This window comes from Pholcus phalangioides, unplaced genomic scaffold (genome assembly GCF_987345545.1).
Source record: "Pholcus phalangioides strain wild (caught in Gottingen) unplaced genomic scaffold, Ppha-v1.0 ptg000024l_1, whole genome shotgun sequence".
Classification (NCBI taxonomy): Eukaryota; Metazoa; Arthropoda; class Arachnida; order Araneae; family Pholcidae; genus Pholcus; species Pholcus phalangioides.
The window spans coordinates 26135916-26274932 of record NW_028301616.1 but is presented as its reverse complement, the minus strand read 5'-3'; the positions used below and the strand labels follow the sequence as shown (position 1 = coordinate 26274932).

General features: G+C 38.0%; 3 protein-coding genes across 10 annotated transcripts; 2 read left to right on the top strand and 1 right to left on the bottom strand.

Annotated features, from left to right (window-relative positions):
- The first annotated feature begins 16153 nt into the window (after positions 1–16153).
- LOC149069098 (lewis-type alpha-(1,3)-fucosyltransferase-like) lies at positions 16154–44243 on the top strand. Its single transcript, XM_089251334.1, has 3 exons — positions 16154–16316; positions 41246–42170; positions 42743–44243. Exons 2-3 carry the CDS (start codon positions 41352–41354, stop codon positions 43358–43360), a joined length of 1437 nt encoding a protein of 478 aa, XP_089107460.1. The 5' UTR covers positions 16154–16316; positions 41246–41351; the 3' UTR covers positions 43361–44243.
- Positions 44244–73474: 29231 nt separating this feature from the next.
- prtp (thioredoxin domain-containing protein pretaporter) lies at positions 73475–90576 on the top strand. Its single transcript, XM_089250403.1, has 10 exons — positions 73475–73854; positions 76353–76446; positions 77895–77953; positions 80159–80276; positions 80574–80768; positions 82241–82327; positions 82493–82618; positions 86785–86870; positions 88381–88507; positions 88834–90576. The coding sequence occupies exons 1-10, from the start codon at positions 73598–73600 to the stop codon at positions 88957–88959; spliced, it is 1275 nt and encodes a 424-aa protein (XP_089106529.1). The 5' UTR covers positions 73475–73597; the 3' UTR covers positions 88960–90576.
- Positions 90577–99037: 8461 nt separating this feature from the next.
- Positions 99038–138272, bottom strand: qtc (GRIP domain-containing protein quick-to-court). Of its 8 annotated transcripts, none has more exons than XM_089251329.1 (6): positions 138124–138272; positions 113317–113909; positions 110972–111585; positions 109421–109549; positions 105939–106275; positions 99038–102357 (listed from the first exon to the last, which is right to left on the bottom strand). In XM_089251329.1, exons 1-5 carry the CDS (start codon positions 138128–138130, stop codon positions 105939–105941), a joined length of 1680 nt encoding a protein of 559 aa, XP_089107455.1. In that variant the 5' UTR covers positions 138131–138272; the 3' UTR covers positions 99038–102357. The 8 variants fall into 8 exon arrangements, with proteins under 8 accessions (XP_089107455.1, XP_089107454.1, XP_089107456.1 ...); XM_089251328.1 differs by having other exon boundaries at positions 109415–109549; positions 138124–138214; XM_089251330.1 differs by lacking the exon at positions 138124–138272 and adding an exon at positions 134099–134307 and having other exon boundaries at positions 105926–106275; positions 109415–109549.
- Positions 138273–139017: the final 745 nt, after the last annotated feature.

The window sequence follows — 139017 nt, the reverse complement described above, 5'->3', positions numbered from 1 at the left end:
ACTAATTATTTAAAATGGAGAGAGCAAAAGCACTGGAAAGATGGAAACTCGGGTCAATGAGACAATTTTTATGTGGATTTTTCAGAAATTTAATTCCACGTTATGTGTTGTTTGTCTGTATAGAAGTAATAATTGCCATATTGAGGACACTATTTATGCAATATTAATCTCGTCACAGATAGTATTGTCCCTACTTTTTGTCCTGAGCACGTATTTGTAATTTACACACTTCAGGTACTAATTAATAAAAGAGGCCATGTGTCTAAATGGATATATTTTTTCCCCTTTTTTTTAGTGGATAATGTCAGCCATGTTTATATATCATAGATTATTCAGAGGTCGAGAGTATTCTGATTTAGTGATGATCTGAAGAAATAAATACTATTAGGATGGTGCTAATGGGGGCCCATGAGAATTCACTCATGAGTGTGAACTGGTTCGAAATTATTCCACGAGGAATTATCACAGCGGGAATTATCATCGTTTTGTGAGTGCTCTGTTTATTTATTTTGCTTGTGGGACTCCTCCAGCTGACTCGAAAGTGAGCCACGAGGTCACTCAGGGTCTAGAATATGCGTGGGTGCCACTGGAAGTTCAATCGAAGATATGTTATTTCTCCTCACTAGCTCCCACTCAGGACCTCGAATTTTTTACCTTCAGGGAGGGCTCGCTTGCCCATTCGCGTCTCTTTTATTCTATAGTGATGGCCCGCCTACCTTAGAGCACATCATTTACCAGAGCTCTCCGGCCTTGGCACCTCCTTACCATAGAAATAATTACCTGGCGGATTTCTCTCATACCCTTGAAACCATTCACATTCCTGCTTGGCTCAGCGTGGAGTGAAAAAAGATATCGTTTCACTCCACTGGGAATCGAACCCAGGATCTCTTCCATACCCGGGCACAAAGGTGGTTAGGATTCATTTCCCTGCTGGTTTTTTTTCTCCCCCGCCCTTTCCAGCCATCATCTACTTTTGGTCCCTTGCCCAAGGCCTTATTTACCCACAGCACTCTTTCTCTAATATATCCTTAGGACTTTTACCCCTGCCGTCCTTTGCACGCTAGTCTTACATTAGCTTTAATTCACCCGCAGAATTTTCGTCTTTAACGCATGGCCAGCGGGCCTCATTAAAACGTTAAATGCAGTCGGTGGCCCACGCAGAGTCGATGGTTGAAGGCACCTGCCTTAACCTAGTAACCCATGGGGGTCCAGAAGTGTATTTACTAGGGAAGTAAGTGGAATATAGCCCAGGGATAAGGTGACGAATTTGGAAAATAGGGCTCAATAAAATTAACCAGTGACAAATTTTTTTTGTTCCTTACAGGCGGCAAAATCATAAATCCACCTCTGTGTGGGTCCGTACGGCTCGCCTTCATTCAATTACAATTGTTTGCCCTAATAGTTTTTTGCTCAAAGGTCTCTTGCCCAGAAAATTAACGTTGGTGTTCATTCACCAGCGAGTTCCTTAGCCAGTCCCTGATTCGCCCTCGAGCCTTTCACCCCGACTCTTATTTATCCGAGTATGATCCCCTTGGGTAAAACAGTTCCCCACAAGAGCAAGATTCCTCTTAGGGCGAGGCGAGATTCCCTTGCTCCAAGTACAAGCGGGTCTCTCACCCTTGATGATCATAGTAAATTCGAATCCCTACTCATGTCGGAACACATCACGATGTGACGCCTCCGGGGAGCCGTGACGCTCACTTCGAGAACTACTGGACAAAAAGATGAATTTCCTCACCACAAGGAGAAATTAAATATTTCGTGACACTTGCCAATACCCTATTAGTTATGTCCCTTCCACGTTCTCACAGGGCAAATGACAGACACGAAGTTAGATTTTCAAAATTAGGTGGATTATCATCAAGGATTCCAAACAGCACTATTTCGAAACTAACTCTATTTTGTACAGGATCTCAGAAGAAATTCAACTTCATATATACCATTAATTATACATTCAGCCCCCTCTAGTGAATGCTAATGTATTAAGAGCAGTTCGCGAAACACAATACCTTCATTGCGTAACAATAATAAATACTGTGTACGTGTAAGTGGCAAAAAACAAAAATTTTTACCACAGGAAATGACTCAAAATTGAATTGAGTTTTTCGTTTCGGTCGATGCAGTCTTTGATTCTTCCCCGATGTGATTTCTTATTCATGAGTGTTTGTACAACTCTCCATGTTTATTGCCATTTTGCTGTAACAATACAGGCTATATAAATCATTTTTTTTTTTACATTGCCGAATGTAAAGACATTCAAGTGTCTTCGGTTGTCTTTCATCAAAACAAAAATAACAATGTAATTTCCTTCATTCTTTTTTTTCAAATATATATGCTCTGTTGTTTTTAAGACATACCATAAATATTAATGTTTAAATGCAGTATCAGGTTCACCTCAGGCGCCATTTTTTTTAGGCCACTTAGGCTTACAAATTCAGGTTCGGCACCGATTCGGTAGCAATTCGTATCAAATCTAATTTATTAATCAATTACACATTCGGTGGATGTGAAGATTATAGTAAGGTTGCAAACACAGGGACGCCGGAAGTCAAAAATGTTTGGTATTGCACTAATGAACGAGTAATGAACATAATGTTCACTTGGATATGTATGAAGACCATACGTCACACATTCAACAAAAATGTCCCGTTTATGGTGAATCTTCCATCGCCCGAACTGGGGGGGGGGGTGAAATGAGCTATACTTGAATGATGATTGGTGCTGCTGAGCAATACCATTAAAATGATTGGTGTTGCTTTAGCAACATGAACATATATGTTCCGGCATCCCTGGTTGCAAAAGTAAACGTCATTGAAATGAGCACCAAATTTGGAGATTTATCGATGTGAACTGGACGCTGCATTTCACTCATAATTCACTAGTACTTGCTTGGGGGCAAGAGCAACGGTGTGGTGGGGGTGGAGGTCGAAACAAATGGACGTATTGTTGGGAGTGCGTTCACTCGGCGAATTCCATTTGATATGGATCATATTTATTTAATGTAGGATGATATATGATCGATTTTATGCGGGTGACAACATAATCACCAGGTCCATACAATAATAACAGCTGTCTCATGATGCGCCGGAACCAGTACCAGCTGACGTTATCGCCCTGACAGAAGAGGGTTAACGTCATTGGCTGCCCTGGAATTTCAAGGTCGAGCTTTAGAGCAGTGGCGTCACTTACCTTATCTGAGACAACGCCCACTTAGCCAAGGTGGAAAGAGCAACTTCAAAGGAATGGGACACAGCCCTTACTATATAGCTCTGATAATCATCAGCGTGTGATCTTCACATCATTCAGCGGGATTCCCTAGAACCTGGTATTTTGGTTGGACCGCAGAAACAAGATACTGAAACCGTACATTGCCCTTAATGATCACGAACGATTGTTCAAACGCAAAAGGAACAAACTCATTCCAGCTCTCTCTCTCCCCGTAGTTTTTTTCTTCACCTCTTTTCTTATCATCGCGAAGCTTCATTGTAACCCAATGAACGGAAGGTTTATTTTTTCCATCCATGCTCTTTCGATACTCCTGTTTAGTGATTCTTACTCTCCTCCAACATATGTGATGTATCTTTGTACTATAGATCTCTCTCTCTTACGCAGAGAAAAAGGGAAGATGTAGAGAAATGTTAGACAGAGAGGGTCAGGGGGTGAAAGTGAAATTTATACTCAACTCTCTTATCTACTGTACTGTTTTCTTCCTTCTTTTGCTATTTTTCTCTCCTTCTTTCTTTTATTTCTTTTCTTTGTTTCATTCTTTCTTCTATTTCTTTTTTTTTCTTATATGTTTCTTTCTTTCCCCTTCTTTTTCTGAAATTCAAACTAGGAAACCAGTCGCTGATACTTCAATAGAGATCATCCAAGTTTGTTGCCAAAAACTTGTTCGTGAAGGGGTTAATTTATAGGGTAAGTGTTGAAAAAAGTTAATAAAAAAACTACTAACGGACAGCACTCGTTTCCCTCTTTCATGCTGTTCTTTTCCACTTTCTCTCCGATTTTTGAATTCAAATATCCCAGTCAATATTGCACTTGAAAACATGGGATTTTTTTTTGTTGGCCTCAAAGTACACAAGGTAACAACTTTCTAACTGAAAGTTAGAGAACATGGGGGACTTATAAAAATATAGTTTTTTTGTCTATTTTGTGACAGACTGTGTTTTCAATGTGACAACATGTACAGGGCGATTCCTGAACACATTTTTAGTATTTTTAACCCCTTCACTATCAGCGACGAAATATCGCGTCAAAAAGCTGATGGTATAAATTCAATCCAGCTAACTCTTTCTTCTACCTCTTTTTTCTTCATCGCGCAGGTTTATTGTAACCCTATTAAACAAAGTTGCGAGTGTTTTTCCCCTGTCTGTTCTCCCACCACCAACGTAGCATCTCCACTGATAACGAGCAACTGAGTGGCGGTTCACCTCAGCTTTTCCCTCTCGTTGTTTTCCACGGTATAATCCCCCCTCCCCATGTATATAATGTATCTTTCTCAGAAGTATTCCTTCTTTTTTTCTGTACGTAGAAGTGAGAAAGAGAACAAGTAAAAAAAAACTACAAAACAAGTTTGTTGGTGAGGACGAAAAAGCAAGGCACTCTTACTAACACTCTCTCATCCAATTATCGCTGTACTTGTTCCTCCCCCACCCTTATTTATTTTTTTTTTCTGTCTTTCTTTGCCTCTCTTACTTTTTTTTGACGAGGAACAAGGCTACCACATTTATCGCCTATACGTTTAATACAGATCATTCAAATTTATCGCCAACTGCTTGTACGCGAAGAGGTTATACTAGAACCATACCTCTATGATGAATGGTTGATGAGGTAAAGGCCGAATCAAGATTTACTGGTATAGGTGTGTTATTTTCTGATAATGAATCGGTGCTCGGGAGTCGAAAAAAAAATAAAGTTTCGTAGATAATAGAGAAATTCATTCCCTATATATGCCAGAGGTCATCAACCTTTTTTTTTTGCAGTCGCGAGCACTGTACCCATCATCAAAAGAAGAGCACCCTTACGGCAAGTTTAGCATACGAATGCATGAAATCAGGAGAATTTCAATAATTGAATGCAATTTGTACAAGGGTTTTTTTTTTTCCAATTGGAACGTCGTTGATCAAGTGCTCGAAAATCGGACGTGAGCAGAGAGCACTCTGGGTACTTCAGGGAGCACCGTGGTGCTCGCGAGCAACGGGCTGAAGATGCCCGCTCTGTGCCAAAATATTTCCGAATCCATTGAATTCGTTTTTTCTTCTTCTTTTTAGATGTTCCGTGTGCCAATAGTTTCTATCATTAACCACTTGAGTTTCAATTTCATTTCGTGTTAATGTGACTTTTCTGTGCCTACCTCTACCTCAAGTTCCTTCCTTCCTTTTGTGTACTTCCTGTTCCTTTTTTCCCTCCCCCACAAGGATACAGATTATGGGTTCGGTTTTTCTTTGGCTATTAGCCCACATTAGTCTCACTAACAGATTGGCCATCACGAGATCGCTCTAACAACGAGGCGTCGGTTTTAAAAGCTGTTTTAAACGAGATTTTGTTTTAGGAAAATAAGGAGTGGGGGGAAACGCGAACGTTTTCTTTCCAGTTCTGTTCCATTTTTTCCTGGTCACGCTAAAAGCCCGATGGTTCCGGTTTTTCGTCGCAAAAGGGGATACGATCTATTACTTTATTAAATCCTTTTCGCGTGATTTACTGACCGCACGAAAGCAATAGTTTGAATCTGAATGGCAAAGGTTGTTAATTCGCCGAGTGAATACACTTTTACACACTTTTTCATTTGTATGAATGTACAGGGTGACCCATGAATTCGTAAATATTTTGGAAATTCATAAAATTGAAGGGTATTTGAATTCGTTCTACGGAAGGTGAGTGTTGTTGTTTGTGTGTGTGTGTTTTTTCTCGGGAAAAAAAGTTTTTTCACATTCTTGTCGATAGAGGGCATTGCACCGAAGCAAAATCACTGGAAATATGCGAATCAGAGTCCTATAAAATGTTGGGTGTGCTATTGCCAGCTAATTTCTGAATTTTTCCTGTTACACAAGGTTTTCATTGTGATGGTGACATTGGTGGATGAAGTACTGTTGCTGAAGTTATTTTAGCTCACCCTCGAATCACAACCTGCAGCTTTACGAACGTTTCGGATACAGAAGATGTTGATGAAAGGTTTGTGTGTAATCATGCTATCATCAGCGTCCTCTATCAACAAAAAATTTTAAATAACCTTTTCTTGTTCCAAAAAACAACCCCTTCGTGAGAATAACGTTTTTACAAATATACCGATTCCTTCAATTTTTATGAATGTCTAAACTGTTTACGAATTTATGGGACACCCTGTAATGCTTTATTTAAATTGAAATATTTATGCTCAGAATATGCGAATTTTATTCCATATGATCATGTACATGTTAGGTAGTCGCCGACTTAGTCCGCCTTCTGTTCCGATAAACCAATCATGAGTTGTTGCTGCCGTTGCTGATTGCAAATATAACAGAATTTATTTTGTATACGCATATTGTATTTAGTTTTATCTCAACTGCAAAATATTTAATTAAATACAATAGTATTTTTACGGGTATACGTTTGTCAAACAATTAGCCAATGAAGCTTTCCCAAATGATATGACAAAATAACATGAGGGAACAAAAACACGCTAAATATGTTTGTTTCCGTGTGTGTTTCTTTTAATTATAATTTTATGGTCTACATTAACCGCCTTTCGAATTAATTACTGGAGAACATCCTTCCTATTGCCGTAAAGTTCGACAAGTCGGTGATTACCTCAACAAAAAAACCTCTCACAGCGTCTGTGAGTTGCCACATGCTCTCTCATCAATTTTTCGAAAAATACATGTGTTTACCATAATTATATTTGTCTTATTATTGTCTAAGAACTTTCCGGCACTAAATTATATCATTAATTAAAAATTTTGCTGGAAATATATTGTCTGAATCGACGTGTTGGCCAATGCAAAATGCAATAAATCACCCTGAGTATACATCAAGTTTTAATGTTTACTTGTCATATTGTGAAATTTTTGTAAAATATTTAAAAATATTGTTCGTGATTTTGGTATAATTTAATGTAAAGAAAAAGAAAGGATCTAATATTCAGTACATCAATAGAGTAAAATTTCCAATAAAAGCATTTACTCAATATATAAATAACAAAATTCCCCCCCCCAAAAAAAATTCAGATATCCTCGTTAAATTGAAGCCACAATGGACAATTAAAAAGTTTTCATTGATTTACGTTTACCGTATGTCGGCATGCCCTTTCAAAAGAAAAAATAATAATTTGGGTCGATATCTTTACCATTTGAGTAAAGGTGACCTTACGCATACCTCAAATCTTAACTTAAAAAAAAAAGAATCATTAAAACCATTAAAAACAGTCCAAAAATGAAGGTACGCATATTTGTACCTCTGGAGAAAAAAACGGGTATTCAACATAAAATACCCAAAAAAAAATCAGGTATTCAATAGTAAAATATACATCAATAGTAAAATTTGCACAAAAAATCAAGTATTTAATAAATTGAAAATAAAATGCAAATTCAGAGATTTTTACATCAAAATAGTGAAAATTAGAAAAAAAAAATTTGATATTCAATAACAATAATAAAAATCACCAAAAAATATTCAGTTATTCGATACATCAATATCAGGTATTAATTTCATTAATTTTATTAATTATTCGTCAGTAATAAAATTTTTAAAAATTAAATTCCGATATTGAATCTATATTAATAAAAAAAAATATTACTAGGTATTAAAATCTAAAAAAAAACAACAACATTCAATGCATTAATAACAAAAGCCCCAATAAAATCAGGTACTAAATATAATAAAATAATTTCCAATAAAATCAGATATACAATAAATAATACATCAATAATTAAATTTCCAAAAATACAGTTCATCAATTTATTCTCCCATTACACAAAGTTTGATAAATTTTCTGCCATTCACATCACCAACACTCCTCCTCATCAACTCGGTAATAAAGTTATAGTGCCAATGAGAATGACTAAAATACAGATTTTTTAGTATCGCTCCTCTTATACCAAAAAATATAGTCTTCCTTAAAATAAAGATTTTTCGCAACACCAACCGCAATAACAATCAATATTTAAGAGAGGAAAATCCTCGCGAATAGCATCGAAAAGATTAATAATCCCTGAACGATTCGTTCGGAAAAGAACCGTTCATTATCTTATATAATGAAGGACGCATGGTAATAAATTAATTATATAATTGTTCTTTATTTATATTTCAATTAATTTACGTGTTTTCAAACTTTAAAACGTGTTTTATGGAAGCTATATCGGTCGGTAATTAGACGATGTTTTCTGAATATAAAAACCCTGTTTGTGTATATTTGAATAGAATGTTTGTGTATTTAAATGTGCGTCGAATGTATTCGATGTGTTGATCTGAATGTTTGAAAATAATAATAATTAATTTTAAATACCATTTTTTGGCAACGAAAGCATCTTTCAAAGCTTGTGTAGGAGAAAGAAAAAAAAATTAATGATTACACTGTATTTATAGAAAGGGGAAAGCCTTTTTCGAAGTCTTCCATCAATTTCGTTGTAATTTGCATATCCATGTTTGTTTTACGTCGTTCGTACCCTCGCCGTTGGTTAATGTTATCAAGAACTATTACTGTTATTATTGAAATTTTAATTTTTTTCCTCTTAATTTAACGATTGAATTTAATAATTTCCATGTAACACTCGAAACGAGAATAGGAAATATTTTAACATTAAAGTTAAAAACTGTTTTTATAATATCACGTAATTTATATATGATTGTATTTTTATTGTGTTTATTTCAGTTATTAAAAAGATATTCGTTTATTTCTTTTTTTCATTCTGAAGATATTCTCTCCATTCATTTTTGATTTTAAGCATTCATTGCCATCAATTTTTCATTCTGAAGACAATCGATTCCAATAACTTTCCATTCTCTGATGGCATTTGTTCTCATTTGTTTCCATTCCAATAAAATCTGATTTTTCCACTCTGATATTTTACCATTCTGATGACTAGATACGCAAATGCGTAAGTGCATGTGCGATTTCATATTTTAGACCTTTTTATTTATTGTTAGTGCATATAAATACATAAAAGCACAGAAATTTTAGAAATAAGTGCATATTTTAGCTTTTTTTATTTTAATCGTATTGTATTAATGTTTTCAATATTATTTTTATCTTTTTATTCTTAAAATTCAATAGACAAATATAAACACTTCAAATTTAATACAACTCATTTCAATTTTTTCAAGAAAGAATTTCAGCATTAAATATTGTTCATTTTCGAAAAAATGCATATTTTTGTACTTCTATAAATACATGTTTTCTTCTTTAAATCTGAATTTGTTTTCATTTTTTGCGTTCATTTTTTAAATTTAACTACATATATATATTTTTTTTGTTCCCTTCTTAGGTTACTTTAGTGCTTTTAAGCATATTTTTTCAATTTTTGTGCATTTTCATATTCCGCATTTTTCAAATGTTTTTATTTATTTATTATTATTATTATTTTTTTTTTTTTGCATATTTTCCCTCTTCAGGGAAACTTCGGGATTTTTGAATTCATTTTTTTTTTCATTTTACATATTTTTTTTCAATATTCTTATATATATGCTCTTTAGGGCATATATAGGATACATTTCTTCTATATAAATACATTTTTTTTTCTTTTCCATTCTGCAGCTATTGCTTTTTCTTTATGTTTTTGATTCTGAACATCCATTTCAATCAGTTTTTTTTTCCATAATGAATGCAATCGATTCCAATAGTTTTCCATTCTGATGGCGAAAATTGTTTTCTGATTTATTCTTATTTCGATGAAATCTACTTACATTAATAATTGTCTTATATAATATGATATTTTATCTAATCTGATGGTATTCATTGTTCTTGATTTTTCCATCCTAAGGATATTTTCTTTTCTTTTCCAGCCTGAAGATATTCATATGCAATCGTTTTTGATTCTGAATTTTCATTTTTGATGCCCCGAACATTCATCTTTGATGCTGAACATTTCTCTCCATTCATTTTTGATTCCGAACATTTATTTCCATTCACTTTTTATTCTGAACACTTCTCTCCATTCATTTTTCATTCTGAACATTTCTCTCCATTCATTTTTGATGCTGAACATTTATTTCCATTTATTTTTGATTCTAAACATTTATTTCCATTCCATTTGAATTCTGAACATTTATTTCCATTCATTTTTGATTCTGAATATTTATTTCCATTCATTCTGGATTTTGAACATTTATCTTCATTCATTTTTGATTCCAAGAACATCCATTTCCCACAATTTTCTCATTCTTAAGACAATCGACTAGGATTATTTTCCATTTGGTGGCATTCGTTCTCATTTATTTTAATTTCGATAAAAATCTATTCCACATAATCAAAATTACCTTTTTCGATTCTGAAAACATTTATTGCCATTAGTTTTCCATTACAAAACATTCGTTTTCATTAATTATTTATTCTATTATGGAATTCATTTCCATTTATTCATTTCTGTGAAAGTCATTTCCATTAACTTGACTCAGATGAAATTTTTGTCCAACAATTTTTCGTTCTGATGACATTTATTGCCATTAATTCCATCTTCTGTCGGCATCAATTTTCATTTCCTATCAATGAATCCTACTTATCTATGAATTTCCTACCTATGAAAATCAGCTTTTTTTCCTCAAATATTACGTCGTTATTTCCATTATCACATCGTTAATTTCAATTAATAATGTTTAAATGAAGACCAAAATATTTGTCTTATTGTCAAATTATAACTATCAATTCATAATTATTTGTGAACTATTCTGGTTTCGAGTGCGTCCACGCATGTATTTACATGAAACCTGATTACATTACATGGACAATGTTGATTTATTTTTTCCATGAGTCGGGATGTAATGATGTTATTAATCATTGTATACATATGTATATGCATATTGATGTTGACAAATTTTACCGCAAAAATCCACTTAATGAATTCCCCCCCTCTCCTAATGCGTGTATATGTGTTGAGCGAAATACATTGCTTAGACATGGATGTTATACATTGTAATTAATGCAACGAAATGAATAATGGAAGTAACAATGATGATGATGATTATGATGATAATAATGATAATGAATAAATATTTGTGCCTCCTTCTCCCAATATCAAAAGCTTTCTAACAATCAAAATACGGGGTGTCCCGTAATTTCGTAGATACTTGAATAATTCGTATAAAAATTGGAATAAAATTTATGCACTTTGGAATACGAAAATACTGTTCTCAAGTGTAGATAGAAATATTTGAATATTTTGTCGATAGAGAGCGCTTCACGCGCGATCGAGTGTTGCATGCTTGAAAGTAAGAAGTGACCATGTTACTAGTATTTTACGGGATGTTTCTGTATTTTACGGGATGTTTCTGTATGTTCGTATGTTTTTCATCGTCCCAGCTTTCTTACAAGAATGTCCCATTTTTTTTAACGAAGATAACTTGAATTTTTATTCACAGTGATTGTAATAACCCTTACTGCTCATCCAATTACAATTTTTTAGCAATTTTAGCCAAAATTGGCGACTTTAACAGCTTTTTTTTTGGTGAGAATTCTGATGTCCCCCACCCCCTATTTTTTCCCTTGTTTTTAGGATTTCAATTTCTTGTATTCTCCCTCCAATAAAATGTGGTAAGCGTACCTGTGTGGATTTGCCCGAACGAAAATACATTGGATTGATTTCTTAAGGTGTCCTCTAGCGGCAAAAATTTAAATTTTCCATCACCAAAAAAAAAATCATTCGTGAGAATTTCTAAAAAAAACGCCTTCAAATACACTAATGTTTCATTTTTTTTAGGTATTCTCAAATTATCTATGGACTTATGAGACACCCGGTATATTTCTTTCAATATTATTTGCAATGGTAAATTTAAAAAACCATTATTACCCCCCATTTATAGAGTCTTGTCACGACCATTATACGCTTTTTTCGTGGTAATAATGATATCATAATTACAGTACAAGAAAAAAAAAATTATGGAATATATAAGTTCCATTCGTTCACAGTCACCGTTAGCAAATAATAATAATAATAATGGCTGTATAATGTATGAAAAATGATAATGTCGTTGTTCGAAATAAATGGAATTTACCAGTGTATGATTTTTGATTGGTTCTTCTTTTCTTGTATGAGACCGGGGAGAGGGGCCTGGTTAGTGCGATTTTTTCCCCATTTATTTCCTGTGATACAGGCGTCTTCAACCTTCCTCAAGTCGCGAGCACCTACTATGCTTATCATCAACCAGAGAGCACCCACTTACGGCAAGAGTGCTCAACATTTACCAGAGTGCAGGCCATATTTTGATCGGTTTGAAAACGTGTCGTGGGCCATTTCAGTGACCTGTGAATGTGCTGTGGGCCTCTAAAAGCATAACCTCCCAAAATTTTTGTTCCATCACCCCCTTCTCTTCAGAAATTTTTTTCCCTCATCGCCCACCAACTCAAGTTAACACATAGGATCCTATGTTAAATCAGTAGGTTCTATCGCCCACCCCCCTTGGGCCATTCCATCACCCACCCCCACCAGGTGGCGATATTGCCCACTTTGGGAAACACTGCTCTAAAGTGATCTGGAACTGTGACGTGGGCTGCTTCAGTGATCTGTAGATGTGCTGTGGATCATCTAAGTTATCTGTAAATACGCTGTGGGCACATGGGCGGAGATACGGGGAAGGGGGGGGCAATGTCTCATGCCCCCTTCCCCGTATCTCCGCTCATGTATCTTCCCCAGGGCCAAAGGTTGAACCGACTGATCTAATATTATGCTTATATATGAATTGACATCATTATCCCTCCATCAATCATCATTATGCTTCCTCCCCCAGACGTTCAAGTCTATCGCCGTCTATGTGTGGGCGGCTTGAGTCATCTGGAAATATGCCATGATTCTCTTGCTCAAATGATCTGGAGATATACCGTGTGCCACACACTTAAGTAATCTGTAAATATGCCGCGGGTCGCTGGAGAGATCTGTGAATGTGCTTCTGGTAATTTCCCCAATTTGAAGGAATATAGAGCAGTGGTTCTCAACCTGGGACTATATGGGGACCCCATGTGGTCTTTAGGAAGCCACATCTAAGAGAAAATCAAGTGGAAAGGAGAGCCCTCACAGGTGCCTAAGGGGGGCTACAGAGAGCTGGGAGGGGGGAAAAAATTACCAAAGAAAAATAAAGAACGAAATACGGTGGGACAGAAAAAGTGTGCCTACTTCAGAATCAGTAGAACCTGGCATTTAGCCCGAAATTCGGGCATGGGCCATTGTGTCAATTCACAACGAAAATGGCCGTCAAACCGAAAGATACCCAGGCCACATCGCCATATGGCAATATCGGCTCATTGTCCACTCCACACGGACTGGATACCTCTGGCAAATAAAATTCCCACAATGTCCAGGCTGTTCAGTTTGATGCCAAAAGTCTTGCACTGAAAGAACGCGTGATCTGAAAACATGGGCTCTTTTTTTGTTTTTCAATGTATTTTTTATAAGTTAAATTTTTACTTTTACATGGAAATGGTTCAAAAACTTCCACGACGAGAAGTGGACATGAGTCTGGGAGAAGATTCCGAGTTAATCCAACACCAACACCAAATATATGGCTCTCGCTCTGTCCCTTGCGGGCCGAGTTGATCCGGTCCGAGTGACAGTAATTTTGATTTGCGCTAAATATTTCAGCCCACGAAGCGATAGTTTTACAAGTCTTGTCTCCTGTGGTGTAGATCAGTGTTTCTTAACCTTTTTCAGCTCATGGCCCCCCTATGGATCACATTTTTTTCTCGTGGCCCCATGCCCTATCCATGACCCCCTCTACCCCTCATCCAATAGTGAGATACTTACTATTTTTTTTATTATAAATGAAATTTTTAGTAAATCAGATTAATCTCGAGAATCCTGGCTCGCTATGGATTCAAATTGTGGATTATCATCTCTCCCAGGAGTCAAACTATATGGTAAAAAACGGTCTGTGTAAAATACGGGACGATCCAACGAACCTGCACGATAAATCGACCCTTCCAACACATCAACCGTTGCTCTGGCGGCCCTCCATACTTAGCTGGAAATAACAGCTTACGTATGAAAATAGTAGTACCAGATCCCATATAGTGCAGTCAGTCCCCTCCCTCCATTATAGACATGGAGAAGCGGGTCATGCCCACATAGACCCCAAGGGTTAAGATGCCCCTGGCTCTATGGACGGATCTGATGGATTCTGAAAGTATAATATTTTACAACCTGTTTCCATGCCCCCCCCCCACATCCTAGAGCAGGGCCCCTGGGCTGGGATCTTTTGCGCCCCCCCCCACGACCACACGGGCCCCTTTATGATGAATTTATAGCGCGAAAAAGCAAAAAAATAGTGAAAATCGTCCCGGGCCCCAGAGCTGGAGCCTTGTCAGCCCACCCCTTGTGGGAGGCCATGCCTGTTCTACTTTTAAAGCTTTTCTCTTCATAGCTCCCTGACTCCCTTCACCACCTGCCATGGATCTCCTTGCTTGTGATTTTTTCCCCGCAGCCCCCCTAGAATATCCCAGGACCACGGGGGGGGGGGCATATGGCCCCAGGTTGATGGTAGCCACTGGTGTAGATGGTAGCATGCTTGCCCGGTATGCAAGAGGACCTGGGTTCGAGTCCCGGCGGAGACGTGATGACTTTTTTTTCCGAGTTAACCTCAGCATAATATCCGGAAAATAACTGTTTCCTTGATCACGAAGAAACCTTCGTAAAACTCAGAAAATGGAAATCTTTCAGGTTCAGAAAATGAAAACCATGAAAATTCGGAAAATGAAAACCATGAAAATTATGAAAATGAAAACCATGAAAATTCGGAAAATGAAAACCATGAAAATTATGAAAATGAAAATCATCAGAACTCAGAAAATGGAAATCCTTCAGATTCAGAAAATGAAAAAATAATAATTTCAGAATAAATGAAAGAAACAATTTTTTTGAATAAATGAAATAAATAATTTAAATTACTCAGAATTCTAAAAATTGATGAAAATTCGGAATTTATGAAAGAAATTACTGTTACCGTAAGTGCGGGAGGCCGCCCCAAAACGTGGGGCGTGGTGTGTAGCCCCCCCCGTAAGGGCGTCTCTGGCCGAATACGCCAATCTCTACGTGTCTACAGGTACTTCAAGCCGGGGCCGTAACTGGGAGGGGGGGTGGCAATTTTAGGTGGAAATAAAGAACACCGTTACATAAAATTAACGAATTTTGAAGTTTTAGGGCCGACAAAATAATGTCTGCCCCGGGCGGCAAAAATCCTAGTTACGGCCCTGCTTCAAATAATATTCTCAAATATCCCGCAATACTTTTCTGGGCCATTCCGTACGATGGCAGGTGCGTAACGTAAAAAAATAAAAATAGATATTTTTCAGTGGAGTATAAAAAGAACATCAACCTCTCTCCACGTTGTCTTGGTTACGCTCAATAATACACCATAAAAGTTAAAAAAAAAAAAAAAAATGGGAGAAGCACAGAAATACACTGTGTGTAAAAAAAACAAAAAAACTGAAGAGAATAGGGTGGGTTGGAGAAGAGATAGCTGGTGGGGCCCCATTCCTGCCCACACCACCCTACTCTCAAACACAGATCTTCTATCAATGGCCGCTATCCAATATGGCAGGTGGTAATACAACGAGAGGGACACGGGGCTGACTGGTAATACATGCATACTTCAACATCAGCGGCCACACCTATGTGAGAAGGATAAATGCCAATATTTTTTTTATATAACCTACGTAGACGCCATCTATTATTTTAAATATTAATTAGTTTTTTTAATTAATGAATTAAATTACTGGAATACATACACACAAAAAAAATGAAACCTTATAAAATGTATATAATATCCAGCTGCGAAACTTTTTCTTCTTTTTCCCTCTCAAGGCCACATTTGCTCACCTTTACCTAAACTTTTTTATCCCTATAAATGATCTTCTTTTCCCTTTTTATGATGACGTAATAAGCTATCGGCCAATCAGTGCTCTTTCGGAGGGACTTTTCTCTTTTTTCTCCCTCCCCCTATCCCACGTACTTATGTTTTTATTATCGCGGCGTTTCTTGATTGTTTTTGGTGGATACACACAAATCTCGTGGTTGTTGGAGAAGAGCGTACCCGATATTATACGCTCATAATACAATTGTTTGTTGTGGTTGTTTTTTTGAGAATTTTTTTCAATTGTTGGTGCTGTGCGTATAATTAAGGATGTTGATTATGACATGCAAGTACGTACGGTAATTTTTTAATTATAATTATTTTAAAATGACTTATCTACCTTTTCTCTGTGTGTTATCTTTATCATGGGAAGTGGTTGTTTTGATCTTTTTTTTTTTTCGGTGTTTGATTATGTAGTGCATAAATGCCCATGGCCAGCGGGCCAAATGTGGCCCACGACCTCGAACCTAATTTTGTAAAAATTTTCTAAGCGGCACGTATATAGATGACTAAGTGAGGTAAGGCACAATTCCAGATGACTTGAACAACTTACGACATAATTTAAGTGCCATTCTGTGATCACTCGAGTTACTCGCGGCCCATTCCCAGATCACTTGAGTGATCCGCGACACAGTTACAGAGCACTCAAGTGCGGTCCATGGTGCAGTTTCACATCGCTCTTGTTACCGGCGGCATATTATCACATTACTAAAATAGGTGGCTACACATTTGCATATCTCTTAAGTGACCAGTGGTGCAGTTTCAGAGCATTTAAGAGGCTTTCGATGCAGTTCCACATCACTTATGTTACCCGTGGCCCAGTTCCAGATCACTCAAGTGGCCTGCAGCCCATTTTCGGATCATTTAAGTGATCCCTGGCAGATTTACAGATCACGTAAGTTGACTGCGTGGTATGGTTTTAGATGATATAGGTAGCCCACGACACGTTTTCAAACGAATGAAATGGCCCGCACTTTCAAAAGTTGAGCACCCTTGATGTATTGGTTCTCAACCTCTCGGTCTTGGGAGTATTTTAGCGGGGCGTCACACGTGAAAATCAGGTGAAATGAGAGCCACAGAGCGCTGGGAAGCATTGAAGCTTTCCAGTGAAATAGTCTGGGAAAAAATGTGAACACTTCCAGAATCCATCAGTGCTGTCCATAGAACCGGGACCAAATCAGCCCATGTGTGCGATCATGGTCTTTGGGGACTCATGTAGTTTACACTCTTAGGAGGCCATATAACGAGATCCGATGATTTTCGAGTGTGGGCTGGGAATTTTGGAGGGCCCCCCCCCCCTCTATAGTGAATTTATAGCATGAAAAAACAAAAAAAAATAATCATCCCGGGCTGGAGCTCTGTCAGCCCTCACCTTCGGGGGGCCTCCAGAACATCACTTTTCCCGTTAACCCTTGACATTGAGATGGCCATGCCCACAAAGCAGCTCATTGAACTCTAGCCCAGGGTAATGTGTCGAGAGGAGCGATTTATTGTGTAGGTCCATCGGATCGTCCTGTAATTTAGACCTATTCCCCCACCCCATATAATGTAATTTGACTTGTGAGGAATGATAACCCCCTTTTTTTACTTCTGGATCTGTGTTTGGCCCAGGGTTAGAGATAAATCTTATTTTATAAGAAAAAAATTGTTCATTATAAATTGAGATCTGACTAAATTCAATCCAATAAGTATGAGGGGTCCCTTTCCCATGAGCGAATAAGACGAAGTGGGGGGGGGGGGGGTTGACTACGAGAAGAACATATAGTCAGAGGCCATGGGCTTAAAAAGAGGTTGAGTAACACTGGTTTAACTTTTTGGGGGTTTACAGAGAATATTTATGGGTTTAATGATATATGTATATATTCACGTACTTATTCTGGGAAAAAATTAGTATCCATTCTCATTATTGTGGGGCCGTCCTGTGCTGTGTCCGAGTGGGCTTATGTCTCTGACTATATGGGCAGTTCCACTTCATTCTGAAAGTAATCGTATTTTTCTCTCCATATTTCGGTTCCACCCGACACCTACACGCATTCTGCAGCAGAGCCCGTAACTTGGGTTGGTTCCCAGTCCAGATTTGTCACAGGCACTTGTACAATGAATTTATAGTGTCAAGAGCAAAAAAAATTTAAAATTGGCATTCATTTTTTTTTCACAGCGCTTTGTACCACCCCCCCCCCCCAGAAGCTTGCCACACTTGGAGTATCTCAGGATCACAAGGAGAAGGGGTCCTATGACTCTAGGATGGGAAACACTGGAATTGGAAGAGCTGTTCATTCGGAAGGTGCAGCCGTGAAACGAGTTTGCATTGATTACGTATTCCATTCACGGCATTAACTGCTTAATATTGATGGTATTTGAAGATACGATGAGAAAAATAATTTGGCGGCCCTCCAGAGTGCTGCGAAACGCGAGGGCGTAAAACGAGTTTAAATATATTGATTACGCATTTTTCTTTTTTTTAATGGCTGTAATGTCCTTTCAAACCGAGCACAAGTCCAGTCGCCATGGGCAATTTACTACCAAGTGCGTGTAATGCCGGATGGAGTAACACGTGTTCATGTTCGAGTAACACTCGTCCGCTTGATGTATCGCCAGATTATACTTTTGGGTGGACGAGGGACTTCTTGGAGTGGCACAATGTGGAGCACCATCAGGTTCGATAGGAAAAAAAAAAACTTCTCTTACCATTGGCTGGGATCGAACCTGCGGTCCATGATGGTAAGCGATCATCTTGCCACGACGCCACTTGTGATTGTAATTGCTTAATGGAGCCGTGGTTTAAAACCCCACATACAGTCGGCCTTCACTTAACCGGGTAACGAATAATCGGATACCCAGCTCATACACTGCTAAATTCCTCACGAACCAGAATTTCTCCCATAGAGACAATCATAAACTCCGCCCCCCCCCCCATTAATGTGATAACTTCTAAAACTTTTCCCCGCTTAATCAAATATTGGAATTCACACGAAAACTGTAAATACTATAAACCACTATGCACATAATATTCTTATTGAATGAAAAACTCAGAAATTGAGGAAATATGTGAACAATTAAATTTGTGAAAAATCTACGATTGGTGCACTGTAATGTCAGTTATCTTCAGTAAATTCAATTATTTTATTTTTATTTAGCTCATAGAGGGGGCGCCAACTTTTCAAATACAAATCTTTAAAAAAATCTGCACAAATGCCCATGGGCTTCATCATGCAATTTCTTGAAATTAGGAAAAATTACGCGAAAAAGAATTTTTTTGTAAAACAGATTTAAAGTTTTGAATGTAATAATAAAAACTCAACCTGAAATTGCCAAAGAGCATGGAATTTCCCAAGCTCGGGTGTCAAGCATTGCAAAAAATGTGGATGAAATTGAAGATTTGCGGAAGAACGGAAGCTTGATCAGAAAAACGGAAGAGGAAAATCTAATTTCGACTAATTTCTATTGCAATGGCATTTTTATGCTTGAAAAACCAAAAATGTGCATCGATCCAACCTCTCGCAATGATTAGAAGAAAAAAAAAACAGGAAATCGCCGAGATTTTGAAAACTCCAAAAATTTAAAAACATAATATAATTATAATTTCAATTTGAAATTTCATTGCTGTTGATTTTCTCTCTCGGCATTGGGCTAATTTGCTTTTAGAATTCATTTCGTCTTACGCGGGTTTCATTGGTAACAGCACGCACGGCATTTTACTGGCGAATCGTTGATCCTAGAGGCATACTTCCAATAAGGAAAAAGTATTCAAATGAGGTGTATATAAGTCAGACACGGTTTACTCGCATTTAAAGCTGTTATTCCCTAAAACTTAACAACACTCGCAATGTGTGGCCTTTTCGGCTTACTGTGATTTTGTAAACCGGAATCGAACTATTTTCGGTTTTTATGCTGTTCGATTATAATCACGAGAAGCCAATGAGGGTTACACTTTTCGATCGGTACTAATGCTACTTTACCACACACAAACATCAAATGTTAAAATTTCGAGGCAAACTTAACAGTTTTTTTAAAAAATATTTACTTACATCATACTATATTGGTTTTTTCATGCGGCACATTAATCAAAAACCGGTCACCAATTCCAATTGAATAATCATCAACAGTTGTGTTTTTTATTCGATAGGTGGCAGAAGGGGGGTTCCAGTTTAATGATGTTTCTCAATGTAAATGCATCCTGAAGTGTATAGTTATTTTCTAAAATGCATATTTTGGCTGATAAAATTTCATTTTTACCCGTTTGTTGGTTGTGGACAAAAGTAACTAAGAAAGGCACCATTTGTTCATTGTTAGTAAGATAAGATTATTTACCCAAATGAAACACAGCCATGAAATGTTTTTTTTCATGTCTAAGCTTACCCACAAAAACAATACAATGCCCGTGCAAATAATAACGGGAGGAGGAAAAAAAACAGCCCAGTCGAATTTGGTTAATTCGAAGTCCAAAAGTCACTGGAAAAACGTTCGAAATATCCCCATACTTTCCTGAATCTGTAAAATGACTACAAATTGCGCAACTTAATCATCAACAATCAATCACATAGGATAATAATTATAAATTATTAGAATTTTATCAGTAACGAAACTGTTTCCCAAATTTTAATAATTTGCAATTAAAATAAATTGATCTTATCCTACTACATTATTCCACTGTTCTGGAATCGGCATCAATACAGAATTTCTTGATCATGTTCAAAATTTTACGGAATCAAGTCACGATCACATCCATTGTGAAAATATTTCACATTTTTTTTGCTTATCATTCTTATGCTATCAAGGAAATATACTTTCATCAACGTATTACAATCTGAAGTTTCCGACACTTTCCATACTCTTGAGGATATCGAAAAGATTCGTATTTTCAATGTTACGTGTTACACCTATAAGTTCATCTCTAAGGAGGTTAAGGATCGTTAAGTTGAAAAGCGTATAATCGGTATTAAGTAATTGGTACACAGTCTCGATGCACTCCGGCCGAACAATGTTGAAATGGGCATTAAATTAGAAGAAAAAAAAAAAAGACTAGAGAAAAATAATTTGTAAACTTTTCCAACATACAGGGTGTTTCAAAAAGAATCACCCGATTTGAAATGCGTATAGACAGACAGACATGACCGCTGACCACCCAGAGACACCATCTTGGGAGGGTTTGCGCTCTTTCCCAAAGGGATGGACGGACTCCGAGAGAAATGCGTATACAGCCGAATACCGTTATAGCGAAAATCTTGTTTTAACGAACACTTTCCTGATTCACCCAGATATGTTATACATAGGAAAAATGTAAAAATCTGGAATTTCCTTTATAACGAAGTGATTTCTCCGGTCTCTTGGAGTTCGTTATAACGGGATCCGACTGTATTACGAAAAATATTGAGCATAGACACTTAAGATTAATTTTGTTACATGGCTAATCGTAAAGTTTTTTTTTTTACAAATCAAATTAAAGGTGCTCAATATGTGCACCTTGGGATGTACGGCATTTGTCTATACGGTAGTCAAATTCGTCCCAAACAACTTTTGCAAGCATGTTTGCATCCACTGCGAGTGGATTCCTGTGGACCACGTGCGAAACTCTGTCGGATGCTCTCCACATTTTCGTCTCGCGTGCGGGGACGGCCAGGGGACATCCCTTTACACAGACAAGCCGTGTCTCGGAATTGTTTGTACCATCGCTTAATGCTCTGAGCGGTAGGAAGTTCACCACCAGGGTGTTGTCGACGAAAAGCACGATGAACAGTTGTCACGACTTCGCGAAGCTTAGAACACAAAACAGTCAGTGCAGTCGCCTTCTTGACAAACACGGAAGTGGCGGCCGAAGGAAGAGCGTTAGTGCTACCTGTCGGCAACTGCGTGAAACTCGAGATTTCCGTTTTTCGACCTATACATTATTCGATCAAAACCTGAATAGTTATGATTTTTTAAAATCGGATGATTCTTTTTGAAACGCCCTGTATTATGATACCATATACAATCGAACTTGGTTAATTTGAAGTCCAAATTCACTGGGAAAAAGTTCGAATTATCCAATTATTGCAATGTCCAACCAATGCCCGAATTTCAAACATTGGCCTGCCAGTTCCCGATGTGGCCAGTGATTCCTGGCCAAAGTCCGATAACAAAACACATGATTCAGGATAACCGTCAAGTTGGCGTATTTTTTCGTGATAATTATGTCCACATTAGTTATGCCAATCCATCAAACCACGGTCACGATGCAGCAATCATTTTTTTTTCTCCGAAATTTGGCAGAAAAAACTTAGTGTTTAATAATTTGTATAATTTTTTTTCTCTTGTACCTCCCTTTTTTTTCTCTCGTCACATGGAGCTAATCCAATACAGTTGCTATATAGACATGTACCACACGTTGGCGATTAAAAAAAAATGGATTTGGCTCCTACCGGGGCATCTTACATCGAACTTTGGCCAGGGATCTCCGGCCACTTCACGAGATGGCCGGCCAAAGTCCAAATCATTTGTGCAATTAGAACTTTGGCAGTAATATACACTCATTGCCATAAAAATTTGCGCACCCAGAAGTCGTCGTCAAAATGAAACGAAATTTTACACATGTAAGTACTACGTTGATATAAGTAAGTGATTAGAAAATCCAAGAAAAAGGATCATTTATTGCAGAAAAAAGTACAGATGAACAGAAGTTTTAGTACTCTGTTGGACCCCCTCTAGCGCGAATGCACGATGCGATACGAGCGGGCATTGAGGCATACAAGTTCCGTATGATGTCCTGAGACATCTCGTTCCACAGTTACTGTAAATTCACCTCTAGTTCGACCAACCTCGTAGGGTGTCCAACTTGCCGTCCCAAATATGCTCGATTGGTGACAAATCTGGGGATACAGCAGGGAAGCGTGGTAATGTGGCGGAGGCAGTCTTGTGACATCCTTGCTGTGTGTGGCCTAGCATTGTCTTGCTTAAAAATGGCTCCTGGGAGCCCTGCCATGAGTGGCAACACATGTGGCTGAAGGATGTTATGGACGTACCGCAGGGCTGCCATTGTGCCATGGATCAATATTAGGGGTGACCGTGTATCGTAAGCAACGGCACCCCATACCATGACACCAGCTGTGGGAGCGGTGTGTCGCTGTAAAGCGAAGGCAGGATTGAAGCGTTCACCACGGGGCCTCCACACACGAACACGGTTGTCATCACTGCTCAAGTTGAATCTCGATTCGTCGCTGAAGACGACCTGGTTGCAGTCCAATCCCGTCGTGCTCGAAACCACTCCAAACGGAGGCGTTGGTGGGTGGGTGTCATTGGCAGCACACGTAATGGGCGCCGCGATACCAGATGTCCTTCAGCCAGGCGCCTTGCGATGGTTCGGGAAGACACAGGGGCCCGTAGTGAAGCTTCTGCCTGTGTCTGGATAGCGGCCAATGAGGCAGTTGGCTCTATGCGTGCGTTTCGGATGATGTGACGGTCTTCTCGACGACTGGTCTGTCGAGGGCGTCCTGAACCTGGTCACCGTGTAAATGACGTCTCTTCTGTCCACTGGTCCCAACACCACCTCACAGTAAAATCAGAACGGCCTAGTTGACGAGCTACTCGCCGAGCTGACCACCCAGCTTCCATCATCCCGATGATTCTTCCCCTATCGAACTCTGACAACTGCTCATATGGTCTTCGACGGCGGCGTAACGGCATGTCTACCTCAGCATTTCCTTTGCAAACGATTAAATACACTCCAGCAAGCTCTGCTTACCTGTTTTATACTCCAAGGAGAACGAAGTTCAACGCCCTCTAGTGGCATTACGCAATGCGCAATCACGCTGCATTTCTAATCATTTGCATATCTGCCCGACATGTACCTTCAGGCCAACTTTCGTTTCGATCCCACAATTATTTCTTGGTGCGCAAATTTTTATGGCAATGAGTGCAATAAAATATATATAGTAGAACATACAGTATATGTGTGTGCATATATACAAGTAAAAAAAGATATGCATGTAGATTATTCAACTATTAATTGAAGTAAGTTGAGAGAGAGAATACTTTGGGAGGTAAATAAAGTTTAAGAAGCTAAAATAAGTTTACAAAATATGGATGTTAAGAGTCTGAGAATGGCTAAGAATGGGAGAGAGAGAGAGAGAGTACTTACGTGTACAGTTTTTTCTGCACAGAAAGAACTCCCTATAATGTATGACGTAGCCTGATATTTTTTCATTCCTCACAGATGTCGAAATTCTGTGCTCAGAGCAACAACAGGTCTGTGCAGGTGAAATTAAAGAGAATGTGTCTACTATCTGGAAAATAAAGGACCCTTGGTGTGCCACCAAAAAAAAAAATTATTCGGCTCAGCAGAATTTTTTAAGCCGGCAGGGTTTCCTAAGCATAATGATGTTATTTCTTATTTACGCACTCAATATGCGAGAGAAGGAGTTGAAGTAGGGTTACCTGGAATTTTTCTGAATTGGGACATGCACGCACATCTTTGACTATGTTCCTTACGTATGTTTACAACAGATAGCGCCACACCAGCAATTGTTTTTCAACCAAACCAAAACCACACTTCCGGTGCTTTTCAACGGAGGGTGTTTATTAATTATCAAGCATTGAGTGCTATTTCACTCATTTTGTTTGTTTTTGAGGCAGATATTTCAGCTGCGAATGAAGCCGAGGCGGACATCTTCAGCTTCGAATGGAAGAGACAATTTTTTTCAAATTATTCTGCTCTTGGGAGGGGAGTCGTCCCCATCGCCCCTCTCTTGATCCGTGCCTGAGCGAAGGCGGACATCGTCATTTAAGAATGGAACGAGGGGCAGGCATCTTCATCTGCGAATGAAGCCGAGGTAGACAATAGGATCATGGCCCCCCACAAGGGGTGGGCTGACAAGGCTCCAGTCCTGTGGCCCGGGGTGATTTTAATCATTTTTTTTGTTTTTCACGCTATAAATTCATCAAGGGGCCCCGTGAAAGTCTGGTCGGGGGGCCCATAAAAGATCCCAGCCTAGGGGCCCTGCTTCAGGATGTGAGGGCCATGAATAGGACATCTTCAGCTTCACTCCATGCAGGGAATGGAGCGAAGGCAGGTATCTTCACCTACGATAAAGGAGAAGTTAGAAGGCATCGTCAGTTTCGAATGGAGCAGAGGCAGCCGGATCCAGGGCGATGTGTCGGAAAAGCGACTTATTGTGTACGTTCATTGAATCATCCCGTACTTTATGGGACAGACAGATTGTCCCCCTTTATCATTCGGCTCTTGAAGTTAAGTGATCGCCCCCGCACGTCTTAATCGGCGCTTGATATCATGCTATGCTTCTCGTCTGATTAGATTTTTCTTAATTAAGAAAAACTGTAATTAGGAGCTTTGTCTTTTGTTGTATACTTGTTGCATGAGACACGACGCGAGTTATCTACAACTCGCATTGTTGAGATCTCTTGGTCGTGACTATTTACCTCGCGCACAACACTAATGTGTCATAGTTGGGTGATTTTTCGTCATGCATGAAGTGCGTCCCACTTTTTTCCCCCCGGCATGCAGAGATTGTAAAAACGTATTGAAACCTCGTTGATTCATGGGGGGGGGGGGGGGAAGAAGGTTGATAGATACAGAATATATATTTTTTTCGATCCATTACGAAATTATTTTGCACATCCGACGAGAGGTCCAGGCTTTAGCTGGTACGAAGCGTTCATTCAGCTGCTCCAGCCAGCACCTCCTAGTGATAGGCCTCCGCACGGGTTACCACAAACGTCATTCAGACTAACTAGCCAGTTCGCCACATTTTAAAACACAGCATCAAATTTCGTTTCTTCTTATTTTGGCGTAGAATCTTCCTGATTGGTTCACAAATACCGCAGTGATTGGATGTAGGGCATAGAAATCGCCAATTCTGAGCCCGATCATTTGTTATCCTCGCAACGATGATACTGGCACGAGCAGACTGCTTACTGACGTCACAAGCAGCGAGCGGAGGCCTTCTATCTCTAGGTGGTGTTGCTCCAGGCTGCAAATATACTATGGCCCCCGTAAAACAGTGAAATAATTTCTAATTACTTAACATTAGCAAATGAATTTTTAACAATAAGAATCTAGAATGCGGAAAATAACCATATTGCTGACATTGTAAAAATAAGGAGAAAATTCAACTGCAAGCTATGCACAATAAAGACAATGCCAATGAATGAATGAATGAACGCCAGGGGCTCTGCCACTGGACTTATCCCGTTTCCGAGATCTCTTCCAGCCCAGCTTCGTGGCAGAGTCTGGAACAAAGTGAGTGCACCTAACAGTCTGAGTGTGTAGCTAGTGTTGTGCTTGATATTTCAGTGCTGCCATCTGTACTTCAAATTGTGAGTGAAGTGTAATGATTGAATATTTGTTACGTTGTAGGCCTGTTGCTCTCTGTGGCGAGACTTTTTAACGGGGTAAAGACAATGCCAGAGAAAATTATGAAAAAAATGAAATACATGATTAACCGTTTAAAGGCCGAACTATGAACAAAGTCACTTATTGTTTTGAAATTTGGAATTTTAGGTCCTTTCGCATGCCTATACATGGATGAACTTTGAAATTTTAAGAAAAAAATTTTTTTTCTTTGTTTTTCATAATGGAACATTGGCACTTGGGGAGAGGTGAAAGCGGAAACTGGTATCGCCTATATTCTAACGATTATTCCTTTCTGGAGTACAATTATCACACGAAATTTTCTATTTTCTACTACAAATTCGATTTCGCAACCACATACATGCTGGTTTTTTAACATAAAAATGATTGCGGAAAATTCAAATTTTTTTTTCTAATGTCCGTGATAAAAGAAGGAAAACATATATATTTGATGGACCCGTTTGTCACATTCGTAGCATTTACACATAGTTTTTTTTGGCAAACCGCACACCGTCCTTTCGTCGGAGACAATATAATGGCCATCAGATTACCTGACATCTTTGACAACGTGGACCTGGATAAATAGGGATCCGGAACTTTCGCCCCCGACAGCTTGTTCCCGACATCTTGCCCCTGGGACGTTTCGTCCCCGTTACATTTGACCCCCGGAAATTTCGCCCCTGGCGCGTTTGGCCCCGAAAAATTCACACCTGACATTTCACTTGCCCTGAACGTATGAGTGATTGACTGTGTAGTGACCGTGTGAGTGACCAAGTGAGTGTGAAATGGACTGTAGGAGTGCGTTAGTGACCGTACAAATGACTAATCGAGTTGCAGAATGACTCACCACGTGAGTGACCGTATCAACTAGTGTGCAATTGACTTTATGAGTGAATGACCGAATGGCCGTATGAGTGACCAAATGAATGATCTCATGAGCGACCAAGTGATTAACTGTATGAGCGATCAAGTGAGTGATCGAGGGATTGACCGTCTGAGTGACCAAGGGAGTTACCGAGCGATGAAACGTTTGAGTGAATGAGTGACCGATTAAATCTTGTGTAAGTTTCCAAGTGAGTGACTGAGTGATTGAGCATATGAGTGACCAAAAGAGAGACCAAAAGAGTAATTAACAGTATGAGTGACTGACCGAATGGACGTACGAGTGACCAAGTGAATGACCGCATGAACGACCAAGTGATTAACTGTATGAGTGATAGTCAAGTGAGTGATAGTGGGATTGACCGTGTCAGTGACAAAGGGAGGAATTGAGCGATGGAACGTTTGAGTGAATAAGTGACTGACCGAATGAGTGATCAAGTGAGTGACTAATTAAATACTTTTGTAAGTTTCCTAGTGAATGATTGAGCGTATGAGTGACCGAGTGGCTGACGGAATGAAAGACAGAGTGAATGCTTGAATAAGTTTGCGAGTGACTGAGTGATTGAGCATATGAGTGATCAAGGGAGAGACTGAGTGATTAACCGCATGAGTGACCGAGTGACGGTACGAGTGTTCAAGTGAGTAATCAAGGGACTGACCGTGTGAGTGACCAAGGGAGTTACTGAGTGATGGAACGCATAAGTGAATGTGTGACCAAGTGAGTGACTGCATTAGTACTGCCATTTAGTTAAATAACTTTAGTTAGGTTTCCCCGGAGGCACCCGAGTCCCCAGGGACAATGTGCTTATATCACTGAGTGTGACAGAGCCTGGGTGTCTCTCGGTTCCTATCACTATCACTGGAAATATGCTTCGGGATAGTTGTTTGAATGTGTTGATTTTTCATAGATACACATATTGATTACTTAATTCCCCCGATCACATTTTACTGGGGAACCGTTGATCCTAGAGGTATAGTTTCAGTTGGAAAAAGTATCCAAATGACGTGTAGAACTCAGATACGTCATTCATATTGCAAGGGGTTGTATAGTTATTAAAATTAAAAAAAAATTGACTGCTTATACTGACACCATGCCTTAAGATTTCCAGTTAAAAAACTGCTGCCCTATCTCTCTCGAAGTCCAATAAAAAGATAAAAAAAATTCCACTCTTTTAAGAGAAATATTCACTGAGATTTGAATTCAAAAAATGGGAATAAGTTCGGAACGAACAGCATAAAAACTAACGGAAAACGATTTTTCCCCTAGTTTATACTGTTCTTCCCAAATTTTTCTTCGATTCGAATATTTCAGCGAATATTCCTCAGGAGACACATGAAAACCAGACACGCCTCCATGTTAATATTCCTAGGGAACTTCTTAGATGGACCTTAGGGGGGGGAGAGGGCAACAACTTTCTAATCGGATTTTTGAGGACAGGGTGTCCATATAAAAAATATTTTTTAATAAATATAAAACCGTTCGACTCTCGGACAAGAGCGCTCAACTAAACTTTTAGGGTACACGGGCCACTTCATTGGTTTGGAAACGTGTCGCGGACCACTTGAGTTATGTGAAAATGTCTCGGGCCAATTGAGTCATCTAGAAATGTGCCGCGAGTCGCTCAAATTACCTGAAAGTGTGCTGCGGCCGCTTGAGCGATCTGAGAATGTGACGAAGGGAATTTAAGGTATCTGGCAATGCGCTTCGAATCACTTAAATGATCTGAAAATGCACCAAGAGTCATCTGAAGTGATTTTATAAAAATGCAACGGGCAGCTGAAAAGAACTGAAAATGCATCGCAAGCCGCTTAACTGATCAGTAAGTCTGCTGCTAACCACCCAAGTAATCTGGAAATGTACCACTGTGGCACCGAATGCGGCACAACGTGCTACTTAGGGGGAACTGAAGGTGTGTCGTGGATCACTCGCGTGATTTGGGAATGTGCTTGGAGTTGCTTAGGTAATTTGAGTATGCGGCGCGAGTCACTGAGGTAATTTGAGTGTGCGGCGCGAGTCACTGAGGTAATTTGAGTGTGCGGCGCGAGTCACTGAGGTAATCTGGAAATGTTCCATGGGCTACTTGAGTTATTCGATAATGTTTCGCGGATGGTTTTTCGCCGGTCATGGGTTATGTATGCTCTAGGACAGTTTTTCTCAACCTTTTTCAGCCCATGGCTCATTTTGGATCACATTTTATTCTCGTGCCCCCCCCCCCCCCCCGCCAATAATAATAAACAATTTTATAAATAAGGTTGATCTGGATCCTTGGGCCCGAAATTAATCCAGAAGTGGGGAACGATCATCCTTTCCAAGAATTCAAGTGGGAAAAATTGGTCGGTCTGTAAGATACGGGACGATCAGAAAAAAACGAAGCTACAAAATAAATCATCCCCTCCCCCGACACTTCACCCTGGATCCGTGTCTACCCTGAGTTAGAGTTCAATGAGCTTCTTTCTTGGGGGAGGGGGGGATATGCAGGTCCGTCTGAACATCAGAAAACTACCCAGGACAAAGTGCTCTGGGACCCTACACTTAGCTGGAAGTAACAGTTAATATACTTGCTTATTTTCGAAGATCATAGTGCCACACCAGATCTCATTGTATAGTAGTCCTTCTATGAATTGGTCATGCCCCATACGAGATGGACCAGGTTCTATCTGCTGGATTCCGAAAAGTCATTTTTCCCACCATACTTCACTTCAACGCTTTATTTCCTCACAGCCGATTTCTGTTTCCACAGCTGTGCCCCCCCCCCCCAAGTATCTTTCGTGGCTCTCTTTTTACTTAATTTTCATTAATATCCCAAGACCGCGAAGGGGCCATGTGGCCCCAGGTTGAGAGTCGCCAGTCTAAGATCAACAGTTCACCATTAAAATTCCGCAAGAGGAACTTAGTAATCACCCTGTATTTACAGTGGCAATATTTTTTTTACTTCCTAAATAAAAATCAATGGCAGTGGAAATGTTTTTGGGGGAAAAATATAGTTGTGCGTGATGACTGCATCTCTATTTAGATTCATTCTTCATTATCCATACCCGACAATGAATGTTTTCTGACACTATTATCGATCCCGAGATAACTATTTTCCATACACTGCCCATATTCAATATTCGAGAATGGCGTTCCTTGGCACGAATCGAAGACATTAAGCAAAACTGCGATTTTGAGCGTCCATTACGCATAATATACTGAGCATCGGCCCACCGTGCGCAAAAACGCGTGGGCGCGTACAAAAAAAAGGGGGAGCACGATAAGCGATAAAAATGAAGAAACTAAGGTCCTCACACGGGGAAACCAAAATTGAACTCGAGTTGCCTCAACGTGAGAGAGTCGAGTCGCTCGTTCTCCCTCACACGGCGCTACTAAAAAACAAACTCAAATCCCAGGAAAACGAGTTGAAACGACGCAGTGTTTAGCTCACCTGTGCATTATGAACAGGGGGTAAGAGGAAAAATCACATTTTTAACAATTCTAGCAGCGATGAAGTTGATATTTTATTATAATTACAAATAATTATCCTAGACTAATTATTTCCGTAAAAAAGGATAATTAGAGATGAAAATATTAAGAGTACATCCATGCTCCCCCCCCCCCCAATCCTTGAGCAGGACTCCTAGGCCGAAATCTTTAGCATAACCTCCCCCCTCCCCCAAAATCAGACGTTTCACAGACCTTTCTATAGTAAATTTATAGCATGAAAAAACAAATGATCGTAATTGTCCCGGGCCCCATGCTTGGAGTCCTGTCAGCCCCACCCGTGTGTGTGGGGGGGGGGGACATGTGTACATCCATACGTTGAAAATAACATTCATCATGCATTATTCCTTACGGCCAACGGGAATCGGATTCCTTTGCATTCTGCGGGATTAGAGGAGACGCCAAGAATTAATAATTGATTACCTGTGAGTTCCGATGAGTGACTACTAATAATCCGTAAGGTGAGTCAAATACAGTTACACTTCCGGCACAACTCACTAGGTAGTAAATCGCCCATAGATGGTGATAGATCTGAGTTGTCCTCGGTTTGAAAGAAAGCCAACAATAACGTTTAGACATATTCCATTCATATAGAAATGTCCTCTCCACTTGTCAATACAAGATTCATTGAAAGACTGGTTATTTGTGGAGATGAAGATTACAAGGAAGAAAATTCATCACTGCCCACACGGTTACTCGAACCCCGGTCTCTAGCTTGCCGGACGAGTGCTCTACCATCTAAGCTATGGAAGCAGATAGAATATTTCGGCAAGCGAGAGACCGGGGTTCGAATCCCCGTGGGGGCAGTGATGAATTTTCTTCCTTGTAATCTTCATCTCCACAAATAACCAGTCTTTCGATAAATCTTACATATTCCATTGCCCAAGGTTTCTCGAACTGTGCGCCGGCAACTTTTGTCAGGGGCGCCGTGGAGCGTCGACTCGACAAAGGTTTTTCGAAGAGATTCTTTGTTAAACTGCTCTGGGGTGCCATGGATAAGAGTTGATTAGGGTAAGGGGCGCTGCGTGTGGTAAAAGTTTGAGAACCCAACCAACAATAACGTTTTTGACAGATTCCGTAACCAACGATAACTTTTACACCGATTCCGCACCGAGCAGTGGCTTTTCAAGCTGGAATTTAAATTCTTCAATAATTTTGATCCTTAAATAAATAATTTCAGTTGAATACTCTTTTTCTTGTTCTGTTTTAATTTAAAGAGCCATTTCATTATAACTATGTCAGCAAAATTGGAAGAAGAAGAAAACTATAATTTTTTACATCACAGAACGTACTAAGACAAGTGAGAGATACATCAAAAAAGAAAAAACCGAAAAGACAAACATGACGAGATGAAACAGACAATCTGTGACCCCGAGGGACTTGAGGTCCTTCCAGTGGGTCACTACGAATGATTATACAAATGAGTTATCTTAGTTAAGCAACAGCCTTGTTGTAGTTTGTACTGAAATAACTACTGATCTCCCGATTTGTTTGACACGAAAATCTGCATTTCGCACTTATAGGAACTGATATCATGTTTATCGTTCTTTGTACTTAAAACTGATATTCCTAATAAAAACAGCAAAGGTCACCCTACCATTCTTAGAATTACAATGGCTATCTTAAGTTATTCCTTATATCAGGGAATATCTATCCTTTTTAGATTTTATCCTTGTTCATTCTTAGATAAACGTTGTCTTGGACCAATGTAAAAAAAAATTCTAACAATAATAACAGTTAATGAGAACACTTGAAAGCCGAACCTACCCCACTAAGGCCGGGATTACACTGTAAAAGTTTTGTAAAAGTGCTTTTATAAAACTTGAAAAGTACAACCAATAAGCTGATCGGCTGCATTTGCTCGAATGTAATTGATCAGCTTGTTGGTTGTATTTTTCGTTTTATAAAAGCACTTTTGCAGTGTAATCGCGGCCTAAGATCGAAATAAAGCGAGTCGTCGAACCGAGTTGTTCCTCCCCTCCTGAACGCAACGACTTCTTGAAGTACCCTTCAATTAACAATGGTTCTTCAAAAGATTCCTGAAACGCAACTGTTGTTCAATAAGATCCATTAAAGGACACCAACACAGTGGCGATTTCTGCGGCGAACAATAGCTTCAGGACAGATTTATAGCCAACAATATCTTTAAGACTCATTCTGTATTTCCAACAATACAGATGCTGCACTTGGCGGAAGCTTTAGGACAGATTCTGTAGCCAGCACTAGCTTTAGGACATATTCTGTACACAAGGAAAGCTTCAAGAAAGATTCTGTAAGCCAGCAATAGAAGAAACCCGGCCTTAAAGGGCCCCAATAATTCTGTGACTCCCTTAGAAACCAAAAAAAAAAAAAAAAATGGTTTCCTCCTGAAAAGACACCACAACAACCCTTCGAAGAAACACTTTGGATTCTAATCCAGTCCCGGGAGCAATTAAATGAGTTAATGCAGTGGCGTGACACGCATGGCGTAATAAACCGATAGAAATAATGAATTTCATTCCTTTTTCAATCATAACGAATTATGTCTTATTGTTTGAAAATGTTTCATCAGTTGTGTGTCTCATTATTTTTGGTTTTCTAGAAGCTGTAAAAAAACATTTGTAGTTATAAAATCCAAGCAATGAAGGGGGGAAAAAAACAAGCTCTTTAATAGTTATAAATAATTCATAGATTTTGTACTTGGAGAATCCATGTTCATCAGCAAAGTCCCGTCTGCATTCATGTAATGACTTTTTTCCCCTTCTACCACCGTGCCATGTAATGAATTGTCATGTCCGCAAATCGCCTTTTTTATTTTATTTTCCCTAGTTTTAGTTGAAGTAACTGGTAAACTTAATTTTTATCCGGTATTTGATAAGTACGAAACGCTGAGGTGCGGTTCAGACTTATCATTAGGCTCATCTGCGCTATCTCAATGACGTCTAGTTACTTGCCGGCGTCTTTCGTAATGTTTTCTTGTCGAATAGTTCAATCTTACCGCACGCTCTGCGAAGACGTCTTGGAAGCGAGCGAAAGGGATATTCAAAAGTCATTAGTCACTGCAAATGACCAAAATTCGCCACTCCTTTCGAGCAGATTGATGCGTCACTACTCGTACATGGATCATGTTTCACTCTCCTTGGAGACGATAGTCACTTATCGCCACTTAGTACGCGTTTTCTGAACGGCAAAGAGAAAAAGCTTGGTTTCTTCGGTATCAAGTGTTTGTTTTAATCCTTGGGAGTGGACAACATTAATGTGTTTCTTGGAACATTATGGTGCCCGTTAGGTGGTCTGCGGATCCACCGAGGCGCTCTTGAAGGTTTTAGCCGGCCATACCTACATGACGTTTTTCCTGTGAAAAGTCTTACATGCTGTCTCACACAGCAGTTGAATTTTATGTCCATATTCTGAATTAATAAATTACCTTATTCATGAATATATATTTAGTTTTGCGCGAAAATGATTAAAGAAGCTAACCCGTTAGAATGTTCCAATATTTCAAGTTACATTGGATAGTAGGCGCGAGATTGTGAGATCTCTCCGTTAAAAAGCCTCACCATAGAGAACAATAGGCCTACAACGTTGCAAATACAGTTGAATCCCGTTTTAACGAATACCGATATAGCGAAAATCTCGTTTTAACGAACACGTTTCTAATTCCCCCAGATAAGTTAACATAGGAACAATGCAGAAAAACTGGAATTCCTTTATAACGAAATTTCGTTATAACGAAGTGATTTCTCCGGTCTCTTGGAGTTCGTTATAACGGGATTCGACTGTGCAGTCGGTCCCGCTTAATCCCTTAACAGATAAACGGATGCCCCGCTTAAGCGAATAAAATCTTCCTTCGCCAAAATTTCTCTCATAGAAACGATTAAAGGTCCCCGCTTAATACGATGATTTCGACTTTTTTCCCCGCTTAAATCGATTGCGCTTTATACGTCAACTGTTAACAGACATTAATCACTATACATAAGAGTTTTTATTAAATGAAACATTTTGAATTAATGGAAAATATGTTACTAGGTTAAGATAAATACGTTTCAGAGTAGGTAATGGCCTCCAAGTGTTCAAATTGCCTTTGATACATATATTTATTTTATTTTTGTTCTCTGTTGAGCCGATAGAGGGCGCTAACTTTCCCAATGAAAAGTAAAAATCTTTGGCATTGTGATAAACTGATCATTGTAATTAAATATAATTTTCATTTCATTTTTGATTTGCTTTTCATTCGAGAAGCTTTATTAGTTATTGATCAGTTTTCAATATACAAACTACAGTCGAATCCCGTTATAACGAACTTCAAGAGACCGGAGAAATCACTTCGTTATAACGAAATTTCGTTATAAAGGAAGTCCAGATTTTTACATTGGTCCTGTGCAAACTTATCAGGAGAGATTAGAAAAGTTTTTGTTGAAACGAGATTTTCGCTATACCGGTATTCGTTAAAACGGAAATTGGCTGTATACTAATGTTGTGAAATGGTAATTTAATTCCCCCGCTTAATCGAATATTGTGTGACGGAATCGTTGATAACCGTGAGCGGGGGCAGACTGTATTCAATTATAGTAGCTTAAAAGTGATCGTGTACCAACAGACCGGTGTTGCGCTCTGTTTCAAAGGAAAGTTATATGAAAGTATATTAAAAGGGATTTTTAAAATATATTGAAATCTAAGACTCCACTCCTTTATTTTGATTGCTTCTAGTGATTAATCAAATAATTGCATTGCTGACAAAAGCTACAGAACCAATTCCGCAGTGACATTGTTTCGACCAATTCCGTAGGCGACAATAGCTTTTCGACCTGTTCGGTGGTTAACAACGGCTTCAGCGCAGATTTCGTAGCCAAAAATGGCCTGAGGACGGATTCTGTATAGCCTGCAGCAGCTTTAAAAGTGATCGTGCAGCCGAAAATGGCTCCAGGTCGGATTTTGTGCGGTCGGCTTTAGGAATTTATTCTGGAGCAAACAATATCTTTAGCGCAGATTCTGTAGCCAACATTAGCTTCAGGACAGATTCTGGAGCAAACAATATTTTTAGCGCAGATTCTGTAGCCAACATTAGCTTCAGGACAGGTTCCGTAGCCAACATTAGTTTCAGGACAGGTTCTGTAGCCAAAATTAGCTTCAGGACAGATTCTGGAGCAAACAAAATCTTTAGCGCCGATTCTATAGTCAACATTAACTTCAGGAGAGATTCTGTAGCCAACATTAGCTTCAAGACAGATTCTGTAGCCAACATTAGCTTCAAGACAGATTCTATATCCAACATTAGCTTCAGGACAGATTCTGTAGCCAACATTAGCTTCAGGATAGATTCCGTAGCCAACATTAGCTTCAGGAGATTCCGTAGCCAACATTAGCTTCAGGACAGATTCTGGAGCAAACAATATCGTTAGCGCAGATTCTATAGCCAACATTAGCTTCAGGACAGATTCTGTAGCCAACATTAGCTTCAGGACAGATTCTGTAGCCAACATTAGCTTCAGGACAGATTCTGGAGCAAGCAATATCTTTAGCACAGATTCTGTAGCCCACAACAGTTTCAAATCAGATTCTGTACACAAGAGAAGTGAATCGGAATAAATGAAAGAATTTCAAAAAAATGAAAATTTTCTAAAATTTATTTAAAAAAAACAATTCCGAAATTGGCGGAAATTCAGAATTTACGAAGTTATTGTTATCGTAAGTGTGGCTTCACCCCCCCCCCTCCCACCCCGATGCGACCGCGCCTCCGTAAGGGTGGCCCCGGATTAGGCACGTTTACTTCATCAATTCTAGTTGCGATCATGGAGTGTAATTTCATGAACCGGAATATCTTTCGCATTTCTCCTCGCACGGTGTACACGTATGTTGTTCAGTTCGCGTCCACAAGACATGTTTACAATCGTCCTCCCACACGTGAATAGTGTCCAGAAGCATGTTTTCAAAGGTTAATCTTTTAGTGAGACCTTTGCCCTTTTTTTTTTTATCCCTATCTTAGTCCATAGACAGCAGTTTCCTGTCAGGACATTTACCAAAATGTTGTTATTAATGTTGCTGTTGCCTGACAATAACGCATGGTCAGTAGACCCGAAATTCCATTCTTTTTTATTTCATGCTCATGCACAACACCTTTGTAGATTCATACATTATATAAGCTTTCTTTTTTTTTATATACGGAACGAAAATAACAGTGAAACGGTCGGGCGGGCGGGCTTTCTCCGTGCTTTTTATAGTCCCGGAGTAGAAGAATTTATTACCATTATTTTTAGGGGGGTCGTTTTAGTTCCTTAAATACATGGCGTGTTTTCGTCGCCGGGCATGCATTAAAAATGCATATATATACATATGGAAGTATTTCGACCCGGGGACGGCTCGATGTGTTATCGGAAAATCGCTATGACAACCACCGAATACCGTTCCGACCATCCCCCCGAGTTATTTAATGGCTATTCAAATGAATGGCGGCTCTCTCGCCTCAATGTATCTATACGCTGTACACACATTGAGGTCAATTTCGGTGGCTCGAATGAAGCCAGAGAAATGCAACGGAGGGATCACTGTAGGTGTATTATACGAGCACCGTTCCTGCCTTTGATAGTCATCAAATTCTCCCTCTTTCTCCGCGAAAGAAATCGGTAGAAAGAAATAGAGCAAAAAAAAAAAAAAAAAAAAAGCTTTGGCAGGTAATTACCGGAGCACATTTTCTTCCGGAATAAGGGTGAAATAAAAAGAAGGTACGTATACATGGATAAGAATACCTTCATCGACCCGTACGATCATGTGTGGTGTGATGGCGGAACAGCTAGCTACCTTACAGACTTTTCCCGATTCTTGTTTGAAGTTCCTTACGCTACTGTCGTGATTGGTAAATAAATACACACACGAGTGTCTACAGGCCGTCCCGAATTGTTTGCACAGTAGCTATCGCTGCAACCGTTGACTCTAGAAATATACTTCCTATTGCGAAAAGGCTTTCAAATTTCGCGCAGTGGTGCGTTTTGTGAAAAGCGTCGTTAAAAATCTCGAAATAGGTTGGATGTTGTTGAAAACTGATTGAAACAAAATATATATATTATGCTTTTTTGACGGCAGGGTGCAGATTATGTGGTTGAAGGGATTTTAAGGCAGTGAAACGGATAAGAAGAACATTTTTGTATTATGGCTATTGATAGAATTGCGAGAAAAGCAGTAGCATGGGTTTGTTCATGATGTCCCATCATCTATATATATAAAATTGATTTTGTGTGTGTATGTTCTCTATACAAATCTACAATTTTATACCGATCGTCACGAAACCTTGCATATATACCAAACAGGACCCGGATTGAACGATAGGCTACTTCAAAAGTTCGTCAGAACTGGGTAAATGCCCGAAATGGCCAAAAAACTGTCGGGCAACAGTGGTTTCTCTGCCTCAACAATCACTTTCTGAATGTTTACTTTGGTTGCCGTGGTTCCCTAGCAATGCGTTTCAGACATGCATATGCCTTTACAATGGTTTGTCACTTCTTTAATGCTGCCAGTATTATGTATATTCCTTTATAATGGTTTGTCGCGTTTTCAATCCAGTAATTGAAGAAAACCCGGGCAGCGCCGGGTATTATTACAGCTAGTCACGTATATTTGTATTGTAGTAACATGTTAGAATACTGCTGGCATGACATTAAAAACCTATAACAACATAGAAAAAAAATTTGTCTCATTTAAAAGAAGTAAAAAAAGGAAGCAAAAAATATGCAAGCATAAAATATCAATATCATCAACTTTGTCACAGAAATTTATAATAAAAAGTTCCCAATGGATGGGAAAATATTTCTAGTCGAGGTCTTGGTGTAAAATCTTATGCTTACGATTATTAATCTATACATATATAACATGTCCTAACTGACGGATTCATCATCACCACCGAGACGGAACCACTGAAACTATAAACATTTGTTTCATGATCCATGTCGCCTGGCAGTCGAATGGTTAGGGAACTAGATTCTCACTGTGCAGGTCTGGGTTCGAATCCCGGTTCGGGCATGGATGTTTACTAACACTAACAAATTCCCTGGACGGATCATGCTGATCCCTTGGGAATGCGTGAAGATCACGTTATTATTATTATGTCGTAGACTCACTAACAAGGGTTTTTTTTTTTTAATTCGACCGCTAAGGGGGTCAAAAGGGAGTTCAAAGGTGACATTTGAAATCATCCTGAGCCAAAACCACTGACTTTAATCATGGAATTTGTTCAGAAGTGTTATTTCATGACATGAATATGATCCTTAAGAACACGAAGACTATGCTCCTTACATAACACGTAAGGATCATAGCCAAAAATGCATGCACATGCGTCATGTCCAAATTTAGGAATATCAATATCTTGTAACCATACTTCTCTCGTATGTGGCGTCCGTTAACAATATCGTTACGCATACACACATCCTGTTGCCATGTATGAAATATCAATGGTGCTTAACATCAGCTTGCTTGAGAAATCCTACTGAATTGCATTAAAAGTTATGTTTCTGTGCTCCTAGTATTTCGATACCTGTGCGGAATTACAAAACATTAGCTTATAAATTTTTTTTTTCCACGGCAACAACATTACGTACACGGAAGCATTCTCAGTCTCCATACATCCATATTTTGTAAACTTATTGAGCGTGGAAAAAATGGTCCGGGGACTTTCTCAGTCACTTCCGTCCATAACCAATAAACGGGTAAAAATGCAATTTGATTAGTAAAAATACGCCTAGGAAAATATTGAAAATATGTACTGTATAATATGTTAAATGTGAGAAAAACATCATTGAACGGAAGCTCTGCTGACACCTATCGAGACAGACATGAACGTGATTCTTCGATTGAAACTGGTTTCTGATGAAAAAATGATATAAATAAATATTTTATAAGCAATAATATATACCAGTTGAATTGTCACCTTTACTTCATAATTTGAACAGGTTTTTGTATGTGTGCGGTAATTCAGTGTAAGGTAAGATATGCGCAAGAGTAGTACAGAACCACCCACCTTACATTTCAAAATTATAATCACAAAAACAATATAGACCAGAATCAGTCCGATTCTCGTCTGTCCCTTTCGATCACAATGATAAGGAAGCTAACACTATTTTTTTTTTTTTTTTTGCCTATTGTACTAATGTTAATCTACCTTCCATACCCAGCAACTGTTAACATTTTGAAGCAAACATGACAATTTAACTAATATTTTTATAAAATATTTATTAACATATCATATTGATTTTTTTTTTTCTACGCGGTACATTAATTGGAAACGAGTCACTAATTGCACTCGAAGAATCATAAGTTTCATTTAATAGGGCTCCAGTTCAATGACGTTTCTTAAATGAAATATAACTGTACTATATACTTATTTTTTAGAAGGCACATTTTTACTCGTAAAATTTTTATTTTTACGTATTTATTGGTTATATAGCGTAGAGAAACAGGTCTGCAGTTAAAATAAAAGACAATGAGTTACAGAGCTGAGATCATTGGTGGGCTCTATATTGAATTTATAGTGTGGAAAAAATTCTGAGATTTTTCCTGGGCCCCCTCGTGCTAGAGCCCTACCAGCCCTACCCTTGTTGGAGGTCATGGCGTCCACTTAAACCATAGTTTCCCAACCTTTTTTTGTCCCCTCGCCCACCAACGCAATCGAACCCATAGGATCCTATGTTATACCCGTAACTTCTACCACCACCCCTCCCCTCTGGAACATTCCATCGCTCCCCGGGGGCGCTAACGCCCACTTTGGGAATCACCGACTTAAACCATTGAGGATAGATGCTTCATTTCGTACGTCCAGAAAGTTCCCAGGTGTCGTCACTGTGGTTAATGTCCGATAGATGCATAAGCTTCCAACATCCCCCTCAAATTATCCAAGGTCGCTCATTTCGTAGAACTCACCGATGATTCTACTATGGTGAACTGTTATTGATATAAATATTATATATATGTATATAAATGCCAACGAAGGCAACACCATCAGAAAGCAAAGTAGAAGGGCTCCGCGCAAAGCTCGTGACGTCATTCATCTCACCTATAGACATTGGATATAGCAGGCCGACGCATGCACTACCTTTACCCTTTTTTTTGTAGTATATCCAATGGCTATAGGCGGGATGACGTTGTGACGTCATGACCCAAACTGGATTCGCAACGGCTATCGAGATGGGTTCGTATACCCCCCCCCCCCCCAACCGAAGCTCAAGAATCCCCTGGGCGAATGACCTATTGCGCAGCAATCCCTAGCCTTAAGTGGATTTATCCGGCCCATTTCGGAAGCCCCCCCCCCCCCCATGCGACCCGAATTTAGGTTGTGACCCATAGGTTAAGAGAACCCCTAAACTACACAGTTAGTCGCCCTCTTCCGACACACCACTCTACATCAGCGACTGGATCCTTAGCGTAAGCCATCGGATGAAGCCAATGACAACCGGAACCCTAATTATCACGACTGTTTTTTCCTTCAAGCTTATTTTTTGTTCAAATGTTAGACATTTTATGTCTTATTTCTTTTTCTTTGAAATTCTATTCAGGTTAGGATGAAGCGTAGGACGAAAAGATGAATGGCGGCCCCCATGCTGCAATGTTCCGTCCAGGAAAGACTTCCCTGCTGATGCCTTATCTACGGTCGCGTGAAGCATGGAGAGCATATTATCTCTGAAACATAGTCGCAAGAGACTGTTCTGGAGCTTGTACTGCTTCTTCTGTTGTTCGTTCGTGGTCTTCTGTGCCTTCTACGTGTATTCAGTCCGGCAGGGCTCTTCTCTGATGGCGTACCGTCCGGCAAAGTTCGCGGACGAAGTCGATACGACCGAGCTACTCGAGTCCTCCAGTCTCGGAGATATCCCCAGTACGTCGCCTTCCGTCCCAGACAGACGTTCCCAAGATATCCCTGAAAGGTGGACGGGAGGTTACAACAGTCCTTCCCACCCTGTTGATGGAATCTCGACGCCCAGGGGCAACGCGTCTTCGTTGTCTGCGGTAGACGTGACCCTGAGGAATGAGGAATCGAAGGTGGCCAGTGACAAGAAGGCGGACTATTCGAATTTCACCGCGTCCATGATCCGTATCGATGACGATGACCTGCCGGCCGAACTGACCTGTCGCTCCAGGGCGATGAGTCCGAAGCTAATACTTTTGTGGACTCCTTTCTTCGGGTACTGGGACTACCTCCCGAGCTCTTCCTTCGGCAAATGCGAGGAATGCTCGAACTGCCAGTCCACGTCTGACCGGGGCAGGCTGCTGGAAAGCGACGCTGTGATCTTCCACGCGAGAGACATGTCCGCTACGGATCTGCCCGCGGTCAGGCTTCCGGGACAGCGATGGATATTTTACTGCTTGGAATCTCCTCCGTACTCCGATTTTCCCGGACTCGAGTTCATGGAGATGATGTTCAACTGGACCATGACCTACCGGGTGGACTCGGACATCCTGACGGAGTACGGGAATTTCAAGAAGGTTAGTTCCAGTTAACGCATTGGTTGTCTTTTCCCTTTTGCTTTGCGGAAAATTCATCCACAAACAATTGACCGACAGCAGTTCGTCGCCAGTGAGTGAGAGACCGAATGATTTGGTGAATGGCCGAGCGAGCACCTTATGAGTGACTCATTCACCTGGTCACTCCTGTGCTCACCTGCTCATTCACTCTCATTTGCTCATATACTCACTCACCCACCCACACATTTGCTCACCTGCTCCCTCACTTGCTCATTCATTCATTTGTTCACCTGCTCCCTCACTTGCTCATTCATTCATTTGTTCACCTGCTCACCCATTCGTCCACACACTTGCTCATTCATTCGTTCACAATCTTCCCTGCTCACTCATTTGTTCACCCGCTCGCTCATTTGCTCACTCACTCGCTCACTACGTCTCTTTGCAGATGAATTGTCATGTCGGTGAATCGTTGGCGATGAATTTTCCGCACACGACTCTTTTTCACTTTTCACGTGCAGCAACAAAAGCAGATTTTCCATTTAATTTTATAATCAAACGTAATTATGATCCGATTGTGGTCTCGTTGATTGTAGGTCCAACCTCCAAGGAAACTGGACATGGCCTCGCTGAGGGAATCGTGGCAGTGGAAGACCAAGTCGGTGGTGTGGATGACGAGCCACTGCCCGACCCACGGCGGGCGGGACGATTTCGTGTCGCAGCTGAAGAAGTACATCGACGTCGACGAGTACGGTATGTGCGGCAAGCTGAGCTGCCCCCCGGACTCCACGGAGGACTGCATGAAAAAGTTCTCGGGGACGTACAAGTTCTTCCTGGCGTTCGAGAACTCCATATGTCGGGACTACGTCACCGAGAAGTTCTACAGGACACTCAGGTACGACATGGTGCCGGTGGTTTTCGGCGGCGCCGACTACCGAAGCCGCGCACCGCCGGGATCCTACGTCGACGCCCTCGCCTTCAAGTCCCCCAAGCACCTGGCGTATTTCTTGACGGGAGTCGGGAACGACTTCTCGCTTTACAGCACCTACTTCCAGTGGAGGAAGGACTTCGTCGTCGCCATGGACAGCCGCAAGGAGTGCTCCTTGTGTTCCATGCTGCACAAGCGCGACTCCGCGAAACCTACCGCTTACTCCAACATCAGGAAGTGGTGGGTCGCAGACGGCAAGTGCCGAAAGTGGACTCCCAAGGGATAAAATGGGGGATGCCTGAGCGCACAGCACAAAAGCCATCATCGAACCTCACATGTAACACGTGCTTTAACTAAACCAGTGGTTACCATACAGCTCTTGAAGAACCCTAGCGGACAGGTTCGTTATAATTAATACGAGGGCCAATCAAAAAAAGACTATTTTGATTATTCGTAAATTACGTAGTTTGACTTATGGTCTATTTTGAAACGCTCATCACTGACCTGTGTTTAACCTTGATCCATTCTACAACTGGAAGACGTGTTGGTGTAAGTCTTTTGACAGCCCTGTGCTCTGTTCACTTACCCTGTGCAAAGTCGCCTCTGCTTCTTTTTCAGAATCATCGGTGGAAAGCGAAACGGTTGTTTCCCGCAGCTACTACTACTTAACCGTACATGCACCTCGTACACCAAGGGCCTTTAACGCACTGCCCGCGGGACAAATGTAGCCGTTGCAGCTTTTTGCTGTTGGGATAAATTGGGATGGGGGCACTAAAAATATGTCCCACACGGGTGGAAATTTTGTCTCTATTCTCTTTTGGGTGCATGTACGGTTAAATAATCACACATGTAGCTCCTGGTATATCACTCCCTCCACAATGTCTTAACCTTGCTTAGGAATTTTTTGTCATTCCTTCAAATTAAATTGAAGGTTCGTGCAACAACCTTTTCGCTCATCACCGATTATTCTGGAAAAGGCTAAGGTAAGGCTACCGGTACAATAATACCGGTTCCAGCACGTCTTCTACGAATGACCAGACACGCTAGACCAGCGGTTCTCAACCGGTGCTTCTTGTGCATTCTCCAGGGGCTCCGCGACCGCTCGAGGGGAAAAAAAGCACTGGTAAAATTTGAAAAAATAATTATAAATATTTTTAAATAGTAAAAATAAATCGGTAACTCTGATGAATAATTAAATTATTTTAGGCCTATGGGGCTCCGCCATAGAATTTTTTTGCTAAGAAAAGGCTCCGCGAGTCAAAAAAGGTTGAGAACCACTGCTCTAGACCATTGTTTCTCCAGAGTGGGTAATATCGCCCCCTGAGGAGGGAGATGATCCAGGGGCGACAGAAGCTACGGATATAATATGGCATCCTATGGATTGGCTTGAATTGGTGGGGATGATAAAAAAAATTTCCGAAGAAGTGGGGAGATATAACAAAATTTAGGAACCTCTGCTCTCGAACAAAGGTCCATCCATTTCAAAACAGGCCATACCAAACTTCAACTATTGTAGTGGATGAGCACAATATGTAAAATCATTATTTCTTTTTGACTACGCCCTCGTACATTCCTCAATATTCCATCGCAGCTAAGTTCGAATCTCGGTTGGGTTGAGCTCTGGTTTGGAACCACTGAACAAACCAAAGATAACTTCATCTCGTCCACGTTGTATGAAACTTAACGTAAATGATCGTTCGCGCGCAGAGACCCCTAGGATCTTTGGGGAGCAATCTTGGCGTGAAAATTTTTGAACCATTTTTCCCCCCTTTATCAATTCCATTTGCTCACGAGCGATCGCGCAAAATTTCACAACATTTTGGTAAGTGCTTATTCAAGACCGTTGTGAAATCGAAACATCAGCTCACGCACCCTGTGCACCGCGGTAACCCTACAGAAATCACGAGCTACTTTGAAGGTGCCTTAACATAGCAGTTATATTATTCTAATTACCGATTTCAATGCAACATTTCATGACTTGAAAATATCTCCTGACATCCCTGAAGGCAAAACGCACGGAATCCTACAGTGCTGCGGTATACCGTTCGGGAGTCACTGATCTGTACATACGTGAAATTTACATGGGGGGGGGGGGGTTCTTTCTAGCCTACAGATCTTTGCAGATCGAGGAACTAGAAAGGCCTAGTTTAAAGACCTAAAATTACTTAATTTTTATGAACAAGAATTTCAATTCTTTGGGCCGAAGAATTTGGTTAAAGAACCTCTGAAAACAATATTGCGGGCTCTTGAACATAACTCTAGACAAAACAATGGTTATAAACTCTAGCCCGTACATATTCAACCTGTGGCCCATGGCCTCGAACCTAGTTTTACAAAAATTAACGAAGCGACAGATCACTTAATTGGCATGTGCGGCGCTGTTTCAGATCACTGAAGTGTCTTGCGGTATAGTTCCACGTCATTCAAGTGACCCAGGCACATTCTCAGATTATTTGGGTGAGCTGCGGTCAGGTTCCAAAGCATTAGGTGATCCCTCAAGCGGCCAGCGGCACATTTACAGATAGATCAATTAAGATCTCCTAGATCACTTAATTAAGTGGCCGCTGCCCGTTTTCAAGCCGATCGAGTGTCCCGCGCTCTCCTAAAGGTTGAGCACTCTTGCCCCTAGCCTAGCAGTTGTTCCTGAGCAAAATATTAAAAACACTTCAATTGAAGATCAATCTCACACTGAAAGTCCTCAAACTTTGACCGATACAGCACCTTTTCCATGGACTCGAATTGAGTAAGAGAGCGGCATCAATGGCCCATGGTCGCATCGAGGTATAACCAGTGCCGTCTTAACGCATGGACCCAGATCATAGGCCGCCTTCTGTCATTTAATAAGTTGGAGGGGAGGGCCGAAAATACCCGGAAAATGTACGTGTTTGTGATTTGAACATATATTTCTTTTCATTTTAATAATTTTAACTTTAAAATTTTAATTTTTTTTAAATAAATTTCAGTTTTTGTGTTTGCCCCACCCCCCTTTTCTTTCAATATGCGGAAAATGACTTTGGCGTGCGTTGTGCTTACCGCAGATGTTTAATTTTTATTATAGTGCTGCCACCTGCCATCAACTTTTCTAACTATGTGAAGTGTAATTATTTAATATTTTTACCGCTGTAGGTCTGTGGCGAGACTTTTTAACGGGGAGGTAGTGGATAAACTACTAATAATGATGCCTAGCAAACTAGAGCTGACAGGGGGCTTTTTGATATAGCAAATCAATCTGAAAGTACTGATATATAAATCGGTAGGCCGAACCAAGGCGCGAATACAGATTGGGTCGATCACCCCCCCCCCAGTAGCCAAATACCGTGTCCTCCTTTCATGACTCCCCTCATCCTGGAGCAGGGCCCTTTGCCCAGACTTTTCACTGCCCCCCCCCCCTCCTCTATGGTACATTTATAGCGTGACCTATAAATAAATTATTGTATGTATTATTACGTGTTATAAATAGTGACCTAAAGAGCAAAAGATCAGGTTGCTGAGCAACCAAAACTGAGACCCAGATCGTGGGCAAGCTTGTGAGTGATCTAAAGAGAGAGAGGGACCAGGTGAGTGACCGAGAAAGTGTGCAGGGCATGTGAGTGACTTGAAGACGGGGATATGTATACGGATGTACATAGCTCAGGGTGGCTAATTTGAGGATTGAGGGTGGTCAAGAAAATTAGACTGGAATGGGAGAAGGGCGTTAAAATTTGTGTAGCCCCACGGGTGGCAAAGCCATAAATCCGTCTCTGCATAAGCTGTATTTGAGCTCTGGATACAGCTCAAAAGCCGAGCAACCTCACCTCAGCCTTTGCCTAATAAAATTTGGGTTTCTTTTAGCCTCATGGTGACATTATAGACACATGTCCATGCTTTTTAAAATATATATATTCCAATTCCGGGTCCTACCTAACGGGAGCTTCTAGGTGGATAGGGCTGGGTTGGTACGCCTTCAAAAATACCAGAATCTAACTGGTGCTTTGATAGGATAGATTCGTTAAACAAATAATATCCATTTACCAAGGATCAGAGTCACAACTAGGATTTTTGCCGCCCCCATAAATTTAAAATTCGATAATTTTATAATGGGTGTTCTTTGTTTCAACCTAGTTTTCTTCCCCAAGCGCCGCTAGTTCCGGTTCTGTCTAGGATACACCCCCATGGGCCATCCATGCCCGCTAAACAAATCTCAAGCAATATTGTAAATACATGTGCCCCAACGTAACAGTGGCGTCTGAACAAGTGTGGGGGAGGGGGAGTTGCTCGAAGAACCGCAGAATCAAATCAGAAATCAAAATATCCTACAAAAGGCGCTCAAACAGAGCACCCCCACGAATCAAATACGTTTAAGACGCCCTTGCTGGGCTCAATTAGCCTCACGGCAACATTGCCGACATGTCCATGCTTTTTTCAAATACATTTCTGGCCATGGGACGACCATGAAGTCTTAGAAACCTTTACATGCACACAATATACCTTATTAAGTTTTAATACATCTTAAATGAATGTCCATTGAAGCTTATCCCCCCCCCCCCCCGCAACCAATATTCCCCTATCTAAAGTGAATTTATAGCGGGAAGGAACAAAAAATGAGAATAATCCCGCGTTAGCTCTCATCCTTGTGGGGGCAGGGCCATCTTAAGAGTGTCATGGGCCAATTGATTTTTCTGAGGCCCTATCAAGCAAATTTCAACCATCTCTCATTTTTGTGAGGCCCCTCTTCGATCGAGGCCCCGGGCCGTGCCTTAAGCGCTGTTGTGGGCCCATGAAGACATCTTCACTCATTTGTTTGAAAAGGGGACGGGGGAAACAACACCGATTTCGGTGATGGCCAGACATTTTTACGCGATTGAGCGAAGACAATTGCTGTGTATGAATGGATAATCTTTTATTCAATCGACGACTGTGAGGGAATTTGATTTCGATCGATCGAGGGGGTGTTGGAAGCAGGTATTCGGCCATCAGAACAACTCTTGCTTTACGACACGCTTCACCCATTCGAACCACGTCTCTTCCTCGGCCGCGCCCTGGGCTTCTTGTTGCTGCAGATCGTAAGGGACGGGTTCCACGACATCGTGCATCGGGAAGAACTCGTCGGCCTCCTCTTGTGGCTGCTGCTGCAGCCCATCCGTCGGGTTCGGTTTGTTCGTCGGGATCCCGTCGCCGCTAGCACAGCCGCCGCCGATGGTCGCCGGCTGCTCGGCGATTTCCTGCTGTTGCCGCCGCTCATCGACGTCCGGGACGCCACCTGCCGCCGCGAACAGACTGGAACCGTCCGCTTGTTCTTTTGCTTCGCTTCTGGAACGGTTGCTGTGGACCCTCAGCTCCCTTTCCCGTTGGGCCTGCAACTGACGCCTCTTCTTCTCGGCCTGCTGCTTGTCGAAAAGGTCCAGCTTGAGCATCACTTCGCGCTGAGAGTCATTGAGCCTGTTCCTCGTGCGGATGTTGTCGTCCATGGATATGCTCAGGATCTGGGCGTCGAGTCGAGCCGGCCGTTCCATTTCGAGATCGACTCCATTGGCCTGCAATTAGACAGAATCCGGATTCAGAACTCGTTACTGCAAAGGGTGAATATTTTTCACATAGAGCACATATTATAACCAGGGGCGCCCTTCCTTGGGGAAGACTTTTTTCTGGAGGTCCCCTCTACGGAGTTATTGTTGTGCAAAATAAGTATATATGTTACGGTAAATGTGATAAATCGATTATCATACATAAATAACCAGTTATTATGCATTACCAATCGTTGTTTCAAGTTCGATAAATTTATAGCTTCCACCGAAAAATATGCATAATAGACAAGCATCGTTGGTAAGGTTGATAAATACTAAAAAAATTATCACTTTTACACCGGAGATTATGCATAATAACCAAGTCTCCCTCTTTGTTAAATTTCATAAGTACCTTTTTTTTTTTAAGCATAAAGCCCTGATGTAATTGGTGAATTTTATAAATATGAAAAAAGTTCCAAATGACTCTAGTATGTGTATGATGAATACAGTCGCACCCCAATATAATGACACCATACGTGTATACGTGTATGAGTTATCACGTATAGTATGATTTATAATGTTTACCAACGGCGCGACACTTGGGTTCTATGCATAATCAGGGCCGCAACTGGGGGTAGCAGGCGGGTCCCGGGCGCTGGGCCCGAGGGAGCGAAAATTTCATTCTGAAACATCTCCAACATTACCAGGGGGCGTCAAAAAATGCGTGCTTGCCCCGGGTGACCAAGCATCTAGTTGCGGCCCTGACCGAAATGCTCGGCGATTATGTATAATACCAAAGCGTAATGTATTACCCTACCGTATTTATCACATTTATCGTAACATACTTCTTGTGGAGGGGCAGCGCTCCCGGTTGCCCAGCCTTCTTACGGCCTGTATACAAGATGGTCGGCAACTTCACCGACTAACTTCTAGGGGGTAATCAAGGCGCATAACTTTTATGAAGGAACCTTTGGTCGAAGTGCGATTATTGTATGGACTCATAAACTATGTTCCCCCCACTTTCACTGGAGGCACCTGAAAGACACATCTGTCTACGACACACCAGACTGTATGTACTCAACGGATTCTCGTTGCTGCTGACAAGACTAAATTTGACACCGGGCCTCTGCGAGCGGGTGCGCCACTCTTTCATTTCGCAGTCAGTTGTGCAACAGTACTATCGGCAGTGGCGTATTTACAAGGGGCGGGCTTAGCGAGTTTTAGCCCAGGGCGGCAAGTTCAGAGATGCGGCAACTTTAAAGAATAAGTGTCCAAGGATATATGAGAAGGGCGACAAAATTTGTATAACCCTATATAAATCCTCCAATGCCGAGACAGAAGTCAGTGAATGACCAAAAGGGTGACCACGCATGTGAGTGAGCAAACGAGTGACCTAGAGCGTGTGAAAAGATTGGGAATGACCAAAAGAGTGATCTAGAGCAAGCGGTTCTCAACCGCCGGGACCCTGACATGGTGATTCACTGTTTCATTTTTCTTCCATTAGTCGTCCGGGCCTTCTACTCACAAAAATGACATAAACCTGGCCGCGGGCTTCCACTGATCTAGAGCCTGTGTAAGCGTGTAAATGATCAAAAGTGTGGCCTATAAAGCGAAGAACCATGTCATTGTGCGACCAAAAGAGTGACCTAGAGCATGTGCAAGTAGCAGATCATGACAGCGATTGACCAAAACAGTGTGCAAGTAGCAGATCATGACAGCGATTGACCAAAACAGTGTGCAAGTATGGGTATGACTAAAGGAGTGATAGAGAGATCGTGTATGAGCATGGGACAGACACGGGTGTACTTGCAGTAGTGTGGGAGCGCCAAGCAGATTATAGCGACGGGTGACGATTTCGAGGTAAGAGTAGGCAAGAAAATTCGACTGGAGAATGGGAGACGGTTGGCAATATTCGTGAGCCCCCCCCCCCCATAGGCTGCAAAACTGTAAATGCGCCTCCGACCTCGGACACCACTTTGAGCAGCTACTGTGAGTGCTCACAATAGCCCGTTACATTGGTATGTTTTATTTTGTCTGATATCCTCAACCTGTGGCTATTTTTTGTACTTGGTTCCCGATTGAATAAATGTATTTCAACCCGCCCCCCGAGGTTTTATTGCAAAAATTGTCTTTATGTGCGTGATCACCCCCTAGAATTTTCTCGGTAGAGTTCCGAACTTGCCCTGTATTATACCTAGATGAATTGGTTCTACTGCATTTAGTCGCGTGCACCATGACACGTACCACCTTCCCTCCTTAAAGCCATCCGCAAGAGCGAAGTTAAGTCTAGTATGGTGATTTCGAGGACATTTTTGGAGCATTGTTAAGCTCTCGCAGCCCGATTCTCTCTTCGGGGAGGGCACGCATCTGCTTGCGAAATAATTCGATGTCTGGCTTGAGACATGAATCTGGAGTGACGTGAATCTTGTCCAGTGTTTCACAATTTTCATCTCGTGCCCCCCCCCCTTTGGGCAATATTTTTCTCTCGTGCCCCGACCCCCGTCTTATCCAGGGCCTCCTATTTTCATCCAAGATCAAGGCCCCTTTCGAATTGATCGAATTGAATTTAATCAAACCTAAATCTATGATGAACAAAAAATTTTTATAAGTAAGATCGAACCCTGGACCATGCCACGCATCCAGAAGGTGGGTAATCATCTCTCCCAAGAGCCGATTTGAGATGCCCAGGGTATCTTGCTATCGGCAACCGTCAGTAAGCCTATGCGTTTATAGGATACTCAAGCTTCCTACATTCCCGGAGGATAATTGAAGCTGGAAGAATTGGGAATCCACTGTCCCAATGTATCAATCGCCCCATCTGCGAAATGGCGGCTATGATACACCAACTCCTTTGTGATGTACAAACACAATGAGAGACACTTGAATCAGAAGCCAAAGCAGTTTGGCTCAATCATGACAGCTTGTGCACCTCAGAAACCCGCGATTTCTCCTGATTTGAGATTACGTTCTATTTTCGCTACTAGTCGAAAAACGCCCAAACAATCGCAACACTCGTTGACGTATTGCAATAAATTATTCTGGAAACAAATTCAAAGGGGATGAGAAATCCCTGAGACCAGGGCCAGCCCCAATTCAAAGCAACACCCGCCTTCCTTCCCGATTTGCCAATCCGTCCGTCCATACATCAGGCGAAGAACGCCAACAGGCACGACTCGCGTTATCATATGAAATTGTTTCGGCAGCGAATATCCGCAGAGGAACATTGGGCCCAGTGGTGATTCACTGCAGCAGAGAGAGAGGCAAACATTGGAATCAAATATTCGCGAATGATTATTGGACCAGGAGTGTGGCCTTAGCTTAAGAATAAATCCTGTCCAATTACGGGATCGGGGCGGGAAAAAGAGTCGTAAGGGAGGAGAACCATATACTATTAATGGTAGACACGGCATCAAGACATGAATAGGAATTTTAACGAACTATCAGCCACTCACCATCGTCCGGGACAAAGCTGTCTGGTTCCTGGTGACTGCTCTTCTCGCCAAATACGGAAACTGCAAAAGACAATGGGGGAGGGAAACGAAAAACGACAGTTAACCTCGCGGAATAAATGTAATTACAAACACGGATGATACAGTACTAACCAGTACAAAATGATAATGGTTAATATGATGGGTCGCACACATCACTCACCTCGATGTTTTCTTCCATAATGTGTCTTCTGGTTCTGAAAATTTTGATATAAAGACCGAAATAACGACTTTTCTTCTTACGAATTTTGACGAACTTTCTATGGATGACCCTATCGGTTTCACGTCCGGAATGGAATGTTGATCCTTCTTGTTGTGACCATTCGATCTGGGTCCCTCGAGAGTCGTCTCGAGCTGAGCACGCGATGCATTGAACTTCGCAAAAACCAAAAAAAATTGAAGTATGCATAGCCTTTACGAAGGCATAGACGGTGGTCTGTTCTGTTCCTATGATCATAATGACCAATAGATTTGGTTTGGGTTGTCAGAGGCGTGGGGTCAATGGGGAGGTTGTTGGGTATCTACAACCCAGGGCGGCCAGCTTAGATTCGAGGAAAGAGTCGCGAAGAAAATTAGAATGGGGGAAGTTCGGCATAAGTCCTTTATGCAGCCCACGGGAGCGAGCTCATGCCTGGAGAACGAGGGGTCAGTGAGTGACCAACAGGTTTACCTAGAGAGTGAAGGACGAGGTCAGTGAATAATCAAAATAGTGACCCATAGAGTTTTAAAGCATTTGAGTGACCTAGGGAGTGACGGAACAAGTTGATAAACGATCAAAAGAGATGGGAAGCGGGGTGTGTCCGGTTCTTCAATGATCAAAAGCGTGACCTAGAGTTTCTGCATAGGCTTCCCTTACAGAGTGAAGAAACAGTTCAGTTAGCGATTAAAAGTGTTACCCACTGAGCAAGGGGATCAGTTTGGTATGCTATCGAAAGAGTGGCCTAGAGTATTGGCAAGCACAAGAAGGACTTAGAGAGGTTATGAGTATGGGAGTGAGGGAAATAGTTCAGTCGGTGAGCGATTAAAATAGTGACATACAGAGCAAGCGATCAGGTTGGTGAGTGAATGAAAGAGTGACCTACAAAGCGAGGAATCAGGTCAGTGAGCGATCAAAAGAGAAACCGAGAAAGTGCGCAAGCATGTGAATGACCAAACGGGTGATATAGACATATTTACAAGGGCAAGTGAATTTTTCGAGGGCCTAGTGAGCTTCGCCCAGGGAGGCAAATTTGAGGGAGTGAGAGGTCAAGGAAATTCGACTAGAATGGAAGAAGGGCGGCTGGCGGCAGAACCATAAATCCGCAGTAACAAGATCAAAAGTGATTCTGGATGCCTGGCTCAAGGGTCCTACATCATTAACCACGGCGTCGACAGTCGAACCCGTTTTCGAACCCTCCCATCACTCATCTCATTCGGAGCGATAAATCGAGCACGGACCCAAGACTACTAAGAGCAGTATAGTGCCTTATTCGGACTACACACATTCTACCCTTTTTTGTTGCATAAGAAATTGAATAACGAGTCTTATTTCTCAGGCTTTCTGGGCCATTCAATTGTCTTAAACATTTCAAGCTCATGACAACAAACGACGTGGCACAAAATGGTACCTATTCGCGAACAAGGGCTGTCGGGAGACACTGCGCATGTGCAAAATTATGAACGCATTTCAAAAATATTATCGAAACTTAAAAAAAGAGGCCCCTTGTTTAATAAAATAGTCAAACCTCGTTAATGAGTCACTCTTGGGAGAGCAAAAATATGACTTAATAAGCGGAGTGACTCGTTAAACGGAGTAAGCCATAGCTGTGCCAGTTCCTGCCTGAGGACAATTGGGACTTCCAAAAAGTGACTCGGTAAGCGGAGTGACGTGTTGACCGGGTGACGCACTAACGAGGTTTGACTGTAATCCTATAGAGTTTTTGAGGAGCAATAGTTTCGATTTAAAGACAGTGGGGTCAGGATAAGGCTCTTGAGAATCTAGGCTGACTAATCCGCCATCTGACTTATAAATGCAGTGTGACGTCAGATTGTCTACAACCAATCGCTGTTCCCCATGTCACTTTTTTCAAACAATTAGACGTCACTTCGTTCAAAAGAGCTTCTGCCCGGTATTCCAGTTGCCTTAGGTCAGGGAAAGCCAAGTTGGCGATTGACGGTTGATTTGGCTCAGAAACGAATTGGATAGATTCTGACCTGTTTAGTGACGGGAAATAACAATCAAAGTTGAGCAACAATCGCAATATAGAATGTTTATATTCCTCCAATCAGACAATCACAAGATTCGATCCGCCCAATAGGCTTCAATTATTTTTGTAGATCCGGACTCTGCACCGTAAGAGCCTTTCTAGAGGTGCCTTCTATTATTACAATTAAATGTATATACAGTATATATTTTAAAACTAAAAATTTACACATCTAATTATCGTCTCGATATTTCTCGCCCTATTCGATAAATTTCGAGATCGGATTTCGGTTGCCTTCGCATACGAGAAAAAATTTATTTTATAGTTTTTTTTTGTGAAAATTTTAATAACAATTTTTTAATTTAATTTTTTACATTACGGCTATTGTTATATTTGTTTGTGTTAAATTTTTTATATATTGTTTACTTTTATATGTCAAACTAATTTGTATAATTTGTGGCCGTGTGAATAAAATGTGATTTAATAATGAATGTACCCAAGAGGTAAATTATTTGAATTCATTCGATCTTTCATCGTTTATGTTATTGTTTGTTTGTTGTGAATAAAGTCTATTATCATGAGGAATTTACGTGAACTTGATTCTTACAGTTTGTCTGATTATAGAGGAACTAGAGCTGTTGTTACTGGTAATCTGAAAATTTCTCGGTGATGATTCCCTCCCATATAACATTTGAACACCTCATGACCCCCCCCCCCCCCGGGAGAATTTGTCTTGGTGAGCCTTTATATCATCAAATACAGTAAATCCTCGATAAGTCGTCACCTCAAGTTATCGGAAAATTATGACGGCTTAAGCGGAGTTCCGCCAGTTTTAATGTGCAATGTTATGAAAATCGTATAAATTTAAAGTAATATGACATTTATTAAAGTGTGAATCAAAGTAACAATATTAATAAAATTTATAGATCGCGAAAGAAAAAATAATAGCAATTTTTTACCTTTTTTCGATCTCTTATGACTTAACTTATTGTGGTAAAATGTACTGGGGTGCACTTTGATTTATACTAGTAATTTTTAATTTAGACTAACAGAGCAACTGTTTGAATAAGTAGCTTTTCTTCATAATAGGAACTCTCTATTGCACATTAATTTTACACGTACATCAAATTTAATTTTAGTGTTTGAATTCTTCATCAATAGTTCATGATGCAAGTACAAAGTAATATCGAACACTTTTGACTTGGTGCAGAGGGCCCCGGGCAGGGAAAAGTAAACAGAAGACCTCAACTTGGGAAAGAATTTCAACACGGATATTTTGTTTAAATTTCAAGCCCTAAATTAGTAGAGTCCACGCTTTCTATGATTATCTATTATCCGTGCCCGTTGCACTTTGACTTTAACTTGATTAATTTGATTCTTCGATTTACATAATTTTTGATTTCCTTGCACTATATGTAATCTTTGACTTATCAATAAATTTTGGTTTTGCCGGAGATGCCCTGGTCCCACCCCTTGGGGGGGGGGGGTGAAGTGCTTACGTTGCTTCTTGCGACAGAGCTTGGGTGTCTCGCGGTTTGTCCAGTTTCTCCAATGGAGCCCATGCAGAAATGAGATCTAGCTTGAACAATCCCCAACGTTCCAAAAACCTTATTCGGCAAATGAACTTCCCCAGCGTAACTTTCGTTACTGAAACTGTTCCGTTCGGGTATATAGGATTTTATGGTGACTGACTTTTAAGCATATGGCAATGCTGTTAACAAGATCTTTTTTTAATGGGAGCCATAAAAATAGTTTGTTCCTCTTTCTCAAACTTTTTCATAGTGACGACTTAACCGAAATTAGCGACGAGTAAACGAGGGTTTAATAACATTGTGGTCTGGGAGGGTCTGAAGAAAAATTACGACTTAACCGGAGTGACGACTTAACGAGGTTCTACTGTATATAATACTAACGAATTTCATATTTAAAGCTTCAGTGGTTTGAGCTCAGCGGTGATTGTCCCATATAACCTTTGAACCCCTTTTGGAGGTTGAATTTCGCGACAACAACAAAAAATCCCTCGTTAACGAGTCTCTACATTACAAAATAAAACTACTAACCAAATTCCATATTTATAGCTTCAGCGGTTTCGGCTCGGCACTACTGATAAAAAATATTTCGTATTTATTATAGCTTCAGCGGGGTTTCGGCTCGGCGATGATGAATCGGTCAGTCGGGACAAGTTATTTGATATACAGGGTGCATGATTGGCGAACCGTTGATCCTAGAAGCATACCTCCAATCAGAAAAAGTATCTAAATAACGTAGTACTCGGATATGTCACGTTGAAAGAGGGATCGTATACAGTCGAATCCCGTTATAACGATCACCGAGAGACCGGAGGAATCACTTCGTTAATAGGAAATTTCGTTATAAAGGAAGTCCAGGTGACCTAGCATTGTTCCTATGTAAACTTATTTGGGGGATTAGAAAAGTGTTTGTTAAAACGAGATTTTCGCTATAATGGTAGTATTCGTTAAAACGGGATTCGACTGTAGTTATTAAAAAATATTTTATATGGACACTGTGCCCAGAAATCCAGTTAGAAAGTTGCTGCCCTGTCTCTTGATGCCAGCAAAAAAATTACGCGTTTCTAAATGCAACATTCACAGATATTTGAATTCAAAAAACGAAGGGAAGTTGGGGAAAGGCCTGTTTTTCTTTTTCCAAACTTTCCTCCATTTTTGAATTCAAATATCTCTGAATATTTCACTTAGAAACGTAATTTATGTTTGTTGGCATCAAGAGAGACAGGACAACAACTTTCTAACTGGATTTTCGTACAATGTCCATGTAAAATTTTTTATTTTAATAACTATACGATCCCTTTCAACATGAATGACATTCGAGTACTACACGTTTAGATACTTTTTCTAACTGGAGGTATGCTTCAAGGATCAACGGTTCGCCAGTCATACGCACTGTTAACTATGCACCCTGTGTATAGATTTGGCTTTTGTCGAGTGGAAAGAAAGGGAAGCCCCAAAGTATAACCATATTTTACTATGGGAAAACCGGGACATCTAGAAATATACTGTACTTTGTCAAGTACAGTATATTTACAACCAATATATACGGGGCGATCCTAAAAACAGTTAACATGTGAAAAATCAATAGTTTATAGGATAATATACGTGGAGAGATAAAAATTGATACACCTGTTGTGTGGAAATATGAGGGGTGTTCTATTGAAACCCTAAAAGAGTAATTACAGGAATGAACAACAGATATCACTATCTGATAAAGGGCCATTCAAGTACATATTATGTAAGCAGATTTTCAACCATTTTTGATTCCCTTCCCCCGTCAGCAGCTTAGAATATTTCATATCCTCAAAAGAGGGTGGTTGATGACTTAAGCAACCTTCAAACCACTTCCTTCCTTGTCAGCAAATCCGAACCCCCCCCCCCCCCCCCGATGCTGACGTAATACTTGAATGACCCCCTAAGCGACGATTAGCATTGCAATGCATCTGTTAGCAAATATTAATAAAATATACAGGGCGATTCAAAACTATAGTCCGTTTCAGGTTAACTTTGCAGTGCAGAGAAAGGTAGAGAGTGTATTCCTTCGCCGCAAAATATAGTTCCCATATATCGGAGGCTTACGATAATCATTTATGCAGAATATTTCAATTTTTTGAATGATTGAAAATGAATACTGAAAAAATATTCTGAATCGATCTTTATTCGTTTAAGAATTTTAAAATAGAAAAAAAAAATGATCATATTTTACTGATTTTATTGATATGCATATCAATCTTTATGACAAAATATAATGGAATTTCAAGAGATTTAAATACAAAAGCACTTATTGAAAGCATTAAAACCCCCTTATTGAACCCCACTTATGAAATTGAATTGAATTTTCCCCCTTTAAATTGAAACCCCCTTATGAAAATTATCAGCATGGCATAATGCGGAAAATTTATTATCAAAATTTTCTAGAGGCTAACAAAACTATGTTTACAATACTCACTTTCAATTACAAAATACAACAGTATATACATATTTACCATGCACAATACCAATTCATTATATCCAACATAGACTCTGCAAGAGAAATTTTAAGAGATAAACCTACATACAACACAAATATCATCTATGATGCTATTGTTGCGAATTAGAAGTTAGCAGAAAATTTTCTATGGCATCAATAATGCCTTTAGAGATGATTTTTGTACACCAGTATATATTTGTATATATATATATATATATAGGGAGCAAAAAGGGAGCCACGGCCACTCACCAACCTACAAATAATGTTTATAGTGACCCTATTGAAGGTACTTCTTTAGGTAAAAAATTGGTATTTTAGAGTGTAATGATGTAATTGATGACCAATTAATTACAACATTAAGATCTGAGAACTTATCTGTACACTCTAAAATACCAATTTTTTACCTAAAGAAGTACCTTCAATACGGTCACTATAAACATTATTTGTAGGTTGGTCATTAACCATAGAAACAGCATACGGCACCAAAGGAATCATACTAGGAGGGTCCATTAATTAATCCCCAGACGAAAAATTGGGTGTACCTTTTTTTCTTATTAGTACCAACTTGCTTAGAAGTTGCAAAATCAGAATTTTGAGCAACATAATTTTTCACACATTTTATATCTTTCTTACAACTTCTCAACCTATGACTAATAGGAGAGCCAGATAACCGCTGCCGGGAGGGGGGGGGGGGGTTTCTCCCACCACTTAAAGTCCATCTGAGTGGCGTGAGTACAGGGTTTACATGAGATTTATCATCTAAATCAGTGGTTCTCCACCAGGGGCCATATGGCCTCAGGGGGGGGCCCCTAGGATATTCCAGGGGGCCACGGATGAAAATCTGGCAAAAAGGGAGCCACGGCCACTGATACGGGGGCCACGAAGAAGTTTGTGTAATTAATTTTTTTTAGTCATTCTGACTAAAAAAAATTTAATTTCAAACAAAATGCATAGAATATCTTTTTCGTAATTTTTCCGCTATTCAAGTAGCATTAACATGAGGAAGGAAATAAAAAAAAGCGTTGCATGTAATCTCGGTGGGTTTACGACTAGGGGGTGACAGTAGGCCCTGACTCAAACTATAGAAGAGGTTTAAAGCAAAATGGAGTTACTGTAAAGACAGAAAGTTGTGTGTGTTCGAAGACTTTTCATTCAAAGAGGGTTGCCATAAAGAAAGCAGACAAAGATTTGTTAACCATTCATTGACATTCTTTTGAGTGCTGGTAGTAAATGCAATCCAAGAAGTAGATGGGTGAGAAATGAAACCTTGTAAAAAAACCCATCGTTTTCATGCAATTACAGACGGATAGCCATCTAGTTTAGCTCAACCTAGCTATCTCAACCGGCATTGAGTGGTCTGATCATTGATCATTTTTGTCGCACCACGGTCATTTTCTGCACACGAGGGCTAATTAGACCCCGGGACCTACAATTTATTGCCGATTCCGAACGGCAGGCTTGTTTCTTATACTCATCGAAAGGTTGGTGCGCTAACCCCTCGATGGGGTACTCCCTGCGGTAGCAATTTTGGCTGCGGTCAAGTCGCCATTTTTTGTTGTACCCCTATGTCAGGCAAGTTTTCTGACAAGGACGAACCGGGTATCGAACTCGCGACGCCTCTAAACTTGAGTGGTCTGATGGGGGAATATATTTATAAAAATCGAATAAGGAATGATTGCTCTGGGGTATTTTTTTTTATGAATTTTTGGGGAGGGGTGTGCCAACCCATTGCCTCCACTGAAAAGAAATAAACTCGAATTCAGTTATAACGAACTCCAAGAGACCAAATCATACATGAGGAAAAATACTCGCGAAATTAAATTTTTTAAAACTACACATCGCTGTATAACTTCAGTAACTGTAATTGCATAAATTTGCTGTTGTGTCTCAATCGCAAATGTTCATATGCCATTTATTTCAATTTAACAGGAAAAACGTGATTTTAAACATATTTAAGACGGTCTTAACGTCATTTGATTTGCTGATTGGTTTCTAATGCAATCCAAGCAGATAATGTATTGGGACTTGGTAGGACTAAGATTGACACCCCATCTTTAAAGTGTTTTTAATCTATACTGTAATGCTTCCTATTAACTGCCCTACTACGTAAGCCTGCTGCTGCTGGCCTGCAACATCCCAAATAATTTCAATACAATTTTCCTATCCTGCAAGAACAATATTGTGGACATTAGAAAAAAAAAAAAATTCTAAAATGGCATATGACCACATTTAAAGCAATTTAAATCCGTTTATTTGAGACTCACTGCGTTTGCTGATTTCTCAGAAAAGTGCAATAAATTCTCACGCAAGTCTTCATTTTGAAATGTCCACAACCGGCTCAATGCGTATCTTTGTATCAGTCAACCTAAATTTCATGGTTTTCAGTGTTGATAATACGCATGCAAAACCAATTCAACGACGCATTTTTCACAATCTACAAAAACCTCATGGATTTGATAATTGGAAATGATGTCTAAATGCCAAAGATTTGGAGTTCGAGTCAAAATTAAAATGTCAAATAATTGAAATTGTGCTTCGTATAAATGAAATATTTTAATATTGCAAGCTATATATAGAGGTTAATCGTAACCTTAGTCAAACGTCTCATGAGTGTGAAATTTTGTCATAAAACTAAGAGTGAGACACGAATCCCCTTGCACACACAAGTGGAATTTCGAGGCATTTACGCACAACCAAACCCCTCTCTTGGCCATTTTTCCCTTTTTCTCCCCACCCTTTCTTCCTTTTGTTTCCTTCTTAAATTTATAAAAGTAAAATGACATAATCATTATAAAAAGGACTGCTTTCACATCAATAATTGCAAAAATATCAGATTTTTTTTGGTGGGAATACAGTCAACCCCATTATAATGAACTCCGAGAGACCGGAGTAAAAAAAAATTTCGTTAAATTTCAGATTTTTATATTGTTCCTATGTAAACTTATCCGGGGGGATTAGATATTTTCGTTAAAACGATATTTTTTTGTTATAACGGTATTCGTTAAAACGAGAGTCGACTGTATTTCGTCTCAAACTATTTTTTTACGTGCGTATGCAAACTGCATGGGTAACATGGCGTACGGCACTTTAGTGGCGAGTCGTTAGTCTTAGAGACATACCCAACTAGAAAAAGTATCCAAATCACGTGTCCAACTCAGATATGTCATTCATGTTGTAAGGGGTAGTCTAGTTATAAAATAAAAAATAAAAAAACTTTTTATACCATTCCCCGTGTGCCAAAGAACCCAATTAAGAAGTTGTTTCTCTGTCTTTTCCGATGGCAACTAAAATAATTTCACGTTTCTAAGAGCAATATTCACCGAGATATGCGAATTCGAAAAAAATGAAATTTGGGGGAAAAAAACAGCACATTAAATGCGGGTAAAATGGTTTCCTTGCATTTAATGATGTTTTTTTTTCAACTTTCTTCGAATATCTCAGTGAATATTGCACTTAGAAACGATGAATTTTTTTGTTGGAGACCGGGAAACAACTTTCTAATTGGGTTTTGGGGCACACGGTGTCCGCATAAAAAGTTAACATTTTTATTTTAATAACTATATAACCCCTGCCAACATGAATCAAATATCTGACTACTACACATTATTCGGGTACTTTTTCCAACTGGAAGTATGCCTCTAGGACCAATGGTTCGCCAGTAAAATGCCATATGCCACGTTACCTATGCGCCCTGTATATTAAATACAGTACGGACTGTTATGTGAAATATTGTGTTGTGTTTAAGCCAACACGCATGTTGCTTCGTTTGCCTGCGAGAGAGCGGCCATATTACGAACCAAAAAGCCACTTGAAGGTAACTTGTCATCCACCGAAGTATCAGATTTTCACCGTATCGAAATTGAAGTCAACAAATTGATAAGATGGGGTTTCGGATTTGCTGACTTTTGATGATAAGAGGCCGGGGGGGGGGGGGGTTGAAGGTTGCTTACGTCATCAACCACCCCTTTTTGAAGATATTAAATATTCTAAGCTGCTGACGAAATTTTGCTGACAAGGGGAGGGGGAAGGGGGTCAAAAATGGCTGAAAATCTGCTTACGTAATACTTAAATGGCCCCTTATTTATATTTTCCGATGGACTTGAAATCCTGATAATGAATCATTATTATTATGTTCACATGAACAGTTTTGTCACTGCGTTACGCGATGACAAAACCCGTATATACGGGGTGACTCGAAATGTTACGCCGTCCGCCAATAGTAGTTTTTTTTTTTTCCTTGTAGCATTTGCTGCGAATTCACAATGGCACTAACAATTTTAAAAGGGAATTAAAATTAATTTAATACTTTAGAATACTTTAAGAAATTCCTTTTTAAAAATATTGTTGGTGCTGCTACCTACTTTCAAAATCAGAAGTGCCTTATATGGTGATGACGAAGCTCAGGTATAAAAAACTAAATTCTTCATTCAGCTTTGCTCCTTATAAACAAAGCTTATAAACTGACCTGAAAGATCAAAATTCCAGTTCAGTAATTTTTTCAAGACCCAAAGAGACATCCAAAACAAAGGTCCTCCACACAAGCAGACGACAGGTAAGATCGTAAAAAGCGAATTTTTCCACACTTCCGCACTTCATAGTAATGTGCTGCCATCTAATGTCAAATTTGAAAGTGACTCATGTGGTGATAATGAAGTTCAAAGTGAAAAAAACTATATTCTTTATTCCGCTTAGTTCCTCAAACACAGAGCTCGTGAACTGAACTGGAAATTCAAACTATAAGTTCGGTTATTTTATTTGAGCATAAGGAGACGTCCAAAACAAAGAGCCTCTTAATGAGCAGACGACAGAGAAGAAGTCGGTTCCCTACAAGCTAAGCTCACAAACAGAACTGGAAGTTCAAACTGCCATTTCAGTAATTTTTTCGGGATACAAGGAGACGCCAAAAACGGGTAAACTGGAGAGAAGCAGACGACATTTCTGGTCGGACTTATTACTGGAGGGAGCATCCAGCCACCGCGACTGCAGCGACATCAAATGCAAGGAAATCACGTGACTCGGCCAAAACAAAGTTCCCGCCTGGCAATTTTTCCATAGAAATGTACAGTTCGGTCTCTAAATATTGGGTTTTTAAAGAGTTAAAAAAAAAGGATAGAGAGAAGAACTCATCTAAAGAGAGATGAAAAAAGGTTAAATTATTTTCATTTAATACCGGAATCATTTCTTTCATCATTTCTTTAATTTTCCTTCATTATTTTTTGAATATTCTTTCATTAATTCTGGAATTATTTCTTTATTAATTATTATTTCTTTCATTACTTCTGAAATAAATAATTGCTTTCATTAATTCTGGATTTATTTCTTTCATTAATGCTGAAATTATTTCTTTTATTAATGCTGGAATTATTTCTGTCAATGATTCTGAAATTATATCTCATTGATTCTGAAATTATATCTCATTAATTCTGGAATTGTCTCTTTCATTAATTTTGGAATTATCTCTTTCCTTCATTCTGGAATTATCTTTCATTAATTTTATTATTATCTCTTTCATTAATTTTATTATTATCTCTTTCATTAATTCTTTCACTAATTTTGGAATTATCACTTTTATCAATGCTGAAATTATCTTTCTTTAATGCTGAAATTATCTTTCTTTAATGCTGAAATTAGAACTTTCATTAATTTTGGAATCATCTCGTCATGCTGAAATTATTTTTTCAGTTATTGTTTTAAACTCCTATTTATGCCATAAGAAAATAACGGAGGGATCGTGTTTGTTTTCGCCGAGTCACGTGATGTTCCGACGAAAGATGTTGGGGGACACAGTTCTCAGCCAACACCTTCTAGAGCAAGCTTCTGCTTTAGAAGGTATTGTCTCAGCACTGCCAAGGTGGAGACCGCTGACGTCATACTCTCTCCGGAGGCTTGATTTATATACTGTTGGTGCTGCCATTTAATCTCGAAATTTCAGGCAACTCATGCGATGATGAAAAAAGAGAGAGTTTTCTTTGTTATTTTTTGGCATAAAATTTTTTTATGACACGAAAATTTTGGTAATAAAAATTGTACATTTGCAATAATCGATTTTATGTATAAAAAATAATTATTTCTTTCCACAAAAACAATCGGACAATATGAATGATCGAACAAATAAGTGAAAACACGGATTAGGTCTTCAGATAGGGTTACCAGATTCAAAACTGAAAAAGGAGGTTTTTTCATCCATGATGAATTTTCCTACATGTGTAAGCGTAAGAGGGTTCTCCATTACCCAGGTATTGATTGGGTGAACCTTTCATCTACAGATCAGTATGAAAGAGACTTTCTTAAGTTGGTGCTCGAAAATTTTTTGTATCAGCATGTATCAGAAGCCACTAGGGGTGCTGCTGTTTTGGATTTAGTTCTTACTAGTTCTGAGGATCTTGTTGAACATGTTTCGGTGGGGGAAGAGTTTTCTTCCAGTGATCATCGTATCGTCAGATTTCACTGTAACTTTTCCTCGGGTAAGGTCGATAACAAAAGACTGGTTCCTTGTTTTCAAAGAATTAACTTTGATGTTTTGAGAGGAAGGTTAGCGGAAGTTTTCAAAGACCGGTTGGAATCAGTAGGGGTGGTAAGTCAATGGGAAGAATTTAGTGCTAAGCTGTCCTCTGTTGTGCACGACGTCATACCCTTTGTTCGAAAAAAGCGTATTTGTACATCGCACCCTCTATGGTTCACGGATAGCGTGCGTAACCTTTATCTTGAAAAGAAAAGAGCATTCAAAGAATATCAAAGTGGACGACGTGACCTATCATTGTTTACTGATAAAAGAAGAGTGTTGAAGAGAGTGATAAGGGATATTAAAAAGGAAGTTGAATCTAGGTTGGCAGATAACATTATTTCTGACCCAAAATAATTTTTTCGATACGTCAATAATGGATGTAAGGGGGACAGTTGCCCCCCCCCCTTCTCGATAGGAGGCTCTAGGTTAGAGAGCAATGTAGGCATGTGTAGTGCTTTCAATGACTTTTTCGCGTCGGTTTTTAATGGAGATAATGATATTCGATATACGGGTGTTGCATGGGGTAATAAAACGCTCAACGATATTCAAGTGGAAGACGTGGAGGTCCTAAATCTTCTAAGAAATGTATGTGCAAGCAAAGCACCAGGACCAGATGATATCTATCCCAGGGTCCTCAGGGAATGTGCTAATAAATTGTTGGGGCCAGTCATACAGATTTATAGGAGCAGTGTTGCTGAGGGTATCGTCCCAACGGATTAGAAACGTCAAACGTGTTAATGTTGTTCCGATATTTATTATTAAGAATAGTAGAGAAGCGGTGTCTAATTATCGTCCAGTGAGTTTGACGAGCTCCATCTCGAAAATTTTGGAAATTATCATCAAAAGGCAGTTTGTGAAGTGGATAGACGAGAATAATGTACTGTCGGATAATCAGCATGGGTTCAGGAAGGGGAAGTCATGTGTAACTAACCTCCTTTGCTTCTATGATCACGTAACTAAGGCTTTGGGTACGTTCTCTTCAGAGAGGCTTCATTTTTTGAATATGTTTACATTGGATGAACACAGGTGCGGTGCCGAGAAGATATGATCGAAGTATTCAAAATTTTTAACGGGATGGATAAGATGGACCATGAACTTTTAGTACACCGCCAATCGACTGCTTTTACAAGGGGACACCAATATCGATAGGTGAGGGACAATGCAAGGTTATGGTGTCGCAGGGAATTTTTCTCTAATAGGGTTGTTAATAAATGGAATAGCTTACCCCCGGAGGTAGTAAATTGTAACATAATTGACACGTTTAAAAAAAAAATACGATAAACATGTTGGGGTAAATCAAGAAGCTCTGTCCATACTTAGAACAAGACAACCATATGCAAGATATAAGACAACCAACATTCTTTATGGGCATTGTATAGTATTTTATCATGTATATATATATTGTTTATAATTTTTGTTAATTGCATTTTTAATTGGGTTGCTGTATTTTTGAAATATATGACATCCATATTTTTATGGGCATCTTTTTCTCAGCCACCTCGTTGGGCATTTTGCCTGTTGTGGCGTTGTATTTGTATTTACAGTAATTTGATGACATTGTGTCGTCTTCAAGCGCAGAATTTACATTGATTGAAATAATTTATTCTATTTTTGTTTTACTGTATTCTATTATGTTTATTTTGTTCTTTCGTTATTTTCATAAATTAAAAATTGATCAAATTAAATTCAAACATACTTCAGACAATTTTTGAATAACTATCTTCTAATGAAAAAACGGGGGGGGGGGGGGTAAGAAAATTATTCATGTTCGCAAGAGGGCGGCCATAGGAACGAGAAATGGTTGAAAGGGGGCCATGGACAAAAAAAGGTTGAGAACCACTGATCTAAATAATTCAGATAATCCTTTAACAGCTCCTTCAAGAGTAAAACTGAATTACAATTATCATCTATTTCAAAGAGGTTATTAGTATTGAAGCTTCGCGCCAATGTTTGGCACGATAAGGCTATAACCTGGTTGAAACATACTGTTTCAAACAAGGGATAATTTTTGCAATGGGTACACATTCACATAGATCATGTAAGTCGTCATTAATTACTTGATGTCTAACCGGGCACCTCATAGCCATGACTGGTAATACAACACAGCACTTAGGGGTCGTTCAAGTATTACGTAAGCAAATTTTAGCCATTTTTGACCCCCCCCCCCCCTTGTCAGCAAAATTTCGTCATCACTGTCCCCTACCTCCTAACGCATATTGGTGGGATCAGAAACGTACGCGGGAAGGGAGCATAGGGATCTCGTGCACCTCACCCCCAGACGAAAAAAAAAATGTTTAAAAAAAAAAACTAAAATTTCGAAAGAAAATGCCTTTACATATTATTATAATCGATTTCTGTGAATTTCAATGCTATTTGAAGAACTCACAATTTCTCTTTAAGAAATTCATTGTGACCCACTTTTTAAGCCATATATATACCACAGACCAAATGTGGCACTGAAGGTTATCTGATGTGGCTTGCCCCCTCAAACCCAATTTTGTAAAAATGAACTAAGCGGCAGATTCACAAATCGCTTAAATGACCCGTGGCACAATTCCACAGCATTTAAGTGGCCCGTGGCACATTTTCAGATCACTGAAGTAGGCCTCAAAGATCACTTTCACATTCAAAGATCATCTAAGTAACCCGCGACACAGTTACAGAACACTTAAACGATCCGTGGCATATTTAGAGATCCCTTGAGTGACATGTGGCACAGTTTTAAGCACTTAACCGGCCCCTATAGTGCGGTTCTACATCACTCAAGTTACCCGCGGAACATTCCCAGATTACTTAAGTGATCCGTGGCACAGTTCCAGAGCGCTTAAGCAGCCCGGAAACATTTCCAGAGCACTTGAAGGATCCGTGAAACATTTAGAGATCATTAAAGTGGCTCTGTAGGGGACTTATCAATAGGGAGAATGTTAGTTCAGGTGCCCAATAACTATCAAAATGTTTTTTTCCGTTTTTGGCGCACCAATTATAAGATACCATTAAGAATATTTCATATCTTCAGAAAGGGTGGTTGATGACGTAAGCGTCATCCAAACCCCCCTCCTGTCATCAAAAGTCAGCAAATCGGAACCCCCCTCCGCCCCCCATCGATGCTGACGTAATACTTGAATGACCCCTCACCCAAAAACCGGAACCACCAAGAAATCAAGAAATTAGAAAAACACTATACGCGGTGACCGACCAAAAAACAATGATATTCAGTCCACTATACGGCGACCGTAAGAATATATCTCGAAAAAAACATGCAGATTCTTGATCAAACGACCGTTATAAGCCAAGATGTACACAGCATATTATATGAATCCCGAAACGAACTTTATACCATCGCACATACGATGAAACAAGAAAAAAGGCAGTCAAAACACCATAATAACGTTAATTAAGCTAATTACTTAATTAATTACGCATATTCAAGAATTTTAAGTAACGCCGAGACAACATATTAAGATTCCCAGTTTCAACTTGAGCACAAAACACAAAGATCATAGTGGGCTCGCAATAGTGTACCAGTCATGGACCAATCATGATACTCAGTTATTTTCAGCGATGAGAAGTGAAACCTAGATGGGTCAGATAGATGAGGGTAATACAGTCAAACCTCGTTAGTGCGTCACCCGGTTAACACGTCACTCCGCTTACCGGGTCACTTTTTGGAAGTCCCAATTGTCCTCAGGCAGGAATAGGCACAGCTAGGGCGTACTCCGTTTAACGAGTCACTCCGCTTACTAAGTCATATTTTTGCTCTCCCAAGAGTGACTCATTAACGAGGTTTGACTGTATTTGCACGAATTGCTCAAAGAACCATGGACTAATTGTAGTCGTAGACAAGGTGGTGGGTTCACTGATGTTTTCGGCTGCATTCTGCTGCAATGGGCAGGTAACAAAAATACTCGGCATCACATACAGACACTAGAGCAAGATCTGGTGAACCTCTAGCTGGTCTCCAGCGGGAGTTTCCAGCAAGATACTGCAGGCAGGCAGGTCATGCAAAGGTCTCGTTTAAGGCGCAAACTGTTGTGTGGCAGCATGTGATCAATCGATCTCAAACCTATTTAGAATCTTTGGGGGTATTTATTGAGAGGTTTATGAAAATAATCGGATATTGTTCGTCTGTAAAAGATCTTAGAGCTTCCATTGATAGATATCGGCATAATTTTGAGCTGCAGATAATGAAAGGCTTAATTTCTTCGATGGAAGCCTCCATTAACGAACTTATTACAAAAAAAAGAAGGCACATCCGACCAAATTTTAAATAATTTTTACTTTGCTAAAAATTTGACTTTGTCCAAACCTACGAGTCGATTGTTTATACGTTGCTTTTGTTTATTTTGTCGTCGTGTTGTCTATATATGAAGTTTATATTCTAATTTAATTACTTTGAAAATAAAGTACATGTTCACCCCACACAACAAGTAGTAATTAATTTGTGATTTTGCAATTAGTAGTACTTAGAGATACGGTGTGATCTCAACTAGTGTCTAAAATTTTTGCGGTGCATTTAACAAAGATTGTAGGAGAATTGAATTTGTGATGCAGACGACTTTCTCCGTTCTCTTGCATTTTTGACTAGCAACTCTTTCTTATATAAGCGAAACATCGCATCAGATATCAAAATCTCGTGATGTAATAGAGAGGGCGAGTAAAAACAAAAACTTACAACTTCCGCCTTGACCGCACCTGTTCGTGTATGTGTTTCGAGATCTTGACTCCTTACCGGAAGTCACTCGAGTGTTTATCTTCGACGTCGTAGACAAAAAAAGAACCAGTGATCTAAAACCATTTCCTCTTCTTGAATCAACATGCACTTCTCAGCATTGAAGCTGCAATACCAGAAATGAATAAAAGCCTCGAGACTATACTAGGGTTACCAGAGTCGAAAACTGAGAAATGAGGATGCCTACACACGCGCACCCTCGGTAACGTCACACTTTCTGATTTTCATAACAGATGGCTATACTAACCAAAAAAACCGGCTACCACAATAATTTTCACCAACTAAAACAGAGCCACTGAGGAAAAGCAAAAAACAGGAAAGAAAAGAGCAAATACTGATCCGTCTCGTTTCTCTTCAATTGTTTCCACCATCTGATCAGTTTTATTGCTTTGTGGTCTTTACCTGGAACATAGGGAGGTTTTCTTCGGCTTAGAGCTTTGTCTTTTGTTACATTTATTGGCATTTCTGAAATCTTTCATAGCTTTGTTAAGAGGACTGTTCGACGAAGCACAGGACGACTGCTACTTTGATGTTGACAGCCGAAGCCAGGATATAGTTTTAACCGGCCACCATATAAAAATAAAGGCATTTAATGCAATAAATTCATTTTAATGCCTTTCTCCAAACCGTGTCAGCCCAATGCAAACCGCGGAACAGCCCCTTGAAGCTGCGACCCGATCTCCTAGTTAAAAAGTCTAGCCGCAAAGAACAACAGGCCCATAAACGTTACAAATATTTAATCATTACACTTCACTCATAGTCTTTTCAGCAACATCAGGGGACGCCCCCCCCCCCTACCTTGGTGGGAGTACCCGTATAATATTTTTGATACTTATTGTAGAAAAAAAATAGTATAAAATATAATTTTTGTGGTGGTTCTCCTACACACTCAATTCCTGTCCGAGTGGGTGCATGTGTTAAGACGGCAGTTTAACTAGAGGGGAGCTGGTGGGTCTGTTCAACACAACCCCTCCCTTGAAAGAAGAGGGGTTGGGTCTTCTTTAAGATGTGTTGGTCTGGTTCCCCGGATCAGACAAGGACTGGTAATTTCACTCGTTAACCTCTCCTTCAACATTACGAGGTGGGACCAAAATACGTGCTTGTCCTAGCTGACCATATTAGTTAATTGCAACCAGCTAGTTGCGGCCCTGACCCACCCTCGTTATGCATGAAAGTCATGGATAGGGGTTACCAGGTTCGAAAACTGAAAAGAAGGACGCCTGCTCACGCACTTTTGATGACGTCATTTTCCCCAATATTTCCACAACAAATAACACCACTTTTTTCCCCCAAAATTGAAACCCACCACTACAGTAATTTTTTCCCAATTAAAACAGAACTGCTATGCGTTATGGAAATTTGATAAATCCGGTTATTATGCATAGTTACCTACCATTTTTGTAAGTTTAATAAATTCTGTTTTTCAAATTTACCGGTGATTATGTGTGATCTCCTGCTTATATTGGTTGTCTCGCCACAGAGAGCTACAAACGATAAATTATTCAATCATTACACTTCACTGATAGTTAGAAAAGCTGGTGGCAGATGGCAGCACTTCACATATATGTTGTATTTGTATAACAAGCATTACACAGAGACAAACTTCACGTCAGGTTTCACTACACGTACACACACGTTCCAACATGTACCAATTCGTTAGAGTTTCCGCAAAGGAATATGAACGAGATACATGTGTGGTTTAGTAGTAGTAGCTTATATTGGTGAACATGATAAATCGTCATTAAATTATTTAAATTTATAGGAAATTTTGCTCATGTTTCGGTCTAGAATGCTGGATTAGATCAGTCACGTGTGCTTATATTTAAAAATGATGATAAATGTGAAGAAAGCTCACATTGCAATGCTGATAATAATTTGTACGTTTTTTTATTCTCATATCACTTATATTTTCATTTACCATATTTTAATTCATAAGGAACCTTTTTGCCGAAAATTGGGTCCCAGAAATTGGAGGGTTCCTTATACGTGTGGATATATTCATGTTATCTATGGTGTGCTAAACTCTTCGTCGAAGAAATATTTTCTCACTATGAAAACATATAGGTCAGAGCCGTACAGCTTCCGGGTGAAACTATGGCACTGAGATATAAGGAAATTTCCCTATAGCTTAGGCTGACCATATTTCTTCGAGAGAAATACGAGACATTGGGATTCCAAATACGGGAATATACGGGACATCGCCAATTGTCGCCAAAAATGACGTCAAAACTGAACAAAGTCGCCAAATATTGTTGAAATAACGGAGAAATCACAATGGCGGGAAATGCAGCATTACTGCTAATTGCAATGGATTAAAATGAATTCCACGAAAAAAAATTTTCACTAAGACAAATGTGGGAGATTAATATTCTCATTTATAGTTGTAATTATCATAATATAATTTATAAGTTGAAAATAATTTCAATCTTTGACTTCAATAAAGAATAAAAATTCAAGTAGGCTTCGTGCAAAATACGGGAAAAACCGAGACACTTTTGCTAAAAAGTCGGGACAGCCAAAAAAAACAGAAAATACCGGGACTGTCCCGGGAAATACGGGACGTATGGTTACCCTACTATAGCTCAGTGAACTACGGTGAGTCACGGCCGACTATATTTATATCAGAATGCATGTTTTTAGATTCTTTTATACTTATCGGTTATCTAGACAACTATTGAAGCGTTTTTTGTCTTCAACTGGTTCTTTTCAGGTAGAGTTTGTTACATCGATGGTGTCTTGTTTCAGCAATATCGTCAGGAACATTCAATATCGGCTGGGCTGCAAATCCAACAAGCCAGCCGCCATGTTGGTTGACATAAAAATCCGGCGGGCTTTGACTAGCACTGAGAAAAATGCCTCATATACAGAATGTGCTGTCATCTACAGTTTAATAATGGTACTAGTCGATAGTTTTTCGTTCTACTTTTTAATAATAGATACCAGCACAAGTTCTATTTTTTTTTACCATATTTGTGATTCGTTAATGATGTTCTCGATTTTCTAAATAAATGGCAGCAAGAGCTGCAATATTCAGACATGGACTTCAAATTGCATTAGCACATAGCCGACCACATCAATTTTAAAAGGGGGGTGTACTTTTGATGATGATTTTTAGATTGATCATATGTCCTTGAGAAAAATTACAGGAAAAAAGTGACGTTGCCAATTATCGCCAAAAATGATGCCAAAAGTAAGCAAAGTCACCAACTTATGCTAAAATAAGATAAATTGCCAATCGCGAAAACAAGCGCTACCTCAAATTTCAGAGAATTAAAAAGAAATTAAAAACAAATGTTTAAGATGAATAGGCTGACCATATTTCTTCGAGAGAAATACGGGACATCGGGATTCTAAATACGGGAAAATACGGGACATCGCCAATAATCGCCAAAAACGACGCCAAAACCAAACAAAGTTGCCAAATATTGTTGAGATTACGGAAAATCACAATGGCGGGAAATGATGCATTACCACAAGTAGCAGTGGATTAAAATGTATTCCACGAAAAAAAAAAAACGTTCACCATGGCAAATGTGGGAGATTAATATTCTCATATATAGTAGTAATTATCATAAAATAATTTCTGAGTTGAAAAATAATGTCAATCTTTGACTTCAATAGAGAATAAAAATTCAAGTAGGCTTCGTGTAAAATACGGGAAAAACCGGGACACTTTTGCCAAAAAGTCGGGACGGCCAAAAAAACAGAAAACACCGGGACTGTCCCGGGAAATACGGGACGTATGGTCACTCTAAAGATAAATGTTCTTGTTTGTAGTCATAATTATCGTATGCAATTTCTGAGTTATAAAGATAATTTTAATCATTGATTTGAAGAATAAATAGTCAAGTTGGTTTCGTTGAAAATACGTGAAAGACCGGGACATTTTAGCAAAAAAGTCGGGACTGCCTCAAAAACTGGGACTGTCCCGGGAAATACGGAACATATGGTCGCGTCAATGATTTTGGGTGGAATTTTTCATGGGGACATTTTTTACGGATCTGGCAGCTCTGTTTCTGTGTTGCTCCTAGTTTTTCCAGTGCTCGGAACTTAACCTCTCTAGGCGATTCGTATACTTTTTCGATATTGAGAGATTCAATAATAAATCGATTTCATTGGATGAAGAAATAGATGAGATGGCGAATCGCTCGAGTTGGAATCTCTGGCTGATTATGAGCGGCTGGAAGTTGGCCATCGCTCTGTGGTTGATGACCGATCGCTGTGCTGCCGCCGCCGGCAGTGCCAGTGATGGTGGTGGTGATGCTAGCGAAGGTGACAGCAATAGCGGCAACAGCGATCTCTACAGCAACGCCGTACGCAGCTACGGCACTGAAATGTTCCGGAGGAATGTCGGCAAGAGGACGCCTCACTTCGTCAATTTCCACGCCCCCTGGTAATCAAAAGTTTTGCTTTCATTTTCCTCGTAGCATGTGCTCGGAGTTCATAGCATCATTTGCTTTTAGTGTAAGCCCAGTGGGCTCAGCTCATGCCTGCCCGGTGGGTCAAAATGTGACCCTACGACGACTATGATGAGGCCCGTGACTTCAAACCTAATTTTGTAAAAAAATTCAAAGGCACTTAAGTGTTCTGCGGGGCTTTCACATATCACTCAAGTGGCTCGCAGCACATTGACAAGTCACTTGGTTGACATTTGGTAGAGATCTAGAAGATGTAAGTGCTATGCTGTACATTTCCACCTGATTTAAGTGGCTCGGGGAACATTCCCAGATCACTTGAGTGACCCGTGGCGCAGTTGAAGAGCACTTAAAAGGCCCGCAACACATTTCCAAATGACTAGTGGCTTGTGTCAAGTTTTCAAACCAATGGAATGGTCCGCTCTCACCTAAAGGTCTAGCACCCTTGGTACAAACGATAGTTTGCACACTCCAAGTTATGGGTACGCATCTGCATCACACACACACACTGAAATGATCCAGAGGAATGTCGGCTTCAGCTTCACTTTATCAATTTCCACCCCTCTTCCCAGTGAATGAAATTTTCGTTCATTATTCTCATAGCATGTGCTCAAAGATCATAGCCCCATTAGTTTTGAGTGTTCATACGCTAAGTAATGGGGAGGCTAAGATTCAGTGAGCTGAGTTGAGGAAAATTTGGTGATTATTTTTTGTTGCCAACCCATTACCTTAGCACTTTGGCTCTTTCAAAATTTTTCATTGGGGAAAAACAATGTTTTTAAAGCCAACATGCTATTGTTATCTAACAGTTTGGCTGACAAATTCTGTTTGCAAGGTGCACGTACAGTTAAAATACTAGTTGTTAATTGATTAGATTGGAAAAAATAAAGTTGCTGGAATGGTACAATAAAGACAGTCATCACCAGGAAATTCTCAGGCCATGCCTGTCAACAGATTTTCGGGAAACTTTAATATGCATTTTACTCGTAAGTGCATATTTAAAATTTTTCTACATCATGTATCTAACTTATTTGATTTTCCTGAAAAAATTCTTGCATTCCACATCAGAACTTGACAAATCTATAAGTTACTTGGTTTCTGGCTAAAGTTCGGAAGAGCCAAGCATATTTTTCTTAGGACTTGGTTCGACCGTGATTCATGAGTACACATAAGATGAAATATAAGAGAACATTGATCGAAAAAAAAATAAGGTACTTTAATTTGCTGCTTTTAGTTTAGACCCAAAGCAGAATACGCTGAAATTTATGACGTACATCACAGAACAATTAGTGCTGTGAGATGCAAACACTACTTCACCCAAATACCATCTCTGGCTATATCGCTATATTGCAATTTACTGCCATTAATGAGATGGGTTGGAGATGAAGGCGCTATCTATCAGTGGTCGCCTCAGGCTTGTTAGGGAAAATATCTTATCCATATCCTTCCTCAGGTTTGAACCTGTGACCGTGATGGCAACCCTCACAGTGGTAGATGAGCATCTTACCACTACGCCACTTGAGCGTGAGACACAAACAGGCAGTCTGCGGGCAATCGACTGCTCCATCACTATAACGCACCCACCCATTCTTCACATTTGGTTCAGTGCTCTGTTCTGACATGGCTCCATGGGACTTCTGGCTCTTCCCCCAAGTTGAAAAGGATCCTGAAGGAGACCGTATTTCAGTCAAATGAAAATCTAATGATGCTCACCTCACTCATCTGCGATCTGCTTGCGACTGGCAGCTTCTGTAGGTGAAGCAATAATTCAAGCTTAGGTGTCAGAATTGCCTAAATACCTGCACTAAACTTAGGCTAAAAGCCTTCATTGCTTTACACAGAAAAAAAAATTATGGTTGGATATTTTTTGAACAAACCTTGTAGATAGATAATTACCGTAGACACACATTGTCATAATTTCCTAAAAATGTTGGGGGGGGGGGGTAACTTAGCCGCTGTCAATTCCAGCTTCATCACCAGTGGTGCATCCCCATGTTGAGATGTTGAGCAGCTGCCACTCATCTCTGTCTTGGGTTTTGTTCTTTAGTTGGTTATAGCTGGTACATTCTGCATCATTTAGTAGCGTTGAGATCTAGGTAACTCTGACCTTTTCCCTTCAATCCTGCCTTCCATTACGTCTCGCAACAATCCACCATTTTGGAGAGCGTGTCCCAGCCAGTGTAGGCATCAGTATTTGATCTTTCCCGGGATTTGATGATTTTCCTCCAACCTGTGTTAATACTCGTGAATTTGACCTTTTCAATGTCCAGCTCCCTATTCACCTCCAGCGCCTCCAATCACTTTCTTACAATCATACTTTCGAACATCCAGCTTTTTAGTGGTTTAATTTCTTCTATGTCTACTAATTTGGAACTAACTGGTATCAATTTATTTTCCTCTGTTTTTAGTTAATTGTAGCACAATATAATCATGAATGAATTTAATGTAATCTTGAAAACCCCTTTCCCTGATGTAGGTGTATGTTCTGCAAGAGATTGGTGCCTGTCTGGAATGAGCTCGCTGAAAAGTATAACGTTGAATCTCCAGAAGAGAAAGTGGTCATTGCCAAGGTAGAATTTAAAAATAAATAAAAGTTGCTATGCTCTGCACATGACATTTTCTACCACAGTGTTGGGACTACTACATTGATTGTTGTAGAATAAATTTGAAACGGCTATAGTATAATTTCTTTTCTTTGGTGCTTCCCCGTAACATGATTTTGGCACGTAATTTCACTCCTCTCTATAATTTTAACGAATATTTTTGTAAATTTTTTTAAATCAGTGAAAAATAACACTGTTAAAAAGACTTCTCTTTCAAGGATTCATTGGCTTTGTAGTCTAGGGCACTTACCCAGCAAGTGAAAGGACATGGTTTCAGTTTCCCGCAGGTCCAGTTGAATTTATCCTCCCCAGATTTATCTTTACATTCATAGTAAGTTGATTATCTGTCCACTGAAATGAGCTTGGTCCAGAATCATGATTGGTTATGTAAAATTATGAATATAGCTTTAATATTGACGAATATTTGCTGAGGCTGTGCTAGAGCTGCTTTAATACATGGGGGACACCAGATAAAGAATAATCTTTAGTAAGGTAGGGTTAAATGTAGTAGTGGACATCAGAGTGGTTGAAAAATCCCAGGCGCCAGGTCGCCATGGCACAAAATGTTTGGAATTTATATCAGCCTATCTGCCAACATAAAAGAGGGCTATTATGCACTGAAAAACTTGTAAAAAAACATTATATTAGACCTGTATGAAGAGATGGTATTTTTATGGCTTGAAATATATTGAGAAATTGAATTTTCTGGATGTTATGTCGAAACTGATATTTGGAAAGAAAAGTGATTTGTCTCCTCTGGGAATTGAACCCAGGCCCCTTACAATCACCTTTCTTTCCAAATATCAGTTTCGGCACAACATTCAGAAAATTCAATTTCTCAGTATATTTCAGGCCGAAAAAATACCATCTCTTCAAACAAAAATGCCAACTCGGGTGAAAATTGCTTTAGTTAAATTAGGCTGCTATGACTGCACTCAGCGCTTCACGCTACTAATGCATGTTATAAAGAATTGAAAAGTGTGTTTCTGGTGTATTGGTTAGCGCACTCTTGTGCCTGGGTTCGATTGCTGGAGGAGACAAATATCAGTTTCGGCATAACATCCAGAAAATATTAAATTTCTCAGTATTATATTGTGGCTGTTTTTCTTCGGGTAAAAAAATGCTTTGACTCCTAAAACATTGCTCAGTCACCTGGATTCGTTTTGCAGAATTCTCATTTACTTTTTTCCGCTGGCGCAATGACATACTTTTCATTGCGAACCCTCATCCGCAAGTTTTTTTTTCTGAAAAGTGAAAAAATTGTTTTCACATTTTGAACTTAGGTACTTGAATTACAGAAATATGAGTAGAAAATCATTTTCGGTGAAATTGATGATATGTTGTAAGTTGCTGAAAATTAAATTTCATTTGTGAGGTGTTCCATATTTCTAATAATCTCTTTGTTCTCACCTTAGGTCGATTGTACGTCAGAGACTCCGCTGTGTGCGGAACATGGCATAAGCGGTTACCCTTCGTGAGTATATTAAAATTTTTATTGTGCAACTGATGGTTGTATCAGATCTAATTGGATGAGTCTTATGTTTAAATAAAGCCATGTAAAATTGTATGTAAGTGTGATATTGTTTAGCTTATATACTATAATTACATTAATGATAGGTCTAACTTAAGGTTGAGGCCCCACGATGTCTAATCTGGCAAGTCTGTGGATGCTCATTTGCAAGCCTATGTCTTAAAGATGAACTAGCTTCACCATTCCTGCTATAGCTGTCTAGTGGTTAGGGAGGTAGCCTCTGGCTGTGCAGGTATGGGTTCGAATCCCAGTTCGGACATGGATGTCTACTAACACTAGCAAATTACCTGGACAGATCTTACAGATCTCTTGGGAATACATGAGGATCTTCTTGAAATTAAAAAAAAACTATGAAAGTTTTGCACGAGTCAGTTGTGCATGTGACTTAATATACATCAATGTACAGCAAATCAAAGTTGAGAGAATTTTGAAAATTCAACATGCATGTTGGAGTGCACAGAACAAATCAAGAAAAACAAAATCTTCGAAAGAATCTCTCACAAAATAGAAGTGCAGACCTGCCAACTCTCCGGATTTAGGCAGGAGAAACTCCAGATTTTTCTTCCTTCCTCCCGCTCTCTGGATTTTTGCAAAAAATTAGATTTTACATGAGCTTTCATGTTTTCGTGACATCAATGACTGCCGTTGTCGTTATGGAAAACACCCATAGAGAACAGCCGTGGTCATTTCCATTGAGCAGCCGCAAAAAAGTCTCGGTGACCGCATTTAAGCAACTGGCAAAGACGTGACTGTTTACATAGCGTTTATCGGCAATCATTTATCAGGGGCATGACCTTGGTTGCCGAAGTTCCTGTATACTCGTTATTGTATTCCATTAACAGCCGTACGGTAAACACAATTTTTTTTGTCAGCAGCTTTGTATTTTGAAGTTTTTTAATTGCTTCCTCCGATTAAATATGTCTTCAGAAGGAAAATATAAAACTTTAAGCTATATAAAGCTTTTAAGAGTTCATGTTCCAAGAATAATAATTTTGAAGAGAAAAAAAGTTGTGAAATCGTTTTTGATTGAGTCTATGAGTGCCGGGGGGGGGGCGGTGAAACTTCTAGGTTGTTTTGTCTGATTTGACGCGACTAAATTCACCTTGCATCACATCTGTCTTTAACTGGTTGCAAGATATCCAAGCGTGGGAACACTCAATCCTTCCCACACCACCCTAACCCAATACGCTTTTCTTCCAAACTGTGTGCATCGCCGCCAGTGGCATCACGGGAGTAGGGAAGGGTATTAAATTACCTGTGTCGGATACAAACCTCAAAATGGTTCAGGCAACCATTTTTAAGGGAAAAGAAAGCTTGCAATATTTCCATTCTTCCTTTTCACTTTTGTCATTCAGGGAAGGGAATTCTTACGTTGTTTCTGTTCCTCTGTTTCACTTTTCCTGACGTGGATCTGAAAATTTGCTACCCCGCCTAAAGAAGATTCACTTCAAAATGGCGCTAGCCAAATTTTTATAGAGCCAAGCAGTTTTTTCCCGCAAAGAAAACCGTCCCAAATAATATTTCTTCAACTTTTCAGGGGCTCAATATCCCTTTACGATCTTGGAAGAGATTATTACGAAATTAGAAAATTTTATGTCATCCTTTTTTTTTTGCAAGCACATACAGAAAATTATAGGTGCCAGTACTGATTTCATAGTTACCATGGCCACCTAACATCTGGAATTTGTCAATGCTTGCTTTAAACCCCAGATCCCAGTCTAATGTCTTTCTTGAAAATGAAACCACACAGGACTCTGACATCATGAACAGGGTCAGATTTTGACCTGATGGGGACTTCTACTGCTTAATCAGAAATTAAGCCTCTCCCTCCTTTGGAGACAATAAACTTTGGTGTCCTGGGCGAATGCACCACTTGCCCATATGGAAATGTGGGCCCTATATCATAAATACCTTGGAGTCTTGCATAAAACTTTGACATGCACTAGTTAGTTCTTTTAAAATTCCCCTTAGAGGAATGTTTACTAGGTGCATCTGTGGTTTATATAGTAGCGATAGTTATAGTCTGAAAAGCTCTTCACATGCATGAAATGATTGTCGTGACAAAAATGAGTGAATTATGTTTAAGAAATAAAAATGGTAAATTTAATGTGCATTTGTAATTATTTGATTGTATTTGTTTCGTTGTAGCCTCGTTTTCTACAATGCCAAATCAGCGGAAGGAATAAAATATAAGGGCAAACGTGAAATAGCTGCAATGGAAGATTTTGTAAAACTCAACATTGGTGGCGCAGATGCAAGTGAAATAGTGAGTGCATTTGTATCCAGGACAGAAATATATATATATAAATACTGCTCGTCCAGTTGCAGTCAAACTCATATAAATTTAATTTTTGATGTGTCAAAATAGATTTATTTTGCATTTGATGGATTGCTGGAAGCACATTAAGGTTTGACCGTCTCGTAAATACTTGGAGGTGGCATTTCACGATATGTCAGCCTTTCCAGGAGTAATGGTTATTTTTTATTTGCTATTTATTTTTTTTAAATAAGTCTTGTTTAGAATTTGTTGTGTTCATAATAATTCCCCTCCTCTCATTAATAGCAACCATCGCAAAATGTGCTGCATCAAGATGGTGCTGTAGAGCTCACAGATGAAACTTTTCATCACACGATAGATTTTGGAATGCATTTCGTGAAGTTCTATGCTCCATGGTGCGGTCATTGTCAGGCCCTGTCTCCCATATGGAATGCGCTTGCTGAAAATGCAGAGATTGACAAGTCGGTCACCATAGCAAAAGTAAGGAATCCAACATTCACTGATATACTTATTCTTGAAATCTGTTATGTTTTGTACAATTTGAAGTACAGGGTGTCTAACAATCAAAGTTGGCATGTTCTGTGTTGTCCACAGCCTCACCTGTCACAAAATTATGATACTAGGAATGTTTTAATGAAAGGATGGGGGAAAACACCTTTGAAGCCCCTTTAAAAGCAGAAAATCTCTATCGTCTTTGGTCCGGAATCACTGTATTCGTGATGAAGTTTCACCAGCAAAGCAAAATGTTCTTGAAAACTCAGCATCATACTCTTTAGTGAATAAATCGGTGTGGAAACAGTTTTGCTCAAGATGTTTGATGTGTGACCCTGCCATGAAGCTTGAGCAGTTTGGTCAGAAGTTTGTAAAAAATTAGCACATGCTACTATTACTACTTAACCGTACGTGCATCTCATACACATTCCTCTACAGGATTTAATGAATAGGCACATGCCGGACTGTGCATTCTAAGTGTGGCTCCAAATAGGTTTACCAGATTTCAAAACTTAGAAAGGAGGATGCCTTTGCACGCACCCTTAGTGTTGTCACTTGCTCCAATTTTCACAATAGATGGTGCCACTATTCTGACTAATAAAACCAGTCACAACAATTTTTCCCAACCCTAAAACAGATCTGCTAAAAAACACAGAAACAATCACTGGGAGGCTATTGGGGAATGTGTATGTGTGTGAAAAAAATACAAAAACCTGCTCATGTCAATGAAGAAATATATATTTCGTAATATATATATAAGTGGGGAAAGAACTTCCCCAAAAACCTGAAAAAGAGGACAAAAGAGCGAATTTTCTGAAACATAGGAGGATGCTTCGAATGACATATTTGGAGGACATGTCCTCCTAAAGGAGAATGGTTGATAACCATAGCCCTAACATATTTATGTTGTCGAGTTGTGCTTGTTTCGTGTTTGTGCTGCCATCTGTCTTCCATTTTCTGAAGTAAAGATGGTTAAATGTGTGAATTTTCATGTTATGTCAGTATTATGTTGTAGGTCTGTGGCTTTTTAAAGGGGAGATCAGCTCACATTAGCATTTCAAAGTTGGGAACCACAGAAAACCAACTTTGGCCGACCACCACTGTGACGTCAACAAGGATTGAATCTGGATCCTCAGGACGAGAGTCTATAGCACATGCACTGCAATTTGGATGGAAAAACACTCTACTGATGAATATCGGGAATGGTTTATTCACAATGTCTTTCCCATCCTATATGAAAGCATTCCAATAGTTTTCGAGCTTTCTGATTGGCAGTTTAGTTTATAGACAGCCTGGAATGTGTTATTTTTAAATTATGAACACCCTGTGCATACAGTTTGAGAGCCACTGCCCTAATATTTGTATAGTTCATAATTTTTTTGGTAATAGTGCATATGCTTTTAATGTTTTGTCATTATTTCTGCTTTTTGAAAGAGTGAATTTAATGTATGTCATTTCAGATTGATTGCACAAAAAACCGAGCTTCTTGCAACGAGTTTGATATTAAAGCCTACCCAACATTGATCTGGATATTCAATGGCAAATTGGTATACTCAATTGTTGAAATATATATAAAACCATGAGATCTATTTCGAAGAAATTACTTATAGAGAGTATTGTCTCTATTACTTATAGAGAGTAGGCATGTTGTCATTTAATTGATTATATAAACCATGGTCTCCATAACATCATTCACATTTGTCGTCAAACAGGTGGAGGTGTTTGAAGGTGAGAGAACACTTGAGGAGCTTAAACGCTTCGTTGCAGACATGAAGCAAGCCATCAAAGATCTGCCTGATATTGAAGAGGGGAAAATTCCAGAAGCTCATAAGAAAAATGTGAGATTTTAGTTCAAATTATAGTGACACTTCATTGTATGCTCATTAACCAGAGTCTAATGCAGCTATTGCCAACATTTTAGATCAAAAGGATGAATAATTTCAGTTTTTTTTAAATCCCACTTACCACCAACATTACAAAGTAAAAATACCAGGTATACAAGTATGAAATGCGGATTTTTTTTCAAAAAAACACTTTAAATTCAGAAGAATGATAAAAAGTGCTTTATTCAAAGTATGCTCTATTGCTTGTTATACATTTCCCCCATCTTTCCTGAAATTTGTGAATACCACGGCAGTAAAAATCTTCCCCTTTTGCTGTGAACCATTCATCGAGCTATTTTTTCACATCTTCGTACGAACCAAAGCGTTGCTCAGAAAGTGCGTGACCCATCAATGCAAACAAGTGGTAATCGGAAGGAGCCGAGTCTGGTGAGTAAGCCGCATAGGGTAGAACTTCCAGCTGAGTGCTTCCAACGTGCTGCGAAACGCTTTTGCTGTATGTGATACAGCATCGCACATTGTCAAGGAGCATTTCACGTTGTCATGGGGCATTGCGATTGGAAACAGCTTGTTGACTAACACCCAATTGCTCTGCGAGTTGTTTTTGTGTCTGTGTAGTATCATCTTCATCCAACAATTCTTCCAATTCCACATCATCTTTTTTTTTTGGCGGTTTTCCATGTTCCTTGTCTGCAACATCGAAGTCGCCACTTTTGAAAAACTGAAACCATCATTCACACATATCTTGCGATGGAGCATGTTCACCATAAGCTTCTCGAAGTAATCGGTATGATTCAGCAGCAGTTTTCTTCAAATGAAAACAAAAAAATTAATGCTGTCCGTGAATGCTCTTTGTTCAGTATAACTTTCGACATATTGAACACAACAATACAACACTATGTACACACTTTTCCAATTTATCACTCATGCGCATCTGACACTTGTTGATGACACAACAAAATGGGGCAGTGTCAAACCTTTATAGCACAAACTGCATTGGTGCACCATCTGTTTTCTGAAATCCACATTTCATACTTGTACACCTGGTATATATGAAATAGTGAATGTAAAAGTGTCCATTTTATGCATATTACAGTCGATCCCATTGTTTTTCAAGAAACCGTAAATAAAAACGTTATAAGTTGGAAAAAATGTTGTAAGTAGATAACCTATAAAAATTATAAAACATTGTCTTTTTCATACCGACCATAGCAAGGGGTCTGTGCAGGGAGTTTTTGGTTTAAGATCCTGCTTTTACAAACATTTTTCTTATTTTTGCGAAAAAGGTCATTAATTTTGTGAAAAATAAGTAATTTTGTGGAAAGCAAAATGATCTAGTTAATCTATCGCAAAAAATTTAAATTTCAAATTTATGGTTTCATTCATTTTTATTTTGTGAAGGGTCCGTTTTCTAGATCCAGAATTTTGTGAAGGGTCTGTTTTTTAGGTCAGGAATTTTGTGAAGGATCCGGAAAACGTACCCAAATTTTGACTGGACAGGCCCCTGATAGCTTTTTTTGTGTCGTTTTAAATTTGTCAACAAACATTAGTATGGTATGCATAGATTTAATAAGATGCAATTATTTTTGTTATTCCATTAAATATTTATGTGTATCATAATATGGGATATAGTTTGAAGGGGAAGAAAACAATAAATAGAAGAAAAGAAATATTTTTTCATTTTGATTGGTGCGTAATGCATATTTGAACCTGAGTTTTCTTTATCAAAAAAATCTATCATAGATGATTGTGGTTTTTTTTTTTTCAAAGTTGAACTATAACAATCAAGTTTCCAAAAAAAATGGATAACACCACATGGCACATTTCCTTGCCTTACCACAAAATATCGAAAAATTTCCAGTCCTTTAATTGCTTCTGCAAATGTAGCAACTGGCGCTTCATTTTCTGAAAGTTTAAAGATCATGAAAGCATCAGATATAGTACATATTGAAGTACAGTTGGGAAATCCAATTTTTCTTATCTTGAAAAAGCTACCGTCGTTAGACAGGTTAGTTTTACCCTAGTGTTGACAGGCTGGGCTTTCCAGATCGATGCAGTGGGGTGAGGCTTCAGCTTGGTGCACGTTGCACTAAATCCCGGGGTCAGCTACTTTGGCTCTGTAGCCATAGTCAAAAACCATGTGACGGACATTAAGAGGGTTGGCACCACCCCTCAAATCAGATTCTTGACGGCTCTCAATTCAGGGAATTATTTCCTGTCTCGCCCGTCAGTCTAAATGAGTGCTGAGAGAGAGCGTGGAGTGGCAACGTCTGAATAATGGATTATCCTGTGTGGCCAAAAGGCTGGCTCAGGGGTGTGCGAAGCATTATCTGAAAAAGTTGCTTTTATATGCTACTTGATGCTGGCCTCTGAAAATCTGTCAAGTTGTTTATGTTTCGTGTCCATGTCACTCTTTTGCAACTTGATTTTGTATCAATAGATTCAGATGTTGATGAGAGAGACCACCATTTATTCCTTTGTTATATGCGGTTGTCTATAGCACCACTATGACAAGATTCAGTTTTTGGAATCAATCTAATGCGGTGAATTTGAATAAACCCACAAAGTAGAAAAAGTAACCTCTTCTGAGAACTTTTTATAGCTCTTATCTGTTAGTCTCCCCATTCAGAGACATAACTTCAATCAACCTTGTGTATTTGAACGGCGGTAAGGGCAGTTATACTCTGCATACTATTGTTGGACAAAGAACAAAAAAAAATTTCAAATTATTATTGTGTCTGATCCTTTAAAAAAATTTTTTAGTCCATTCTATGTGTGGAAAAATAATTATTTCAAATAGCCATAAAAAAGAAAAGCCCCACCACTCATTTTCACAGAATGGCTATAATCACTAGCACACACATGATCACCATTTTTGTTTCTTTACATGCAGCTTGTCTATTGTTTGAGAGAATCCCTTCTCCACCTGTATAAATGTAACTTAGCGGTAGGAAAAGAAGTAGAAAATTTTCAATAAGGGAAAATAAAATGTGAGAAATGCAATATTAAATAAGTAAACGAGAATCAAAATGGAAGTCCTTTCTGGCTTGGGGTCTACGTTGAAATGCCACGTGTACCAAATCATTCATAACATTTCCCTCTGGGAAATTTTTTACAAATATGTACATGCGGGAAAAAGTGTATGCGAAGCCCCAACATATTTATATTGCATTTGTTTCATGTTCTAGTGGTGTTGCTGTCTATTTTGAAGTAAAAATGGTGGATGCCTGAAATTTTTTTTGTGTCTTAAGGACTTTTTTCTGAATATAATGATTGAGCATAATGAACGATGAAAATGTCTAAATTTCCCTGCTTACTGTCAGTGGTCTGCGTAACATTGATTCGCAACTGCCAGTTTAACTTTTTAACGGTCAATGGTCTCGATTGGGAACATCGGTTTTATTAATTAAAAAAATTATTTTTTTCTTGCATGAAAGCACTTGATTTCTTTTCTCTTGAATGCGTGAGATTCCAAACTTCATTTGCAAAACAAAAATTTCATTCATTTTCAGCACTTATGTGGCCATAAATTTAATTTTTTTAAATCACCTATTTTTAAGGAAGAATAAAATTTTATTTTTTATTTTTTTTATTGTAATGTTTCTATGGACATGAGCAAGTGCAGAAAACATACAAGAAAATTTTTTCATAAATTTTATAGTTGATATCGCTCTAAACCATAGTTTCCCAACCTTTTTTATCTCATCGCCCCCTTCAGAAATTTCTTTCTCCCATCACCCCACCAACGCAATCTAACCCATGGGATCCTATGTTATACCCGTAGCTTCTACTGTCCCTCTGGGGGCGTTAATGCCCACATTGGGAATCACTGTTCTAAACTAAAGGATCAGAAGAGGAAATAAAAATAAAAAATTTAGAAAATCAATTAAAATCTTAATTCAACCAGTAAAGCCCGGTTTTCCTAGAAAAAAATTTTCTACGGTACGTGCAGCGTGAAATCACTGATTGGTTAAAAACCTGAAATTCACATTTTTTAACCAATCAGCGTTTTCACACTGCACACGGTGCAAGTAGCCTGCTCCTAGGAAAACCCAGCTTAAAAGGTTAATGATACGTTTTGTCACACAACTTTCACATGCTCAGTCATCAAATTATTATATATTTTTTAATCACTCATGATAATTGTGTGTTTTGTTCGGCAGGTTGATCTCGTTGTGGTGTTGACTGAGTCCAATTTCCAGACTGGAATAACTCACGGTTTCACTTTTGTAAAATTCTATGCACCTTGGTGAGTCTTCGTTAATAATTTCGTTTGTGTGTATAGCAACTCTCTGACTTAGGCCATGTTCCATTCCACCTGTCTGTAATTCAAATACTTTGTTTGCGTGAATTTTAAGTAGAGCATTTCAATCAGGCAAAAATGAAGATCTCTAACTAGTTATTACCAAGAAGCATCTGGGTTTTATTTTCCACTTAACCCTTACAGCAGCATTGACGAGATATCTCACCTAACTTGATGCCTTTTATTTCCGCAATTAGGAAATATCTCATCTCAAAATATCATTAAACCCCCCCCCTCCCCTCTTATTTCAGCGATGACGAGGCCAGATACATTGTGTGTGTTTTTTTTCCCATCCCCTCAACCAACTGCCAGTGGGGGGGTCAGCTGTTTTTCAATCTTTTATAGGGGCGTGGCAAGGCAGTGTTTTCCCCCTTCACTTTGGGGTGTTATAGGAATATGCGTACAGTATAAATTGAAGGAGGAAATCTCAAAATCCTGGAACAGATTAAATACAGATGCTTACACTGGTTCAAACATGTTCTATGGCAAAGGAAATTGCTGCGAGACGTGATGGAAGGGGAAAGGCCTGGAGTCACCTGGATCTCAACGCTGTACTAAATAACGCAGAATGTACCAGCTATAACCACCTAAAGAACAAAGCTCAAGACAGAAGATGGCAGTTGCTTAACATAGGGGCAAACCAGTCTTAGGACTGATGTACCAGCGATGATAAATTAAAGATGTGTAGGGAGAATGTTCTCTGAGAACAAGAATATTCGGGGGAATATTGTCCTAGATGTAAAAATTGGAGAATAATCTGGAATATTATTTTTCTTTTAATAATGAAAAAAAGCAAATTTCTTTGTTATGCAATATAATCCAATTTTCATTGCCTGGAACATTTAAAACAAAACAATTTATGGCATAACCACCCCGTAATGATAACCTTTAGTAGTTCTGTAGATAGCGTAATTACTTGTTTTGTGTGCTTCATAGACTATATATAATAGCCGACACCACTTATACCATGTGTGGTGGTTATGTTCAGAGAGGGTTAATGTAGCCTGGAGAATCAACCTGGAGACAGTTATCAGATGTGATTATCATGTAAACAAGTGAGGACTTGAAAATAACAAATTGGTGTACAAAATATACCAGTGCAAGTAGTTAAGGAAATTTGCGAGAACCGAGGATTGTGATTCATATTGCTACAATGGGTTAATAACGCTAATAAGTTTTAATGTAATACAACAGTTTTATCCCATCCACTTTGTATCGTGAAGATAAAATCGATTTGGCTGAACATGCTAAGTATCATGAAAATCAACCTATAAAATTTGCAAAAGCAGCCATTTTCTTTGAAACAAAGTTTATTAGTTGGGGGGTGAGTAAGCGCATACCTTCAGTGTATAGAGTGTCAAATGTTATTTGTCAGTTATATTTTCCTTAATTGTTTTGTGCATGTTTTTTGTTAGATATGGGTTTTAACATGTAAATTTAAAAACTTTCGTTCAAGGTGTGGCCATTGCCGCAGATTAGCGCCAACATGGGAACTCCTAGCTCAGAAATTTGTCGCAAGCACAGATGTGACAATCGCCAAAGTAGATTGCACTGTTGACAACGATCTCTGTAATAGTCAGCAGGTAAGTGAAAACGATTTCAGATTTCTACTTTTTACCATTTAAATGACTGCAATGAATGGCTTTAGTAGCTCAGGCTGTGTTAATTATGCCTGAAGGTATTATATGATGTTCAGAGGTGTTGTGAGTTAAATACTCTATAAATCCTCATTAAAATGTTTCTGGATACGGAAATGGCAATAAGTGGGTATATAAATACACTGCTGCAGCAGAAAGGGCCTTAGTCAGACTCTTTAGTCTTACTCTTACGCCTAAAAAATGGCTGTAGTGTGAAAATGGTCAAAAATATATATTTTTTAAATAAAATCATTTTTGTATTTTTTATATAGGTGCAGGGTTATCCGACTCTAGTCTTGTTTCACAATGGAGAGCGTGTCGCAGAATACAGAGAGAACAGAGATATAGACTCCCTACTGAGGTTCATCCAGAGACACGAGTTCCACGACGAGTTATGAATGCATAAAGTGATCTCACAAAAGAAACATACGCAGAGCTTTTTTTCCCCATTTCCATTGTCGCCATACCGAGAGAATGTGAACTGTTGTGGTTGTGAAATTTGTATTATCAATATTCTTATTGCTGTGTCTTTTGTCGTGAAAAGTGTCTGTTGCATGTTTTTTTAATATTTATTATAGTTGTGGGGGAAGCTCTCCCAATTCGATATCGGACAGCTCTTGCTACTCGATGCTGAAATATTTTTGGGACTGTGCATGCATGAAAAATGTCACACAATTTGGCATTAGTTCTGTTATGAATTAATATTGATTTTTGACGCACCTTTGTATTATCATGAGCCTGGAAGTTCAGGCACTGCAAATACCTAAAATAGACACTTAAAAAAAGCATAATTTATGAAAGGAAGGAAAAAATAACTAAAACTAAAGTATTAAGGATTCAAAAAAAACTTGCTGGAAAATCGGTTGCTCTTAATCTGCCTACTTGTTTTAATTATAGTTCATAATAAGTGCGTTATTATACAAGTTAAATTGATTTCAAGCCCAAAATAAAATGCTAGTATACGATTAGATCTATGCCAGGGGCCACTATTACCAGACGCAGAACCCATGGAGAAAACTATCTTTACGGCCTTCTAGTCACAAATAATTCTCATTTATTTGTTGGAATAATAATTGTCATTTCTTGTTCTAATAATTATCATTAATTTTTGCTTGAAAAATACATTCTTCAAGCGTGGGGGCCCTGTGTGGCCGTATCTGTCGCACACACCCCTGAAAGCGACTCTGGTCAATTTAATCCAATACTAAGTATGTTTGTGAAATGAACAGTCGTGGCTGTTTGCAGTGCATTTATGGTGGGGGGAAAATTCAAGACAACATGAGGCCCTGTCTGCTCCTATCCTACCTTGTGTGAGCCATGACGTCAACCGATGACCTCTTGGGACAGTCATCGGTCAGATATACAATGCAGCCCAATGCCTGAGCGAGACATAACTTCCTTGTCTCTCAGATCACTTATTCGCATTTAAATGAGACTAAAGGGGAAGGGGCTCTCTAACACTGAGTTAGAAAATAAATAAAAATGTTAAGTCTTTTTTTTGTTTTTAATGCTTAAAATGCCCAAGTTTTGCAGATTATGACCTCTGAAGTCTGAACTTCACTAATGAACTGAAAATTATCTTAATATAGGCATTTATGGCAGAGAGGAAAAGTTCAAAAAATGCATTTTTTTACGAAAACGTTTGAAAATAGGCATTTTGCTTGAACTTCCAGGCTCTAATCGTCACTCAAGGAAAATGTAATTTGTTCATGATTGTTTTGCCCTGTCCCCCCCCCCCCCTAAATTTTAAAATTTGCAAAAAAAAAAAAGACTTTTCATGTGCTGTAACGGTTTTGTCTTGTCCAGAAATGGACAAGTAAAATTCTGTTTGAAATATTTTGTGTAAAAACCTCCCGAACCAACTCAACGGCTGTTATGTATATGAGACTTGTATTATGTGTTGCATCTTGTGTTTCGTTAATTCTCATACCAACCCAAAAAATTCCATTTGTCGAAAGCTTTAATGATTCTACATTTTTTTTCCCAATGCATTCCATAAATGTTTGTTAACTCTATTCAGATAACTTGTTTCTTGTGTGTTTTCATCCATTGGCACATCGGCTGCAAAAAGTGAGGATTGTCCATTTGTTGCATATTGACAACTAAAATCCGTAAGCAGATACAGGCTCCTCGATTAAGACGGACGGGCAGGCGAATCAGAGAGAGTTTGTATAGTAATGGGAGGAATGAATGCCTACCTCTGCCAATAATACCTGTTTTTACTGCCGCTTGTGTTGCAATCAGTGACGTAAAGCAGCTATCCTTGTATTTTGACAATGTTTGTTGCATCATTGTTAACAAGCAGCTTATTGTCAGTATGTAAATAAGGCAGCCATATTAGAGCGTGCTAGTCATGCTGGACAGATCAGCAGTGATGTTGAATGAAACTGTGCTATGCATGAATATTATCGGTCATGATCGCTTTATATTATTATTCTGAGACAGGTGCCTTCAACCGTTGACATAGGGCTGGATTTTAAGCTTTTCTACACTCATTATCGAAGAGCTTGGCAGGCTGGGCATTGAAGACTCCCTCTCTAAGGCCATAGCCTAGGTCAGGGGTCCGAATATGGCCCTCGGAGCCAAAACACTTTTTGAGGCCCATGATTTATATAAATACAAATACAACGCCACAACAGGCAAATTGCCCAACGAGGTGGCTGACTTAAGAACATCATGGATCCCCGAGCCATTTTTTGGAGGCCCTACCTACTACTGCTACACCACACATGCACCCCCCCCCCCTTCCCTCCCCGCGGAACCCCCCAACGAATCGGTGCATGCGGGAATGTGCGTGTACGTGTAGTGCAACCTGACGTAAAGTTTGTTTCTGTGTAATGCTTGTTATGTGTAGTGCTGTCATCTGCCCCCAGTTTTTCTAACTATGAGTGAAGTGTTATGGTTGAATGATTTACCGTTGTAGGACATTGTCGTTGTAGTCGCATTTGCGCCTTGAAGTTGGGAACCACAGAAAACCAACTTCAGCCGACCACCACTGTGGGGTTCGAACCCGGATCCTCGCATCACCACAGCGGCTTCTTTAATATATTTCAGGAGCCAAAATTCGGCATTTGTATGATATACATAACCAGGGGCGTAGCCAGAAATTGAGTTTGGAGGGAGACCAAAGTGATACAACAATAAATTTGGTCATCTTTTTCCAGCCATTTTCTCACATTTTAGGGGGACCAAACCCCCAAGTCGGCGTCCCCCCGCTATGCCCTTGTACATAACTATAGAATTTACAGAAATGCTGAAAAACAACCCTTTCTCGACGCAGTATCTCCATAGTGAAACCACCTTCAAAATTCCGAAAAAAAAATAATTCTCTCACAGAAATAAATTCTATTAACTAGCTTAACATTTATATTTTGTATCGGAGATGGCAGCACCTTACTGGGTTTTGTTTAGGGCCAAGTGGTAAAAACATCTGCCATATTCTTAGGATACTTATTTTAAAATTTTCAAAAGTTGCGAATGGTTTTTAGTAGATTTTGCCTATTTGTTGAAATTAAGCCATTCAATAAACTTAATAGTTTAAAATCAAATTATGGAAGTTTTAAAAAGGTGGTTCCTCATACTGAGGACACACACTGCACATCTAGAGCAATGAGATATCCCAAGTATGGAGCGACCTTGTTTTTCTTCATTTTCTCCCCTTTTTCTTGTTTACTAGAAAATGGGTGACAACAGCAATGGTGTTAAAACATCTCAGATGTGTATTATTTGTGGAAGAGTTTCGGGGGTTAGGAAGGAAGACAATGTATGCTATTTTTTTGTCCCGCACATAACCATTCATTCATTCTAGTAGTTTTAGAGCGGCTGTTGACGACTACTTTCTATGCTGTTTTAATTTTATTTTCTAGAATTTACTTTGCCTTGAGGTCCCCCCGATTATTGTGCATTTATTACTTTTATTGGTGGTGAAATACCTATAAAATTCCTTAGTGCAGAGGAAGCAATACTATACTAATTTCGGAGCTTCCCTCTGATCCAGAGTCTAATGCACCAGATGATTTATCCGATGAAGAAAATAAAGCAAAGCTTACTGCATGGATGATGACGAAAATGATGCTAATGAGAGAACCGAAACCTGTATTTCAAGGAAGTGTTACCATCTCAGGAAATTCTATCGATGCCGGATACATCGCCAATCTTAATGTTCTTATTCTTTTTTTTTTCAGTGTCACTGATAAAAAATTTGGCATTTCGAACAAATTTATACGTCACTCAAGAAGGAAAACTTGCACTGCCACCTCATTGAGAGATGTACAGCTATATCAATATTCTTATGATCATTTTGGCCTAAAAAAATATGTGGAAAGGGAATTTTTTTAAACAAAATGTTGCTTCTGCATTACACACTAGGAAAGCTTTCCGTGTTCTATGTGGGCAGTGTCCCTGCTGTGCGACCACCTGTTTGCTGGATTTTGATGAAAATAAAAGAAGAGTTGCAAAATACATTTAAACGAGTCCTATGTACCTAGTATATGAAGTTAGTTTGGCCGAAATTCTTTTTTTATATACAGTACACCTCAGAGTTAATGAGAGGAAATATGTTTTGAATTACTGAAAGACAATCACGTAATTAATGAAAAATAGTTACAGAACCATTGAGAGTAATTTCAGAATTGTTGAAAGAATTGTCATGAGAAAAATAAGAATCGGTGAATGTGCGAAAAAAATTTTTCATAATTAATGAAAATTTAAAATTCCCCGCCCCCAAAAATAATTTCAGAATTTATTTAAAAAAAATTAAAATAACACTTTTCATGGATATTCCAAAGTAAAAATTCAAATTTAATGAAAAATAATTTCAGAGTTGATAAGAGTTCAATAATTTGGGTGATCCGTGTTTATATTCACGAGGGGGGAAGGGGAATTCCACGATATGACTTGGCCTGCAGTTGTGAAAAGTTTTGATTTTGCTTGCAATGTGTAAAAGGTTGAAGACGCCTGGTCTAGGCTATAGTCGGGACCCTGCTGACCTCGTGAAAATCCTGATTTATTGTAACTGCTAAATAGGCGCACATCAACAATCTCAGCTTAACATCATTGGAAGGTATGATGTATTCTTTTCTAGAGCCATTGCTCTGCAGGTATGGATTCATAGATTCTGAACACTCAGCGATGAAATCTACACTGATTCATTCACATATTGACTAGTTTAGGGCCTGTATAGACTGCTTTTTATTATCATTCCTGCTTTTCTCGGGAATGCCCTCAAATCCATCCATACTCCACTAACTTGGCAGCTTCAGCTGATCTGAATGTGAAAAGGAGTGATATAGTTTTGGTTGGAAGTCTTAACCCTAGAATGCTAACTCTGCATTTCAGAAACATAGAGGTATAGGCAGTTAACATGCAGTTTTTATCAGCTTTTTTAGTTAGTATTCTACGGTTAATGTAACATCTGTGGCTTGGTTCTTTTCGAAAAGCTTAACTGCAGAGACCTAGCCCCATCCTAGACTCTTTTGACTGTTTTTCTTCCCTTCTCTCGGTCTTGTCCGGAATCTCGCATCTAAGAGGTCATCTCATTGTGCTCATCAAATGAATTTCTCTGTAATGCTGTCTTGGCTGAAATCGGTTTTTGTTGCCTGGCTGTTTTACTTTTGTTCTTCCTTTGAAAGACGAGCCTGTTTTAAAGTAAGAGAAATTTAATATTTTTAAACCTACATTTCCCTATTTAAAAAAAAAAATGTATAGATTCGTCCGGTGTCACATGAATTATCCTAGTCCATTCTTTTGTATGTAACAATTGAACCTAATAACGTGCAGTGTGTTTTGGTGAAGAGTTAATCAGATTGAAATAGTTTTTTTTTTCCAGGTTTGTTTAAAAAGTATCCGACCATAATCTTTAATGCGTAAGCCAATGAAGCTAGGGAGGCATGGTTTGGTGCACTCTCATTTTGTTATAAACCGAAAATTCGCTGGCGCTTGCTCTCTTTTACTCATTGGCAGTCCGCCTGCAACTGGCAGGTAAAAATTCAAGCATGCATACTAGGATCGCCTCCCTAGCTTCATTGGTCCACGCACTAAAGATTATGGTTCGATACTTTTTGGACAAACTTTGAATTTGAGTTATTTGAAAAGAAACATTTGTATTATATTTGTAAGAATAAATTTTTTTTCCGTGTATTGAAATCTTGAAGTGTTTACTCATATTCAATAAATCAATGATTTCCACGAGATTCCATTTCCAAGAATCTCCCTCTTTTTTTGATGCAATAAAGAAGAAACCAACGATAAAATCAAATAAGGGGAAAGTCATGACCTAACATGTTTTGACACAAAATGGGTTCTATCTGCAAAGTAAATGCAGGGTGAACGCGCAACATGTTCTGCCAAACAAAAGGAGAGGGGGACTGATAGAGGAGCCCAAGTGGAACATGAAACACCGTACCAATCCTGTCCTATCCAGAACAATTTTCGAGTTATGGTTGATAATCAATTATGGAAAATCCAAATTTATGAAGTTTCTGGAAAACCCTCATGCAAAACAAACACGCTTAGAAAGAGCAGAAAAAAAATTGTATAAGGTATCACCATTTTCATTAAAATATCTGGATTTAATGGTGAGCTGAAAGATTGGCGAAGTTCGAAATCACATTGTCACCAAAATTTTTTTATTGCCAATTACGCAAACACTTTCTAGCTACAACAGGTCAAATTTACCAAAAACTTATCCATTGTACCAGCTTCTGGAAGAGCTTGCAATAAACCACATTGGTTTTCTGGTTCAGGAAAAATTTAGTTTTCCGTTCGCAATGCATCACTGAAATCGGTGTTTGTTGAAGCAGACATTTCAATAGATTTAACACTTCGCCAATCTCTCAGTGCTTGTAGCTTGCCATTAAAACCAGATATTCTGACACCTTATATGATTTTTTCCTGCTCTTTTCCAAATACGAGCTCAGTTTAATGTAGGGGTCTCTTGTGCAAATTTGAATTTTTTCAGACTTGACACATTTTCCTTCCATAATTGAATATTTTGCCCTACAACTCGAAAATGGTTCCACATAGGACAGGGTTGGTATGGTGTTTCGTGTCCCACTTGGGCTCGTCGATCACCCTCTTTCGTTTGGCAGAACAGGTCACATTCACCCTGTACATAACATTTTCTTGTGCGTATAATTTGCAGATCTTACGTTTAAAGAAATGTCAATTTCTTAAAGAGTGCATCGTGCGTGCAATGCTGTATCTCCAGTTTTTTTTTCCAGAGAGGTTTAAATAGAGTATTCAAAAATTAATTTTTGAAGCACATAATTTTGTAATGTTAATAGCGTTTGTTATATATGTGCGCGCAGTAGGAATAGTCTTTTTTGGGGGGACTATCAACAGCCCCGAGATTTCATGATTTACGAATGACAGATTGTCCCATAAATTTATATAAAATAGTTTAAAATTCATAAAAATTTGAAGGAATTGGTATATTTGTGGTCTGCGCGAAAGTTATCTCAAGAAGGATTTTTTAGTACAGTGGAAAAGAAAGTTAAAATTTTTGTCGATAAAGGGTGCTGCACGAAAGGAAATATGCAAATCCTATAAAATGTAGAGTATATGATTAACAGCTCATTTCTCTCTGAATTTTTCTGTGACTGGTGCTTACATGAGGTTTTCATTGTGATGACGACATTGGTGGATAACACTATTAGTGAGGTTTTACCTCAGCTATGAAGCACCAGCTGAAGCTTTACGAACATTTGAGATACGAAAGCGATTGAAGAAAAGTTCAGGTACAATCACTTTTGTCAAGCACCTTCTATCAATAAAAATTTGAACTAATTTTTTTCCTCTACCAAAAAAAAATCCTTTGCATTCAAATATACCAATTCCTTGAACCTTTACGAATTTATGGTGCATAATTACAATGGTGCTTTTTTCCCTCAAAGTAGTGAAATTTACATCAGCAGATAATACGCCACCACAAACTATACACAGGAAGTTATATATAATACCTCAATGTTATGCTGACTAAAGATTGCTGTCTCCCTTTTAGGTTGGTTTTCAATCAGTTGGACACACTGAGATCAGTTAGCACCCATAGAGTATTGTGAAACACATTAAGAAACATACAGCTTTTCCTAGTTATTTTCTTCTTTGTTATGTTAATTTTCAGCAAAGGATTATTGCTTCCCCATGCTACAGGGTGGGCAAAAAGTCTGTGTAGAAACTTTAAAAATTCATAAAAACCAGAATAATAGCATTGCTAGGTCACGGGAATTTTTTTAAGACAAGAATAAAAAATAAAAAAAAGAGCCGATACGTGGCCCGGAGTCCAAATCATTACAGCACTATGTATTCCATATGACCACCACCACAAGGGATAACACATTGCAGGCGAGTCACACATCCAGTAATGGCAGATTGTGCAGCAGGTCCAAATACACGGTTTATAATGGTGAACTGGTTGTGGATTAGGAGCGCAAGTTTTCTTATAACTGTCTCATTTGCATATTTCCACCAAAGTCACTCGTACCAGCGCCACCTATTGGTTGTTCTTAGAGTTATTCTTTTTCCTGTCTTAAAAAAATTCCCGTGACCTAGCGATGCTTACCCTGCAAACCGTTTATTTCGGTTATTTTTCCGATTTATATTCATTTTTAAAGTTTCCACAGACTTTTTGCCCACCCTGTATTTTGTTTGTGAATTAGAGATTATTGTTCCAAAAATTTACAAGATTTGTGGTAGTATTCACACATAAATATGCTTTCAAAAATTAATTTCAATGCCACAATTATCGTTAACTGACTTTAACACATGGCCATTAAAGAATATCTTAGTGTTTCTCAACCCGTCTGAACTCATGGACCATCAACTCACCATGTGTTTCTATACGTGGATATATTATATCTGTAGCATACAATTGTAATAACTTTTGTTGCTTAGACAACTTTGTTGCCAAATTGACCGAGGTCGTTTTCACAATATGCTCTTGTTTTTGATACGTATTATATTTAAATGTACATACGAGTGTGTAGGTAAGCAATAAAATATAAATCTTATGATTTTGTTTTTCGAATAGAATAAAATTACATAATCCAATTTTATTTTAAACTTTAAAAAATTATTCGTTACGTTACTGGTAAAAAAAATATTGAACATTATAACTGCAGTTGTATATATTCTCACATATGCATATCACACTTATTTATATTTTTGAATAACTGTTGCGTTGCAAATGCATTTTGTATGCGCGTGCTCTAACAGATTTCTTACCCTTAAAAATGTATATCACTGGTTTTACTATTGCATAATAGGATCTGACATCGCAGTCTTTTTCCCTCGTACAGTAACGCCTATTGTTGTTGTCAGCGAAATTCTATATTTCTGAACAAATAAGGTTCTCCAAGTTTTTTAGCTAATTTCAACAATAAGGAAATGGGGTCATTCAAGTATTACATCAGCATCAAGGGGGGAGGGGGGTTTGGATTTGATGACTTTTGATGACGGGGGGGTTTGAAGGTAGCTTACATCAGCCATCCCCTTTTTGAAGATATGAAATATTCTAATAAATATGGATAATAAATAATTATATAGAATATTCATAAATATTCTATATAAATTTTGCTGGGAGGGGGGGGTCAGTGTTTTGCTGACAAGAGGGTGGTCAAAAATGGCTGAAAATCTGCTTACGTAATACTTGAATGGTCCTAATTGACTTTTTCAGTTTTTTTCTACAAAAAACAAACATTTCTTGAGGCAAAGTTTAATGTCGCAGAAAACATGCACTGGCAAATAAATGAAATTCACACAGAATTCTTTTAAGCCATCTGATCAACAATCTACTTTGTTTTGTTGTAAAACTCAACAATAAGGAAATGGGGTCATTCAAGTATTACATCAACATCAAGGGGGAGGGGGGTTTGGATTTGCTGAATTTTGAAAATTGAAAACCTAGAATTTTTTCTTACTTTAATAAAAATCTCAATATTTCAATTCATTAAACATAATGTTGTCCTTTTTCTTACCCTAAAAATATAAATAATGTGTCTTCGTGTGTAAATGCATCAATCATATAAAGGAGTCTCTGGTGAACTTCACAAGAAATTTCTTTTCGAGCTTTCATTATTGATCCTACAGAGGCGATATTGTTCTGTCGGGGTTTTTCAGTAAGTATTGGTCAAGTAAAACAATCAAGTGACCACATTCATATAAGATTCAGTGATTTTCATTGCGAAATTTTTTGCCAAATTAGTATTTTTATATCAGCTAGTCTGTAAAGAAGAATGTCTTCAATTAGCAGAAGCAAGTACATCTATATTAGGGGAAATTTACTGTGCATGCAATTGAAAGTGTAGTTATGACGTTACCATTAAGGTAAAACTAAAAATATTTCAACTAATGTTTTTTTTTTTTTTTGGAACAATCTAGTCCATTATGAAAATATGGAGTGAGAATATTGAAAATGAGCGGCTTGGTCCTTCTAGTGTTAAAGCAATATACAAAGTGAATATTTAATCAAGCATACACCACTTAGGTTACGAACGTTTATTTATGCTAATTTCAGCACAGCGAATACTACAATCAGATAATAATAATACTGATGTAAAAAGAACAAAACCAAGAGTATTCTTTTTCTTCTTCAGATCATGCTGAAAAACATAAGGTCACGTATCACACATACAAAATCTTCGGACGAGTACCATCATTTTCACACGCTTTCATTCAAAAAAAATTGTTTTTTGTTCTGCAAAAACATAAATATCTCGACCAGGAGAAATTTCGACATTGGTCATATCATGTTTCAAAATGTTGGAATACATTAAACTGGAATGGTTTGAGAAAGATAAAATCACAGTATGGAAATTTTCGACAAGCATCAGTCAATGACGATGTCATTTAAGAATAAAAATGGAATGTGCTTTAGCATAATGAGATGATATTTATAAGCGAAGAAAAAAACCTAGCAGTTGAGAAATACTGACAAGTCAAGATACCTGGAATTTCAGTCTTGAATAAATACATAAAAAACAAATACTCTGAATAGCATCATTTTAAAGAGCTCTCAATACAACCACCATAGGAATTTCCATAAAAAGAATCGACGAAAAGAAATATAAGCTTCATAATTCCGTATGCAACTGCCAAATTTTAAATGGTGTTGCAATAAGAAAAAACAGTTTCATCATCTTAATACTTACTATTTTAATCCAGCCGATTAACGTCAGAAAAACAACAATTTCATGATAACGAATACATCACAGCATTATCATGGAAACGATTCATGGTACGATGCAACTTTGCACCCAATATTGAAATCAATTATTTCAATATTATTGTTAATAACAAAATAAATCTATTACCAGCTGCTCTCTGGGTATAAAAGGTGAAAATGCCAAACGCTGTTTTTTGGAATCAGCGATAAATTATAGGTCCTGGTTTAATTAACCCTCATGTACAGAAAATGGCTGGTGAAAAAAAAAATGATTGATTAATCAGCTGCTTTTATTCTTCATGTGTCATTTATTTCAACGACATTAGAATTTAATGATCAATTATTCTCCGAGATCCTCGAAAAAATAGACAGCATCTTAACACAAACACGTTTTTTAATTCAAAATGCACGTTTTGAATCGAGAAAGAAAAATGCATGAAATAATAATACTACGATGTAAAGCAAAAATGACTTTTAAAAAAGCCATCAGCGATAAAATGATATTAAAAAATGCTTCTTGGCTCTAGAAACTTCACAAAAACAATACTGAAAGATTAAAAAAAAATGTTCTCGCCATCGTCCAGACGAGTAAATAAATCTATGAATATAATCCTCTTTGAATAGAACTTTATATGCCTTAAAATAAGACATTTCCCATCTATCATTCTTTACTGAAATAAAATCTTAGGAACATCAAGATTGGGATATGAAGTAATATGGACGGGAAAAAAAAATAGGAATTTGAAGACACAGAATATATAAATAAATTGTCTATATTAATAAATAAAGTAAATGCATTTTTGGTAACTAACAAGTCTGAATTATCTTGTTAAGCATAATGCTGCGATGTAGGTATGATAATTATGTCTGTGCATGAACTCTGTACTTTCCTAATGAAATGAATGCATTTGGATAATTTGAAGCATATTTTTGAACCATTCAAAAGACACAAACGCCAGGTCAAGGTCATATCATGTTACAGAGATCAGTCTGCGTTAATGGCTGTGTCTGGGAAACACAAAAATCCAACAGACAGAAAAAAACACTAAGAAAGGAATAGCTGTTTGTCTAGCTGATGTCACCTTGTCAATTTTGTTTGCATCGAAATGTTTGAGAAACTTCAGCAATTAACTATTGCTATAGACAATCTTAAGGTTTCACAATTATTGGAATCCTTACACATGTAAAAAGATGTCAAAATTAACATCCGATCAGCTGTTGGTGATTCGCGAATGAGAATAAATGGAATATTTCTGGATATGGCCCAAAATGTGACTGGGAATGATGATACACACTGAATCAACTAGCTGGAAGAGATCTTGGCAACGGGATAAGTCCAGTGGCAAAGTTCTTGCATTCATTCATTCATGCTCATAAACATTCGGTATTTTTTATAATGATCTCCAATAAATAATGTTCTAGAAACCCGTATATATTTTCATTTCCAACCACATATTCTGTAATAAACATTATTGAGGTTCCGTGCATTCCATCAACCCCTCACATATTAAGGGATACCTGTATAAAAGAATATTGTTTCTGATGCAGTAAGAGATGCTACACGAGAGACAGTATGTATCAAATTAGAGACAACTGTATATGAAGAAGAACAGGTTTCCCAGTATAAAAATGGTCAGGGAAAATGTAAAATATTTGATAAAAGTCAGGGAAAACTTGAACTAAAAACATTTGAGAAAGGTCAAGAGCTTCAATTAAATTTCTTTCTATAGCCAGGTGTAATCAGGGAAAATTTTTGAGTCTTGGTAAGCAAAATTATCAAACAGATTTTCCTGGGAACCCTGTAGAATGGATATATAGTATATGAATTCATCTCTCTTACACTGTATCCAGTTGTCCATACTTCATATGAATAATGGAGAGTGGCAAAGAATATATGTATAGATTCAATTCTTTTCCTCACCACTCTTATCAATGGAAACAATGCAGTTTTGCTCCATCTCAACTATATCATTAAGATGCATAAGTGACAAAATCTACTGATCTATTTCAAACTTAATGACAAGCAACAATTCATTTTTGACATGCGAGTACAATGGGTTCAGGGGCGGCTCAAGAAAAAATCTCTACCCCTGCAGGACCTTATTTTGGTATCCTCTGACCACAGTTTTCTTGGTCAACAAAGCGGTTTTTTTTTATCCTTTCAACTTGGATTTGATGCAGATGTGATGGCATGGCCCAAAAGCTGCCCGAGTGGATAACCCAAACAAAATCAATTTTTCACAAATTTCATCTGTCACACTTTGACATTCTTAAGAGAATATGTTCTATAATTTGTATGAGCATCAACATATTTCACAGAACAGTTCAAGTTTAGCAAATAAGGTAAAAATTGTATTCGACAATAAGAAAAGTAATGAGCAAAATTGTTTGATCAGTAAATGGAAGGAAAAATAAAGTCAAATTCAAACATAAATCGAGCGCGTTGAATAACAAAACTCTTATGCACTACACAAACAATTCACAAAAACAACATTAACACACAGATATTGATATCACTGGACATTTTATAACCTGATCAAATGCCATAAAAAATAAAACTCTCTGATCCAAATTTTATTTTCATTTTAATGAGGAACCAGCAGATCGTCGGTTTTTGATCCTAAAAACAGAACAGAATCTGAAACAAAAAAGAAAAAAAAAAAAAAAAAAAGTTTTCTATATTTTAAACGTGTTTAAAAAACGTGTGACGTGGAATCCCATCACCAAACACAAGGCACCCTAAATGAAGTGATTATATTAAGAGAACAGAGAGATTTCATAAAATCTCTCTCAAGACATCCATAACAGATCGATTCGATATGAAAAATTATATTAATTGAATGATTACGCAGAGAACACTCGGAGCCTTTTATATTTATGAATTGCCACAATTCTACAATGGACTAAACTTTTTCGTCTTCTGCATGAACACTCCTTACCGTTGAATTAACATAACACTGTTGAGCTGTTGACTCATTACACTTGAAGATGCCAGGGTGATCTGTTTTAAAGCTTCCCGTTAATTCTAGTGGATTTCTCATCACCAAAATTTAATTACTGCATGTATGTTTTATCGGTGATCATTCCTTCAAGTTCGGAAGGAAAAAAAATCAAATTTTGGAACTGCACATTTGATCATAATATGAAACGACTGATATGCTAGGCGCTTATTGTTTACTTCATTGAACATTGATTTGTGAGGCTGTCTGAAAGATCAAATATTGAAATCCAACAAGCATAGATGAATTCAAAAAATTTATCATCAAGTGAATTCTGATAACCTTCCAAATGTTGCGAAACAAATAAAACTGATTTGAAGTACCCTGGTGTGAATTTTTTTCGAAGGCATCATCTACATGAATATAATGATTTTTCCGTATGTGTTTGTAAATTCTCTTCTTAAATGTACAACTTTAGATCAATCCATGCCAAATTTTATATATATATATATATATATATATACACACACACACCAACAGAACTCAATTTGAATAATACGGGCGACTTTAAAAGTTTGTCAGAGCTGGGCAAATGTACCCGAAATGGTCAAAATGTCTGGCAGCAATGATCTATTGGCTTCAACGATGACTTTTAGAACATTTAGGCCTGGAGCCTGAGATGATTATCATAATTTTTTGTTGTTTCATGTTATAATTTCACCGTAGAAGAGCCAGTGAAAAGTAGTTTAAGTGGTAGGGGGGTTGGGGCTCCGCTAAAGATTCCAGCCTAAGGGGCCCTGCTCAAGGATGTCTGGCACATGGCTAGAATGTAATAAAATAAACCTTGAAACGTTTTTCTTCATTATTTTTTGTCGAGTAATTAGGGCTGGTCCGATTAATCAATCAAATGTTAATCACAGTTAAAAATTTTAGTTGAGTTAATCGACTTGATAAATCAGATTAAAGTTTGATTAAAATTTTAGTAAAAGTTAGTAATTTGACTTGATTTATTTCATGAAAACGATTAAAAATGTCCTAAACTATTGTGTATCAATGTATATTTTCAATAAGTGGTCATATTTAAAAACATTTGAATCAGCATTTTGATCAAATTTTTTGGCTTTGGGAAATACAAATCCATCCAAATGAAAAATTGTGATCATTTCAGTTTCAAATTGAGTTTGATGGGAGTTTTAAAAGGCAAGACCAAAATTCATTGTCTCCACTATGAACAGTAGTTGTTCGTATTCTTGGAAGTGTCAATTCCTCTCATCACAAGTACCATTTGGGAGAAGTTGAAGGAAAACAAGTAACAGTATGATCGAGAGTAGTTTCGAAATCAGTGACTAACCTAAAATAATAGATTTTAAAAATAACCACAAGATCCAAATGGAGAAATTCCGCGAATATTAAATTGCTTCAAGTGGTAGCCTTAACTTCTTAGTTTTATTTCTATACTCAGTTACATTTAGCGAATAGGTGCGTGAAATGAATAAAATGCATTTTTATAGCATCAATTAGTGTTATATAGTTAAAATATTTTGATTAATCGGTTAAAAATTTTAATCGAATCTCAGCAGTACTCATAATTAACTACCTAATACATCTTTCCACAGAGTTTCACTTCACAAATGACGTTTTGACTATCCCACAATGTTACAATTTTCCTCCTACCATTAAGTATGGTTCAAACAACTACACATCAGTGTAAATATAGTTGTGAAAAAGCAATCAAATAGAGAGGAGAAATTCTAAAAACTCTGATCACCCAGTGAAACATGCCGCCCCCCCCCCACTTTACACACATCCTGGAGAAGGACCCCCTAGGCTACGATCCAGCTACTAGTACTAAACTAGACATGCACCTCGTCCATATTCCTTTGTGGAACTTCTAACAAATTGGTACATGGTGAATGTGTGTGTGTCAGTGTTGTGAACCTAACGTAAAGTTCATTTCTGTGTAATGCTTGTTTTATATATATATATATATGTGTGTGTGTGTGTGTGTGTGTGTGTGTGTGTGTGTGTGTATAGGATCTAGCCATTTCTGGCAACCTTGTGATAATCATTTTTGAATTTGTAATCATATGGATTCATGCAAAGAAATACTACTACTAAACCAGACATGCACCTCGTCCATATTCCTCTGTGGAACTTTGCAAAGAAATATTATGATACTGGTTGTATTTGTAATGACAAACAGGAATTTAAAAATTACCATAGTTCTTGAAAAGCACCATATTTCAAACAAATCCAACGATAGATGCATAATTCATAAATGCACCCGAGATACAAGTACGATTTGATTGAGTAAAAGCGATGGCAAATATTTGAATAAAACTCTTGTTGCGGAACACAGCGTTTTCAAAAAAAAGTCATCAATAGCTGTCGCAACAGGTCATTCACAATTCTATCCGCCAAACAGACAAAAGTTGGATGGACTATGAGACTTGGACATTTTCAACAGCTTAGAACGCTAGATTGAAATACCATGGTACAATCTTCACAAACTGTGAGAGAGAGTGATTTAAAACTTCCATTCAGAAAAGTTCTTTCTTGTATCAAGTATTGAATCATTTATCCATGGCATGCATGAACCATAAATGGCGCAAAGACAACAAAGGTAAATATATTTTTTTGTTTAACAATATTTTTCTATGTATACATATGGATATCACTTTCCTTTCCAAGAGTATAATTATTTCACAATATACTTTGTACCTGTATATTATAATCTATTTGAAAGCTCGTTTTTCATGCAGCACCATAAATCTCACTGTATATATATACACATACACGAATTAACAATCATGTCCATCATACAATCTTTTAAAACCTACAAAATTAATTAAAATTAATATTTTCTTAAAAAACAAGCTTCTGAAGCTTTCTTTTTCTAGGATAAAATTCACTGTTGAAACCTACTTTATCTATGTAAGTAGTTTAGCGTCCAAAAATTTTACCATTATGATAATAGAGCATGATATTTGTCGAACATGATACATTAAATAAAATGCAATACATGAATTTCAGTTGAATGAAATCACATGCCGAAAATGAAGCCAACCACCACAGCTAGAGACAGAGACTCGAAAAGGCGTGAAAAAAAAATAAAATAAAGGTGCATATCTAATGTTAATGAAAATTAACCAGGACGGATCAACAGTCTTAAAGGACCAACAAGGGGGGAAAAGGGGGAGCAAAAGAGCGCAAAAAAAGAGAGTTAAGAGCAGTGGGGACGGACAGGAGGAGAACGTGTAGACATACTTATTTAACTCACTCACAGCCTCCTGTGTTTCATTGCTTTAGCGACAGCCATTCGCTCCGCATCCGTGAAACCCAGAATACTCTGAATGGCCTTGAGATGTTCCTTATCCTTCTTGGTAAGGAAGTAAAAAACAGCATCCTTGAGGAAACGCAGAGTGTATTCTGCCTGCCGATCCCCCATTCCTCTCAGCGCCTCTTTGTACAACTGCTTGGTTTCATCGAGCTCTGCCTCAAGCTGATGTAGTTGCTGTAAGAGGTCGGGTACTGATACACGCTTAGAATTCCTCTGAGAAGAGAATTCTGGGCCCTCTTCGGCTTGGCCTTCAAACCTTGCCACTTCTTGCCCTTTCCTATTCAGGAAAACAAGACATTAAATCACTGAGAAACTGCATAAACTTAACCCAAAATAAAATCTATTTTGCTAGCGTGTAAATTTTCTAAATTATTTTTTTGTTTGAATTTTAAGGTAATTTTTGTATTTTAGTTCAAAAATGATAAGTTGGGAAATTTGAAGTTTAAAAAAATGAATTTGTCTTAATTTTCCTCATGACTGCAGCTGAAGTAAAATATTTACAGAGACTAGTAGGAAATGCTGCGCTTTTGATATGCATGTTATGCTTATCTCTCTCTCTGCTGGTTCCTCTCAGGTATTCATCAATATCAAGAAAAAAATATCACAGAACAATGTACAACTAATGCAATATGTAAACCTGACTAAGAATTTCTCTCAGAATAAAAATGACTTACGTAAAACATGGAAAATGACACAGCTATAAAGGGAACTAGCTATGTCTGCCAATTTGAAACAAAGTTTTTTTTTCCTGTTACAGAAACAAGCTATCCTCAAGAGCTCAAAATAAAATTTGTTACACGTATTTAAAAAGAAATTTTTGTTTTAGTTAATAAGGTTAACTTTTAAAATCTTAAAAGTATTCAAACCAAAGAATAAGAGTGTTATCAGTCGACACAGCTACTAAGCATGTATTTTTCTTAGTATAATCTTTAAAAATATATAACCACATCACATTACTTCAAACAAGCATCTAAATACAACCATTGTTGGTTGCCACATCAGGCAAAAGGAATTTTTTTCTGCAGTTTCTCTCTACCTTTGACTTAGAAAAGTTGTTATAGACTAGATAAAAGAAATATCACTAAATTTTCATTTCTGATTGATGAAGTACAGCTGATACATTATTTCAATGAAATATAATGATATGCAGTGGAACTTCCCATAGCGGTAACCTCTGAACAACTGTAGCCTCTGACTAACGACTATAATTTCTTGGAACAAAATACACTCCATTGGAATGTCAATTAAGACCAATCTCTGAATAAGGATTTCTAAATGATGGCCACTTTTGGGCATAAAGATGAAAGAAAAGTGATTCATACCATAAGGAAAACAGCCTCTAAGATTTTCTCTAAAGGAGTTGTTCTTCCTTGAACCCTATTTTTCTTGCTTTAGCCCAGGGAGTATTTAATTTCCATGCTGTTTGACAAAGAGTGCTTAATTAAGCACCAATTGAAAATGCTGCTTTAGGTAAAAAAAAACCAAAAAAACTGACAGTATCGTAAGATGAGTATGCTCTCTCATAGAATACATACATACAGCACAGCTGTAAGCATTTTTCCCCACCCATGAAATTGTCATATTTTTCGACAAAACCAGTAGTATTTCGTATCTAGAACTTGACAGTTTGCTGCTTGAATGAAATTAAGAAAAAGTTTCCAACCACAAATTAAAGCTCTTCAATGCAAAATAAATGTTATGTGCTATAAAACAGCTAAGCACAGTATGGATTTTGTTATAATTTTACATGCGCAATCGAAAACTTTAGTTTTTCCAGAAATACTGAACCTTTTATAACGACTGTAACCTCTCAATAACGACCACATTTTCTTGGTTCGGTTTGTAGCCGGTGTTGGGAAGTTTCACTGCATATTTAAACCACACATTCCTAAACATCTAACATTTTTATGAAAAGAAATAACATGTCTCAATTTCATCGAATTGCATTCCACTTCAATAAATGGTTATGATGCACTTCAAATCCTTGCAGCATTCAACAATGCAATTGCTTTAATTTTAAATCACTGCAGAGACAGACATCACCACTTCATTTGAACAACAAATGCTAAACCACAAACGCCAACACTATACCCAAATGCTAAGTAACTGAAAAAAAATGTGTTGGTCAACTCATAGTTTTTTCTTCCTGTGTTAAAATCTGATACTTGAAAATGCCAGATGTATCAGTTTTGATGACCTTTGATACTATATTTGGCTCAAAACTAAGCAAAAATTACTTTCAGAAAAGTGTATTTGCATAGATCCAGCAATACACTGTAGTTATAATGTTCATTTCATCAAACAATGTCTTGGCCTCTTACAAGCATATAAAACAGTCTTGAAAAACACTTTTAAATACAAAGCTGCACAAACTAATATTTCCTCACATGGGTAAGAAATATTTGTTTCATTTGGCATCATTTACAAACTCCCTCTTCAGTCACTGATAACATTGATTATTCTCTGTACAGAGCAAACAAAAATTATACCAGATTGGTATTTCACTGGAACTTTAAAATATACACATTATTCTTACAACTGTGGCACTAAGATAGCCAGCAAAAGAAAAGAAAAACTTCTACAAGCAAGCACATGTACAACATCAAACAGATAAGTGATTTCACAAGATCATACCTAAATTTTTCTAGATTAGGCAGAATATCTATAATATATCACATCAAGAATACCCTCAAGCATGGAAACATGATAATGTCCATTAAACATATAAGGAATATATTACTTGATTACAATTATTTTAAGCTTGAGTATTTTGAATAGAATACATATACTGAATATGCCATTTCTCTGGTTATATAAATTTGTATTACTATATACATACAGCACACATAGATAACATATTTTATATTGTTATAAAGAATAAGTCTGTCTTAAATTTAACTATGGAAGTATGGATGTTTGGTTATATTATACATATTATAATTATCCTATTTTGACGTTTTTACTATTAAAAAATTAATTTCATCCGATGCTTTTAAAAACCAAAGAAAAAAATGATGTGCAATGTAGGAACAAGAATAAAATATGAAAAGGAAATGTGAAGCATATTAAAAGCTTCTTATGACATGAAATGATATTCATCACAAAAATTAATTTTGTGTCTAGTTAATAAATAGTTTGTCACAACTTCCTACAGAGAAAAAAATTATCAACCTTACTGTGTAAGTGCAGATAAATTTTTCAGTTAACCCTAATTTGACATAGCTATATCACCACAGCAAACAAGCACAAATATACACATTTGAGTGAAGCAGCAATAAGCTATTTTTCACTGGAATTGCTTAAGCAGGTTCCCAATATCAAGATCAATGAAAGGAGCTTTAATGAAAGGCCTAAGCTGATAGAAAGCAAAGCTGGCTACTGTAGCGCACAGAGAGATTTTAAAAACACTCTTCAACCTGTACATTTTGAGATACATCTGATTATGCCATTCCTCCTGCGTCTCTATGTCACGCTGCACTACTCCCAATTGGTTCTCTAGGTTGAGGATCTTGTCCTGAGCACGGTCGAATAATGGCCTCAATTCAAAATACCTGCAAAGAAATGTTCATTAATTAATAAGAACTTAATAATTATTCAAATTTTCGAATTTCAAGTTGATCTGAAATAAAAATTTCCAGTTTATTACTACAAATTTTGGAATTAATTAGCGGAAATACTTAAACACACACACTAAAATATGTAATGATAGAATATATTGAAATGTAAAATAAAAAAAAATGTTAACTTAATTGTTCTCTTCAAAAATGAATAGAACTAAAAAAATTATACAAAAAACTCAAACACAAACCCCACAGATTTTCTTTACCTACCTCCAACTGAAAATAAGAGAAAAAGGAAAAAAAATATTCCAAAATCACTAAGCATTCCAATTCCTGAAAAAATGTATCAATTTTACATATTTAAAAATATTCATCCAAATAGACAATGAAAGGTATTGATTTCACAGCTTTTCTTCTAAAAATTCAATGATAAAAACGGTAACCTTCAAAATGATTAAAAAAAAAAGATTCAGGAGTACAATTCCAGTTAACAAGCTGAATTCACATTAATTTCACAATACTCATGCATATGCAGCCATGTAGTGTAGATATTGATGCAGTGACATGTAATTTCAAGGGGATAGACCTTTATCAAATGAAGATGAGTGAACATTAATTATTGAGTTATGTCTATTATTCGTGAGTTTTGTGAATTTATTTAATTTAACTGGATAAGTTTGATGTGGCATTGTTAGCATTGTATCAATATGTATGTGTTACAGTAATTATGCGTAATTGCCAATCATCTTGGTAAAGTTTACAAAAAATGCAATAACTTTATCAATCACTTTTACCAACTATTACCATTCATTCATTAATACTCAGTTTGATAAATATGGAAGAAATCATATGGAAATATTGCTTTAATTTAAGAAAAAAAAATCAGTTTTGCTCGTTAGTGATGCTTGCACTACATGGATTTTATCATAAAAAAATTAAATTAAGCGTGAAAATTGGAGGAATGAAATTCTTCAGTTTGTGTGTAAATTACAATCTAGGATGGCAATGTCCAGAAAATTTAAGAAATTCATTGATGATTTATCACATTTATCAATATTAGCTTGGGATCGTATATAATCACAGGTAAACATGATAAATTCACAATATTTATCAAACTTACCGAAATGGTCGGTGATTATGCATAATAACCAGTAACTATGTATAATAACTAGTAATTATGCACAATCATCAGATTTATCATATTTACCATAACATTAATTTTAACGTGAATCATTATAAGCTTAATGGTATTATTTGAACAATATGATGAAATCAACACACTAACTTTTTATTTGAATTTTTGTAAAATGTATGAAATACAATTTGATTATAAAAATTGATTGAAATTGAGAAATTCAAAGATGAGTGAGATTCAAAAGAGCAGGAAAATGAAGGCATGAATACTCTACTAACCTAGAGTTAGCTTCACTAAGCTTTTGCTGCAGCTCCAGAACCCTGTCGTCAAATTTAGACTTGAGATACTGATAGTTTTCCTTATGTTCAACTTTGAGCTGTTCAAGTTCATTTTGGTAACTTGAGAGGAAAGCCTCCACCTGATGAGATATTTTTGAAGAGGAAGATTCCTGGACATCCACATCTCGGACCTCTTGTCTCTGGGATGCAGTTCCTGTGGCTACATGGTTTTTCGAAGGAGATCCACATGGTGTATCATTTTCTTCTACAACTGACAAAGATGATGACCCTGCAGCTGCTGCGGCCGCTCTGCAAGATGATTCAAGAAAGCCATCCAACAGCGCTAGATCTGTACTGATCTCTTTGTCTGACATCAAAGTTTTCTGAGCTAAACTTTCTGTCTCATCCAACTCTGAAATATTCTGTGGACTCATGGATATATCATTTGAGATTCCACTGTCATCGTTATTAATTACAGCTGTGATCTGAGGATCACTCTTCTCTGTGCCAATACTGTGAAAACTTATCTCGGAGACTGAATTTTTCACATTTAAATTTCCCAGTTGATCACTTCCTTGTGATGAATTCATAGAGCTGTGTTTTTCATTTCCAAACTGTCGAAGGAGAAAAAAAAGAAGGAAATGTAATTATTTTCTTTATCTGGAATATACAGATATGTACCACATAAATGGTCAAAACATGTCCATCTCTTCAAATAGTTCAGATGGCACATGCATAAATTAAGTTTTATTTTTTATAACATTCTTTAAAACTATCATGTAATCATCATCTCTTGTAAGTGGGAAAACATTCAAACACATTCGGGAAATTTTAATGAGTACTAGCAATAGTTAGGGCTACAAAAATGAGTTGTACTAAATGAGAAGAAGTTTAAAGAGGAAATGTTATAAGTGGGATTCACTGTAGATTATGAAAATCACAAGTTTTGTTTATTCACCCCCCCCCCCCACCACTAAATGAAAAAATAGACTACTAAACCACACATGCATCTTGTCCATGTTCTTCTGCGAATTTCTAACGAATTGGTATATGTTGGAATTCGTGTGTATGTGTAGTGAACCCGATGTTTCTGTGTCACGCTTGTTGTGTGTAACGCTTCCATCTGCCATAATTTTTCGAACTATGAGTGAAGTGTAATGATTGAATAATTGTGTTGTTGTAGGCCTGTTGCTCTCTGTGGCGAGACTTTAACGGGGAAGATCAGCTCACATTTGTGCCTCGAAGTATAAAACTGGAAAGCCAGTCTACTCTCTCACAGCTTCAGCATGATCGTCTTTTACGACAGAAAGGAAATCTATCAGCAGCTATCATTAGTCATCTTCTAGGATGTGTGTGACCAAAGATGGCTATCACATACATGCACATTCTACACACATTCCTCAGTAAAATTTCTAACGAATCGGTACAAGCCGGAATGAGTGTTCCGAGTTGTAAACGAGGCCCTTAACCTACTTATGTTGCCAGAGTTGTACTTGTTTTGTGTCTTATTGGTTGCCATCTGTCTTCCATATTTTGAACTGAAGAGGGTAAGTGCTTGAATTTTCATGTTCTGTAAGTATCGTGTTGAACTCAACGGACAGACTTTTCAAATGAGAGTTGGGATTGCATTCAAAAATGGAAAACCACAAAAAAACCAACTTCAGCCACCCACCATTGTCCCACCAACTACTGCAACGCACACCAACTCTGGTCATGTATCGCCATACGGCAATTTCCAACCACTTGAGTGGGAAATGAAGGCTCCATCCATCGGTGGTCGCGCCTAGGCTCGGTAGGCAAAGAACTTGCTTCTAATGTTCTATGGCCGGATTCGAACCCATGGACCTTGATGGTAGCCTTAATAGTGGAAGACAATCATCTTTACCACTGCGCCACTCTGGCACTATTGTGCCACCCCAACTGGGTTCAAACCTTGAAGTGACCAAAGACAACTTCTGATTGGACTCCTTAAACACAGTTTACTATTGGTAGACATTGCAATGGATGCTGATTTGAAAGAACGCGATAGCTCTCAGAGCCCATGACATTATTTGAGAAGGATATGCACCTACTCGCCAAACTACTTCAAATTCAAACTGGTACAGATATTTTATCATATGAGGGACTCCATAAGCAGATGTAGGCTCTTCGAATGACAAGGGGGCGATTGTATAGTGAAGGGGGACAGATTTTTCACCTCCACCCTTTTCGCCTATGCTATACAATTTTTTTTTGGGAGGGGGGGGGGCAGTCGTCCTTCCGCTCTCACCCTAAATCTATGAGAGACTCGCCACTTTTTCATTCGATAAACATTTATATACATTTCACTTTAATTCGACCCTCACCTCAGACAACGTGTCATGCAGCCTTTCTATTTCGGACTTTAGTCGCTCGATTTCCGAGTCTTTCTCCTCCAGGAGGCGTGTTTTGCGCAGCAGGGCCGACTTCAGCTGCCTTATTTCTTTGTCTTTTCTCTGCGTAGGTGTCAGGTATTCCTCGGTCGGAACTAGATGCCTCTCACAATGCAGGACGTATTTCTTGTTCCGGACTCGACTTGCGGGCCGAGAAAGAGATGCTTCCGTGATCTGACTTTGACTAGCCATAGACGTGTAGCTCAAAAAGCTGCCAAAACTCTTCAGCGAACTCCTATCATCGTCCATACCTCCTACGCCATTATATGTGACGGAAGAAACGGATCCTTGATGGTGGTGGTGGTTGTTGTTGTTGTGGAACCTCCAGTTCTGGTAGTCTTTGGATTTCGCGGGTAACGTCAACGAGATCGGTCGGTCCGATTTGCAATAGTCGATGTAAGTCTCGCCGTTGATTCTGACCGACGCGGATCTGTTCAATTTCGGGATGCGGCATCGCCTTGCCACTTGAGGTGTCAACGGGTTCTTTCGGGCCCCGTTCACTGGTGCCGGGTCCGTCATCACCGGTTCTGGAAAAAAATTTATTTTTATATTATTTCATCACAGATGCATCGAAATTATTTTTTGCATCGAGTAAAACTAGTAAGATCACGAAAATCTGACTGGAAATGAGCAACGCTCTACGCATGCAAATACGGATTATATTTCTCACGATCACAGGAGCAGTTTCGAAGCCGGTGTACATTTATCAGGCACAGGGGCATAGAAAACAGATCATACTGCGCATTTCCTATCGAGAAATGATCGCCATCATCGTATACTATTTTTTAGTGGGTGTGTTACTCACTAATCTTCAACAACGAATTGTCCTTCCGAAAAGAGAAAAAGTAATAATAACCCACCAGGGACATAGACAATAGCCAACGTTCAAGGTCAAACATAGACATCATTAGCTGGATGAAGTGTTGCAGAGAAGTTGTCATTTCGGGAACAATAGACAGCATGCACGTATACACAGTGTTTATTCCGCGGTGTCGAAATACACCATATGGATAGGATGGATTGTGTACACATGAAAGAAATCGAAAAGAAAAAAAAAATCTTTCTTTTTTTTTATTTTTACCATGACCTTCGGAGTTCGAATAACGAGAAAAATTTTTTTTTTTCAACGGGTCTTACAATTTATAAGCTAAAAACGAACTTCATTACGTTACGGTAAATTTGTGATAAATCGGTTATTATGCGTAATGGCATAGCATTTTGGTAAGTTTCATAAATTTTCCTGAATTTATCACTTTTAACGATGATTATGCATAGTACCCACGCGTCGTGGGTAAATTTGATAAATTTTCCCAGAATTTATCACTTTTACCAGATATTATGCGTAATACCAAATCTTGAAAGCGTTGGTAAACATAGATAAACAGTGCTATATTATGATATACTGTACATGGTAATTCATGCATGAATTGTATCATTATATCGGGGTACGATCGTAAAATTTATCATTATATTGGGATCCGCCTGCATTCATCACACATACTAGACTCATTTGGATTTTTTTTCACATTTATCAAATTCACCAATTAGGGTATTAGGCCGGTATCACACTGTAAAAATTTTGTAAATGTGTTTTGATAAAACTTGAAAAATACAACCGATAAACTGATCGGTTGGATAAACTTGAATGTAACCCATCAGCTTATTCGTTGTATTGTTCAAGTTTTATACAAGCACTTTTATAAAACATGTATAGTGTAATACCGGCCTTATGCATATTTGCCGGTAAAAGTAATAAATTTATCATACTTACCAAGACAGTTGGTACGTATGCATAATTCTGTATAATAATCGATTTATAACATTTTTACCGTAACGTGTATACGATGAACCAATTTTAACAGGTCAGCCGGTTAAGCAATTGAAAACAATGACGCATGAATATACAAATAAATTATGTTAATCAGGGTTGGGTTTTTATCAGATTACGGTTCTTATACCAAATTATGGTAAAAAAACTAGGTATTTACCGGTAAATACCGTGATAAAAACGGTAAAAACCTTGTATATCAATGTATACACAAGATTTTTACCATACATAATTAGACTATGTATTGATAATTAATATGGAGAGTAACAGTTTTTCTACTAACTAATGGTATTTAAATAATAATCATAAAAAATTCAAATAAACTTAGGCCTTAATTATAAAAAGAGGAATAAGAATTGTAGAAACGGAAATGGTGTAAAACGACCAATGTTTGAGTCTTCGTCAGCACACTTTGACTTAATTTGTTGTAGAAACCTATTTTTGTTTCTTTGCCCCACCCCTCTTTATATGTATGTATATATTCTAATAACTTATATATTTTATACAATTCACGTATCAGGGTTGGGTTTTTGACAAGCATCAAAAATTGGTTTAAACTGTCAAAAACTTGTTTAAACCATCAAAAACTGTCGAAAACCTAAATAAATGCCATTTGGTAATGTTTTGAACACAATAGGTATATAACATGATGAAAAACTTACTTTTTTGCATATTATAAAATGTTTTATTTTCAAACATTAATTTATTACAATAATTAAAACAATGTTAATTATAAGTTGCAATTTTAAATTTTTCAACATAAGTATAGAACATATAAAATATAATTTTATAGTTTATTTATCTAAGCTTATCTTAACTTGTGTTCAATTTGCTAAGCAGAATAGAGCCGTTTATTCAAAATATGTATGATAGGTCATAAGGGTTAAGCTTTTGACACCAGAAACTAACTTGGTTTTAAAACTGACAAAAACTTACTGTCAATGATGTCACATAGTTTTTGTTAACCTGATAGATATGTTAAATAACAAAACACTTTTATGTAGATTAAAGGGTTTTATATTCAAAATGGTAATTACTGAGGAAAAATATGTATTTTGATATTTTAAATTTTCTGATCCTCCCAAAATTTTATTCCATGTAAAAATTCTCACACAGATAATCTGTTAATACACTAATTAAACTCATTTATTTTCATCTAAAAATTTCTTAGAGCTCAGGGTGTATAAATTCACAGAGTTTTAAAGAGTATTTTCAACCAAAGCAGAGCCGACAGGACTTGATACCAAAGCATTTTTTTTTTCATGTTTAAATATAGCTTCAATTGGAAAACCATTGCATTATAAATGCTAGTAAATATATCATAGTGCAAAAGTAAGAATAACTAAGTTTTACCAAGGATAAATTACATGAGTTTATTAATCATATACAAGCTAGCATTGTCAAATTAAATGACATTTTAGTCCTACAATTCAGTATTTTGATCGCTAGACATATTTCAATGGTATGAACAATAAGTATCTTAGTGATTATCTAGATAATTTAATAAATCAACATTACATATACGATGTAATAAACTTTTTTAAACACTTATCTGTTGTAAAAAGAGTACAGCAGATGGTTTATATCAATGCACATATATAAGCAGTTGAAGAAATTTTGGAAGGTCAAGGACCATCTTGAATCAGAGAATGTCAAATCATTCCATGGTGTCCTTCCAGTGTTTATATGCTATGCTTTATTCAAATTGTACATTTTATTTTTAGAAAAAAAAAACCATATATATTTTGTGCAAAATATATATGGTTATAGTAGACTAGAAAATTTTACAATCACATTAAATATTTATTCTTTGTATAACATAGTCACTTTAAACATCAAATGCAATTAATGTGTGTATTTAAAATGGGAATTTTTATATTGAAAAGCAACATTTGAGGTTTTTGACATGGCGGTTTAAACCGTCAAAAACCTGCCAACCCCGTCATGTATACTTAAACATACTGTATAATGATACTCAAAGGGACCAGAGAAACATTGTTATAAAGGAGTTATCATTATAAATGGAGTATATTAAAACTATGAATTAGGACCTCAGAGTAATATAAATAAAGAGAAAATCGTGTTATATAAGATTATTGTATATTATATATAGAGCAGGGCTGGGGACAAATCACAAGAAAATCTAGGTGCCAGAAAAAGATTTTTAGGCACCAAAAAATTTATGTTTTGTTTGTTTTATTTATGTTTTCCTCACTCCAAGGAGAAGGTCCTAAATAACGCTTCTTTTGACTTTTTCTGGGCATATTGGCCCTCTTTCATGTTGGCAAATATGCTGCTATAAATTACAAACACTTTGTGCTGCTCTCATCCTGCAATTTAGTAACTACACAGAAAATTTCAGGGGCCAATGCCAATTTTTTAGACTCTGGTGCCTGGGATTTGTCCATCCCTGGTATAGAGATAAGAGAGGCTATTACTTACTATTTCTAAACTATATAAAAAACTATTAATGATTGATACAGGTGACGCTTCACTTTTTTTTTTTTACAAACCCATTTTAATTATCATAAATGATGTCATCAATATTCCAGTTCTTTCCCACTTTTTATTACCAATTGAGCTCATACAATTTTTTAAATGACTATCAGAAGCGTTATTTACGAAGGAAGGGGTGCCTAAGAGGTCTGTAGTTCAGGGTGGTGATTTAAGTAATTTGTGGTCAAAAACATAAATTTGAAACAGGAGAAGGCAAAATTTGAATAGCCACCAGGCGGCAAAGCCATAAATCTCTCTGCTATTTATAAACAGATACTTCCACTAGAATTTATGGCATGTATACTTTTCTCTTTTAATCCATCAGCATATGGTGTAATATGAGACTATCTTTAGGGCAGAACTTGACAAATCAAAAACAAATTATGCACTAGCCAAATTGCTTAAGAGCCAAGCATAATTGTTTGCTCAAGAGAAATGGTCCTAAATACTGTTTTTTGTTGTTGTTTTTACTTTTACAAATATCCCCTTTTTTGCTGCATGACACACTGTCATGAAATCTGAAAATTTTGTGTCATCCATAAACTTCAATTGAACAATTATATAAAGTAAATTTTAGGTGATAATTCCTATTTTCTAGTCTCATGCCGAACTGGCACCTAGGTTCAAGCCCTGCTTTATGGAAAGAGAGAATTTATAACAATAAGATCAAATGAGCATATTATAATTTAACATACATGCTAGTGAGAGTGTTCTGTATGTATCCACTGTTCTGTGTTCACACAACATTGTATCAAAAAATTATGAATTTTTTTTGGGAAAAATGGAAAAAAGTAGATAATCACTGGTTTCTGCAATTATTTAAAAAAAAACTTCCCTCTGAAGGTGGTAAAAACAGCGGGAAAAATATGTTTTTACCAAAACGGTAAATACCGTGCCAACCCTGATGTTAATATGATGAATAGGTGTCAATTTTTTGCTATTTACTGTGTGAGATCAATTTTTATTCAATTCTTTTAAAAAAGGGTAATACTAGGGTAAAGGCTAGGACCACCAGAACCTTTTTTTCTGCACTCTGACTTATTTTGTAAAGGCTTTTAATTATGAGTCCACGAGTCCTCTATGAACAGGGGATGTTTATACCATCAAGTGTAGCATCATCTTCAGCTTTTTTGATAGAAACCACATAAATATTAAACTATTAAGAGATAAAAATGGAAGCACATGCGAAAATGGATCATCTACTTCTAATGCGATTGGAGAAGGAAAAAAAAAATGTATTTTCCACAATGGATCGATCCATCGTGTTACACCTACTACGTGAGATATCGCAACGGTGGAGGAGACTCGATATTACTTCCGCACTGGTCGAGCGAAAGAAAAATATTTTTCCAAGGGTTTCTGTTCACGAAAATCTATGGCAATCAGCCAGCCACCAGCCTATACCCTAAGAGCAAAAACAACCAACTTATTGGACCGAAAAATCCCCTCGTGACGCAAATACTGCTTAAGTATACTTGAGCGGCTTCCGCGTAAACAGCTTTCTTTTCTACTTAAGAAAAAGATTCTAGAGAGAAGTATGCAGGTATAAAATTTTTGTGGGAAAATAAGATCGAATCTTTTAAGATACACTTTTGTACGAAAAGCTGAATGCATATAGCTTATGTAGATATACACACTTCGACTAAATTTAACGAAATTTATCCTCAAATGTCTTGGGAAATGTTTAGTCTTATTTTTGTAAAACTGTCACCCGTCAGAGAGTATTGCTCTGCTATGACATTCTTAGCAGCACAGGGCTTAGGTATCCTGCGGTCTGCCTATCTGTACATGAGAGTGGGCTTATTAATAAACGTTAAATCAGGGGTTCTCAAGCTGTGCACCGCCAATCTTTCTTAGGGCCACCGCTCCACGGCTACCCCCGACAAAGGTTTTTCGACGAGATTCTTTGTTAAGCTGCTCTGGGGAACCGCAGATAAACTTTGATTAGGGGAAAGGGGCACCACACAGGTGGAAAAAGCATGAGAACCCCTGCGTTTGACCCCTTTTTTTATGTGAAATAGTATTATAAAATAATGGAACTTGGAGCTGACTTAATCAAGCAATTGAAGTGATGACAAAGTCAACGCATTTTAATACCGTTTTACGGCACTCAATATTTTGCGTCCTCGTCCAAGTCCGATAGTGGACATTCATTATCCCAAATAATGAATTCCATATAATAATAGTTTTTTTTCCAAAATAGTTAAAATTTTCCTTGCTAAAAAAAATCGTTAACAATTTTTTTTTTTGTCGAATTCCCGAAGTTTTCAGACAAATACAATACTGATTAAAGTTGGTCACATTATCTGGAAATCTAGAATAAACCGTGTACAATATTCACTGGAAAAACATCGTTTCTTGATATCGCGACGTTACTCCTCAAGGGAGTAAGATCCTGACCAATGTCAGAAATCTGCTCATTGACTATCCAGTTCGCGAGGTGTCCAATGTCCGAAGTGGTCGGATAATCACTGAAGCACCCAGACTTCAGCCATTTGCCGTAGTACATCCATATATCAGAATACCAAACTAAAATACCTATTAGAATAAAGACAAGAATTATACTCACAATATAGCCACAGGAACTGCACCCTATCCACTTTATGCCGGGAAAAATAAAATATCCCTCTTACATAGAATGTACTTGTTGCACGTGCAAAACGCGAATCGCATAAGAATTCATCCACGATTCGAGCCACACAGAATGATCGGAACGACTAAGAAAAAGAAAAACTACCCGGAGCATGGAGGAAAAAAAAAATTACGTAAGATACGCGGATTAAAATGCATATTTGGGTGTTTTCTAATCAAAAAAAATCCGAACCCGAGGCGGTTACGACGAACTTTCTGGAAACATTCACATTATACAGCCAATCAGATTCCACTCGTTGCTTTGAAGGCAGGTAATAAGATTAGATGGGAAAGAAAAAGAGATACAGATAAATGCCAATTCGGTGCTTATAACTTAGATGCTCCATACCAGAAATGGAGCGATACACGTAAGAAATAAGAAAAGAAAAAACGGTTCAACAAATAATCCCCTGAAACATGCAAAATGTAGCCGTTACAGATAAAGTCCATAACAAAATTGGACAGGGATAAAAAAAAAAAAAGAGCAAAAAAAAAGGAGTCATATCTTTCAAACTTTTCATGTTTTCTTCAAGACCTATTGTGAGTCATAGTCTTGTAATAGGTTCCAGTTCCTTAGCGGTGACGGTTAAGAACCTCATGAGGAGAAGAGAAGGGTTGAAGGGAATTCCGCATGCACGGTCTACTACTCATGCAGGCCATCTCCAAGAGAAAGATTATGCACACAGCGAGAGATTGTGGTGGAAGCCGGTATGAGTTTCCGAAACAGCAACACGAGCCAATGGACCAAAGACAGAAAAGGAAGGAGTAACCAAAAAAAAAAAAAATGCAGCAGAGTATTTTGGAAATTACAGGGAGGAGAGAAAGGACGTAATGGAAGACAGACAGATAAGGATTCAAGAAAATATAACACCACCAAACTGGAAAAAAAAATAGTCAAAAACATTACCGTAAAACAGGTTTAAGAAAATTTTTGGACTCGCATTCCAGTTAAATCAATATTAAACGTCAAACACGGGAACTGAACGGCAATATTTCATATGAATCACTCTCGATAGTTCCTTTATAGCTGTCACGATAAACATATTTTGCATTTTAAAAGTGGACGAAAAAAAAAATTTAAACGTTTATTTATCCGTTTCTGTCACAAAAACGACAATAAATTGTCAAAATACGAACAAACTACTTTTAAAATATGAACACGAAAACAGATATACTGTATAACAAAAGATGATGCCAGTGAACAGCACAATTTTTGAAATCCATTTCACTGGGCATAGTTTAAAAAAGACAGAGATCTCAGATCTTGGGAAGGTTAGAAGTGCTTAGTGTGCGAGAATTCAAAAACTATTCAAATTTATGTTGTCGGCACACTTGGAAATTATATTAAAGTTTTTAATATTTTGTGGCTTCTAACTCGATCTAGAGGCACTTCAAGGGCATCCCAAAAGCACAGACACTAGAAGAAAATCAAAGCCCAGTTACGGTACTTTCAATACAGTTTTACGACAAAAAATATAGCAATCCAAAGATCCATTCTCTACAGTAAAAATCTCAGTATAACATCCTCTATATATATAAGCATGAGCTTCTTAAGAACATATCATTCAAAACTTCCTCGAACAATCTAATAAATTAGGACGATGAGGGCACAATATCCACCACTTAGATGATTTGAGTCGTAAAGACAATTGTCAAAAAAAATGGCAATTGAAAATTGACACAATAACAACCGTTATATATATTTACAGATGCAGTAGCTGTGCGTACCATTAAGCAAATGCAGTAACCTACTCGATCATTATCTGGTCAGAAACAACTCGTTCTGTATAACCAAGTGGCAGTTCGCAATACTGGCAATGTCAACCAGTAGATCTGAAAGATTAAGGAATGGTATTTCCGATTCCGTCTCCGTTGTGGAGCGAGATCCAATGATAGATATCAACGGTCGTTTTTCGACTGGAACCACTCATTTCGATCAAGATCAGTCAGAATGGAAATATACTGGCAGAGAAGGACGTGGCTCATTTACGAAAAAGAGATGACGAGACTTGGGTACTAAAAACTTCATATAGTACAAAGCAAAGTTCCTGAGATGAACCTAAAATACGAAGAATTATCGGTAAAAACTGTGTCAGAAGTTGACGCAATTTCAGTCCCCCCCCCCCTACTGAATACGAAGTATTCAAGAAAAACCAATAATGCTGTATTATGAAAAAGGCAGATCAAACGACAGGGAGCCCTGCACGACACAGATGTTGTTTCTCAACTGCCTAATGATAATATTGCTAATAATCAAGGTCACCATATGCTTGAAATTCCGGGTAACATTTTTTCAGCTCTAAATACAAAGAAAGCTGATGTTTGAAATGAGGGAGAAATCCCTTTGTCAAAGAAAAAGACACTTGAACATTATCTTTTTTCTACTTTTACAGACGCTCTAGGTTGTTTCACATCGGATATCATGGAAAAAAACCGTGTAGGAGAGCGCAAAAGTTACTCTATTTCCCAGGAAGTTTGCATGGGTCGTTTTCCTACACATAAGCGAAATGCACGAAGACAAGATGAATAAAGATCATGGCAAAGGTCAGACATAGTTGTACCAGCATGCAACCTGAGCTAACGAGATAACACGAAAAAAAAAACCTATAAAAAAAACGTGACAGCGGTATAAGAATGAAATTACCGATCTTTTTGATGTACATATTTTTTTTTTTGGTTTGGTGCCTAATGATGATCGGTCGTGTCCGCACATGATAACGGAATCCCATGCCTAAGACCCGTGGGAATGACCGGTAAGAAAAGTTTTTCCAGCTGGGCAAACAGACTAGAGAAATAAAACACATTCAGACACTGTTTTAAACACAAGTTTCGAAGCAAATATCACGGCGAATAATTAAAATAGTACTCTAGAACGAAATAGTCTTCTCATACATGTAATTTCTAGAAAAACAAAGCCACGTATTCGCTACCATGTGACAGAAATTTCTAAATTTCTGTCACATGTTACAAGTTTAATATTTTTGCGGTAATGAACACGAAATTTCAACCATAAATAATTGTTTTTTTCCTCTTTCCATAAATAAACGAAAGAATATAGAACTTGCAAAAAAAAAAATTCTCACGAACAATTATTAATAATAGCATTTTGTAGATTACATGGGTCTCTCACGATATAGCGTGTAGAAATTAGAAGGCAGAAGTTGTATTGAATCAGCAATTGAGCAATAGGGAGGAAAAAAAATTTAACAGGCAAATAAACATACATAAAAAAACAAGCCGACAAGACAACGAACAGGATATAAAAAATACTGGACAAAGCGATGACCCCAAAATGAAAAAAAGTAGTAATAATAAAAAAGCATAAACACGCGGGGACACAAGGCCTGATGAAGTTGGTGTCGGAAAAGAATGGAAAACTTTAACACAGCAGTACAATGAACGCCGCCACAACAAGTGAACTGAGTGAAAACATAAGGAAAACAACGGGAAAGGCCCCCAACATGAGAAATCCATGACCTAAAACTTTTGACAACACAATGGCGAAAGTGCAGGAGAATTTTTTTTACTTTTTTCAGCTATAAACCTGAAATAACGTAACAATACATGCTACTATTTGGTGGTTCATGGGATCGTGATTGACAACATTCTTCTTCCAAAACTGTGAATAACTTATTCGCAGTAAAAAAGAAGTGTAATAGAAAGCCAGTCCCAGCGTGAGAATCGCTGCACCTTTCGGTTGCGAATCTTGACCACATTGCAAGTATCGGCGGGTCAAGTGTCATCAACTCGTTCAACAATCTACTTCTTTATAACGGTATAACATCGAACATCTTTGAAGGTTGTGAATGAAGATTGACATGAAGTTCTTCCCAAGACTAGATACGATACATAGAAACGCGAGCGCGATATCACTCTCCGCTGTTCATACAAAATTCGAAAGTCTGGATACCAAGCGGAGACAAAGATGAAGTTCCGACAGAAAATTTATATATACAGTAGTACGGAAGAAAATGCCAGCCCTTTGAATCTTAATAGAACAACACTCGCCAGGACTGCGAGAGGTTCTTGACTCGATTTCTGGCAATACTGGCAATATTCCGGCCATACTCGAAATTTCCTAAAAGGTGTGAGCTGTTTCAGAAACATAAATCAATCTCCCTTGAGAGTTACCCCAATTATTGATATTGACATAGGCGTGTGAAATTTTTTTACGTACTTTTTATAGATGCGATAACATCAATAAATTTCTACTATGTGTTGAGTGCTGGTTCGGCTCGAAGTCAAGGCGGCCTCGTGTTGCGAGCAGTGCCGTCTTAAGGCATGGGCCCACCCGGGAGCGGCCTCACAAAAATGGGATCTGGTTGAGATTTTGGAAAATTTGCCTGGTAGGACCTCAGAAATATCACTTGGCCCGGGGCCCATGATGCTCTTAAGACGGCCCTGGTTGCGAGATAGCCTTATGCGGGATGATGATGGCCAATCTTCTCCACACACTCACCCTTGTCTTCATGAGAACTCGAAATTTCCAAAAAGGTGTGAGCTGCATCAATCAATCTCCCTTGAGAATTACCCCGATTGTTGAGAAATGCACATGATGACTACAACGAAGAAATGGATATTTACATCCAACAGAAAAAATTAAAATGTGGCAAATTTCGCCCCTTGAAAGATTACGAATTTTCAATCCGTCTAAGACGATATGTCAATTTATAGTTACGGAGAGATTTTTTTTATTTGGATGCTTTATCGAGAACTGTTCCGTATTAAAGTGAACCGATACAATATATCACGTTCCGTAGAATATCATCACAGCGAGATTTTTCCATGCATCACTGAAAACTACTTTAACACTATGCAATTATCTTCTCCGATAGCTAGCAGTTAATATGTCAATCATATAGTGTGTGTGCTCCAGATTACAACAGCCGATAGCTATCACAACATTGAGTCACACATCACAGTGCTGGAAAATTACTTGGTGAATCCTTCTAACCTCGATTTCTAGTGAAATCACTGTTCCAAGAAGTCGTCATCACCACCCCAAAGAAGAAATGTCACATTTCACACATTATTCAAGAAAAAGAAGAAAAACAACAGAAAAAGGTGATAATTACTCCACGTGACAACATTAAAAAAAAAAAGACTTCCCAAACCTAATTCGTCCAAACATAAACAGTTGAATGTCACGGCCGAACAAATTCGCTTTTAATGAGAAGCGGAGAAAAACATTGAAAAAACTTCTCATCAAAATTATCAGTAATCAGAACTAGGTGAACGATACTACCACACATTTATGATATTTTTTCTAACTCCCAAGGGTGTAATTGAGACGTTACTGAGAAGATCCAGGAGGTGAAAAGAAAAAAAAAGCCGTCCTTAACGCAAGGCAAATAACTTCTTTACGCACTCGAAACACCATATTAACGAACAGACCTCGATATAGTCCGTAATAATAGTAATAACGGCTGTGAAAATGGTTCCAGATGTATCATTAAGAGCAATTTAATTATTTATTGAGGGCGAGTCATCTAACGCGGAGAAAGGAAATTGCCCGGATATTACTTACCGGAGGGAGTACAAGAAGCACCGAAATCGTTATAGTCACAACCGACCGAGTTTTACTACTTCCCACGAAAATTCACTACTACTGCGAGTATCGAAAGTTCGAAAAAAAGTATTCGTCCGAGGTGCTTATGGTGTTAAATCGCTTGCGCATTCGTTACAGAGTTGATTCGGAACGCCCAGGTGTTTCACAAGCTATAAAACAGGAACTAACTCTGTTTGCAGAGAGAGGCCTTTCAGATCTCGAAGAGACCACCCATATCGTACGTTTTATAGAAGGACGATTCTTCAGGTCACTAGAGAAACGCTTAAAGACGTCGACCATTTTTTTAGGGGGGGGGGGGCTCTCAGAACAGTTTATGTAGCAGCAAAACAAGGCCCCGAAGAACTTTCAAATGAATACAGCAGGCAAAAAAAGCACCTCACCCAGATTTCAACGATTTAAAAAAAAAAAAGTCCCACCGAGAGAGGAAAGTTAAACGCACCTTTCAAAAAGAAAAAAAAAATTTCATAATCCAAAGACGTCCTATTACTTTGCAATGAAGCCATAGGTTCAGATCCATATATTACTCGTCCCTTTTTTCCTGAGTAAAAATTGAAGCTTTGACGTTTGGGGGGGGGGGGGGAGACAGCAGGAACAGATGGTGCACAAAAAATCGGAGCTAACAGCAGATGTGTGCGTTGGGAACGTTTTACGAAATAACAAAAGATACTATTCCTTGGAAATAAGCGACTCGAGTTTCATAACCGAGATCGACTTGAACGGTTTAATATTCGAGTCACAGCGAGGGAGAGAGAATTATTTCCTATGTATATTTAAATCTCTAATAATTTCACGCCTTAGAGCTAATTATATTCCATGACTTTCTAGTAAGATCTGCAGGAAAAAAAATGAATGTATGTATTTAGATTAATATATATATATATATATAGAGACAGTAATAAGACAGGGTGGTATATTTTTAACCCTTTTTTTAGTTCATAATTTCATCTGGATTCTACGGGAATAGCCCTAAAGAAAAATACACCGCACTGACCTCGCTTCACACAGAATATAAACTCGCAGTAAAATGATTACTGCGAATAGTGAAAACATATGTTTAAAACCTCCCTCGGGCCTAAAAATAAAATTTATGAAATGAGTTTGCGATGTGCCTGACAGACATATTGCGTTCGACGGAGGGTCAACATAGAATTCAAGGAAATTCATTATGCCAGTACCAAAAATAAAAAAAAGAGATACAGAATACATAAAATTTCCAGTTCGACACGAAATTCCATAATAGTATTCGAAAGAGAAAAACTAGTCTAGCTTGCTGCGGTTGTAATTCAATCATTAACGTTCTCACTTCACCATCAATCACAGCGTTCGTCAATGAAACAAAATTAAAACGTTGACACAAGCGCAATTTTAACCGGTCACTTCAAAAAAACAATGCAATCGTGATGGCAAGAACCACCCACCAAAATAGAAAATTCGCATAGCTAATTTATGTAGCTGGACTTAGAAAAACAAACGAATATTTATTATTCTCAATATGACCTTCCAGGTTAGTTCCAACGACTTCAGACGCCGATACAATCGTTTACCCGGAAACCAGTCAATTATGTGCAGAAACTCCGGCCTGATCAAAATTCTGCTGGTTACGTGTTAACAATTCAGACACGGTCAACATAACGCAAGGACCCTACAAAACGTATCTCCAAGGAGGATTTTTTTTTTTTGGCTACGGGTTGACTAGGTTATGCGTAATGCGCACAGTCACGGTCACACTCGATGTGGAAAACTCTACCCAGCTTTCTGTTAAAAACGACTAACTTTCAGATCTAATACCAAATCTTATGAGGGGAAAAAAAATTAACCGACTAATAAAATGATTAATCAATGATAAATCAACCGCAAAATTTTCGTCGATTTTTCAGGTTCACACACACATACTAAAAAAAAAACTTGAATTTTAAACTCCTATAATTTTTTCTCTCCTAACATGAACTCAAATGGCCTCAATTCTACACCCCGAACAATACAAATGCTAACAATGTTTGAGAAATTGAAAAAAAAAACTGGGAGGAGACCAACCTGTTTCATAACTTACCCTGACACTGAATGGTATTTTCTTGGAGAGTTTGGGATTTTTTTTTTTTCTTCCGTTAAGTTCCCAGTTTTTGGCCCCACAAAACCGTCAAAAAATAAATGGATGCTGGGGGAACTTAAATGAAAATCGTTGAGAATGGCGCTATTATATGTATGCGGTGCGAACTCCGACCTTTATTTTTGAGGTACCACACCCTCCAGATAACAAAAGTTACGAGGAGTAAGAAGATACTGAATAATAAATAAATCTAATTAAAAAAAAAGAAGAGGAAGACTTTTTCTTATAAAAAAGCAGTGTGTGGACAACACCCAAGGAAATAAATATTCTTATTCATATAACTATTTCATGATAAATAATAACTTTGTATCACGGGTCATTTAAAATTAAGCGCGAATTTATTTTTAACTGGAATGAAGTCAACTCCTCTAAACAAAATTTTGGCAAACTTTCATACGAAATGCGGAAGTTGGAAATTACCGTTAAATATGTGAGTTTAAATTAAAAAATGCTGAACTGGCAAATACAGTCAAACTTGGTTATAACGACATCGAATATTCCACGAAATTTCGTCGCCATAACCGAGGTTGACGTTTCAAAGAATTTTTTTGACAAAAAAAATATATATAATCAGAAGCAATCGTAATACTTTGAAAGTTTTTACTTCTTTATGATTCGGGGGTGACCAATTTGATTCAGAAAAATGTGGGAAATTAGGATAATAATATGGGATATTGCCCATTCTCGCCAAACTTGTTGCTAAATGTCGAAGAAATTCCCAAAAATTGCACATAAATAACCCTTGGCGAAAAAGAAAAAAGCTACAGCAAGTCTGCTACAATGTATTTCACGGGAAAAAATGAGCTTGGCGAATATGTGTGGGGACAAATATTTATAGTCATATTCATTATATAGCACAATTCATGAATTATTCAAATTACCTTCGTTCTCGATTCTAATAAATATTTTGGATTTAAACCAAGTTTTATTGAAAATAAAAAAAAATGGGGCATTTTTATTTTTTTTTTTTTTAAATCCAGTCGAAAAAGGCAAAAGACGGAAATGTTTCGTATAGTGATTATGTGAATGAGCAAATCGGAACGTCCAACATGCAATAAATTTTTTTTCAACATTAGGCATAAATACAGTCGAATTCCGTTATAACGAACTCCGAGAGACCGGAGGTTTTTAATAGAGGAATTTCAGGTTGTTTGCATTGTTCCTATGTAAACTTATTTGAAGGATTAGAAAAGTGTTCGTTATAACGAGATTTCCGCTATAACGGCATTCGACTGTAGAAAAGACAAACATTTTCCCTGATATAATCGATCAACTCTAATCTTAGGAATTCCTTGGAAAAACGTCAAACGAAAACAAAAGTGACAAAAAATTTGTCGTTATATATAAGGTCAAATTTTAACGTCCGTGAACAGCATCCTCTTCGGGCTTTTCATAGCAATAATGTTCATTAACATTATTCTCTGTGGAAATCAGTCCGGACCACCAATTATAGACGTTATAGTCGCGGTTCCGTTAAAACCGAGTTAGACTGTAGCTAATCAAGTCAAATTTCTTTGATAGAAAGAGAGGGAGGACAATCATTTCGCAACATCTTGATAACTGCCGGAAATGGACACGGGACCTTCGGCGTGTTTAGATCGTTATTAAAATGAACCTACAAGCAGCTCTGATACGAACGAGATTGTGATGAAAACACTGCCGAAGTGATCGATATCCACACGGCATGGTGGTGTTTTGTTCCAGCTCGAGGGCGAATGATACACAACCCGATTGTTCTTTCTCAGTTGAAAATGATATTTCTACCGTTTAACCCCTCATTAGCAGGTGATGAATGAGATCGCATCTTAGAAAATCAAAACAGGCGTGACCTTCGTTTTTTAACAGCGGTATTCAGAAATCGTTGGGAGTAAATAATGGTAACGAGCGTAAATAGCCACCTCATCAAAGTTAACAAAATGATGATTGCGCTGCAATACAATTTGCACAGCATTGCCAGGTCCTGCTAATGAATTACTGAGTGTTTATACTGCAAACTGGGTGTCTGATTAGAAGAGATTAAAGTGCATGGAAAAAGCCACTTTCCTCAATCAGAAGCTATTCGATTGTTCCCTGATACAACTCTAGCCCAATTAGATGAGCATATAAAAACACTCGAGAAGTCTTGAATGCTGCCGAAGTTCATCACCAAAGCTCTTAAAAAGATATGTAAATATTAAATATAATAAAGCAGTGATTCTAAATATGGAGGCTCATGACACCTGTGGAACCCCCTTCCGTATAATGGGGATACCTCAGATGGAAATCGGATGAAAAAGAAGCCCCAACAAGGGATTAAGGTGGCACAGAGCTGTGAAAAACAAAATGGACATGAAGCTTATCTTCAGTGATCTCTAGGACTGAACATAGAAAGTTTGTTTCTAGCCATGAAATATGTACAAATGACAACACATTGACTTGATTGAAAAACATTAAAAATTCCATTTTTTTCATAATTATAAATTATTTAACTTATTTTAAAACATTTTTACATTGTTAAAACAAAACATCTAAAAATCTCATTCTAGCTGAAATAAAACTAAATAACTTATTATTCTAGCAATCGTAGAAGGTAAGATTTTTCGATGCAATCAAATAGATGGATTTTTTTTTTCGCCACTTGGTTGGGCATTTCGCCTGTTGTGGCCTTTGTTTTTGTATTCATATTTGATAAAGATTATACATCGCCCTTGTATGCAATTAATTAGCAAATCAAATATGGTTTTAATAATGTTCATATTAGCTGTGACAGGGCCGCAACTAGATACTTGGTCACCCGGGGCAAGCCAATATCTTCTGTAGCAGAAAGCCTCCGCGCGAAGTTCGTGACGTCACCAAAGTCGTCCATTTCACATATAGTCATTGGATATAAAGCAAAAAAAAAAGATTTCGCATACGTCGGCCTGCTTTATTCACTGTCTACAGGTGAAATGGACGACTTCAGTGGCGTCTAAGATTCGCGCGAAGACTTTCTGCTATAGAAAGTGTTGGTCAAACACGTGTTTTGACAGTACATTGTATTGTCAGAAGAATAGCAATAAGGTGAATTGCTAACCCCTTCTGGTATAGAACCAGGGGTATCGGACCTGGCTCTCCTTCCCCCAATCCCGGTTGCGGCCCCAAGCTGTGACCTAGTATCAACCATGTTTGTATAGTTGCATTCTTTAAATTATTTTGAAAACAGATCATGAATACATTAGATACACCGACATGGAGCAAAAACCAATGATTTTTAATTGAAGATGAAGAGTTTGTTACAAAAAAAGTACCTCTAATTTTAGGAGATTCGATTTATTACATCTCAATCACGAGTAAAAGTAACACGCCTCTGAAGTAGTACAAAAAAGGCTTCAAGCTTCAGTCTAGATGCTGGAATGCCAATAGGCCTATACCATGCATATTTGTTGAAGGAACATAAAAAAGCTAAAATTTTAAGTGTGGTTTGATCTTCTAAAAATTTAATTAAACTAAATTCATCAACCAACCTCTCAACCGCATCAAAAATTAGTCTCATATCTAGCAGTTAAAAAAAATAAAAAGTACTGCAACAGTTCACTGTGCTAGAGAACACTACTTCATGAAAAAAAATTGTTAGCGATTGTTTTCATGCAGCTTTCCCATCTAAATCTGCTCGATCACTTTCCTGACCGAAATTGGAAAATTTTACTGATTAAAAGAGCATACTTTGACCAAACACTGACCCAAGACAAGTTGCTTCCTTCCTCCGATTTGGAATATTTTTCCCTGACTTTTGCAAGATATTTCACATTTTCTTTGACCATTTTTCATTTCCCTGACTTTTCCAGGGTCGCTAGGAAAACCTGTCGTGTACATGAAAAATGAGATTGAAGTCACATCTCTCATTAATGTTACCACATTTCAGCCGAGTCTATATAGCTTTTTGAAAACAGAGATGGTTTGCCATTGAATGCTTGGATCAGAACAGAAGGAGGGGGGGGGGGAGAGAAAGAATTTAAAACACATATTTCTTCAGAAATTAAAATCATTAGCTTCCCCCCCCCAATACTTTGGCTTTGGTATAAGCAGGAAAATAAATGTATCAGGAGAGGAAAAAAAAACTAATTTTATTAACCCTTCAATATTGTGTAAAACATTCTTTGTTCTTCAATCTCATTGTTTTTAGTTAAGGAAAAATCAGTTCAAAGCATTGCTATATCATGTTGATTGCTCATAGATGATTGTTCAGTAAAGGGTTAAATGTACAGGATAAGAAAAAAAACCACTCAACATACAAACTCTTATTTGACCCATGACCCCGTTGCAGACTACTTTCTGTAAACTCCCCAGGGTTTGACAAATTGAGGGAAAAAATTTAGGTGCCGGCAAAATTTCAAGTGACAAGCATCCTCCCCCCACAAAATCAATCCAAAATAGTGAACTTTTTACTTGTCCAGGGATAGCTACCCTAGCATGAAACTCAACATGAAAGTCTCAACAGCATGGAACCTTGGGTAAATTTATGCTCCGGGGGGGGGGGGGGAAGAACTATGAGGCTAGAAGAACCAGCCTAACAACCCTAGTCTTAACACAGTACCACCAATAGTGATTTTAAAAATGTTTTTTTTTTTTTTTTAAATTTAGCCGCTGTGGTGTTCAAGTGGTCATAGTGATGGACTCGCATTGCGAAGTCCCAAATTCAAACCCCACCATCACCACACAGTGGAAGTTTGTTTTCTGGGGTTTCAAACTTGGAGACGCAAATGCGAGATGATTATTATGACTTTTCTTAAAATCTCTTATTATGACTTTTCTTGTTAATTTTTGGACTGTTTGCAGTACTTGCTCTTACATACAACGTAAATCACAGTAGATACATACATAAAAAGCAGTGGCATGTTAAGGGACAGGAACAAACTGGGTCAAACAGTGCCCAAAACGAAAATTTTTATTGATACAAACAAAAACAAGATTTTTAGGCTCAACAGGATTTGCTTCCCAGGTATTGGAACTAGAGTACGAGATAATTTTCATGTGGGCCTTATGTGCAATATGTTTTTCACATTTGAAAAAGGAGCACATGAACGAGTTTCCAAAATTGACAGTCTTCTGTATTTTAGTCTTTTCTCGCCTTTTTCCCAGAATAGTCAAATATTTTAAATTAATTTTCTATCTTAATCAATTTCTGTTAAAGGTCAGGGCTTGACAAATGCCAGGCTTCATTTAGCCATGACAACTAAAAACTTGGTATTGGCACCTACAGTTGTCTTGTAGGTGCCAATACCAATTTTTAAGTTTCTTATTGGTATTGGTGATGAGATTTTTTTTCAGAACTTGTCAAGCCCTCGTTCAAGTAATTTCTCTGCCTCAATGAATGTTGCATGCAGTGGATCCCGCTGATAACTCTCCTGCTTAGTATGACTCATTTTTGTGATCCCAACAATTACAAATTAATACCCACTGAGATTTTTAATTTAAAGCGTTTGCAGTTTCCCACTTTGAAGATTTTTTCATCGCAGTTTCTTGAAAAAAGTTACAAGCAGGGTCCACTATATGGAGTGCATGGACCTCCCACAAGGGCAGTATACTACAGGTCTATAAATTCTTTTTGAAAGAACCGTGAATAGTCTTATCCAGGTTGAGGCGAGAAATCCTAGGCGTCCTGAGAGTATGTGGGAGGCCATATAGCCCCCATAAATGCATGTTTCCCCAGGTCTCAAACCATAAGCAGTTACAGGCTCCTCGAACGAAGGAGGCAAGTCATCAAGTGACCGGGGGGAGGGCGACGACGAATGTCCATCTTCGGCCTAGGAATATGTTTTGACTGAATGGGGGGTCGATCGCCCCTATGTCCTCTTCCTGTATTCACCTATAGCCCCTGCCCTACGCAACTAAGACCACCTACCGGGGAGCATTACGTTCACAGAGCCCTGCATTTTCTCCTGTGGAACTAATTTCTACCGATACTTCAAAAGGCAATTGCGACTTCAAAATAACGATCACGATACATTTGTAATAAAAAAAAATTACTCCGTATGTTCACAACAGCGAGATGTAGAAAAAAAAAAAAAAAGCAACGCACTCTCATTGGCAACATATGCTATAGCATAGGCTAATAATTATTACTTACTTGTGAGTTGGATATTGATTTCGGGCTATTCAATAAGAACCCACTCGGGCTATGAATCGACTACGTATCATGACCATTCTTATAATTTATTCGATAATGCAATCACCCTACACCATATAAAATTTTATATTGAAATTATCGGAGACAGCGGCGGAAAACTGCGTGCCGATCGAACGCCGGGCTCATCAGCTACTGCGACGGCGGACGACAAGAGGAAAAATAAACAAATAAACGCCGCAGAAGCGTCAGTACTGCTGCTGCCATTCGACACAAGAGAAACTTTTTTCCCTTTCGCTCATTATTAAACTTTTTTTTATTTTCTATGTATTAGTAGGAACCTTTCTATTATTTTCATAAAATAAGGAATATAATATAATACAAATAAGGCGTTATATTACGTTTATCTCATTGATTTCAAAAAATATTTATTCTGAAGTATATGATCCTCCATCCCGAAGACGCTGACCAATCAACAATCAACTTTGTTTTCTCACTTTGATGAAAGATCTTTTCTGATTGACTATGAGATTCCCCCTTCCTCCAATTACTAGTTTAAAAAGAGGAAAATTTTAAATTCCCTCAAATTTTACGCCAGTAATAATTAGGAATACTAAATTTAATGTAACAAATACGAATAACACAGGGTCGTCTTAATAGCGTCATGGGCCAAGGGACATTTGATTTCTCTGAGACCCTATCGGGCAAATTTACATGCTTACTCTCAAAAATTTCAACTTGATCTCAACTTTTGCGAGCCCCCGGGCACCCATGCGATGAGACGGCACTGGTATTACTTAGTGCGTAAATTAGATATAACATAAATCTGTGAAGAAAGTTCGATCATTAAACCGAGTCCACAAAATCTTTTTTTATACGGAAGTGTCTACATTTCAGAGGCGCCGACATGAAGAAATCATTGGGAGCATAGGCGGAGATAGACTTGAAAGTCTGGGGGATCACGGTCATTACAGCTGGTGGTGGTCATTATAGCACGATGATGGTGATGTCAATTCATATATACACATATACATTCAGAGCCCCAACTAGGGAGGAGGAGGAGCAGGCGGGTCTCGTGCCCCTGGCGCTGGACCCGAGGGGGCGCGAATTTCATTCTGAAACCTCTCCTTCAGCATTACAAGGGGGCGTCAAAATGCGCTTGTCCCGAGTGACCAAGCATCTAGTTGCGGTCCTGTATACATTAGATCAGACGACTCCACCTTTTGCGCTGGGGGGCAATGCCCCCCCCCCATCTCCGCCCATGATTGGAAGGGCTGAAAGTTGTTGGTCGTTCCATACATGCGGGACTTGAGCGCGTAAGCAGGAGAGGGAGGGTGTATAGCATTGTTTTTTCAGAAATTATTGGGGGCTCAGCCCCCTTACAAATTTGATTTGGGGGTTTCAAATGGCCTCTGCCCCTATGTTTAAAGGCCTATGCTACATTTGACTGATCGGCTTCGTTATTAACGTTGAGAGCAGGCACAATCGGATACAGGGGAAGGATAATGAAAGCAATGCATCGTCCCCCTCCCCAAAAGAAAAAACACTTTTATTTAATATCTAAATGAAAATTTATACTGATTTAAAATTCTTTTTGTGTTTGTTAGTAAATCAAAAATCTTTGGAAGAAATTTTTTGTGTCCCCTCCAAAGATCAATACTGTGTACATCGCCCTCGTTCACTTTGCACACGGAACAAGTATGTATCTCGGTAGTAAATTGTCCATGGCGATAGACCAATTGTGCTCGGTTTAAAAAAAAGAACAAGTATGCATTCTGCCCCAAAGGTCAAGCATCCATTTTTATGTTCTCTTCCCCCCCCCCTCTTTGATTTAGAATTAGTAGTTAAGGCAGACTTTTGTCTTCCACGGCTCCCTTACCATAGTGGACATGTATCCTCGCCCCCCCCCCAAGCCGAGACAGTCTAACAAAGAACCGCTTCATGGTACTATAGAATAGGAACACATTAATGCAGACAGCTCACAGCATCACTCCCTGGTAACGGTTGGTAGCGCCCCAAGGAGCCGCGATGCATAGAGAACCACTGGGTTAAAGGAATACAAATGGTGAATTAGGTGCCACCTCCCCTCTGTTCGAGCACGATATTCAAAAAAATAAAGGCTTAAGTCGAAAAGCATCATTATTTTGTTTAAAAGAAAGAATAAATAAATAAAAAAACCTTCATCGGGGGGGGGGGGGGAAAGTGAAAATGTGCAAAACTTTCGGAATAACCCAAAATTTTTTGATTGATGTTATACAAAATCTATCTGACATCCAGTCAGACATCTTCAAACATATCTGAACAAGATTACATCTTTTTTTACAAAGGATTTCAACATATCATATCAATCAATTCCAGATTGACACGTTTTCTCTTAGAGAGGGCCGGGATTACACAATAAAAGTTTTATAAAAGTTATTTTATGGAATTTGAAAAATGCACCCAATAAGCGCATACTATAGGCTCATTGGTTGTTTTCAAGTTTTGTAAAAGATCCTTTATCAAACTGTTATAGTGTAATTCCGGCTTTTTACTGATTACTCTAAATATTAAAGAAAATAGAAGAAAATGGGTCCGATTTAATTTTTCTTTGATTAATCTTTCAAAGAACCGACAACATTTTGCAAATCTGATCAACCGTCTCCAATAAGATAATATCTTAAAGCACTTTCTGTAGTCTTCAACCGTCGAGTCAGGGCCACCCTTACCAAACACGGAGCCCACGTGAATAATTACGGGGGCCCTAACGCCCCGATTATGTGGGAGAGGGTTACCGGCATCCAAAAATCCATTTATACCAAAACACAGAAAACTGCCTAGAAATATCCATACAAAGAAATATAGACACAAATATAAATTAGTACAAAATTAATGAAAATTTGAACAGAAGAAAATTCTGAATTGATTAAAGAAATAATTCCAAAACCAATAAATATTTCAACCAAGTTAAAGAAGAATTAAAGAATGAAAGAAGAAGTAAAGAATTAAAGAATGAAAGAAGAAGTAAAGAATTAAAGAATGAAAGAAGAAGTAAAGAATTAAAGAATGAAAGAAGAAGTAAAGAATTAAAGAATGAAAGAAGAAGTAAAGAATTAAAGAATGAAAGAAGAAGTAAAGAATTAAAGAATGAAAGAAGAAGTAAAGAATTAAAGAATGAAAGGAGAATTAAAGAATGAAAGAAGAATTAAAGAATGAAAGAAGAATTAAAGAATGAAAGAAGAATTAAAGAATTAAAGAATTAAAGAATGAAAGAAGAATTAAGGAATTAAAGAAGAATTAAAGAATTAAAGAAGAATTAAAGAAGAATTAAAGAAGAATTAAAGAATTAAAGAAGAATTAAAGAATTAAAGAAGAATTAAAGAATTAAAGAAGAATTAAAGAATTAAAGAAGAATTAAAGAATTAAAGAAGAATTAAAGAATTAAAGAATGAAAGAAGAATTAAAGACTTAATTGTCTGAGAACTGATGAAAATTCAGAATCGATGACTCAAGATCGATAAGGAAAATAATTGGCAGGAAATAATCCCAGGATCCAGATAAAAATTCCGAATAAATGAAAGAAATAATTCCAGAATTATTTATCTCTAGATGAAGAAAATTCCAGAATTATTTCTTTCTAGGTGAAAATACAAAATCCCAGAAATTGACGAGAGAATTCAGAATTTTTTAAACATTTTATTAAAAATGTTTTGCAAAATTTTTTTCAAAATTTTATTTACTCAAGTGCCAAGGGCCCGGTATGACCGCACCTGTAACACACCCCCTAAGAGCGTCTCAACGTCGAATAACACAATTTTTGAATTTTTATGGTAACTGTCCATTATTTTCAATATTTTATGAATGAATTTGAATCCTCCCGAAAAGGCGAAAACCCCTGAAAAAAATCCAGATTTAAAAAAAGGGGCCCTTTTATTCCTTAAGCGACCCCTATTAATTGGTTACAACTATTAAAAAGGACAAAATTAAAATGAGGTATAGGGTAATCAAGAAGTTTAATTCATACTAATGAAAATAATACGATTCCTTACCTTCCATATCCAGGCACACACACACACGCACTATATAGAGATATTGTTAGTCCTAAATCCAATATATTCACACAATCGATAGTTATTTATTTTTCTTCAAGAACTCGCGGTAACGTCCGTTCACTTCGACGCTCATGAGCAAAATTCTACTCATGAGTTTATCAGCTATTAGTTCTGGTTGCGTACAATATACAATACGAGAAAACAGGTTTATGCACAGAAAAAGAGACAAAGGAGCAAAGAAAATAGGAAGACCGTTGTATTTGGGGAAGTGTAGAATCATCATCATCGCTATATTTTCCTCACCACAACAAGTTTTCCCTCGCTATAAAGAAAATTATGCCGAATGAACGAAAGTTTTTTTTTCGCTTCAAATGTGAGTCATCACCGATACATGACTTAAAGGAAAAATAGCAACTTATTTATAATGGGTTTTGTAGTTGTTGTAATCTGGATTTAGTCTACTTAACGGTCAAGGATTTGTGAGATGATATTGGAGAATGCGAAATAGGAAAAATGAAAAAGATACGCTCTGAGAGTACCGTATTTTTAATGGTTATGTGTAGAAGTTATTTTTCCGGGAAAATGTGTAGTAAATAAAAATTAAATAAGTAGTGGAACTTTCGATAACGGGCACCGCATGGGACTAAAGGCTTAATCTGTTACTGTAGTGTTTCTCAAAGTGGGCGTCGCAGCTCCTAGGGACGTCGAAGAGAGCTGTCGATGTTGATGTGGACCTATGCAATGCTGTGAAGTGGTTCTTTTCGATGTTATTCTGGGAGCAGTGGTTAGACAATGATTGAGGCAAAGGGAACTGTTGGTTACGAAAGAAAAGTTTGAAAACTACTGAGTTAATGGATAGTAAATACATTGAAGTCCTATTCCACGAGATTA

Coding starts and splice junctions, on each gene's coding strand:
- LOC149069098 (XM_089251334.1), top strand. CDS start 41,352: ATGGAGAGCATATTATCTCTGAAACATAGTCGCAAGAGACTGTTCTGG. Junction 42,171..42,742: donor AGTACGGGAATTTCAAGAAG/GTTAGTTCCAGT, acceptor CGTTGATTGTAG/GTCCAACCTCCAAGGAAACT.
- prtp (XM_089250403.1), top strand. CDS start 73,598: ATGGCGAATCGCTCGAGTTGGAATCTCTGGCTGATTATGAGCGGCTGG. Junction 73,855..76,352: donor GTCAATTTCCACGCCCCCTG/GTAATCAAAAGT, acceptor TCCCTGATGTAG/GTGTATGTTCTGCAAGAGAT. Junction 88,508..88,833: donor ATCTCTGTAATAGTCAGCAG/GTAAGTGAAAAC, acceptor TTTTTTATATAG/GTGCAGGGTTATCCGACTCT.
- qtc (XM_089251323.1), bottom strand. Junction 111,586..113,316: donor TGCATGACACGTTGTCTGAG/GTGAGGGTCGAA, acceptor CTCCTTCGACAG/TTTGGAAATGAAAAACACAG. Junction 106,276..109,414: donor ATGTATCTCAAAATGTACAG/GTTGAAGAGTGT, acceptor TTTCCTGAATAG/GAAAGGGCAAGAAGTGGCAA.